We start from the raw sequence: 113,136 nt of genomic DNA on the forward strand, positions 1-113,136 counted from the left end.
GACTCGAACACTAATAAAACGTTTTGCAATTAATGTTATGACACATCAACACATTTACCTACAAATTATTTATGCTTAGGTATAAACCGCAGAAGTCCAGGACGCTTCAACTACCACATCAATCTAAATAAACTGAACTGTGACGGATATTTCTGAAACCAATAAAACTCTTTTAAGGTCTGACAAAACAGGAATACTAAAATAATTTATAGAGTTTCAAATAGGTCGATAAAAACGCCCATGTGTGTGCCCTGACTCATAATAAGATAATAACTTATGAATGTGAGCAACATAAATAAAAATACCTTCATTAAAATGAAGACTATAAAACGCACTAAGTAAGTGGCTATTTTTGAGCTGTCCATAAAATAGTATTTTCATTTTTGTCCTTAGGGTTAGGTACCTTTATCAATTAGGTACGTTAGGTCCACATCCTATCACCTAGTCAAGTCATTCGCTTATAAAAAAGTATTAACTCAAGTCACAAAATAAATAGGTAAGTAGGTACCTACCCAAGTATTTTCAATCTTTTAAAAATTTTGAACGGGCTACGAAAAGAGGTATACTTTGCACTCAATAAACTAAAATAGGTGCCTACTCGTAGCTTGTAACTAAGTCGGTAAGTACTTACTATGAAACCCGACACGCACTTGCTTGATTTGATGGTGATGACTACCTACGGAACCTTAATTAAACCAGGCTCGACCGCTCACGACCGGCCAGTCACTTGACATTGCGGCACAACATTAGTTATACCAAAAAATAAAAAATAATGTATGAATTAGCACTAAAATTATTATAATCCGTCCATTATTCACGGGTACAATGCAGTACAGAAAAAAATAACCTCTAGACGTTAATTAATCTATCTGAACATTGTGAACACTTCACAATGGGATATTGTTGGCATTTATTTTTAATAAAAAAGGTTAATGAATAAAAAGGAGTGTGTGTACGTATGTAGGCAAGTGAGGCGTAGTTAGCTATGCTTTATGTTTATTCAAGGCATTCCGCGCGGTGCATACGATGCGGTTTTTGTGACGGAGCGCGGCCGGCACATTAAGTAGCTACATTTTATTTTGCTCGCCACCACACACGCCATAACACAGCTTTATTTTTTATTGTAACACTTCTCAAAACTGAGATTTTATTTGTTTTGTTATGTTTATATTCAATTTGCAGTTATGTGTAAAATAATAAAATATAATAAAATAACATTATGCCAATATACTTAGCTTGTTTTATTACCATTCTTGTTATAATGAATACGTAACACATACATACACACCCATGCTTTGATTTGTTCAATTTTTTTTACAATGCCACCTAGGTACCTACCTCACCTACCTAAGTGCATTTGTTTTATAATAGGTAATGTTTTCTTAACTTCCTTGTGTTTGTGATAAGCCTGAATAGCCATTGACATGAAGAACAAGAAGAGTAGTTAGATCATCAACACTTTTTAGCGTCATTATGTCCCACCATTGAGTCAAAAGATGAGTTATTGCGGTCAACAGCTTGGCGTCATTAGCCATACAGAAAGAAAAATAAACTTCCATGTAAATCTTTCCTGAGTAATATAAGTCCAATACGTCAGTTATTGTTTATGAAGATGTTTATTGTTATGTGTTTATTACCGTTCAATACGAGGTGACAAGGATTGCTCGGTAACTTTGCATTATGCCAACCTTGACCCGATATGCCAATATGCCCGATATTTATTCCCGTTGTACCAAAAGCGGAAAGGTCCGTTATTTCCGATGTCCAGAGCGTTAATTTTCCAAATCTGGCTGTGAAAATGCATAGGTACGTTGTCCACTGTCAGGCCAGTAAGTGAACTGGGACGAATCAATTTGGTCCTAACTACGTACAGGTTCGGAAATATTTTTGGAATTAGGCAAATATTTTCACGATATTTTGACGAACACAGGCATCTATAAAAAACTACAATAGGTACCTAATGATCAAGTAGGTACATATTACATTGAATGTGAGAGAATTTTTGAAATAACTTAATTGAATAACGCGTAACCTACGTCAAAAATCCTGTAACACTCCAAACGTCACCCTAACTTGGCGGCAAGTACTTGCCTACAAGTAAACACGTCATCTGTCAAGTTTGCAGTAGTTGGCAGTGGCAGTGCGCTCCTGCCAAGTCAAATGTTTTAATTTGCGAGGCGTGGGGTTACCCTAACTTGACTTTCATATTATACTGTATGCGTCATCTTTGAGGGGCGGCTGCTTAAAACGCTACCGAGGAAATCGATTAATCTTTTCAATTAGGCACTTAAACAAATCTTGGGTTGAATAATAGCGCATATTTTGTTCCTCTCATTAAGTATGTTTTTAAGGGTTCGTTTCTATTTCTGTAAGTAGATACGTATGTTTAAATATATTTTGTACACCTTTGCCAGAGATGAAACAAATCTATGTGCAGTGTAGTTTAAATAAAAAATACCATAAGTAATGAACAACAAAAATAACCAGAAAATAAAACAAACTCCTACATAAAACAGCACTTAACCGCACGATCACACTTACAAATTCCTCCACACGAAGTTGGCAAAAGGCATGGAAGAATGATGAGTTAATGCGACATCTTTTAAGTTCACGTGTTGTTAGTGCTCTAAACCCGCTACTGGAGACTTGTTGGTAATTTACGCAGCGCTCACGAGCAGTAACGAGCCGCGACAAAAAAACTAACAAAACGCGACGCGAGCTCATTTTGTTTCCTTCTGCAGTACCTCTGCTGAGGGCACTCGAAAATTTTGCCAAGATTTTTACGCCCACAACCGAACTCGTTATTCTTTCATTTAGAAAATTTAAAAGCACTAAAAACGGTATTTTACTTTTGAGACTAGGTACACTCGGGGTCATTACATGGAGTTACGAGTGATCATCATAAGTGTCTACTTATGTGTGAACAGAACTTGAGCACACAGATTGTGCCATGACAATACCTATGTCTCTTAAAAGATGACTTGAATAAAACTTTTAAACATTTTTGACAACCTGGAATCCGTAGTAATAAAAGTTCTGTGTGAAATAAAACAGAACGGACAATAAAACTAATAGCTAGATTTGACTAAACCCACAAGAGGAGTTAATTAAATAAAAGCTTGTCGAAACGTACCGAACCCAGCACGTTTATGAGGCCACAACCCTTAGCAGTTTATTTTTAATTCTTTATTTGGAATCGGTCGTTTTGTCCGTCGGCCGCCACATGTCGCGTCAACGATGTGCGCTCACAATGGACGAGGCATTTTACGTTCAGCCATCACTTTACCTGCATTGTGCTCTTCATAATCTATTGCTGTGACAAACTATAGTAAAAACTCACCATTTATACTGCTCCTAATTTTATACAGTTACAGAAAGGAAGATCGAATTTCTACGGGTGATTTATTTATTGTTTAGAAAACAAGTTTTTTTATTTATTGCATAGGGTGGAATCGTTTCCAAAAACCTGTGTTTTCAAGAAGAATAGGTCATACCTAGATACTAATGACTATAATTAATAATAATTTTTATCTATTACCTTATTTACTTGCTAAGATTTCAATAAGTGTTCATTTCAATAAAATCCATTACCTACTATTCGGACAGCACTTTCTTCCTTAAATCCTCCATTTCCGTTGGAATTCATTCGAGCCTCGATAGGGGATTTCTTTTAGAGACGCAATAAAATGATCGATCACATCTGCGTGAACAGTTCCTTGTTTTTTTATGCGAAAGCTTAATCCGTTTTAACGAATGATATTGTCACGACACACATATCTCTAGTATTTATTGATAAAAAGAGCAGGCCCGGTGTACGCGAGGCGTCGTAACTTGTAATAGACATGGTTATTTATTGTCTAGCAGCGAGATGGAGGCGATACAGACTCCCGCGCAGGCGGTCGCGATCCGCCGATAATGGATAAATAACAATCAAGCGGTATCGCGCGACATCGCGCCGCCCCCGCGCTACATCGCCTTATCTCCCTACCTGACTCAAACAAAATTTTTACGATCCCATTGCTTTAACGCTGATCGCATCGTGCAAGATAAGCCTTAATTAATTAGGTAGGGCCGCTTAATCGACCCGTTATTTTCTTGTCCATTTAATTTACACACTTGATGACTGTAATAAACACCTACAATCGAGATTGTTTAACCCTTATTTGAAAGTTTTGAGCTTCTATATAAGTTTAGAAATGTTGATGTCGGTAATTTGGGCGGCAGTGGTCGATAAAAAGAACATAACGCCTACGTTTTGTGAGCTTATATTTAAATTAATAGGTGAAAGAAGCCGAGTTCAAAGTTATTTGTACCATTGAAGGTTTAACTGCGTAGTTGTACGTTTATGGAAACGCACATCTTTTAATCGAATTTTATATTGATGATTGTTTCATTCACCCAATGTAGAGCCAATACTTCAAACACTGGTTTGTTACGGTGCAGTATAAACAACGGTGGATTAATTAGCTAGACAGGCGGTCAACACAAGTTGCGTTATCTGTAGGCGACGCGGCACAGACGCGACAACGCGCGACACGGCACGGCCGGGCGCTGCACGCGGGTCCGGCGCGGCCGCCGCCCAAACAAACAAAACAAGCTGCATAATTAACCGGCGCGAACAATTAGTTGTATAACCGGCCATTGTGTCGCGTAAAAGCGACTACTTTTTTAAAAAGCCACTCGGTTTCCCAGAAGGCTCGGATTCTGTCTCGCTCCGAGCTCGAGTTTTTGCTCAGGAATTAATATTTAATGGCTGCAGTTGGAATTGCATGCGATCGGCTCTTTAGATATCTCAGTTTATTTACTTTTGCGTGGTGTGGTGGCGTGAATCATGGTTTTTCAAAATCACACCGACGTAAAAGGGAATCTGATGACTAGATAGCGCACGTCTGGCATCGCCCTCCTAGGCACGAGTACTTAACAGATACTAACAACAAAAGGAGCTTTTGTGAAAACAAGCCTTCGTGCGAACTCAGACAGAAAGGTTAATTGTTATTAAAACGTAGAAACAGCTTTTAAACATCGACCCTCGAAACAAGTTAAACATTTTTTTAACAATTTGAAGGATTTAGAAGTAGTGTTGGAAAAACCTTTTTTACCTTGATCAGAAGCTTTGCTTTAGTTGGAAATACATTAGTAGATAGAGATGTGAACATTGTGTTCGATCACAGATTACTCAATGGTCCGATAGTCGCCATCACAAGTAATTTGGCTGAATGCGTAGAGCTGTTACCCAATAGGTACTGGCACAGATTACTGACTAGATACTGGGCAGATAGAATCATGAGAAGCCATGTCCTCACCTGTCGATATTAACTCTAAGCCTTAGCAATCGTGGCGTAGCTCAGCGCAGCGCGACAGTCGCACGGAATTCCGTCCAGTTAATACTATTGTCCTAACTCCTAACAATACTTTCTATTGAGTGACGGCTTAAGCTGATAACAGATATTATTGGACCGGATTCAGTTAATTGTCTAAGAATAAGAAGGCGTACTTTAAACCCTAGGATTTTTTATACAATATTCCCGTTATAAGTACCTACTTTCTTATTCACACTCAAGAATTTACACCAGTACGTGCGAGAATCTACGTCATTAATATGGATGTGGATAATGTGCATATCAATTCACAAGACATAAGAAAGTTTAACACTACACCACCAGAAACGTAATGATGATTCATATGAACAATACAGGCTGACATACCCAGTCATTAATAGTCCAACCGACGCCTATTTTAATGGCGCAGACGCACGATCAATTGATTAGGTAACGTTAGATTTACTATCACCGTGAGCACCTACTTGATATTTAATATAAGGTGCGAACAGCCGCCACAATTAAATACACCACTCGAGTGTTGATTGACAATAAAATAAAACTCTTTATTACTCATTACACAACGTGGATAAGTACTTGTACAACGTACAGTCACTAACACAACTAGATATGGTAGATATGTATGTACTCAATACTAAGCTCAAACACGTTGCAAAAGTGTACAAAACTGTACAACGGTGCAAGTGTTCGTGAATGGGTTTCTGGCTATTATTGTCTTAAGTTTTATAGAGGTACAATTTTAATCATAATTGTTTCTATGTTTCAATCATTTATCAAAAGCTGTTTTGCAGTTCGCTCAAATCGAATATTTACGAGTATGTGGACGACTGTACGTGCAGACCAAACATCATTATCATTGATCATTGGATGTGAAGGGTCTTACCTGGATCTTTTCAACTTTGTGTAAGTATTGTAGCTTAGGATACTGGCCATCAGACATGCTTTGGTAGGTATTTTTATAGTTATTGTAAGTTCGAATAATAAATGTCGCTAGCAGGTATCTAATCTACTCAACTGTAAAACATGGATTATTTGTAAAGTACGTAGGTAAGTGGCTAAGTGGCGGTACAGCCGATTATAATACAGAAACAAGTTTCCTTGCGAACGATTGACTTGGCAGTAATTCCCTACCAGTTTTTCGTATAAATACCAGATAATCTCCAATTATTAATTTCGATTCTTGGCAATGGACAAAATGGCATTTTAATCAATAATACTACGGAACTTATTGCCTCGTCCCAGCTTTTAACCTGCGTTTAATGTTTAATGAAGAAAAATAAATTGATGCGGTATTTATGTGTCAATGATACAATGAGACAAATACCCACTTAATAGTCTTTTAACGTTTATTAATGTCAAATTGAGGTCGCGGCAAGTAATTACTAACCCTATTGCTTTCACAATAGAGTTAGCATTGCCGTGAGCTGACTGATAATGATATCGAGCTTTGATTTGATCCTCCACTAAAGAGGGTGCGCAACTGAACAGTCGTTCAATTAAGTACGTACTAAAAACGAGGGCAAAGATGTCTGCAGCCGTTAACTTTATGAATATACCATGAATGGTTATGCAACTGATACACCATACATTTGCCTGGTTGTACGAGCCAAAATTTCTTGGCGACTCATGTCATTGGCATGGCTGGCTCGCCATCTACGCGAATTTAAATCAGTGTCAGTCGTCTGCATAATGGTTCCGTATCGTAAAGCCGTCAGTTGCCAACAATGAACGTAAATATCGCACTCGGTGTGTGCCGCGGCGCCGCTCGGATTGACACATCAGCTCATTGTGATAACTGCCCACATGTAAGCGGCGACGCGCCACCCGACCAAATTACGCATACATCGCCGGTTCGAACCGGATATTATTTAATTACAACCAACGATCATATCAATGGACAGTTATCAAAGCGATCCGACGAGATACGTGGTTAGTTAGATAGCCGGAGATTGCTGTGAATGGTTTTGCTATTAATTAAGAGATAAAAGACGTAACCATAACTTGAAATGAGTAGGTATGCCTTTAGTGGCAACTATACCTACCTACTAATTTAACCTTAATAATAAAACTAGCGGAGGATATAATTTTAGAGTGAATGTGTGTAAAATGTACGCTTGCATTTAATTTATCGGGAGAAACCGAGATGTTTTGATCTTGGTGTTTACTCGCTGAAACACAAGTAACGTAGTATACTCGCGGCCGTGCTGTTTTGCAGTAGCTACAACTTGTCACATGCAGTCAAACATACCGAATTATTACCTCCGGCAACTCGTAATATATGAGATAAAACGTAAACATAATCTTTTAAACAAGCAGCTTTATTAACTTTTATACAACATTCAAAAATTCCTCCAACTGCATTTTCGGGTTAAATTATTGTTCAATGTAGGCTATCGACACGAACATTGGTAAACAATTTTTTTAGATAGTTCGGTCTTCATAGTGTCTTTGTTATCCAAAAAATCTCCAATAATAACGATTTATCTATTAAAAAATACCGACTATGTAGCCCTATAGTCGATGGATTGATTGAAATCTTTTTACGGGTTCTTCCCATTTGGTCCCAACATTTTTAGATCCAATCAGAGTGACATTATTTGAAGGAATGTCCTCTTGAATGTTGTCCAGAGTGGCTATTACTGCTTAGAGTATCAAGTTACGTGGCAAACCTCGTACTTAGTCATCGATCCAGATCCTAGATAGCGTTGTATCAACTCTAAAAGAACAGGCAATTACTCAGTTCAAGATACCAGTTACCGCATTAATCATTCATCAGGGCACGGAACCACTTCACAAGTGGACATTAGCTAGATAGCCAAGTGTTAGTGTCCAAAACATAAAAGAAATAACAGTTACAAGTCTGCTAGGAACTCGCTTAGGGCTGTCAAGTGTCATGCCTAGTTTACACCCGGATATCTCGAGTCTCGAGGAAAATTAATCAGAAGCAGACTTTCGACGTCTACGGTTTAATATAAAATTAAACGAGAGCTGCCACGGAATTCATAATTTGAGTTCATTTTACAAGGCGAGCATTAGCGGAGTTGGAGGCAAGTTTGGAAGTATTTATCGCGTATAGGAGCGCCGCGGGTCGGCGAGCGCTGGCCACATGTCGGGGCAGCCCTGTCAGCTGTGCGGTATGTACGTACGTAGTTATTTTTTAGTGGAAGTGTGGCTCGCAGCTACCGGACAAGCTCGCCTTATCCGATGGAGGTCGCTCGCCGCGCCTATACTTATGTATGACTGCCTGTCTCAGCCGTCTTATTGTGCTTTTAATGTCGACGCTTTTGTTGCCTGATTTTCTGTATTGATTATTTTTTTTTGTTGAATACGAATTAGCTTTGTACGGATCTCTTGAATTAATGTTTTGTTTTTGATTGCTGTAGGTAGATGTATTTAGATTTAGGTAGGTATTGTTTGTTGCATGATTTTACATAGGTAAGTAGGAAAGACCTCTGCTCTTTGGTTCGTAGGAGGTTAATGTAATGGAATATTTTTGGGAACATTGCTATGTAGGTATTTCCGCATATCTGTTTAGTGTAAGATATGTTGATAGACAGGCTGATCACCTGGCTAGGCGGAGTGTGAGTCGCGAGTCGCGAGTGACCCGCACTCGCCATTAGCGCCGCGCATTCAATAATAATGAACGAGCCGCACCGAAATATCCCCTGTTTACACCCACTCGCTCGCTCCGCACCGACCGACCGCATTTTATTTTTTCGCTGTCGCACATTTCGCCGTCATAGCTATTTCCACTCGAGGCATTATACGCGCGTCCATGTGTGCGTCAGTCCACGTGGACCGCTTCGTCGTCGGTGAGTAGAACTTGACGATTCCGCACACGCGATTGGCTCGCGCGTCGAGATCGCTTATTAAGGGCGGGGTTACACGCGTTTCAGCGCCGCTGTTGGCTGGAGTAGTGCGCGGAACGCGCTCCATTGGCCGAGTCGATTTTTATAAGAGCTACAGTCCACGTGGACTCGTTTATCTATTCAGACGCCGGCGGCGCGGTCGCGGGGGGAGGCCGGGGGGTATACGGGCAATCAGTAAAGGCGGGAGGAATACGGCCATATTTATAAGAGCTGCGGGGATGCAATCACGAAGCGGCGCGGGGGCCGGCGGGCGGTCGGGGGGGAGGCGGCGGCCATTTTGAGGGCAGCTCTTTTTATTCGTTTTTCGCGCGGGGTGCGTCGTCGTCGGCGGGAGCGCGCCGTGCGCTAATTGCGGGGGTAATGAGGGCGCTCGACTCGACTCGCTCACTCTATTAAACTCGCTCGGTATCGGCTGCCTTATTGATTTGTCCTTAATCGAGGTGGTGCGGAGTGGCAGCCGCAGCTCGGTGTAATGTAAACAAAGCGGTCGGGGCGCGCGGCGACAAGCACAAATTGAATTAGAATGATTACAGCGGCGACACAGCACTGACCCAGTCGCCGCGACCCGCTGCCCGCTGCCCGCCGCCGCTCACGCCATCCCGACATGTCTCCGATACTATCTCCGATAACTAATAATAATCCATCCTCACCGCACACTAACTTTCTGTGTTTTTTATCTGACGGTAAAACGGGAACGACCCACCCCATATAAAGTTGCGGCGAACTTTTAAAATTATTTTTTCTTTTGAAATGTTCTTAACTTGTCTGCTAATGACCTGATAAATTTCTTTATATCTGTTAATGTTAGCTAGACTTAATTGCATTAAAATATGATAAAAACAACGTAAAGTAATTATTTTAAAGTTAATACCTAGAACGTTAACAAGGTTAACTAACATTCAACTTAGGTACTGTTGGCGTAGGATAAATAATTTCTCTAAAAAGGGGATCTACAACTAGATTGGTAGCTAATTAATTCGCCGAAGGAAAACCTGACTAGACAATTTTAAGTTACACATCCTATGTGTTAAGTTGGTGGAACCACTAAGTTTCCTTGAAATAATTACCCGCCGCTAACTACCTACGTGGGTGCATGCCGTAGGTACCTACCTAGTATTTAAGGATTTTATTATTATCACCAATTTAACAACTTATACTAACAGATAAAATTTTAAGATTTCTCGTTTTGATAAACTTAAATATCAGTACCTACTTTTATTTAGGTAGATAGCGCGATAAGTACGTAAAGTATTACAAATACAGGGTTGTGCAAATATGTTGGTACTAAGGTAACGTGTGTAGGCTATTTGATTTATAACATGTATATTGTATAAATAGGAAATGATAAGCGTTTGGTGATTCGCTCCGGAGGTGTGACGGATCGGCGCAATAATAGCGTATTTGTTTACGCGAGCGACATCTGTTAGCCATGTAGTGTAACTCGCCCGCTTCGAAACGCGTCCGCCTCGGCCTCGACTTTTAAACTGATAAAAGTTTGTTTTTGAGTTTTGATTAGCGGGGGGCCAAGTTCTATTGATATAGATCAGATTTTAAGTAGACGAGTTTTTGATGAATTAATTATGAATCCACATGAAATAGGTAGGTATTATGTTGATGATTTGGATGACTCTTCGACGCTTTACAGTAATTAGTCTTCTAACCACACAGGAACGTCAATCGTCGGTAGTTCCCCGAAAATCAGCCTATAACCAGTGCCCAGCCACCTATTGTTTGTGACATTCCACAATATCAATTTTAGGATTCAGGTAAAATATTCTAAGAAGTGGCTTAATTCTGAACATGTTTTGTATTATTTTTATCTCGTCTGATTCATTATAATTTGGGAAGAATCGTAGGTATATAGGTACAAGAAGGTCAAGGTTTTTTATACAAGTATAATTTAGATACGGGCTGGCTACTTCGTTTAAGGTGTAGATGCTTATCGATTTACAAGATATGGTTGCGCATAAAAACTGCGTCAAAATATCTCCAAATGTAAGATAAAATAAGCTTGTTCGATATGAGCACTCAGATAATATTAAATCATGTTTTTATTACGAAGTAGGCACTCAGTGGTGTAGGTTTTTGTATTGTTTGTAAGTATGTAGACAGGGATCGGCTTAGTTGTGTGTTATCTGATATCGACTAAGGATTAAATTAATGACAACATATTGGTTATTAACTCCTCAAATTACTTAACGCCTGTTTCCACTACCCCTAAAGCAATAAAATAGCATGTGACAGTGAGTGTAGCGCCGCTAGTGATGCGGCCACGCAATAAGTAACACATGTTGTGAACAGAGCAACTGTGTCAATTGCGAACATTGTCCGACTGAGTATCGCGAGTCGGAGGAACACGGCCATAATATACATGCTCTTTACATTCTACACTGTTTTGTTACTATTGTTTAACACTATAATGCGCGTCACTATAGAGTTTAGAGGTCGAATTAAAAGTGTTGCATTCAATAAATAAGGTCTTTAACACTTCGAATGTCAGATTTATTGTGAAACAGTCACAATACAATGTGTAATTTTTATTTTTATTTTTTGTGTTTACGTTTGGTCCCTTGTGATCTACCTACTAGCATATTTGATCAAAAAATTCAGTCTACTCAATCAGGATCCATCTAATTTGTGGAGTTCAATTAAAAATTACCTACTGTTTAAGTAACATCCTGAATAACTGGCATAAATAATATTTGTAACAAGTAAGTAGGTAGTTAGTCTCCTCACCACATGCGCACACTTGGTTAGCATATTGTCAAATCCAGTGGCGCAGGGGTAAGGCATGTGACGAACTGCAGCGAGTGCTGAAGCGGTAGCGGGAGAGGGCAAAAAAAGTAGGAAACTATTTTTAATAGAACTTCTTGCAGTGCGTAATCTTGGATCGTGGCAATGCAGGCTTGACTGGGATTTCGTAGGTACCTACCTAATGTGATATGCTCTCTTGATCTAAGTAGTTCAGAATGGCCCGCTTCCGCTGACGTCACTGTCGTGAACGATTCCTTACAGTTCCCGGCTGAAGAAGGTCGGTAACAGGTGCATTAATATTACTCAAACCACATGGCAATTATATCACATGTTGGTTACAAAGATCGTTATTTTCATCGCACTGTAATTGTATTTGAACATAGGTACGAGTCTTTGTGTAAAACAACTAATAAACATGTGGATATGTTAGGCAGATGAAACGTGTTCATTACAATGGTTAATTAGAGTAACATTACACCATAATTCATAGTGCGATGGAAACAATTGGCCGCTCTATCATACTTGTTAACGATTACCGGCGACACCTCTGTTGTATGATATAATGTAATCGATCAATTAACACGTTTCCTACCTAATTGGGAAACATTTTGGTTTAATTTAATTAATAATTTATTACAATTTAATTTATTTATAGTAGCAACTCTATCACAAATAATATGTTGGGGAATAGTGTCAGAAGCATAGGCTCATAATGAGTGGGTAAGGCATTAGTATCCCGCGTCCCGAGCCGGTGATGTTCTCAGTCAAGACAAGTTAATGGCTCGACTGCGATGCGTAGATTAGCAGTTAACATTTCATTAAATAAACATCAATTTACGAGCGCGTATCTACATAGGCGAGAATCCTGGCCGCGGTGCTGGCGTACAGTCTAAATTAGGTAAATTGATAGTTACCGCCTGAGGCAGTGGACGCGACCGCGCGGCTAACTACAAGCCAAAGGCTACCTATTAATATTCTAAACGTTGCGACAGCTGGTGCGGACCAACGCACTCACACAATAAGGGCTGTCTAATTACGTTACACTGACGCCCAGCTACTACGAAAAACACTTATTGCTTTACATAATCTTTATTGCTTATCAACACGAACGCGAAATGTATAGCGATACGCCTCAGTGGACAGGGTGCCTAACGAGAACACTTTTTGCCTTCTTCAATTGGTAATCGTGTTTAATCGCATAAATCACCTGCCGGGTTATGCGTAATGCGTTCGTTAATGTTAGTTTCAAACTAAAAAGTTATGATTACCTTTACATTGTTGGTAAATCACCGCTATAGAGCACGACGTGAGTAGTTATATAGGTAACGCATTGTCAAATAACAATGAGGTAGACGCCTACTCATTAGGAGCAGTCAAGTGTAGGTAACAATCCAGTAGTTTCAATGCACCTACAATGGAACGCGTCGCGGCGGGAACGATATGAAATTTCATTAACGAGGGTCGGCGCGCCTCTCCACAAGACGGCGGGCAAACAGCGCGCGTGAACCCACGAATAATTCACACGCGAGCCCTACAAATAACACCCCCCGCCTCACCCCCGGGCCGCTCCAGCCGCAAACTGAGTTATTTATCGCCCCCGCCTCTCCCCAGCCGAGGCTGTCGCGGCACAGGAAATACCCGCACGTATTTTTACTGCCGGCTGAAGACCGCGCGATCCCCAGCGACTAGCGAGCAGCGACATCTCTTGTGGGGTCGCGCGATCACTCGCTCACGACTGTCGCCGCTCTGTGCTCACTGCCACCGACGTGTTACTGAAACACTTCTAAACTTACACTGTTGCTACACCAACATCAGTTCCATAACGGTTTAATTAATGATGCCTGATTTAAAATAAGTTTATCGCAAGGAAAAATATTGTCACGAGGGCTTTATGCAGGATAACTTGTTCGTAAACCTACCTAACTTGTAGTTAATATTGTGTTATTTCCTTTTTTCCTAATAAGATCGTTAAAGTAGGTAATATAAAATAAAATGTAAACAGGTAACAAACTGCACTAATTATAACATAGGCTGGTTTCCTATTTTAGCTCCATTATCAATACAAGGAAGGAAATCTTAAAATATAATTTACAAAACAGTTCGATAAATGACACAATGTGAGTCATTGTTTGGCAGTAGAGCTGTAATATCTCAATATTTGCGGTCTCTATGGGTTGTTTGTGAGTCAATTAGTGGCTTGCGCCGCCCTCGCACCCACCGGATACATGGTTGGAAGTTTTATAGCGAACTTTACGTGTACTTATGATGCAAGAGCATGACGTCGACCTAACCTACTTGGTACTACATTTTAGGTGGGTCGGCCGAGTATTTTTTATTTTTCCAATCGGTTCCTGTAGGTAGCTATCCGTGTTCTATCGAAACGAAATCATAAAAAATTGAAAACAAAATCCGTGCGGTACCTCCCAGCGCTGGTCGGTGCGCGGCTCACCCCCTATTTTTTGCGGGTAGGTAACGTGGTCGGTGACACCTCGCGCGGGTCAAGTGCGGGGCGCGCGGCGGCCGGGGGACCGCTAATTCCGAGCGCGTGACCGCACCCCCCGCGCCGCCCGAGCTCCCCCGCTCGCCTAACGCCGTTTTCCCGCCGGATTTGCGTTCATACAGTAAAATAAAAAGGGCGATTTGGCGCCCTCCATCGACGCGGCCCGATTAGCGGCGCCCGGGGAAATTAAAAGTATTTTATTCCAGCATTTATTCCCTTTTTGTTTTTGTTGAGTAATGTGAGTGTGTCGCGTGGAGTGTCGGCCACCATCGGCCAGTGTCGGGTCGCTGCGTAACCCCGGCTGATCTTGCTCGTTATGAATGACGGATGACGTGATATTGATTATCATGTCTGCTATCAATTACACATCTCATTCTCATACAGTATCTTTTTCAAACAGATAAAATCATTACACTCGAATCGCATCTCTAAGATCTACTTTTGTATTTATCTGTCATTGTTAGCAACCTACACCTGTCTACACATGGTTCAACTGCACTTGAAAATTTCGTGTTCCTAATCCCTTTTTTCTTTATCTTCGTCTTCTGCTTATTTTGACTTTCCTTGTACCTTCCTAGACATAGTAGGTAGTAGGGCCATAAATAACAAAAAATCTCTAAAAGCATTCACACAGTTCTTCTGCAGTTTTTTTTCGAAAGGGCGGGCCAGACTAATAACTTCGCCTATAAATCAAATATTAGCTCAAATAAAGCGGTGAACGTTTTACCAACAGAGGGATATCGTTTCCTCAGTTCGAAGGTGGGTAAATAATTTATAAAAAGCTTCCGAGACGAACGCGTCGTCGGTAGCCATTAGTGAAGGTGTTTGAAGTGTTTCAAGACTTTCAAGAAACTCACTTGACGGAAAGTACGCGCGAGTTTGTACGATGAAGCGCTGCAGCGCTGAGCGCGGGCGGCGAGCGCTTGTTTTATCAATTTACGAGAGTAACAATTGACGCGTGGTAGTACGTGTAACCATTTTACTTCGCCACCATACTACAAAAATAATATAGCCCATTGTGACTATTGTGTGTCGACACTATTGGGGTTTTATTTTTGTAGCACCCCGTATATGCCATTAAAATTAAACCTTCTGGCACACCCAAATTAAAATCTAGGTTGTAATATAAACCTAGTGTGCGGTCTTTAACTCCTGTTATTATTAATATTTTGCTAATTACTTATTCTAAAATTGAATGTAGCGTTTCGTATTAGCTAGAATAATTAATTGTTAATAACTATAATTGGTACAAAACCGTGCACCAGCCATTACGGCTGAACCGTAAAACAGAAATTGGTGGGTAGATAATGTTTTGTAATAAAAAAAACCGGCCAAGTGCGAGTCGGACTCGTGCACGAAGGGTTCCGTAAATTACAGTTAAATCAACCTATCTCAAAAACTATAAGAGATACTTTGATCAAACCAAAAATCGTTGAAAGAGTTAATTAGCATGCATCACCTCTATTTTTTTTAGAATTTTATACCCCGTAGTTATAAAAATAGAGGGGGGGGGACATACTTTTTACGACTTTGAGAGCTGATATCTCAAAAACCGTTCACTTTAAGAAAAATGTTTTTTAGAAAACTTTATATCATTTTAAAAGACCTTTCCATTGATACCCCACACGGGTATGTACATCGAAAAAAAAAATTTCATCCCTCAGTTACATGTATGGGGGGCCCCACCCCCAATTCTTTTTTTTACTATTTAGTGTCATATTTTTGTAGCGGTTCATACAACACATATTCCCATCAAATTTCATCACTGTAGTACTTATAGTTTCCGAGTAAATCGGCTGTGACAGACGGACAGACGGACAGACGGACATGACGAAACTATAAGGGTTCCGTTTTTGCCATTTTGGCTACGGAACCCTAAAAAGTAGAGATAATAAATTGGCAATTTATATTTCTAAATTCGTTGTTTGTTCATATTGGTGTTTTGTGCTTAATGCATGAGTGAAGACATTAGGGGGTCGGCTGCGGGGTGCAGGGGAGTGGGGGGGGAGCACATCTGAACCTCTCTCGACGTTATATTTCCGGGTGTGCCATCGACAAAAGATCCCCTTTCCATTGAATCAAAAACGTAATCGTAAAAGAGCTTTTAGAGACTCGATTTGTTTCTAAGAACGGCTTTTGATTTGAATCTCGTTATTTTGTTTTTTCATAAAAAGTAGCCCCTGTGAGGATAATCTGGCAGGAATGTAGAGTGTTTTGAACACGTCGACAATTTTATATGTAGGTACCTACTTAATATCATTTGATTAATACGCTGTATCCGTTCATAGGAGATTTACCTTTAATTTGTTTGCACTGATTAATTTGTGTCTCTACATAATACGTAGGTATAGGCTAAGTAGGTAGTTACACCATGTTACTAAACTCAGTTTTCTTGGGTTAGATTTCATAGTCACATTCTCTTCAAAAGTTGAAATTCATTTTTATAAAAAAAAAAAAAAAACAATTATGTCCATGCATTAAAACAGTCGTTAGGTACTTTTAATGTGAACAAGCATGGTACAACAAACATTTTCCATATAATTGCCTCATGCGAAAATCCTTTGTTCAGTTGGTCAAACAAACGCTATAAAAATAAAAATATAGCATATTGCAAAATATTGCGAGGGTTGAGTGCAGCGGCTGCGTGCACCTCTCGCAGAGCTATGAAAACGTCGTGGCTCAGCACAACAGTTGACTCTGAACAGACGTACTCACACAGCGCCATGCACTGAACCTACAATAAAGGCGGGAGAGCTCCGGGGTGGGCCGGGGGGCGCTGTGACGATGCAGTTTGCACCGCGGCCTCCTCCAACCTTCACCAACTTGCGCCCGTGTTCTTGGGAATCGTTTTAAATTCAAGAACCGCAGAACACTCCAACACCGACAATGTACCCTACACCCTTGTAATATGACCCAAAATCATAACAACACATTTTTATAAGTCATTTCGAAAATGGAATACACCTTCACCACACCATCAGATTTATAACTCTACGTGGATGACGCAAAGTTGAAAATCGCATGAATAATGTAAAAATGGCAGCTGTCCTTGGTGTGAGTGCGGAGGTGAGAAATACATTAGCGGTACCGTTTTCTATTGGTCGTTGCTCCTGTGTTGATATTAAGCAGTCCACGTGGACTGCTCGGTGGTCGCTTGTCTCGTTTTTTTCAGCGGGTAGGTCGCTATCCGTCCCGTTCTAATCTACAGCGAAACGTGGAATGTCATGTCCGGAGTTGTTCAGAAAGTCGTGAGCGTGCATCGTGCTTCCAACTCTACCCTTGTTCCGAAACAGTGCAACTACGGATTATTGACTTGCAACATTCACTTTTAGTCCGTTAAATTAAAGCTCAAAATAGTGAAATGATTGATGTGGTCAAAAGTTTTTATTGCTACGTCATATTGATAAGCATTTTTAAGTCAATTAAGGTTGTAAGCTAAAAGCGGTTGTTGCTACATTTAAATTATCGGCCGGCATTCAAATAACGCCATTTTTTCGTGTCGGCACGAATTTATTTAATAGTTAGATATAATAAATGTTATGTTGGGTATAATAACGTAGCGTGGGCGATGGTATGGTAGGTACCTAAGTGTCGAGCCAGACACCGGCGAAGGTATTCATTCACTTAGTCACGGATATCGGTTTAGTAATGAACAATATCGATAAGTTTTATTGAATACCGTCTTAGTTTATCTGCCAGACACGGATATTTGTATGATGATGCGTTAGATAACTGGTTACACGGTACGCTAAACATTGTGGAATATTAAAAAATAACATTAAAATAGAAAAGCAAGTAAATCCGTGTACCTAATGACTGACGTCGAATTGATTGATATATTTTTGTTATGCAAGAGCTTATCTAGTTCTGGGTATCACAATCGAAGACGTACTTTACCTATGCAGGTATTATTTACAATCCTAAATTTTTTTATTCGTTTGCCTGCTTACTTCAGGTAAAGTATTCATAATATTCAGAGTATATCTACCTGGTTATAAATAAACTTAAATAAGTAGGTATGTAAGGCTGTATGACGAACTAGTTCGCAGTTTGAACATACGATTAAAAAGCGATCTGACAGATACCCCACCGCGATCATTTGACAACGGGAGTGTCTGAGATCGGAGATAAGTGCTATCAAACATATTTTATTTGCTGATCATAAAAAAGTTTAAGTAGTGTAGGTATTATCTATGTAAACTAAGTTGACTGATAATTTTGTTCTGGTTTTAGCTAGAACATTCGTTGTAGAAAATGGTTTTAAGATTAGTTGGGTAGGTAGGTACATAGGTAGACTAAGGATATTTAAATACTAAAGTATGAAACTGTGACATCAACGTACCCATTCTATGAATAACATATACCTAGGTACATCTATAGGCACTCAATAAGGGATTTCCTTCCTTGTTAACATAAATAACTACACATGCTTAAACTGATAGATATGGGTAATTTTTTTGCAAATTTGAAACACGGGATATGTATGGATATAGATAACAGATACTTACCTACTTAATGGTAGGTACCTAGTTACTTTCTTAACTTTTATTTTTTATTCCACATCCCTATTGTGTTAGGACTGGGCCTATTGACGTCACGTGATAGGTACCTATAGATGCATCATGCGTATCATCTGCTCTAGGGATATGTAGGTAATCTTTAGTGATACTATTGGACAAAAAATCATAAAATTTATTTTGTAGTTTTACTTCTACTTGCAAAACTGAACAATTTGTAGATATAACACTAGTGCTGCCATCTGTGGATGGATCAAAGTGACACTAAGATAAAAGGTTGACTTACAGACTTGTTACAAGAACAAAACTCCTTCGAACTGGCACCAGGATTTAAGAATTTGCTCACGAAATTTTATTTTAAATAAAGTCTCGCGTCATAATAAACAAAAAATATACTGTTTAGAGTTGTTTCAATTTGTTTTGCAGAGATTTTTCTTACTTTTCACAACGATAGAGAGCGAATATGTCAAAAAATGACAATGACTGAACGTGACAGTGACACATCTCAACTGCCAAAAGTGCCAAATGTTCTGACAGTTTTTCCGCTTTTCCAGGCTGTTTTCCTAGTTTCCTTCATAGTTTTAAACGTGAAGTCGGTCAAAGTTTGTAAAGTAGTTTGAAGTAAATAAAGTTTTTAATAACAGGAATTTCATTACAGAGATGCCTCAAATAATACTGCTATTCAGCGGTAAGAGAAAATCTGGGAAGGACTTTTTAACTACACATTTACAGAAATTGTAAGTTTATTCTGTAAATTTAAGTGAAAGTTATTATATTTGTCAGAGATAAATCGGTTTTCGAGCTTATTGCTTATTTATTACAGCAATAAGTACTGTTTCTGAATAAATTTAATTTACTGTTATGTGATGATTTGGCCCTGTAGTTGCAATATCTTTAGTTTAATGTTTCAGTTCTAATCAGTAGGATACAAATGTTGTTTTTTCAAGTCAGGAAAAGTTTTTTTTTATTACATTTGGTTTTGAACTGTGTATCCAGTTTGCTAACATGAAGGTCCATAGTAAAATTGTTTTTAAACGATTTTCAGGCTAGTTGACAAATGCGAAGTGTTAAAAATATCTCAGCCGATAAAGAGTCACTGGGCAAAGGAGAAGAATTTGAATCTGAATGAGCTGTTGGGTGACGGAGAGTACAAAGAACAATACCGACTAGATATGATCAACTGGAGTGACAAGATGAGATTGCAAGATTACGGTTATTTCTGTAGGATCGCTTGTCAAGATGGTATGTTAATAACTTCATTTTAAAAGTTCTTGGGAGTAAGTTTGAGGAAAAGAAAATATAATAGTTGACTGTAGTTGATCATGACTATTCATATTGTTTAAATAGTTACAATCGTAATAAAAAAAAAAGTAAAATAAAAAAATTGTAACAAACAAACTTAACATTTTGACTATTTAAAATTTCAGCTGCAGAGAAGCCAATTTGGATTGTGAGTGATATCAGAAGAAAAACGGACATCCGCTGGTTCAAAGAAAAATATGGGGAACAAATTAGAACTATTAGGATAATAGCAGATGAAGATACAAGAAAGCAAAGAGGATTTCAGTTCAAATCTGGTGTTGATGATGTTGCTTCTGAGTGTAACTTAGATGATTATACTGACTGGGATCTGGTAATAGACAATAGTGATGGAAAACAGGAGCTGGAAGACCAATTGAGTAGTATACTAGGTTTGCTGTCTGGGTTATGATTATAGTTAAGGTCCATATTATACAGCAATCATGTATTAAGCATCAGATGCTGTTGTATATTTGTATCTTTTATATACAGTGCTGCAGATTTTAAGTTATAAGCTTTATGTTAAAGCTACAAACAAATGGTGACAATAAATAGCAACAACATGCTTTATATTATGATGTTAGAATATGCAGGTTAAACACAGGAGCTGTTGTCTGTTTTAACCAAAATATGGCATCTAAGTATATTTGTGGTATTCTTCCAGGTGATGGTAGAATTGTAATTTGTATTTCTTATGCTAAAATATTTAAGCTGTGACTGAAGTGAGCATATCTATGCTTTGAGGTTTATACAGAATTTTCAACCGACTTCAAAAAAAAGGAGGAGGTTCTCAATTCAGCTGTTTTTTTTTTTTTTTATGTTTTTTACTCGATTTCTCAAAGACGCCTGGATCGATTTCAAAAATTCTTTTTTTATTTGAAAGGGTATGCTTGTCATTTGGTCCCATTGTCATCAGATCAGGATCTGATGGTGGAAACCCTGAGAAATCGAGGGCATCTCTTGAAAATTGTAGGCGAGCATGGGGTACAAACTTTATATTTATGTGTTTATCTGATGAGACTACAATACTATGGAGGTTTAGGGCAGATCTGATGATGGAGACGACAGAGGATCGAGGGAACTCCTAAACGGCACATCTTAACTACCTCGTGTTTGGGCTTATTTTATTAGTGTTGACAAGATCTTTACACCGAAATGAGTAATGACTGCCACTGCAAGGTCCGAGATGCAGATGCAGTACAGTTAAGGGAACTCCTTAATGGTTGATAGCAGCTACATAATGTTTGGGTTTATTTTATTCGTGGTGACAAGAACTTTAAGCTGAGATGGGTTATGACTGCCACAGCAAGGTCAGTGATGCAGGTGCAGTACAGTTTAGGGAACTCCTTAATGGTTGATAGCAGCTACATAATGTTTGGGTTTATTTTATTCGTGGTGACAAGAACTTTAAGCTGAGATGGGTTATGACTGCCACAGCAAGGTCAGTGATGCAGGTGCAGTATAGTTTAAGGAACTCCTTAATGGTCGATAGCAGCTACATAGTGTTTGGGCGTATTTTATTCGTATTGATGTACACTTTAAGCTGAGATGGGTAATATTGCAGATTCGACAGTGAAGACGAAAAACAGTTTAAGGATATTCTAAATGGAAATGTTTACCGACGTTTAAGTATTGGAAGGAAGATTTCTTAACCTCGTTATTTCTGCCAACGCCCTGCCGTCGTGTGGTCGATTAAGTAACTTGTTGGCATCCAAATCTGACAAAACTATACCTTCTATACTTCTGACACGACTTAGCGCAAAATACCTCGTATTTGGGCTTATATTCTTTGTATTGATAAGAACTTTCCACTTATATGGATAGTGACAACTATTCGTATCACTAAAAAGCTGTAAATAAAAATCTTTTTTACAAAAAAATTAAACCGACTTCCAAAAACACTAAAAAGCTTTTTTTTTTTTGCTTTTTAGTGTTTTTGGAAGTCGGTTTAATTTTTTTGTAAAAAAGTTTTTTCATACATGAGATCATTAAAAAGTCTACCTCAGTACATACATGTTGTCTATGCTAAGTATTTATTAAATCATTGATTTGATGTTAAAATCAAGGCTGCTTGTTTTGTTTGTTTGTATGTACTTGTTACTGTGGTTAAATCTATTGACATGTTAATTTATTTTACAATTATGTATTACGAAAATAAACTGAACAGTATAAATCTATGATATTAATATTTATGAATCTCTATTGTTAAAATTTTATCTCTAGCAAGGTTGTGGCGGATGTTCTCATTATATAGTTCGGCCATTCAGAGAATGCGTTCCTGACACGTCGCGATTGAACTGACGACGTAACTACATTCATTGATTATTGATATAATAATGTTGTTTTAATGCTCCTCAATTGTTAAAACGGTAAACAACCAGCAAAAATATTTTTATCGTAACTGCAACGCCATTGCAAAGTTACGTCGTCAGTTCAATCGCGACGTGTCAGGAACGCATTCTCTGAATGGCCGAATATAATAATTTTCACATTTTGTTTAAATGTGTGTGTTTTGTTTTCGCCAGTCTAAAGGATCGTGTCTTTTTTAACATGGATAGGGAGCAATATATATAATGAAATGTGTTCTTTATGAATTTTTGAAGAGAGTTAAATCGTTAAACTAAATAGCTAAAATGAGGAAAAATAAAGAACAAGAGACTTTACTTGCTGTTTTTTTATTTGGTTTCAACTATATGTAAATTTTCAAACTGATATTTTTTTACAAATATTTAAAATTAGTTTTTATAAACGCCGCCGAGTGGAACATACACTAACACAATTTGCAGTAACTTAGGAATGAGTACCTATTTTGTACGTTTGTGAAGACTTGAGACACCTTGAGACCTTGCCAAGATTTTAGTTCAACGAGGTTCTACCTCTAGCACCTTGCAAGAATCAGTCTCAGCCATTCTCAGCGTGTATAGTTAGTTCTTGTTCTCAATAACAGATGGCGCTGATGATGCACCTACCACAAAGTTTCGCGAGGTTTCGCTGAAGTTCACGATTTTTCCAAACATTTCCATTGTATGTTTCTACAAAATGTAGGTATTGCTGATTACTAATGTGATGTTTTTTATGCAATCCTAATGTGTTCTTCATCATTTAAAGATCTGCAATATCACCTTAAATTGTTTGGGCATTTCCTAAAGTTCTACAATTTTGCAGTTGATCCTGTTTTAAGTCTAAACATAGTTAATACCGCAAGAAAATCCCATCCTACTAATACTAATTATCAGGATTTCCTTACGCCTTTTATATGCAACAGTTTATTGTAAGTTTTAGTTGTTTTTATTCCATCCATCATCATCATCATCATCAGCCTATCGTAGTCCACTGCTGGACATAGGCCTCTCCAAGTGCACGCCACTGAGATCGATTTTCGGCTTCTCGCATCCAGCTCCTGCCAGCCATATTCCATCCATATATTTTATATTTTTTCTTTTACAAAGTTCTTAAATCCCCTGAATTTTCTGAAGTATTAAGTAAACTCTTCAGTTTTTCTTGGTGGTAGCTAACAAACATTGAAAGAAATAAGTCAATAAGTCCATTAGCTAGAGTTTTCTACTTCTTTATACAAATACAAAATATGTTTAGCGGGCTGAAGGCTTTGTAGCGATCTAGGCCCAATAGTTTAGATTGGAGAACAAAATAAATGTAAGTTACATAAGACATTAAATCTTCAACAATGCTACATGATTGTTCTTTTATAAACCTACCTATGTACTATAAAGTAATGCCATTTCTACCCAATTAACAAATGGCAGTGGGAGCGTTGTTTCGGTTCCACGTTTAATTGCGCAAAGTGACACGTTTATTTACAAATGTCCTATTTACGAACGGAGTGAAGTCATTCATGAAATTGTATAGTTGATCTGCGACCACAATGGCGATGGAGCTGCGCCGCTCCGTCTCGCGAGATAAGTATATTTAGTACTCAACGCTCCGATAGCATGAATGGTATGGCAGCTGTGCCATTTACATCCGCACAACCTTATATAATATTTATAGTCGACTTTTCTCTTTAAACAGTTCATATCGGGTTATTCCTATCTTAGAACAAGTCTAAGTCAAGACGAGACAAAAATGTTCACAAGAATATTATGTTAAGGTTTCTTTGTTCTGAACTTTCAATTCTAGGACAAAAGTTGGCGCAGACACAACTAGTTCGATCGCCATGGAAGTCCATAATCAGGTCACGTACGAATGACCTTCGGCGCCAGGCTTCCTACAAGCGCTAACTTTAATTGCTAGTCTAGAGATCCTTGGCAAGCTAATGTTAGTCGCTTGTTCTACTTAACTTGGCCATAATGTGCAAGAGTAGTGTAGATTCGAAACAATCGTATTCTCTTAGTATAGATAAATAAATTCTAGAGCTGAATACTTTATATGCAAAGAGCGAAACAGCCATTTGTTACATGTTTTGGTAATTAACTAAGTACTTTTCCCAGTACGAAGCTCGCATAATGATGTCGGTGTGGCGCGTCCGGTGGCGTGCAAAGCTCTGTGAGGTATCGGAGTTACGTCCAGAAATGAGTGGTGTCTCCGGTGTAATGTCAATTGCGGATGGCGGTGGTCGTTGGTCGCGCTCGGAGGCGCTGCGGGCGGCGGGCGCGGGGCGGGCCGTGCGGCGGCGCGGTATCGATGCGGGTGCGCGCGCAGTCCCGCGCCCCTCGCGTTCGATTTTCCCTGTCCGGGCGACGGTGGCGGCGCGTTGCATAACTGTGTAGCGGCACTCCGCGCGCGACCCCGCTCCGAGCGCCCGCCGCGAGCGCGCTACACGCGCTGATACGCGCAACGTCGCGCCCTTTACGTAACGCGCGACCACCGCGCGCACTCGCGCTCCTCACCGCCTTACCGAGGATTACTGTTGGAGTGATACGCTGTTAGTGTGCACGATATCGTCGAGCCCGGCTCGTGGACGTCGGAGCGGCCGGCCGCGGACCGCCGGAGCTGGTAGGTGTCGCCGCAGTGCGCGCGCTCGCCCTTTGTCCGGCCGCGTGGTGGTGGCGGCTGCGGTCGCGTGCTGAATAATTGACGCGGAGGCTGTCCGGCGCGGCCGCTATCGACCTGGTCGCGTGACTGGCGCGTATTACCTCCGCAAGGACGCCGCGCTGGCTGCGGCACGGAGCCGACGGCGCCGCTGCCGCCACCGCCACCGCCGACCTGCCTGCTTACACTATTGTGCTCTATGTTATAGATCCTGTTCTATAGTTAACCTATTTACAGCAGTGCTCAATATTTACATGATACATCATCAGCCCTGAAGGCACTGGCCAGGAAACTGTCCCGCTGTCAAGGCCCGTCAGCTGCCGCTTCCCGGCCGGAGCGCTGGACTCGGGTCTGACCCGCACGACAAGCTTGTTGTTCCTCGATGTGTTATTGACAGCTCCACAGATCGATAGCCTTTTGACGCAAGCCGTTCGTAGTTCGAACAACAATAATTTCATAATGGTTATAATGGGATATACGCAGAATCAAAGTTTTCCATCAATACTTAATTTTTCGAAGAATATTCATTCTGTGAATAGATTAGAGCGTTTTCTATTTTACTCGGGTGGTTACGTAAAGGGATCTAGTGTTTCTTTCAACCATCGATATTCTAGGTTAATTTACTTGTTTTTCCACTAAAACCACACAACCATAATATCTTTTATCGGCAACTTTCGAGATCTAGCTTTTGCTACGATAACGGCTACGAGCTACGTGCTACATAAATGCTACGTAGCACTGTCGTAGTCGTAGACGCGCTACACAAAAGCGTAGGTGTTTGCTACGTTCTTACGTTTTTTTTGTCTTTCATTTGAAATGGAGACTATATTTGTTTCAGTTATAAATTATGCAGAAAAAGCATGAACACTATGAAACGAGAAATAGAGATATTAACTGAGAAAGATTTTTAGGTTACGTATTGCTCAAGGTTATCGCCTTTCTTGAAGAACAAGTAGTACTTGAGTACTGGGGGATTATGTTTAAGGCAGGCGGACCATTCACTTCTAATTTTGAGCTAATTTTAAGTTGATTACCTACAAGTAATTGCTTCCAACAAAGGATTTTTAACGGACCTTTTAGGCTTAGAAATTAAGCTATTCTTCCTTTCAAGACATTCTTTAAAAATGACTTGCTTCAGTGGAATGTAGTCAAATCAAACTAGCTACAATTTAACACTGAGCTTGTCTATGTAGCTGACTGTATACAGCTTATTTTGTACTCAGAATATGTACATACTTGATTTTGTACGCATGTATAATACATTTAATTTGAGGACTGAATCATGATATTGGGTGGGTATAACTTACATTATACTTCTGGGTCCTGTTTTAGACACATTTTAGTTAACTCTTTTCTGTAGAGGCTGTTATTGATTTTCAATTCGTAGCTAGTGGCAATAGTGTAAATAACAATTGTAATGTCAAATTTAGTTTTTCGTAGACATTCCGCGGTGAGTACTTTGTAAGTCTTCAGGGGTATCAATGAGTGTCACAGTCAATGAGTTTCCTTTACCGCAAACAAGTATATACATATACGTAGAAATGAATCGAGAATGAATGGAATAAGTTAGCTACTAATCAGTTGTTATGTCATAGATTACAGAAATATATAATGTTAGTTAAACAGAATAAGTAGTAAATTCAATGCTAAAGAAATACTGCGAGCATTGAAAGAAGATCAATCTCGCTTTTCATTGAATAAGTAATTAATATTTCAAGTTATAATTATTTATAAGGCTTAGTTCTCGGCTTCCTTGTTGTGTTAACGAAAACTTTCTGGGACAATAACTTTATTAGCATTCCAATTTCAGATTTAAAGAAATGTTCGCTTATTTTTTATGCTTAATCCTTTCTCTATGTAAGAAGAGGCCTGTGTCGAGCAGATGTAGGACGACAAGGCTGACGACGATGATGATGAAATAAAAAGTTCACGAAACTGATATCTATACATAGGTAATCATCAGCCTTGTTACTGTATCTGTATCTTGTCCACAGGGTAGGTACCTTGTATTGAAGAAGGATTTTAGCATTGGACAAGAGGTCTTCTCATATAGAGAAGGAATTACCAAGCTTGCTCGCAAGGCAGATTAGGGATTTGAGACTTCCGAGTCCAAGTTTCTCCTAGATGTTTTTCTACACCTTTGCCCAGTCATTGGCGTCCAAGATATACTTAAAAGAAAAGTTACGTTTGGTACTCGACCTGGTTTCGAGCCCGTACCTTCACTCTTGATATGCTGGTACTATATAGGCCATTACGGCTATATCTTTATTTAGTTTTGGTATAAAGTTACGAATATTTAAGCCAGTCGTTAGCATTATGCGATTTTAAACTGCTTTTGTGGATAACGATGCGGGGTTTAACGGCTTGCCATAACATGCTAATAGCATATTAGTCGTGTTTCAAATGAAATCATACAGAACCTCCTTTTTTAATTGGTTTATGGAAGTTAATAAACATTGTGTAAGGACAATGCTTTGGCATAAGAATTATGAAGATATGTATGTTATGATGGAGGTCTTTGTCATAATATACATTTACAGAATGTAAATAGCGATATGCAAATTTAGAAAACGAGTTAATAACGACTGGTACAGATAAAATTGATATTGTAGTTCTTCAATGTTATTAAATCGAGTAGATTTTTGAGCTGTGATATACTCATTTCAAATCAGTCACAGTTTGTCAGCCCATTAAATCAAACGGACATGTTCACTACTGCCTATCTCGCCCACAAATAAAGGTTATGCTTTACTATCTAAAGGGAAAGTCGTAAATTCTCGATCCCACACTTACTTATGTCCCTCTGATCCCAGAAATATATAGTTTCTTTGAAATTAGCAACCTTAATGTTACAATCGAAAGTAGATAAGTAGGTAGACCTCTATAAGGGTGAACGAACATGAAGTATATCTATAGTATGGGAGCAATAAAAAAATTGGGAACAAAAAAGGCGTTTTTTCTGTACATGTTAACATGCCAAGATGTAACATGACCTATATACACACATACGTATAGGCAAGCATATAGCGAAAGTATCCTCCAAGCTTTCTGAATGACACGTACAAAGTAACGCGAAAGTAATATGATACGAATTTATGGCTTTAGTTTGCAACTCCGTAACACATTTGACAAAAATACTGGGGAAATTCTAGTTATGGCAACATTAAAGTGAAATCCTTTTCCATGTTGATTACATAATCTTGTAACTTAGCACACCAAGGTATTTAGGATTAAGCTAGACTTGTGTTAAAAAACTACTGGTGTCAATAACGATGATCTCCAAAATTATTAATCATTTTATTTAAGAATTTCTAAGTAAAATTAAATGATATTATATAATATACTTATATGATATTTTTGAGATTCCGTACCCAAAATAGTAAAACGGGGACCCTGTACTTTTTGGTAATTCTTAGGAATATTGTTATTACATATAAACCAATCAATTCGATGTACAATATCTGTCATAAGATAGACTTGTACATAAACAATTCATTACGTGAACGTCAGTAAAGTGGTCTCGTGGTAATTCCCCTTTCATTTGTCGTATCAGTTCACTTTAATCTCCATGTGGTGGTATTAAACTGAAACAGACCGTGTAATGTTTGCCTGGATTATACAATACGATGGGATTTAAAAACAATGTTGATATGTTCAATTAAAAGTTCCTTTTACAGTTGTAGTCAAGTTTAAAATCATTTAAGGATTAATTATTTGTTTGAAGTCATGACTGTATTTGGTTTTTAGGGTTCCGTACCTCGAAAGGAAAAAACGGAACCCTTATAGGATCACTTTGTTGTCCGTCTGTCTGTCTGTCTGTCTGTCTGTCTGTCTGTCTGTCTGTCTGTCTGTCTGTCTGTCTGTCTGTCTGTCAAGACCCTTTATCTTAAGAACGCGTGGACGTATCAAGCTGAAATTCACATGAAATACTCGGGTCTATTGTCCCTTTAGGCTGTGAAAATATCAAGCTTCTAAGCCAAGCCAATCAAAAGATACAACCGATTATGTCGATATTTTCAACAAATTCTCGACACTCGCAAAGGAATCAAAACCTACAGGGTACTTCCCGTAAACTCAGAATCTTGAAATTTGGCATGAAGCATTGTTATATAATGCAAATATAGGAAAAATTGCGAAAATCTCATTTTTTTTGTTATATAATATAAAAAAAATATTTTAATAAAATGAAACTTACTACCTTATTTCTCACGAACGAATAAAGGTACCAAATTGAAATTTATACCAAATACCTAGGTCTATTGTCCCTTTAAGCAATGAAAAAATCAAACTTCTAAGTTAACGCGATCAAAAGATACAGCAGTTTTACCGACACCTTAGACGAATTTCCGTCACACGCTAGGGAATCAAAACCTACAAGGTACTTCCCGTGAACTCAGAATCTTAAAATTCGGCACGAAGCAACGTTATATAGTACAGATAAAGGAAAAATTGCGAAAATGATAAATTTGAAGTTACATAAAATATTAAAATATTATTTTTGCTTACATGACTTAAAATATTTTTTTAATAATTATAAACTTACTACCTACCCTTTTTCACATGAACGCGTAGAGATATTAACGTTTTGAATAAAAAGTGAAATTCATATCAAACACTTCTTAAATATAATGGCCTCTAAACTGTGAAAAATTTTAAATCATTCAATGGTCATTGGGCACCTTAGTATGAAAACCATACCCACGGCGGATACGAACGAAATATAGCACAGTATAATGATAAAGGCTCTGATTTACTATGGCATTAGTCGCATCAATGTGAACCATGGGAATATAGAGAAAATCAGGTGTAAACATTAAATATTTTCCTCATTTCAATGGGGAATTTAAACGACCAAGTTTGACGGAATTGAGAAATCATTTCTTTGTAGTGAAAGAGTATACTCGCCGTTTATTTCCATTGTCATCAGGTCAGGATCTGATGATGGAAATCCTGAGAAATCGAGGGCAACTATCAGAAATTGTAGGCATGCATAGGATTAAAACTTGATTCTCAGATGTATGTCTGGTGATACTGTCAAACAGTGAAGGTTTAGAGCTTACCTGATGATGGAGACGTGAGAAAGTCGAGAGAACTCCTCAACAGTATGTTTTAGTTACGTCGTGTTTGGGCTTATATTAGTCGTATTGACGAGAACTTTTCACAAAAGTTATAAAAATAAAAACTTTTTACAAAAAAAAAAAAACAACTTCTAAAACAACAAGAAAACTGTTTATATGCATCGGTCTAGATCTCGGTGGTCAAATAAATATAGATGCATCCTCTAGACACCGACTTCTAGACCGATGCACCTAACATCTTTTTAATTTCTTTCTTGCTTTTGTTTTCTTGTTGCTTTTTTATATGTTTGAAGTTGGATTTGTTTGTAAAATGCTACAAAATAAAATAATGCCGACTTTATAAAACAAAGAAAGGGACAGAATTACACTTTTGTCAAGGCTCTAGAAACCAGGCGGAAAAAAACCTGAAACTGGGGCTCTTTAGGTGATTAATCCCTCAAAAATAAAAGATCCCATTCCTGCAATGGCTGCTTTAACCCAAGTTAGTAGTGAATTCTCATCACCTAAAATAAAATAAGCTCCAACACAAGGTTACGTTATAAATTGTAAAGGAGTTCCCATAACTATATCTGATCTTAGCTGTCGATCCCACAATGGCAGTCAAACCTATCTTTGTGGAAAGTCTTCGCCAATACGAATAAAATAAGCCCAAACACGTGGTAGTTGCAACATACCGTTCGGGAGTTCCCTTGACTCTCTGTAGTCTCCATAATCAAATCAGCTCCAAACCTTCAGTTTACCAGTACCCTCAAAAATACACTCACATGTCTGGTTATGACTCGATGCGTGCCTACAATATTCAAGAGTTGCCCTCGATTTCTCTGGGTTTCCAGATCCTCATCAGATCCTGGTCATCCGGATTGGCACCTTCCTTCTTTATGAAATGTCTTTACCAATAAAAACTAGCATTGCAACCTGTACAATCCTCTGAAACTGCTTGTCTTTTATATTTTTCAAACGATCCTGGACATTCGTCTCCATGGAATTTTAATAAAATATTTATATTCAAAGAAACGTCATACCATTCTCCACGATTTAAAACGACTTTGATTCATGTCCGCCACTTTTTACAAAGCGGGTCAGATATGCCCCATGACCTTTAAGACATAATTAGTTATTTTCAATCAGATTTCTGAATGATGACTATAAAATGTTGTATATAAATAACTTCAATAAAATAACTTTTACAAGGTACTGGCCTACTATTTTAGTTATATTATAAAATAAAAAATATTAACTATTTTGACTCTCACGAAATTACCATAACTATGTTTAAATTAACCAAAAACCATAACGATTGTTCTAAACTGAACGGTTGGCGCGAAACTCACTTTTTATCTATACAGCATTTGTACGGAACCCTCGGTGCGCGAGTCCGACTCGCACTTGGCCGGTTTATTGTTATTTCAATTTATTAAATATATTTGTTTGAAAATGATTAACAAACAAATGTAAATTGAAATTATATATAACGAAAACCTTTCTTTATTTTGGTATCTATAGTAAGTTAGCTGATTTCGTTTTTCTTAGTTGACTTTTTTGATATTTTACATATTTATTATTTCATGTAAGTCATTAAGAGAATATGGGATACTTATGTAAGGCCAAAAATTTATATGATGGGTATTTTTAACCTGAAAAATGCTATTGATTAAATTATTAAGATTAACGATTTGAATAGTAAAAATGTTTCAATTTTCATTTAAAAGGTATAATTTTAATGGCTTGTATTTTATTTAGGTTTCTGCGCAGCTCACTGTTTATTTGATGGTTACACCGCTCAAAGGTAACCGAGTCGTTTCTAAGAAAATAACAATTTAAATGACAGTTTTAACTGCTTTTGATATCCAAAAGCAATTAAGTGATACCGTACAGAACCGGCTGACAAGCGTCCTTATTCCTTTGACCACAGTAAGCCTCATACGGTACTTGATTGCTAAGGCTTTGTCAAAAGTAATTTCAATTAACGTTGCCAGTACTTACAGTACTTATAGCTTCCGTTGTAAATCGAAATAACTCGCAAACTGTGAAAATTCTTCAACTTACAACATTAAATTCATAGAGCCTACAGTCAACGCAATACTTTTCTTTAACCCCTCGCTTCTAATATATTTGATTGAAGCCACTTCAGTATAAATTCCATTTCTTTTAAGAACTAGCCCTTGTGAGCCTGTGAGTAGATTAGTCCAGGGTTAGCGAGTGGCCGAAATATATTTATTGCTCAGATCTTTTCCTAGCTCGAATACATCGTTCGGCAGAGAATTATGGCGGTCCAAAAGAAATCCGTTTCGTAGCTTTTCGTTTATTTTGGGAAAATAGAACAAGTAGTGGTTTTAGCTACTGAAAGCTCGGCTAATGACTGAAGGTTAGCATTTTGTTTTGCATAATTTTCTTTGTTTTGCACAAGGTGAAAAAGTTTCACTGCATGCGCAAAGACTTCGAGGTGACAAATGTATAATAAGCTATATCTATGCCTAGTTATTTTTTTACTTATAAAGGTTGTGTCATGACATTTGATGTCGGTATAATCTATTGGTTGAATTTGCAAATTAACTTTGATACAGCTACGGAATCTATTGACTAATACCTACGCAAATAGTCGGACTGTAGTTCTATGCGGGCGTTTGACTTGTCAGTTGGTTCACCACGAGAACCTCCGCTTTGATTATATACGTGTGTGTCAAAATAAGAAGCAAAGTAGCTAAGTTATATATGCATCATATACAACTACAATGTATATACCTAGATAAGTTATAAAGCATACAAAACTCATACAAGGCGATTGTAAGGAAATACCGAATAATATCAGCTTTATATTCTTTCCTTTTGTGAAAGTTCACTGGCTATATTATTGGTTGCCAATTGGACCAGTGGTTCAATAACCACGGTTGGCAAAGGAAGCAACCCTAATTACATTCCAAATTGAAAATAAATATTTTTGCAAGCTTTACTCATAATTTTTTTATCGCACCTAAGAACGATAAATTGCATTAGAATTTGTCAATTTCTCAAGTTATTATCCTAATCCGATCCACGAATTCCGCAGTTAATAGCTATCTCGACTTAATTGAAATGCCTTTTTATGTTGGGAAGTCATTAAACGCCTTTTATTTTTCTCTGATAATGACTGAAGTGGCAAAAAAACTTGCTATGCAAATTAACGTAGGAGTTAAAGCTGACTATTTTTAAGATGATAAGATAACAAAGTCGGAAATAATTATTTAAAAACAAAGAAGCTTTTCATTCAAAGCCTTTGTACACTCTTGAAGGGAAATTATTCTGACGCTTCAACGTGTTTTTATTTTAACATCTTTCAGCTTTTAATTTTAAACAAACAAATTGTACAATAAGCAACTCTTTTGAGATAAGAAGGACAGGAAGTCGAAAAGGAATTAAGTAAGAGTTAAAATAAATTAATTATTTCGGTTACAAACTCTGCCTTTTAAAACTTTGTGAGGGTTTTATTTCTATATCAATGGCTTTTGCTTTTTTGTGAGCAATTCCCTATGATGTATTTATTGTGTGTAAAGCTATATTTAATATTCTTGGAATATCAATAAAGACCATTTTCTTGATTTTAAGCAAATGTTTGGTTAACGTTTGCCTAGTAGACACCACCCAGTTATGTAACACAAAAGTCGGTTTCGCCTACAGAAAACTGTAGCTACGAGGATCTTACTAGGCGTGAAACTAACGCACGAAAAGTTATGTAACTCAAGTCGAAAGAAAGGCTTGTCATTTTATTTCTTGACTTTATGTTTAAGTTCGCTAGATATTTTTAGGCATGCTTTTATCATAGGAGTGTATAATTGTATATAAACAGACCCAGCTCATTTAATTGGGATGAGTCTTTTAGGGTCACTCCTATCTGAGGCTTGAAAACTTATCACAGGATAGACTCCAATATATCAGCATGATAAAGACAAAACAAACACTAAATACGGAAATGGTAATACTAAAACCTTTTATGCTAAAAATACCTGTTGTATAATGTATGTTAGCGATATTAGCACACAGCGCGTGTTAGCTCTGCCTGACGTAGTCACATCGCTTAAAAGGATCATACATTAAACGTCACCCATTTGTTGACCTCGCGGGCTCGTGTAGTCTGCAACACTGTTTTGAGAGAGAATTCATTATTCACGCTTTAATTTCTTTGATAATAAAAACATGTCTGTGTTTATTTAGGTCACTTCCTGAAAAATATACACAACTAGCTTTTCCCGCGACTTCGTTCGCGTGGAATAGTGACTTCCGGCAGATTTATAGTTTGACCAATAGATGGCGGTATATGTCCGGAATAAATTTTATTTTTTATTTTTGTATTTCTTTGTAATAAAAACTATCCTATGTCCTTTCTCAAGTTCCAGACTATGTCTGTACCAAATTTCACACAAATCAGTCCATTAGTTTAGGCGTGAAGAAAAGACAGACAGACAGAGTTACTTTCACATTTATAATATTAGTTAGGATGTATGTTGGTAAGAGGAAAATTATGTATCAGGAAAAATAATTTTCTTTACCAATCTAAATTGTTTGTAAATGAGAGAAAGGTTGATGATGATATTGAGGGTCGTGATTAATTGGAGAGGGTTGAAATAACATTAGTCCTTGGCCAACCTGCTCCGACAAACAGGGCCTTTTTGCGTAAGAAGGAAATCATTACGTTGGTATTTGATGGGGAAGTCAGTAAGGGGATGTCTTAAAGAGGTAAAGCTTAAATGAACTTTTAAATTCAAATTGCATGGAGTTCGGAATACGCAGATATAAATACTATCATATGTCCACTTTTTGAAAAAATATGCTCAGGGGAAAAATACTTAAAAACCTTTTAAAATTATTTTGAGGTTTCTAAACTGCCGCGATGAAATACAGCGTTAAAGGAAAATCAAAGTAATTTTCCTCAAAAGATGTAATGATATCTGTTATTTTTAACTTGGAATTAGATTATTTTGTGCCCATAGTAGCCACTCTCATGTATCCAAAGCTATTTACATTCGTGACTATCTTTTGTCTCAGTATATAATTATCATCAAAGCTTTGAAAGCGCGTAGACCCCCCTACAGGTATATTGTCACATGACCTAATTTCAGTTTAAGCGACTTGGTCTCAGCTAATATAATACGTGGGTGTCGTTGCATGCGTGATTGTGCCGGCGTTTCATTTACGTTGCTACACGCGACCTAAGACCGTGGTGGCCTGTTATTAAATAAGCCAGCATTGGAATAATATCGCGGCAATACACTCGTAATTAGCTTAGCAAAGTTTAAATGTGGGTCATTTATTTTGAAAGTTTTTATTTCTAAGAATTGTGACTCATTTTTTGCTGTGTACAAGGGTTATGGTTTTAAAATTGATTATTTTGTTTAATACAAAGTTTCAAATAATAAGTTGTCAATCGTCACGTATTTAACTGCTCTTTCTGGCGGCGCTGTATCTTACGGATTTCCGAAGTACTCGTGTAACAAAGTATTTCGATAGTCAAAGTTAAACATAGCTGGTCTAACAAACTTGAAATTGAGACTTACCAGAAGTTTTCTTTGAAACTTATCAATCAAAACTTTATAAAGTACCTATTTATATGACTTGAGATGAGTTTTTTATTGACGAGGAGCCATACCATAATTATATTTAAAGAACAATTACTGAAAAGTTAGGATAAAGGGGTTTTTATATTTTTTTGGGCTAGCAATAATAGAACATTCACAATATTAGTAAGTCGTGTCATTGATAAATATTTAGTTTATCATAATCGTATACCACTTAAAACACAAGTTGACGCCTTTAATACTTATCTAACAACAATATTTGGATTGACTTGATCGATGCCAAAGTTGAAACAACGCGAGTTGTTATTCCACAGTAGATATACTTTGAACACTTACACTGGAAACTAAACAGTCGGCCGACAGTTGACTCGATAGTTGGCAATTTTATATTAAATCAAATCAAAAAAAAAAATCAAAACATCTTTATTATCAGGCATCAAAGGCCCATAGATAAATACCTTAAAACTAGCATACATATGTTATACAAAATTGTTAGTAAATAAAAACTTAAAACTATGTTAGTAGCACTTCACTTATGCACTATGTCACTGTGCGGTCCTGTGGCACTTGTCCGCGGAAGCGACGGAACACCACGTCCTGTGGCCAGAAGTTCTCGTCCAACACGAGGTGCAAGAAACACGTCGGCACTCGCACCACGAACGCCTTGAAGTTGACGTTATGGCGCGACTCCAGGAGCTGTACTCTCGGGGCGTACTTCAGCTTCTGGCGCACGTACTCCACGATGTCCTCCGCCTTAGTGGTGTAGTGTAGGCGGGAGATGTACACCGGGGTGTTCGGCTTGGCGGCACGAATTTAAATAATTATCTAAAATTTTAATTTAATAATTATCTTGCTAACAATCAAAGTTCTCAGTCAATTTGATACCGGCTAAATACCTACCTGATCTTTGTAACGCGCGCACATCTTCTTACTGACTTACGAATCCAAACAAACTATCAGCCGACTTAAAGTTTGCAGGGCTCTAAGAGTTTGTTCATATTGTGGCCCAACGAATGGTTCTCGCCCACGCTCCTGTATAAATAAAATTTGAACGGCCTTGCGTCCCACACCCAAGGACAACGTCACTCCGGCCTCACAATGTACGTACAATACTGACACGCGTTTGATAGGAACCTAATGGGTATTCGACGGGGAAATTGCTATACATTTGGTTAACTGGACGGAAAATACAATCTTAAATCGAATGATTAACGCCTCAGTGTGAAGTAAATAGGAGTTTTATTTGTTAGGAGTCTGGCGATGTTTTGATTGATTTTAGCATAATAAAGATCTTTCATGACCTTCTGCTGGATGCGAGAAGCCGAAAATCGATCTCAGTGGCGTGCACTTGGAGAGGCCTATGTCCAGAAGTGGACTGCGTTAGGCTGATGATGATGACCTTCTGTCTTAAAATTGCCCCTTATATGATACTTTTTTTCGTATCTTGAATATTAGTTGCAATGGACTTGACGTATTGTAAGAAGAATTGCTTTATAGTTTTAGTGCATAAAAACTTGATGCAGAAATACTTTGTTTTAATAAAACCAGAGGTTGGCAATACTATTTTCGTCCCTATCACCATTTCAACATCCTCCCAGCAGGCATTATCTAATTGTAGGTACTCTGTACTCTTGACTATCAAAAGGGTCACTCACTCTCACTGCTGTTGACAGGACATGCGTATCCTGTCTCTCGCTATATTTATTTACATTGTTCTAATAATAAGCAGCATAGTTAGGTATTTCCAGCGTTAATGAATCTTCATTATATAATGAAATGTAATTTTTTACACAATTACAAGTTCGCCCGACAGATTATCATTTGCGTATGTAATTTGCATCCTAAGGTGACCGCGGCATCATCATGATTTGGCAATTCATACACATTTATCTGAGAATTAACAACGAATTGTTTTAGATAAAACTAATAAATTTCTCTGAATTTTACACACGTCTCTACCGGTTTCGAAAAAGACAAGCAAAATATGTATATCTTGTTTTTTTTACATAAATGGTGTCACATGTTTATCTTCCAATTAAACCTCGGTCATTGGAGAGTATGAATACATTAACTCCGTGAATAATTTTTATGCCGGGTAAAAGCTGAAAGCAATTTGGTTGAGAGGTGCCGTCGCAGAGACCGAACGTATGTAAATGGGAGCACAGGTTATGGAAGAGTACCCGACGTGAGGCCGTATAGCTCACCAAGGGCCGGATTTTATGGGTTTTCTGTCAGGGCGTTTTTCATATAGATACTAGGAGTGCAACAAACATGTTTTTTCGTGAAATATTACGATGTTTGTTTATTTATTGTGGGATGATATAAAACGGAATACCTTCAATTTAGAAGCGTACGTAAAAGTACGTTATTTACTTACCGGGATATCAATATATGAGTCACGTATCCACGTATCCCAAATTGGCTGAACGTAAAAGAATGGAAAATGTCTTATGCGTTAGAACGGTCACGCGTCCCGCAGCGACCTCCGAGCTTCCCCTCCAAAAACCGTGCGCCCTTGGCCTATATCGTCGATCGGCATTGGGGCTCAACTTTTTCATTGCCTTTACTTTATATCAAGTCCCTAGCCAGAAAAGATAACGGATTTTATCAGGCATCTCTTACTCTACATTATTCTCCATTTCAGCATCTTTTTTCATTAATATCTTCTTTCAGTTTTAGGGTGCCCTCGATAAACTGGCTTTTCCAAACCAGGCACGTAGACGAGCGTTATCAACTTATCAATCGATCAAATAACTTAGAACAACATATTTAACCTATATATACCCAAAGCTTTTATCTAAATTGTTTTAGACTGAAGTGGGTCGCTACAAAATTATTCTGTCAATAGTAAAAAGTTAAATCAAATTAGGGATTGTCAGAGAGGATAGATGCCAAGAAAAGACGGCTAGAATGACCTGCAATTGAGGTCATAAACATATGCATTGTGTAATAATAAAAAAAGTAAAATTATAAAGAATTATAAAGAAAAATACGTAAAGAAGTTAATAATATCCTGTTCTTACGATCCGTCTTGAGAATGCATTTTTCTTAGCAGTCAAATATGTTTGTCGCTTTAACACATTATTTGTTGAAATTCCTATAAATGACAAATAATCCGTCATCAACTATAAGTTAAAAAAAGGAAAAAACATAAGGGAACAGAGATATGAATACGTTAAAACAGACGGTTTGGTACAGAAGTGAATGTTAGAGATTCACCGAGCGCAAAACTGTCGAGAACGTTCTTCAGGCCGTCGTTTGAGCGCCGAGGCCTTTGATATCAGCTTCTATGTACATAAATACCGTCACGCCCGCCCTCTGTATTTACTGTAACTTTTGCTTTAATATTATTTCAAACTGCTCACTGTTTGATTTAAAAAAAAAAGCCTTTTCACTGCTTCCGTTTCGAAAACTTTCCTTGGCTAAACCCTTTAGTTTAAATAATCTATCGCTACATGAACGTTTTTGACCTCAATTTTATTTATTACCCGCGCGTATTTAGCCAGGGACCGTAAACATAAACAAAACACCTGCGTAAAAAATAAGTGTAATACACCTGCCCTTTGTGGAATAAAGTCAGGGGTCGTCACGAACGGGTTATGTAAATTGCAATAAGTAACACCCACAACGTAGGGACGCCCTAAATAACTACATACAAATGCGAAATAAACGTTTACACTTGCGGCTTCTATACAAAAAACCATGTCAACTGCGATTTACATATTGAAGTAAGTAAGACATAAGTAAGTATGTTTACAATAAGCTTAAGCAGAGTAAGAAATATATTTTTTTCGACAGTAATTTGATTGTCTGGTGTACCTTTACCGGCCGTAAATTAATTTGGATAAACACGTTGTTGGTAATTTTTCACAAAATCCCCTATTAATCTCACTTTTTGTGGGTAGATGCGTAAATTGGATTGCAATCAACTCTTAATGAGCTGTAATTTACGATCAATTTGATTTTAAAGTCCTCAACCAAGTAGCTTTTAAATCCATCATCCTTTGTTTATGGATTTTTGTCTATGGCACTGGTCTGTGATATCGTTTTTTTTTCATGTGAGCTTATAGTAGAATGGTAAATAAGTTTAATGTACTGAATATGTGTTGCTGAAATATACATGACTCAGTTTATATTAGGATAGTATTGATTTTATTTGACTTTACCGTTGACATTAAAGCTTACTGGGAAAACTATTTTGTACTAAAGAGTTGTACAATGTTACGAAATACGTTTTTACCTCTATAGTGTGAATGAAGAAAGTGTTGCAAGGTTCGTGATCAGATAATTACGAATGTGCGAAATATTTCCAAAAGATTATTCTTTGAAATCTTATAGCATATTTGTAACCTTTTAACTTTTGCATTATTTAGTACCTATAAACGGTGAAAATACATGAATAGAAATGCTGAAATAAGTGATAGGTGCTACTACTTATTCATGTGATTTTCCTGTCATTTTCATCGTTAAATGTCAGTCGTAAGTCGATTCCAATTTTAGTTTCAGGGCTGGCTTAGCATTTGAGATGCGTTTGTAGTTTTATTAATTGATTACAAATCGCAGTCAGCATTATAAGTATTAACTTTTCTTTTAGTAGTTTTCTTAAGAATAAGGAAAAAGCTTGTCTTATGCCAGAAAATATAACTCAATTGTGTAAGCTATCTGTTATTAACTTCTTATCGTAGTCACACACGTAACAGAATAAGAGAATCACAAAAGCCACACCAAGATTTTCAGTAGTTAATACATATCTTAGTCGGTTACAAGGCATTTCGTCAGTTAATCCGAGCGCGCTGTGTACGAGCGCCGTAATTCGGCGGCTATCAGCCGACACGTAGAAATACGCATCGTCCGCAGTGGCGCCCGAACGAACCGAACTTAAACCTTGACGTACTCCTCCACCCCTCACCCTACCGACACACCCCCGCTCACCCACCCCACAACCCCCGAACAACATTTATTTCTTGTACTCCTTTTATAACAACGGGTAATTGTATTAGGTAGTTTAGTTAGTTTTAGTGACTGCAACAATTTATAATACCATTCCTAGTGAGGCTCGTTACAAGAATAAAATTAATCGGATGTTTTCATTTGAGTGAGGCAGGTTGGAGGGCGGGGCTTCTTCGTTTGGGGAACACCCCTTCTGTTCAATTTCTTGATTTAGTCAACTTTTGCGTTTCAGTTTCATGAAAATTCTTTTGTGAGAAAGTGACCATGAATTGTTGGCGTGGGTAATTTTAATGTTTGATTTTAGTATTTTGTTTCTGCGAGTCCTTGGCTTACTTGACGTAACTTATTTTTTTTTTGTATTCCAAAATCAGTCGATCTATTGAAATTAAAGTACCTAAAATAGTGCTATGAAAGTTTTTGATAATAAACAGCATAAAATGATATAATTATATAACATAATAATCCAGACCATTGAATAAATCTAAAAACAATCTAATACAAATCCTTAAATTTTCCGACGAATAGCCCAATCCAAAAGCCTGTAAAATAAGACAAGGCCTGTAAAGAAAAAATGTACCAGCAGATATTTTTCGCGCTGTCACATAACGCGACGAAGCCTACATTGTAGATATTTTTCTGAGTAGAAGGACTTCGTCTGAAATCAAGTGTGAAACTGAACAATATTTTGTATGTTTGCTATTTGTGTTTGTGAGTATCTTCGCAAATCTTAGTTAAGACAATAATAAAATAAAAGAAAACTTAAATGGCAATTAACTCTTATATTTTGGGTTTAGCATCATAGAGTGTATTTATTATGACTTATTTAATCAATAAAAAGTAGGAAATTAGTTTCACAGGCGATATGTGCATAATTTACGTAATATAGTTTTTGTAACTATTGTTGTGCAACATTGTTAACGTTTAAAACTAATTAAAGAGATAACAAAAACATTCTTCATAATAATCTAGACAGATAACTTTCTATCAAAAAGAATAATACTTATATACATATAAAATATGATAATTATTGACGATAAAGCTATTAGAGACGCAGGTGACTTTGATAAAGCATATTACCTGATCTAGAGTGAGATAAAACTTCTTGGGCCTTACTACAAAAACTTTAAACCCTGTTTTACACTTGTCTAATAAAATTTTGGCTGCAAAATGAACCATATGTCATCATCCTCCGAGCCTTTTCCCAAACTATGTTGGGGTCGGCTTCCAGTCTAACCGGATTCAGCTGAGTACCAGTGCTTTACAAGAAGCGACTGCCTATCTGACCTCCTCAACCCAGTTACCCGGGCAACCCGATATTAGACTGGTGTCAGACTTACTGGCTTCTGACTACCCGTAACGACTGCCAAGGATGTTCAATGACAGCCGGGACCTACAGTTTAACGTGCCATCCGAAACACAGTCATTGGTGTCTAAGGTATATTTAGAAAGTACATACAAACTTAGAAAAGTTGCATTGGTACTTGCCTGACCTGGAATCGAACCCGCGCCCTCTTACTCGATAGGTTGGTTCTTTGCCCACTAGGCCACCACGACTTATGAACCATATGTCAACGTCATAATTTGACATTTTTATAGACAAGGCATAAACTGACGTTTAAAAGTTTTTGTGGTAAGACGGCTTTTGTTTTTCCCCCGTCTGTGTCGTATTTTCTTGACGTTTTTAAGTAAATTTTTGTGGGCGTGTCTCTTTTAATTACCTATGCGACTTTATTTGTGACAAGTTTCTCAACTTTGCTCATAGAAATACCCAGAATTAATCGTAACCTGTACTGTGAAGTTTAACGAAAAGCCATACATACTCTATATGAATATGCCCTGTACGACGAAATATCTGCCTACATGACCACTGATAATGTCGTTTACGTGGCGAAATATTGGGTATTAAAAATATAGTTTCATAGCCAGGAAGAACAAGAATACCTCTTATTTTATAACTGAATGTTTTATTATGTAAAGCTACATAAGTCGGTAGTACAAACCTAAGTACATACTTACTTACATTTAGCTCGAAACACAAAAACTACGTAGGACTTTGTCGCGTGACGGCGGCTGCCGTGTCTGTCGCTTAAGGCCGTCCACACACGAGCTCATTTATAATTAACCTGTTACTACATCATGCCGACGGTAATCCCTGGCTTTATACCGTTTACGAAAACCTCCGTGGAAGATACGGATTTGCGACTAATGGTTAGGGGAATTAAGAATAATTGTACGCTGTTATTTACTATTAGTGTTTACTCACATTTTCCATCTGTCTTTTGACCCTATCTCCTGCCTGAAAGGATAACTAACACACATTGTATAAAGGTCTGATTTTACCATCAGCGTTGTATTGGTAGACCACAGCTATGACTAGCTTCTGCCACCAGTTTTACCCTCATCCCCAGGGAACTACTTACCCGAAAAAATAGCCTATATGTTATTTTGGAATATAAGCTAGATTAACTATTAAGTTTCAACCAAATCCATATGGTAGTTCTTACGTGAAAGAGAAACAAACACATATAAACTTGAATTTACAGTGCCGGGACACCTTTTCACACACGGTCGGTTAGCCCCATGGTAAGTTATTAATTAACTTGTGTTATGGGTGCTAACACAACTGATAAACTACATATATTTATAGCTACATATATACATATTTATAAATACATATTATAACACCCAGACCACGGCCAACAAGCATGCTCATCACACAAATGTCGACCGAGCCGGGAATCGAACCCGGGACCTCAGGTTCGGCAGTCCGGCATGGTGACCATTGCGCCATCGAGGTCGTCACACGTCGACAGTATAAGTACAGTCAGCACCAAAAGTCGATGAACAGAATCAACATGACAAAACACCTGTTCACAATAAAATGCCATAAGTTATAGTCGCAACTAGGAAACAAAACAGACTGTACACCAGAAACTTACAAAAGTCGTTAAACACGAGTATTTCAAAAGTATCTGTGCACTAGTATTCCTAAAGTCGCTGTACACCATCAATCCAAATGTCGCTGAACATCATTGTATCAAAAGTCACTAAACAGCAATAAATACAAAATTAGGTTAACAAAGTATATTTTTAATGTTGCCGTGTGTTAATGTACTTTTGACGCTTATGTTGTTCAGCTACTTTTGGGACAGTACTTGCTTGACCTTAATAATGTATGTTAACACGTTAGTATCTATTTCAATAATTTTAACAATTATTTTGGAAATACAATCTTTTGCAAAAAAAGCGGGCACCTATGCGAAATCTTAGTTTTAAGGACTTTACGTGTATTTCAAAGGGTTTTAATGATTGTAGTATATTTCTAGCATCAAAAGGGTTAGCCAAGCATGCGTGAGAGTGTATTCTAAATTTGAATTTTGTACAATTGCTAAGAAATTGGTTAAACCTTGTTTTGGACTAATTGCTGGCAGAAAGTTCGTCGGCGTTTTGAAAAGTTTTTGAAGTGATTTTCAGAAAACTGATAATGCAGTCTTAATTAATGTACCTTTTTGTTAGATCAAAACATTTTTGAAAAACTATGCGTATTTGATAAAATTTTCACCTGCTCTAAATGGGCTATACTGATGATTGATGGCAATGTTAAGAGTTTCGGTATTTAGTGTAAAGCGTTCTTCTGTTTAGATATTATACCCACGTGTTTTAAAATATCGCTTTTTCATAATTAAACACTATTTAGAGGAGTATCAGTACATTGGGCTGCGACAAAACCAATTTAAAGTAAGCAGTGCCGATCGCAACTCGTCTCCTATCGTACTTTGACATTAAGAAATACCAAATTTTGTGATAAATGTTAAAATTAACCACATGAAAAATGATGAGGAGGGTTTAAGCTATCTAAAAAGTCTAATTATTGCCGCGTTGAAGCTCTCTATAACTCCATAGGTATCGGGTTACTAAACGATGATTTCGCTGAAAGGGAGTCAAGAATTCAAAGGTATTGACCAAACGTATGTTTCTTAAGAAATGAGCAGATAGCCAATTATTGTTATGATTTAAGCAGGAAAGTGCTGTAGATGCTAGGAAATCTCGGTTCAGGCAAGTTTATTTCATAAAATGTCCGTGGGATGAAAACACGCTATTTGAACGCTCAGACTCATAGATCTTCGGAGGTCTACGGAGTTTCCCAAGAGACGAGGTTGTTTGAAAATCAGTGATTACGAGACCTTAAGACCTCGTGCTCAGTCTATGCGGTATTTTCTGTATTTTGTAGAATTTCAAGATTTTTAAAAATGTTAAAGTCCGAAAGGAGACGAGTTGTGATCGGCACTGCTTACTTAACTGCCTCGTTGGTCTAGCTGTCGCAAGTGTGGCTGCTGAGCACGAGGTCTCGGGTTCGATTCCCGAGTCGGGCCGAAATCGCTTTGTGGGTTTTAGAAGACTTTCACAAAGCAGCCCGAAGCCTGGAAGTTGGTGATTGATTCACCCGTGCATCGGAGAGCACGTAAATGTCGGTCCTGCGCCTGATCTCTTTCCGGTCGTGTCGGATTGCCGTCCCATCGGGCTATGAGAGTGAAGGAATAGGGAGTGCACCTGTGTCTGCGCAAATGCTTGTGCACTATAATATGTCCTGCGCAGTTGGCTAATCTCCTTACATGAGAACAGCCGCCGTAGCCGATAATCGGCTAGGAGGACATCATCATCATCATCATCACTTTAAATTGGTTTTGTCGCAGCCCAATGTACTGATACTCCTCTAAATAGTGTTTAATTATGAAAAAGCGATATTTTAAAACACGTGGGTATAATATCTAAACAGAAGAACGCTTTACACTAAATACCGAAACTCTTAACATTGCCATCAATCATCAGTATAGCCCATTTAGAGCAGGTGAAAATTTTATCAAATACGCATAGTTTTTCAAAAATGTTTTGATCTAACAAAAAGGTACATTAATTAAGACTGCATTATCAGTTTTCTGAAAATCACTTCAAAAACTTTTCAAAACACCGACGAACTTTCTGCCAGCAATTAGTCCAAAACAAGGTTTAACCAATTTCTTAGCAATTGTACAAAATTCAAATTTAGAATACACTCTCACGCATGCTTGGCTAACCCTTTTGATGCTAGAAATATACTACAATCATTAAAACCCTTTGAAATACACGTAAAGTCCTTAAAACTAAGATTTCGCATAGGTGCCCGCTTTTTTTGCAAAAGAGTGTATTTCCAAAATAATTATTAAAATTATTGAAATAGATACTAACGTGTTAACATACATTATTAAGGTCAAGCAAGTACTGTCCCAAAAGTAGCTGAACAACATAAGCGTCAAAAGTACATTAACACACGGCAACATTAAAAATATACTTTGTTAACCTAATTTTGTATTTACTGCTGTTTAGTGACTTTTGATACAATGATGTTCAGCGACATTTGGATTGATGGTGTACAGCGACTTTAGGAATACTAGTGCACAGATACTTTTGAAATACTCGTGTTTAACGACTTTTGTAAGTTTCTGGTGTATAGTCTATTTTGTTTCCTAGTTGCGACTATAACTTATGGCATTTTATTGTGAACAGGTGTTTTGTCATGTTGATTCTGTTCATCGACTTTTGGTGCTGACTGTACCTAAGGATCAATAAGTATGACTGTTAACTTTGCACCTATATTCGGAATTCACTAGAATTATCTGGTTATTGTAGGTGACCTTATATCATTCACCTCGGGACGGATGACGCTCAGTTTTCTCCGAAAATTCTGACTGTTTATTGCAGGGTGAAGTAATGATTCAGACGTTAAAAAATATCATCAAACAAATGACTCTAATGACTTATTGGCTAATGAAATGCAGCTACATACATAGTTAAAATTAAAGAGAAATTGAAAAAAATAAAAAACTTTTTACAACGTTAAAAGATATAAATGTATTATGACATATTTTTCAAAATCCAATTTGAACAGAAAGCTTTTTCTTTTATATATAACGATTAAGTAAAAGGTTCATGCTATAACTGAGCGAAGTTTAAATTATCTACTTAACTTTTCAGATTTTCATATTCCAGTCGCTTGAAACTTAAATTATTATCGTGAATGACTTGGCATCCGTTGTTTTTTCCTTACTTTGTATCCATGAAAGATTTTGATGTCTATTTTGACAAAGTATTGGCGTCAAATGGCTAGAATTTGATATTATTATCATTTAGCTATTCATGGAAGTGTATAAATATAAATGACGAATAGTATGTTTTTGTCTAACACGTTAGAATATACTTTTACGGTAAGCTAATTATTGTCTAGATATTTCATTTCATTGGAATTAACAATTCTAAAATAAAACCATACCTATTTAACCCTGAATGGCAATAAGTTAGTAAGTTTAACTTGCGTTTTATAGACATTTCAACTACATCCGACATGAAAAAAAAACTGCTCATAGAAGTTCCGGCGTTAGGATTTGTGTGATGGCATTAAGTTCGCATGTATTCCGAAGGCAACAAGAAAAGAAATGGGTTTAACATTGTCTTACTCTCCCAGGGGGAATTCGTATGAGAAGAAGATTTTATATACCGAAAATAAAACTTCGATTATAGCAAATAATTCCGTGTAATATTCTCCTTATACATCATTTGCACACATAGGACAGACCCAGAAAATATATTCTGCACCTATTAGTGTAAAATACTAAGTAAACGGTCAATTGTATAATACCAGATAATACCTGCTAATTATGCAATTATCTCTTAGGTTAACACCTAGTAATAAATGAAGTACGTCAATGATAATTGGAAAATACAATGTCAGGATGATTACTAAGGTTTTAATAGTTGGTCATCATGACTGTTAAATAATTGTAAAGAATTAAATGACAACATTGTGTTACAAGAGATTGAAAAACGCGATAAATTGACAAGTTTGAGCAGGTGTCAAAAAAGCCTAATAAATCCGGTAGGGATAAATGTATACAGAAATCTATTAAAATGAAGAGAATTGTGCATATAATCTCTAATTTACAGTACTTTATAACTTTCAACTGTATTTATAAACAGTATTAATTAGTATGTAATCACGATCGCGTGGTGTCGCCAGTGGCAACAGCCGTGCACGATGCGCGCCGATGCGGCTGCCACAAAACTAGGTCATTCCTATGTAACCAGGTACAACACAGGTCACAAATATAGACCACACAGAATAGAAACTTACCATGTCGTGTTCACTTTTGCATTCATTCCACAAAAGTCCTTAAGAATTATATAAATTGAAACTGTTTGAAAATCTTTATAAAGAAAATCTGTTGCGAAGAAAACGCATAGTTTTTAAACGTAAAAATCTCATTTTCAGTACAACCTTTTTGCGTTTTAAAATGACTGGCCATTTAATAAAAAAATATTAGGTACCCGTTTTTAGGGCAAAAAAGGTTTTAACACACATTTTTTTATTAAAAAAAAATATTACGTATAATAAACAAAAAAAAAAAACAAACCATTATTATTACATTTAAAAAGTAATTTTAAAAAAATATTCTAATCGTGCATTGCGAATATATTCCAAACATAAATTACTGGCTGAACACCACCGACAATTTAAAATTCGAATTTAGAATGTTAAACAATAGATTGCGCTAATGTTTTTCTTACCATTCCAATAAAATTATTGAACGCTTGTGCTATTGCCATGTTTGTTTTAAATATCCATAGAAATAACGAGTCGACAAACATACGACAGTTTCTCGCAGAATTAACTCGTTGTTGCGACGAACACAGGAGTTTTTACCCGGAATAACCACAATAGCAGCCGCCTCGGAGAGCTCTTTAAAAATTCTAAAAAGAAGTTGTGTGAAAATGGTGCGTATGTCGTGAAAGCCATGTTCCACATAACATGTTGTTTGGTGGAGCGTGGCGAACTAGGTCGCTTAATTAACGTGAATTGTGTATTATGGTAGTTTGTCTATGTAGGCTTAGTTTTGCATTTCGTTGTTATTAGTACAGCTTTTAACCTGGTGAGGAATTAATGGGTTAACACGAATTTGTTGATTCATATAATTATGTATATACATAGGTAGTTCTACTAAAACTCTAAATCAATTATGTTTTATCAATTTGGTATGTTTACGGTTTTTTCAAAAGTCTTTGTAAAAGTTAAAAATGTTCGCCGAGTTTCTTACCAAAAAGATATTTTTATAGATAGATAGTTTGTGGGTACTTACCTACATATTTTACCGCTTATTGTTCAGCATATAGTATAGGTACATATATAGTTCTGGAGGTTTCCACAGAGGAATCGTTCGCCAAAGGCCGTTTCAATAATACCTTGAATCTTTGCCATTGTTCTATTGACGCGTACCATCCTTTGCCTTGCCCGTAACTTTCTTTGAAACTAAATTCCATTCTCACCTTTCCCAGTTATTTGGCCCAAAATACTTTTATCGCTCGTTTTATATGTGGGTAGGTATATCTGGTGTAGGAAGGAAATATCTGTGAAACTGTCATTCGACAGCGTGCACCTAATCAAAAAGTTGGATGGACAGTGTGTGTCGAAAAATACGGAACTGTCGATATTTTCCCAACTCTACTTTTAACTTTGTGGTCGAGACACCCTTCAGTGGTTTTGGACATGTACAAAACTTTTCTGATGCTTTTCTGTCATTTTCTAAAACTAGGTACTTGCTATATGTCAGTTATAGTTAAATTCTGGTTTATTTTTCATTGAAATCTGAAAACTTGCGATATCATTTAAGCTCTGCCAAAGTTTTAACTTGTTCACTCACTAAAACAGAAGCCTTTTGTTCATCACAGACGTGAAATCCCGCTAATGTTCCCATTCATTCGAGTTACGAGAACAATTGGAGCATGTCATTTCTTAAAGCCCTGTATAATCTTTCTTCTGCTTTACGCTCGTTCCAATAATATAAAGATTTTCATGTATTTTTTTTCGAGATTTATCGCGGTTGTAATACGACCTACTTACTAAATGGTCTGAGTAATAGATGGCAACATTTTTTGCAATAACTGTTTGTTTTTGATTTCGTGGTGGAAAAATATCTTTCATTTTGTAAGTAAAACATAGCAAGAAAAGGGACTTATATTATGTGTAGTTTTAGTTTAATCATTCTTAGGTTTTTTCTACGCTAATGTATAATTGAGTAACGTAGGTTCCACCTACTTACAGATTCGTAAATAGAACAAAAACTTGTACTACAAGATGAGGGGAACGTCTAAGAACAACATTAAACAAGGTCTTGTTCGGACGAGAGGAGAATATGTAATGGATGTTTAAGACAAGGCTCACAGAACATAGGTACGTTATATAATTTACATCACTTGGGATATATAGTATGGTTAAAACCGCTATAGTTCGGCCATTCAGAGAATGCGTTCCTGACACGTCGCGATTGAACTGACGACGTAACTACATTCATTGATTATTGATATAATAATGTTGTTTTAATGCTCCTCAATTGTTAAAACGGTAAACAACCAGCAAAAATATTTTTATCGTAACTGCAACGCCATTGCAAAGTTACGTCGTCAGTTCAATCGCGACGTGTCAGGAACGCATTCTCTGAATGGCCGAACTATAGTAAGCTCAAACACTGGCAGTATTGATATAATCGTCTAGCTAATTGAGCGTATAATGTAATTGTTAGTTAATCTGTGGTTTGTTGAATTATCTAATAATGGAGTATAGTGACAGAGGAATGTAACTAGCTATCGATTTGTAACCAAGGTGCCATTCAGTGGTTTTGCCAAAATCGTGACTCAGTTTCAGTTGTTAGTTTTCTATAGAAAATAATGAGGCCCTGCCCTGATTCTATTATTGGAACCCTTTGGTCATTACAATACGATTAATATTAAAATCGATTATCGCGATAACAATCACCGATATTTCAATCGTTAATAACTCAAAAGCTCGGAGTTCAGAGGCAGTATGGAGTACTTGTGGATAAGCAGTAATTGGCCGACTGTCCCCTGAGTAAACACTGTCATGTGATTGACACGGAACGAACGCAATTAAAACAAACGTTAACAATGACTATGAGGTTTCACGGAAAATGCTGAATAGTGTATTATCACGAATGTAATTAAATAAATGTAGCAAATATGAAACATTAAACAAACGATGTAACACTTTTTGTATTACTTAACAAACCTTTGCGTATTTTAATGTAATTGTGGCAATTTTCTTAATGCAGTCTTTTATATGGTTAAACTTAGAAAGCTTTGGCTAAGTTAGAAAGAAGGCATTGGCTAATCCTTCATGAGGTAGATTCGATTTCATTACTTATTTTAAACTTACGAAAGCGTAGACTGAAATAATTCATCAATACCTTTCTGTAGTTATTTACGTACACGTAGCTATTTTCGTAAATGTAAGTGTGTGCGTAAGTTTGCGTTGGTAGTAATGGCTGTATTCCTAGAATGCTTGCGATCGATACGGCTTTCGAAACGTAGCTACGATTCACGTCGAATTAAATGGTAATTTTAAAAGCTTTTCGTTTATTATGGGTAACCGCATCCTTTTAATATGATAAAGGGTTGCACTTCACTTACACCAATTGAGTAAGGTCAGGCACGCAATATTTTTGAAAGGCAATCTTGAGCAAATACATAGTTTTCAACTAAATCAACTCAATCCATCCTAAGTAGTAAGCTAAGAATCAATACTTTTTCAAAATTACCATAAAAAATACCTTAAATGGAACTTTCTCGCTTTCCTAATTCTATGGAACTGGCGCACCAAAATCAATAAAAAAAGAAACAATTGTTGCAAACCATTATCGTGGTCACATGGTAGGAAAATAGGCGATATCGATCGCACTAGCAGGTGCCATGCAGGGGTCAAATGGCAGGCTAGTTGTCTGCCTAGCGTTGACCGGGTCGGCGCCTCGGAATCGATCGTGCGACCTGAAGCAATCGCAGCGTAGGCCCAACTTAACCGTGCCGACATGCTAATTTATGCCAATTTTAATTTAACTATTTACAAATTCTACCACTACGACTGTTGAGCCGGTCCTCCCCTTAATAGTATTTAAGGGTTCATTGGCGTTTTGGGTCGCAGGTGGCCTTTATTTGATACGGGACCGGGATAATTAATAATATTGGCATGATGTTGGGACCCAAGTTGAATATATTTTTATACCTTTATAATTAGAGAACTTACTAAAACTCCTATTGCTTCAGTAATTTAGCCATTGTATAATAGGTACTTTTTAGTAGTTAAAACTAGTATTGCAGAATGCGCTCGACTACCAACAAGAATTGCATAAATTGTCACCGATCACAATCATATCTATGAAGACATGTCTTGTTTGGATAAACAACTGGCAAAAGGTCAAGGTCGGGACACTTGCCAACAAGCCCACAATTGTAAGTGAGAGCCATGTTTAAATAAAATCAATGAAAGTACTATAGGTATATTTTGTTAGTCAAAAACCAATTCGGTGGTTCGGTGGTGGGATTGAGAATTTCAGTATTCTTTGAGTTCTATCGTTCAAGTGATAGAGGATGTAATTGCTGCATGTAATCTTCATACATTTCACTATAAGACTCATTAGTTTGAAGTCGAGAATTCATTGGCGTATGCAGTGGAAAGTCCGATAATGTAGATTACCACATTAGTACACACGAAAAGTGAATCAATTAATTATCAAAAAACATCATAAAAGATAACATATTATTGATTCACGTGTCAAATAATTTAATCTCATTGCGTTTTTGAATATAGCTTCAAGATAATATAATAAGATTATTTCAAAAATGTTTCACCAAGATATATTTCAGTATTTCATCTTTTCTGAGTTTTCCTGAAGAGTTGGCGATCTTAATAGGTAAGGGCTCTCGTACGGCTCGCTAAAATCGGACCGAAGCCAAGATTTCAGTAGCTCTTTTTTTTTATAAATTCGCCTCTACATATTAAGAGATTAAATTAAAACTAAGTACTTTTAAATTGTGAATAAACCATTTTTATTTATTGTAAGAGTGAATTGGACTATTGCCGGCCTAAGACAAGTTTGAAAGATCAGGTAACAAATGTCAGGTTTCAATTGGATTATAAGTTAGCTCCACAATACGGAAAAGATGACAAACTTAGCAATTTTCTGTAGAACACAAATAATATCATGTTATCAGTACATCAAATCTGTGTTATTATTACTGTCAAGCTGAAACAGTGGGAACTTATCACACTGACCGTTGATTGAGCGTAAACATGAAAGTTACCAACTGTGAATAATGAACTTCCTACGCTCCGCTCTGCCGTAAAAATAATCCTAATTACAGCTTAACAGCTGCCTTACTTTCTTTAAGGAGTAATTGCTTGAATAATAACGAATTACTAAGATGCCTTCCCTTTTTTAAATTCTACACTACACTACACAACTTGACGTTATCACGCAACATTTTTCTGCCATGATACTTTTTACATGATTATCCTTATGTAGATATTGTCGATGATAATGATGCGTCAAATGTAAAAGTATTAAAAGATTGTGATAAAGTGATAAGTAAAAGGCTTATAAGCGAATACAATTTTATGATTGTGGTCATAAAGACAAGATTTTTTGATTAGGTAGCACAGGTGCTCGTACGACAAATATTAGGCACCGCTTACATGTTATTTAAGAAATTACATTTTTGATAATTTTAGCATTGCTGATTTAACTTTGTTTGTACCTATTATCGAATGAGAGTTTTTAACATTCTTTCTATCGAAGTGCATAGAGTTTACAAAGTCTGGAATATAATTCAATCATGCCAGGTTTTATTTTTGTCCTACAATAAACCAATAAAGGCTACTAATATAAGTGATACATTTTTGGCCCTCGAGTGACGAGGGTAGCGCTCCGAATATGTTTGTGAAAGTAATATCACTGAACTACATATTTGTGTCTAATAAAACCTTCCCCAGAAAGATTAACATCTGATGAAATTGTGTTTCTATTTAGTTCTCTCTTTATAAACACATTCGCCTCATGTAAATTAAAGAAATGCCTTCTTAAAGGAAGCAAATATTAATTTTTCTAATTTATATTTTCCAAAAAAACGCGTCAGAAATTACAGTTAGGGATGATCCTACTCAGAATCAAATCAAATTGGCTTAAGCTCTGCCACAGTTTAAGCATGTATGTTTTCTTTATTTAACTGTATGTAGGCATATTTTATTCGTTTCAAAGGTTTGTCTGACCCAGTTGTGGGCAAGAGGATTCGTTTGATTGAGGCGTCCCGTTCAGTAAAGGGCTGGGCTGTAAACATACACACATTTTATCACTTTCCATTTTTCATGAAGCTGCCTTGAATTAAAATACAAAATGTGAATACATGTATATTATCCGTATACACGTGTTAAGATTGCATCGTTGTTGTTTATATTATATCTGGAAAAAAATTAATCACATTGAATATTATCTTATCTCTGTCCTCTGTTCAATCTATATTATATAATTTTCAAGTTTATAATATGTTGATGTTCTTTGATAAAAATGAAAAACAGTTATTAACTGATTAGATGCAGGTATGATGTTATTATCAGAACAAAACGGGATTTGTGAAATAAAAACATGAATGTCAGGTGATGAATGCTTTAATTGCAATAATCTATAGGTTGATATGTAAATTATCTTATTAAAAGTATTTACCAATACATACGTAGCACACGCTGTTGTGTCTCACCTTCTTTAGAGGGCAGACATTTGTGTTCGTATGTGTATCTGACACACACAGACACACTATCAACATTGTATCATTTTGTTTATTGAAGATGCAGTATTCACGCACATTGCAATTTGTTTGACTGCAATAGACGCATGTAGATCTAATTGCCGTCGTTACTTTGTTGCTCGTCATGCTGATTTGCTAATACTCTGCTATTAATAATGAGCATAATAACTAGTTGCTGCCGTAGTGCATTTAAGTACTAGACGTCAATATAAAACCAATTTACCTTACCAGTGTTTGGTTACTCTCTATAAATTCTTGTTCTTCATAATTGGTTTATAAGTAATGTTCGGTAAAGTGCTATGAATGGTCACGCCCACGCAAGTCTTCTGTCTAATGAAAATGCAATTACGTCACGAGGAGCTGCATCTGTAGGTACATAGGTAGAGAGCCATTGTGCGAAGGAATGTAGGAAAATTCTCAATCGATATTAAACTGGGTTGTTTGAAGGTTGATGAATGTGTATCGTGCTTGATTAAGCTGAACACCGTGAACAGGATTCGGTTTTATTGAGCTTTTCGCTTTTGTTTACAAAACGAAAATGGATACGGTCACTAAATCGAGCAGTGTTTATTTACATCTTTTATGACAAGACTCTAGTTTTATGTAAATGCAACTACTTCTCTAATATAATAGCTCAAACAATATCTGAAACAATATCGAAGTATAAATGATGATGATATGATATAAATGGCAAAACGAAGGAATGCCAAGACCATGTTTCAAAATTGTCATTGACTACAAAATGTTTCATGGTAAACTTATGGTATGTTTCTAAAAAGTGGATCAAAATAAGAATGATTTTTTTTACTGTAACCCACATTGTCATTTTTGTTCTTCCTGGTCATAATGTAAACAATATCTTTACAAACGGAATACGGGGTCACGTGTAATATTATTACAGATATCTGTTCAGCGGGTGGTCAACGTGACGGTCACTCAGTCCGCTCGCCATCTGTCTACTGTATACTTTACCTACTAAATTATTCCGCTGAGCGCTACAATGTATCTCATATGTACACTTTGAAATGCTTGAACAACAGAAATATTCCCGGACATTATAGGTGTTTCACCATTAAAGAAAACCTTGAATGAATAATGTCTTGTGTTGTGAACATCATATTTTCCATGAAATCTGAAACACCTTCAGCAATTCAAGAGGCGGTGGGCGTTGACCTTTCAATCAGATTTAGTTATTCAATATTGTGCATTTCAGAAGTCTGTGCTGATTTAATTTGATATTGGACTCAAATTAAATGCTAATAAGACGACCGAAAGTCAAACTCTTGGTACAATTTTGGTGTATACTTAGATCAGTGTTCTGGCCCCGAAAATGTTTTAATGATTTTTTTTTTCTAATTTATTGATTAATCGTATTATTGTTGAATTGCTAAGAGTGTCGCCACGGGTATCTAAAGCACATTTTATTTTTCGATTTTTTAGTTGGAAGCTAATCTGTCGAGTTACATTTGTTAGTCCATAGGCATTGTGAAGCCGCGGCCCACAAATACGGGTCTCGTTCACGCACAATCAGGTCAAGGCATTTGTTTCACAGTCAAGTATCGCTGCAGCTTGCTTTAATGCCATTGACAGCTTTCACTCTTCTCGACTGAAGAACCTTTTTCTTCATGGTCCATCATGGAGATACGAACAAAATAACGCAACTTGAAATGGAAAAATAACGTATCGACAAGATAAACAGGGAATATAAAAGTGCCTTCGGCGTACAATTTATTGACCGCCAGCAGCGAAACCGAAAAATCTTTACATTTCTTTGCAAACTAATCTCTTTTTGTTTTTTAAAGAAAATCATTTTCTATGCTATGCCATATCTGATTGCATTTATGAATTGAAGGTAATTTTGTGTGTACATGTTTAGGTTAAATAGCATTTTAAGGCCCAACATAGATTATCTAACATTACGTATTCACAAATCTCAAACATTTAACCCAAAATGGTGCAGGTAATGTGCCTAAAGATGGCAGGGTGTGAGAGAAAGTAATAAACATTGGGTTCTCGGTGTCTGTAATTCAATGAGTGGCGGTAGATAGTAAGTACGTCTGGGTAGGGCGGGCGGGTTGAACAAACCCAGTGCCGCATAGATCAATACCGCGACCGACTCCGGCGAAACGCCTCGTACATTGCAGCACTTGTGAAAGAAACACTGTCTCTTTTCCTATGTATTTAACTTAAAAGTTATTCGAACAATATATGAAACAGCCTGAATTTAACCATACGAAAGAGAAAACGCGATCCACTGGAAAATTGCTCACAATCCTGTCTTGTTTTCTTATGTCCTTCATAAATGGAGAGAATAAATCAGTTGTTTTTTTAAGTAAGGGTTTTCTTTAATAAAACATAAGAATCGTAAAAAAATTAATAGACTTGGTCATTGGTCCCTCGATACGCCATCTAGCGATAGTCTATGACTTCTGTTTGTTTTTAATTCTCGTAGCATTTTGATGTAATATTATGTTTATATTAGGCACTTTTACATTGTAACTACAGTATCTATCAAGTTCTTTATGATAGCAAACTACTTAAATACAAATATATTGCACATTTGTATTCAACTAGCTTGCGATTCTACGTAGGTAAACACTTCCAAAAAGTAAGGATGAGTCAGATGGGGTGATACTTTGTTGAATCAGCACCACCACTCCCGAAACTTAGTATACTTGCATGAATTGTGTTACATTTTTCTACGAATTGGTATTCATCATCCCTAATTCAATAGCCCGATGACAGAAAAAACATAGAATGAGTATATCGACCAATGTAAAACAGGACATTACAAACTACCGAAGATTTCGTTAACCTTTAGCGTCCTCGTTTCATGAATGTCATTAATAAAACATAGGGCCAGCAAACTGTGGGTGGCATGCGTGTCACAGACTTCCAATTTTCCAATTTACATAAAGTGCACTACGTATACGGTGATAAAATTACAATGAGTTTTTATCTCTTCATATAAACTACAGAGCGCTACCATCTAAAGATAATCTCGTAAATGTGGCATAATTAGCTTATAGAAACAAAATACATAAATAGCATCTTATCATGTTCGCTACTTTGTTGCCATATCTTCAAATGATTAATTATAAGTAAATTAATAGAACATACTATGTATTTATCTAATAGGTTACATAATATGTACCTAAACTCTAATAAATACATATTACAGACTAGCTCATATTTAATTTGTTGTTTTAGGGCATAGAATATCTATTTAAAATATAGTTTCTCAACCTTAATTGATGTTGAATAAATTGCTAGACTGTTTCCACTATTGGCTTTGTAGGAATGTAGTCCTAATGACGAGGTTTGAAAGTAAACTGTAAGTACATAGTTGGCACGAGCACGACTTTTCCTTTCCGTGGTATAAATAAACTGATTTCATTCCTCTCACTGACTCACTCACGTTGAACACAAGAAAGTTGAGAACTTAGCCCGTGCCAACAAAGAAATTTGTAATATAAATAAAGCCTATGTGATATATGAAGGTTAATGATATATTAAATTGGGAGACTGTAAATTTTACTATAATTATATCTAAATATACAAAGCTTATGAATCAGGAAACCTAGGCTTACTAAAATGATTCCTTAAGGTCGTGTAATCTGCTTTGTATACAAATCACGTCAGTAAGCAGTGGAACAAACTCAATATCGCATTACTGGATACCTCAAGCCGATTGAGTAAGTAAGCCTAGCACGATTTGTTCAATACCTTAAAGCTTTAACTAACAAGAAATGATCAAGTATTCTAACAGCGTAGTAAACTACAAATACACGCCGACTACATTTGTATTTTACTATCGAGCATGATCATTCAAAATTACCTAAACTAAGCAGATTATTAAAACGTGTTTTACGTGCACTCAAATCTTAGCTTAACCTTCATTTCTATTTATAAATGGCTTCTTGTTATCACATTTAGTGTAACTGGTTTGACTTCCTAGCTATTTGGTTATTACGTATGTTTCAATTCCTCTTGTTTGTTTTGATTAAATTTACGGTTAAGCAATAGGAAATACGGTAGCAATAATTATGTATATTGCAATCAGAACTATAGACATAGACGTTTCAGTGTAGTTAAAGGCCACAAGGAGTGTCAATACCCTCAACAAAAGTGACTTTATCAATGGTCTTACGAGGGTTACACCCACGCAAGTCTCCTTTTAATGAAAATGCAATTACGTCACGAGGAGCTGCATCTGTAGGTAGATAGGTAGAGAGCCATTGTGAGAAGGAATGTAGGAAAATTCTCAATCGATATTAAACTGGGTTGTTTGAAGGTTGATGAATGTGTACCGTGCCTGATTAAGCTGAACACTGTGAAACAGGATTCGGCTTTATTGACCTTTCAAGATGTGTTTACAAATGACGACAGTTTCGGCGTAGTTAATAGCACGTGCTATCATGTGATTCTAGTTAACAAGATTAATATATGCACTAATATTATATTCAAATAGTGTGTACATTTGAAGTTTTTATTAAGGAAATACGTGGCTACTATCGCAAAAACATTTTACGATGACTAATTCCATTTGGTACGTAGTTACTTATCTCAGTGTCTCTATAAGTTATAAAATAACTATATTTGTCAAAACATAATTATCCAGTACGTTCTCTGAATTATAGTAATCTGAACCCTCTTGACATCCTTATACATTGAAGAGTGAGTAACATGAACTCGAACGAGTGAGAGGCGCTATAAGTAGGTCCCCTCACCTTTACGTGATGCCTTGACCCGTAACATTGAGGAAGGAACCCTCTGAAGGAGGGACGAACAGTGACGTAGGACTCTTATTATACAAAACTATGCGTACGTTTATATACAGCTATAGAATAAAGAAATCCCTCAAACTAGGATTGTAATTAAGCGTTATCTGGTTTACATTTCAATTCACAAACTCGTAGTCACTGTTTTGCACACTGCAAGCTTTACAATTACAACTACATTGTAGCATAGTTGTACATTATAGCCTTATCGATATTTACACCGATTTAATCGATAATGGTTTAAAAGTTACTTTTAACACGTTTATTTCTTGCAAAATTAATTCTTCTGAAAGATATAGTATACACTGCATCGTGTTAGGGTTTACTCCACAATCGGCTTAGAACTCTAGTAGCAAGAAGAGTAAGTGTATGTAATACGTAATACAATACTAAGCTTAGTCGACTGAGACTAACATGATTAGTTTACAAGAGAGGCGAGTTAGTGACCATAAGCGTGGTCGACATTAAACCCTGCCTCACGGGACCCATTAACGTTTTCCAAATTTGCATAGTACGGCAATATATCATCGGTAATTTGGTACATTTTTGGGGTTCATATGTATACAAAATATTGTACAATGGTATCTTATTTACTTATTTGTATATGATTTATCTCATATTATTTAATCTTGGGTTGTCACTAGAGTAAACCCACTCGTACTACGTGGTAAAATATTAATTTCACTCTCCCAATGACATTCAATAGAGTGCACCTACGCATTTTTTAAAACAATAGATATAGATAAGATGAATAGATTGTGCTATGTATTGTAATGCAAGCAAAACAAGGAGCGCTAAGGTACTATTAGAAATTATCAATACATACAAAGAAATAAGTATCTGTACAATTGAAAAAAAAACTCAGATTGTTTCTGATAAAATAAATTCTCCACTTTTTGTTGCCTGTTTCAACCTTACATTTTCTTTCAAAATAAAATGTTTTCTATTATGATAAATGTTTATTTTGACTTGAAAATTAACTAAAAGATATTTTGATTTTCAGTTTCTATTTACACAACTAACTTAAGCATACCAAGCAAACTTAGTTTTAATAGAAAATAGCGTCTTCACAGTAAATGAGTCACCAACTAGAGAATATAAATCGATATGACGAAGAAAAGGAAAAGTCGTGAGCGCGCAAGCTTTCCAACATTAGGTTGCATACAATGTTTACTTTCAAACTGCGACAGAGAGACTACATTTCTGACCAAATTCCTGCTGAGAAAATTGATTTGTACGGTAACTTTTTACTGCTGTAATAAATCTTTCTTATTTGCTAGGACCATACCACGTGTACTATCCACCCTTATATTTTAAAAGCCTGAAAGACTGATACTTCATGCTGGTTTATCATTTGTACATATAAACACGTAGAATACGGTGACTAGAATAACAAAACGGTTTGCGCCTAATACGTGTCAAACATCCGAAAGATAGAGTTATCGCACTCGCTAAGGTAGACAACCAATAAGGCCCTGCAAATATTTTATTCTGTGTCCTCAAGGATTACAAATATTTAAAAACTTTGTAGCATTGGGTAGTTACCATTGACATATATAGCAAATAAATTATTGTTTATTCATGACCCTCGTAATTATATTTTAAATCATTATCTAGGTAAAATTACTTACTAATGATGATATGCACAAATGGTACTTTAAAGATAAGAATAATGAGTATTTAAAATTAAAAAAATACATAAAATAATGATAAAGTATTCTCTGAAACTAAACCTTTTCACAAATAACAGTAGGTAATTTTAAGACAAGACATGCCTTGTTGGTGACAAAAGCCAATCAGATTCGCGAGACTGGCAGGCGCGGCGACAGACCCTCTGTATAGGTATAATTTTCCGTTTCATCGTTGATTCTTTCACTGAGCGAGACCGTTCAAAAGATGGTTTCCTAAATCTAGTGTCAGTAAATAAAGAATTGAAAGACAAGGAAAAATAACTTGTAACTATCGAATGTCAATTTTAGTCGCTCTCGATAGTAGGAGTTTCACCTCCCTAGTAGACTTTTGATTAATTAACATGACACATAAGAAAAAAGAGAGTTTCTTTCCAAGTGCTGCAATGTACGGGGCGTTTCGTTGGAGCTGGCCGCGGCTATCGATCTATGCGGCACTGAGTTTGTTCAACCCGCCCGCCTTATACAGACGTATTTACCGCCACTCATTGAATTACAAACACCGACCACCCAATGTTTATTACTTTCTCTCTCACCCTGGCATTTTTAATACTCTGTACCTATGGTGTATTTGTAACTCTGATGATTTTAGTTACCTTCCGAAAGGTGACAAGAATATTATGTTCAAATGACTGCCCTATTATATAGAGGTTTTGAAATTATTGTTATATGCATAAAACCTTGCAAGTCATATTTTTAATGCATTTATCCTTCATACCATGGTATAAGATAACAGTCATCAGGCAGTAGTAAAACTCTTCGTTGTTATTAGTGTTAAGATATGTAGTTATGTTTTACGATAGGTTTCCACAAGCGGAATCATTATGGTTGTATAAAATATGTATTTTAAGTCAGTAGCTTATTAAGTCTTATCTTGATTTAGAACTAAAGCTAATTGTTGACAGAATTATTATCCATAGTTAGAGGTAAATTGATAGTCTATCTCCGGACATGAAGAGCATCTTCAGTCGAGAAGAGTGAAAGCTGTCAATGGCATTAAAGCAAGCTGCAGCGATACTTGACTGTGAAACAAATGCCTTGACCTGATTGTGCGTGAACGAGACCCGGATTTGTGGGCCGCGGCTTCACAATACCAATGGACTAATTATAAAAACTTAATAAATAAAGTTGGCCAAAATATAAACTCCAGAATACAATCGCCCTGCAAAATATACTTAAAATCCTCCGATTCGTTTTCTTACATTATAATATGATCATTAATCTCTTTTCACCTTATAGATGACGGAAAAATGATTAGGAAAACTAATAAAAATATAAGATGTTATTTAAAATTATATGTAATAGGTATAGTTCACAAAACGTTATGTCGCAATCCGGTTATGCTATACAACGATATAAAAATCAAATTATTATTCATTAAATTCCACAAAAGTTACCTATAAATCATTAAAATTAAAACATTGAAATGTATATAGGTTCAGTTTTTTTTTTATTAAAATATCTTGAACTATTAATTATACAAAAAACATTATCTTAGATTAAATTAATATTTAGTAACATTTGGTATTTAGTAATGATTCTACATAATGTTAATGCTAATACAGAATCAAAGCTCATCTCAATAATGAGAAATCAGAAACCAGTCCGTTAAGTCTTACAGAAAATAACAAAACATTATAACTTAAATGTATTTAAGTTCTTATATTCTGTGATTTATAAAGGTAATTAGTTTAATTTAGTAAGTTTCCTTTTTCTTATAAAAATCAAGGGATATTTCAACTTACGTATTGAGTAGGGTGTTCAAATGTGTTTTAAGATACATCTTTTCTCGGGACAATGTTTAAACGGATGCCACCTTTGGGTCCAATAATGAATCGGTACGGTTCTACTTGTAAATTCCTGTCAGTGTTTTTCGATGGCTCCAATCTAAACTTGGACAGCAGCTTCGTGATGCATAATAAGGACTGGAGTCTACCAAACCGCATACCTATAAATAAACATAAGATAAGTTAATAAATTAGACGACCTTCGTATTTTAAATGTATTTGCAAGTTGTGGAACTAATAATTATTTAGTAACAAAAAAAATGGAAGATAGATAGTCGAGGTAAAATGGGAACAATAATGTTATTCATGACAGCCTGTGGCTTACCTACAGATACTTTATTTGTATTGAACAAAAAACAAGCCGATCTATTTATTTATTTTATTTGATTAGAATCCAAATTCTCAACAGTAAATATATGAACTTCGTCTTATAACACCCAAGTACTGAAGTATGTTTCAATCTGTTTATTAAATAACGTGGATTAGCTACTTACCTATGCAATTCCTTTGTCCAAGTCCGAATGGTAAGTACGCGCACGGGTGACGCTTGCCCACTTCCTCCGCATCGAATCTATCAGGGTTGAATTGTTTAGGATTGTCGTAATATTTCGGGTCATAGTGAATGCCTCTTGGAGATATTAGCACTATGGTGTCTTTCTCAATGACCACGTCTGTTCCGGGTAACTTGTAATCTCTTATAGCCTTTCTTTGCAGTGGTTCTACTATAGAGTACATACGGAGAGTTTCGTCAAAAACTTTGTTCAAATATTTCATTTCCTTCACGGTGTCGTATGTTACTTTTCCACCATTAGCTTTTATTGCTTCATCTATTTCTGCTATTAACTTATTTTGTATGTCAGGATTAAGTGCCAACTGATATGTCAAGTAGGCCATAGTAGTAGCACTAGTTTCATATCCAGCGATGTAAAATACAAAAGCTTGGGCACACATAACTGATTCTGTTATTTCAAGAGTTGACATATTGTTACCATATTTGTTGCTGGTGATCTCTCCCATTTGACGGAGTTCTAGTATGAGATCCATGAAATCGTTACGCCCTGAAGGTTTGCCATTTCTTTGAGTGACAATTGTGTTCACAAGATTTTTGAAGAATTTATGTACAACAGAAGGAAAAATTGAAAGATTGAGTTTTGGAAGGAGACCCGGATACATCATATCTAATTCTATAGCATAACTTGGTTCCGAAATAATTTTATCTACAATTGCCAAAGTATCTAGCTTATCGCTGATGGTGTCGTAGCTTACTCCAAAAGCACAGGAGGAGATTGTGGACATGGTATAAGTCTGAAGAAGTGTGTGAATTTCAAATTCTTGATGTTTTTCACACTCTTTGCTCACGTGGTCAATAAAGTTATCAGCACCTTCATGCATAAGATAAAACATGTTTTTCAGTTTTCCAGATGTGAAAATTGGTGTAAATCGATTTCTCAAAGTTCTCCAAGTGTCTCCATCAGCGTGGAACAGGTTTTGTCCCAATCCCTCTTTGCTGAATTCTAAACCACGGTCACTGAAAACTTCGAAGTCCTTTATCATGATATGTTTAACAATATCTAAGTCTCGTACAAGGACACAAGGTGTGGTCATCCTGTAGATTCCAATAACTTTTTCATCTGGAAACATGTTGTACATTTCTTCCATGACTACGCCTATATTTTTTCTTCTTAAAACTGAGTCCTTCAAGTTCCCGAAAAATACGGTAGGTTCCGGTCCGCGAACATTTCGATTTTTCCAGTAATTAAATGTCCGTGTAAAATAATAATAAAGCGCTACGGCTAACACTGATATCACTACCGGCAGATAAAACACCCACATTTTGGAGGAACTGCGATCTTAGTAACCGAACGCTGTGTTATGAATAGCAATATCTCTCGACCTGTTTTATATACTTAGCGAGAGACTTGATTTTTGATAATGCTGCATGCATGAAACAACAATTTTTAACTATTCACTGCAAGTGGTGTGCAGAAATATTGGTTTGTTATCTTTATATTCAGTTAATGATGGTGAGTACTTAGATATAGTTGGTGTCCGTCAGTCCGAGTCTTGCTACCTGTCTACTGACTGTCTATGACAGTCGTCTAAACAACCAAAACGGCAAGGTAAAATATCATTTAAAGAAACCTAACATTTTCATTATTAGAGACGGTTACAAAATCCATCACGACCATCATCTTCGTTGCACATTATCCGTCTTACCACAAAAACTTTTTAACGTCAGTTTAAGACTTGTCTAAAAAAATGTCAAATTATGACGTTGACATATGGTTCATTTTGGAGCCACATTTTTTTTAGACAAGTGTAAAACAGTGGTTAAAGTTTTTGTAGTAAGGCCATAAATGTATAAGCTATATCTATAATACACAGATTTATTTATTTAAATAGACTGACTCCACACATTTTAATAAAAATACATTAGTTGATAAATCTATTCTTTATCAGTTCAACTATTAAATAATAATTATGGACATGACATTGAATTATGAAAGGTGTTTGAATATTTTGTAAACGTGACTTAAAAACTGCACGATGAGTGTTGAGCCTGCCCCTTAGTAACTTAAAGTTATAATACCTTTTTATAAATTGGTATTTTTATAACAACCTTTTAGATCGTCTTAAGTCTCGAATTTTTCACAGGTAACTGAACCTTTTTCAATATAGACACTCAAAAATCATCATTTTCCCTAGATTAAACTGGAGATCAAAAACAACTATAAAAATATGACTATTTTATATAATTTTACATTAAATACTATTAGTTGAGGTTTTGTACGGCCATTTTTTAGTGCATTATCTCATGATGTTGAAGTTTACACCATAACACCTAACTAAAAATATAGAATTATGAAATCCAAATCCACCACCGACTATCGCATCAAAATTGGACAAGTATTTTTGGAAGTAAATGTTTTGTGCAAACCAATCTTGCACCCGAAACTTTCGTTACACTATCGAAAGTATTAACAGAATGATATAAGATATAAGATAACCTATCAGTATATTCAACATAAATTGTGAGGAATGCTATAGAAGACATACATGTCATCATTTGCCGAGCCTTTTTCAACTATGTTCGGGTCGGTTTCCAGTCTCACCAGATGCAGCGTTAAGGCGGCTCATGCAAATTATACTTCCATACGAAAGGTGAATAAGCATTGACAATTAAATTAGTGCTTGATATTATGCAATCAAACTACAACTCAGTATTGATTTATCGTATCATAATTTCTATGACTGATGGTACATGAGACCTAGAAAACATCAACGTTGGGTGCCAACTTTCTTCTGCTGTTCATTGGTGCTAGCTTTTTTCTACAGCTTGCCTGGTGAAATACCATTGAGTACCAATATGCGGGGAAAGGGCACTCTTAACTTATACGTATACTTAATTTAAAAAATATATTATTATAACAGATCTCTCTGTAAGTAGCTTATAACTACTTACCTTTATTTTTGTTTTCATTTAAAAAACAATTAATTCATTGTTTATTGACTGAGACAGCCGCCTGTATTTGACTATTTAATTAATGACCACTAATGGCCATTCTCGATTTTATCTATTTGTTGTCATTCTGGCTCTCAATCGCAAAACAGGAGTAGGGCCAGTAATTGAAATCCGCAGATATAGAATATTAGGAACAGTCTGTGAGGAAGTTTAGAGTCAGTGACAGAATCAGAAAATACTCCAAATATTGTTTAGTGAGGAATAAGGGAGTGTTATAAAGTATGAAAATGAATAAGTAAAGATAAACTTGATTGCTTCTTTTTATTTTGAGTATAACTACTAATTTACAAAATTATATCGCTAATTATATGTAATGTTAAAAAATATATACATAGGTAAATGTTTGCCCAGTTCCTATTGCCGATATTTAAGATTATAATTATACACAGGGCCAATTAGGGGTTCAATTACTCTCAAAATTTTCTTTGGGCTTACATAATTTTGTACGAGTTTATAATAACTTTATGTACAATACACAATAATTGATTTAGATCAGTCAAGTTTTTACCGAAATTCTACATTACTTATTTCATACGCCTTAGTAACATGTTTTTTCTTTAATTTATTAAACTAAATTTGATGACGACAATGTTTCTTGTATATAGAATTATTACGAAGAGATAATATCCGTTAATTGTACCGTCATTATAGCAAAAATATTTAAGATACGAGCTTCCTAGGGACAATGTTGACACGTATTCCTCCTTTCGGTCCGATAAGGCCTCGGTGCGGTTCTACTTGTAAGTTTCTGTCGGTATTCTTCGATGGTTCTATTCTAAACTTGGACAAAATCTTCGTGATACATAGTAGAGACTGAAGTCTGCCAAATCGCATGCCTGTAAATAAACACAACAATGTAAGGACGGATTTATATAATCTTCGTATTGACGAAATAATTTTGGTGCATCTGGGGAATTTATTTATCAAGAGATTAATGTTCTACAGGAAAAGATAAAATAAACTACTATATCAATTTACAATATCCATTTATGTCATACTTATGTACATATTCTGTAAAGAATTTGAAAATATAATTAAAACTGAACTAATGTACCTTGGTACTAATCAAATATCGAGAACATATAAAATATTCATGACCCTTACCTATACAGTTCCTTTGTCCAAGTCCGAATGGTAAGTACGCGCACGGGTGACGCTTGCCCACTTCCTCGGCATCGAATCTATCAGGGTTGAATTGTTTAGGATTGTCGTAATATTTCGGGTCATAGTGAATGCCTCTTGGAGATATTAGCACTATGGTGTCCTTTTCAATAACGACGTCTGTTCCGGGAATTTTGTAATCTCTAGTAGCTTTTCTTTGCAGTGGTTCTACTATAGAGTACATACGAAGGGTTTCGTCGAAAGCTTTATTCAGATATTTCATTTCCTTCACGGTGTCGTATGTTACTTTCCCATCATTCGCTTTTAATACTTCATCTACTTCAGCTATCAACTTATTTTGTATATCGGGATTAAGTGCGAGTTGGTATATCATGTAAGCCATAGTTGTTGCACTGGTCTCATATCCAGCGATGTAAAATACAAAAGCTTGGGCACATATTACTTCATCTGTTATTTCAAGGGATGAAGCACTGCTACCATATTTGTTGCTAGTTACCTCTCCCAATTGACGGAGCTCTAGAATCAGGTCCATAAAGTCGTTACGACCTGAAGGTTTGCCATTTCTCTGAGCAACGATGTTGTCTACGAGACTTTTAAAGAAATTCTTTACCGCCGTTGGAAAAATTGACAGATTCAATTTTGAAAGAAGACCCGGGTACATCATATCTAATTCTATAGCATAACTCGGTTCCGAAATAATCTTGTCTACAATATCTAGCGCTTTGACTTTATCGCCGATACTATCATAACTTATTCCAAAGGCACAAGCGGCAATTGTGGACATGGTATAAGTTTGAAGAAGGGAATGAACTTCAAATTCTTGATTCTTTTCACACTCTGCGCTTACGTGGTCTATAAAGTTATCAGCACCTTCATGCATAAGGTAGAACATGTTTTTCAGTTTACCAGATGTAAAAATAGGTGTAAATCGATTTCTCAATGCTCTCCATGTTTCTCCATCAGCGTGGAACAAGTTTGAACCCAATCCCTCTTTGCTGAATTCCACACCACGATCGCTAAACACTTCGAAGTCTTTAATCATGATATGCTTAATCACATCCAAATCTCGTACAAGTAGACAAGGTGAGGTCATTCTATAGATTCCAATTACTTTTTCTTCTGGGAACATGTTGTACATTTCTTCCATCACTACGCCCATATTTTTCTTGCGAAGGGCGGAATCCTTCAGGTTTCCGAAGAATACAACAGGTTCCGGGCCGCGTACATTTCGTTTCTTCCAGTAGTTGAATGTCCTTGTGAAATAAAAATAAAGAGTGACGATTAGCACTGATATCACTGCCGGAAAATAAAAGATCCACATTTTGAGGAGATATCAACGCCCTCGCTGTTCACAATGATATGAAGAGCTACCTAAGGCGGCGTATTTTATATACCTACCGATCATCAAACAAGATTACGATAGCACAAATTAAAATCTCCAGTTGTATCTTACACAAACAATAATTGTTTTTGTGTGTGTTATCGTAGTTTTCCTATAAAATTTAGAAAAGCTGCAAGCATGAGTTGTTACTATGATATGTATTAGTGCAGACGTACTTGTGTTGGCGTTTGCACGTGTCATGCTAAGTGTGTGAAAAGTGATTGCCAGCTTTAGTTTTGGTACATATAGATATCACATTATATTCAGAACTGACTGCAACTCACACTAAAACATTTTTCATAAAAAGTACTGTACGAAAATGGTTATCTTCCCTTATATGTATGTCAAGAATAAATATTAATAGATTTATCTTATTAATTCTAGCTGCCATTCGACCTCAACATTCTTATATAGTCTTATCTAAACCTCGCTAAATGTATCATTAGGTACGAAAAATATCTAAGGCGTCACACTTTCTTCATGAAATAAATTGATAATTAAGAAAATAGTATTGGTCAAACATTTAATGTTGTCTATATCGGGTGTGTCGTACCTAATCACATTGAATTGTAAAAAATCCTAATAACCTAATCCATTCAGTGATTTGGCCACAGGAGTCATTTTTCGTTTTCATAATTTACAACATCATGTGTAAAACAGAGATAAAGTTTAGGAGTATCGAAAGTTTTGACCAATTGACAGCTGTCTACGAGTCTAAAATGATCTAAAACGGTTAGTTTTTCTAAATAAAATGATTGCATCTGTATGTCTTTTAATTGCTTTATTACACCTCATTAATAGCAGAAAATTATACTTTGAATCGCATACCCATAATAAAAATTGTTATTAGTTCTTATTTAAAAGTAATGTTTTTTGATAGAATAATAGAATTTTTCAAATCGGACCAGTAGTTCCCGAAATTAGCGCGTTCAAACAAACAAACAAACTCTTCAGCTTTATAATATTAGTATAGATATTTAAAAAATTTATCAAAATGAAAAAAAAAATTATCAATTCATAGTATTTATTTCAATGTGAATAAGAGTAACAATGCTTGATAAAAAAATACAACAAAATTGATCCCCCTATTACATTAATTATTTAGAAGTACATTTTTTAATAAAATAAAATATAGTACGGAGAGGCAATTAGGCATTAACTTCCACGTCAGCTAGTATGGCATTTACGTTACTTAATAACTTGCCGCTTATTATAACAATAAGTAACGAATTGTAGCAATGTCTACTTCAAATTCAAAAGTGAATCGTATAATCTATAATATAAAAATGAATCGCAAAATGTGTTGGTAAGCGCATAACTCAACAACGCCTGGACCAATTTGGCTAATTCTTTTTTGTTGTGTTTGTTATTGTCAGGAGAAGGTTCTTATGAACAAAAAAATAGGGTAAAGTAGAGAAGTCAGTTGACGGGAGCGAAGCCGCGGGCAAAAGCTAGTTTTTGAATAAAATATAAGGTACCAAATAGGTAGTAAGTTATAAATTCTTTGATACAAATTAATAAAAAAAAATATTGAAGCCGACGTGCCATAGTTACGAATGTAATAGACTAGTACCTATCCGTAAATTGCCATGTTATGTTTATTATAATAATCAGTCATTAGTCTAATAAGTTAAGAATTATTAAGTCAAAAAAAATCTTCTAATTAATTACTTAAGTAAGTTATATATACATTTGAAGATAATTTTTCCACTACCGATAATATTGAATAGAATTAGCAATAACTTGTAACACCGTCAGGTCTCTTGTTGACGACAGCGTATGACCGAACGGTCCGATTTTTATGACGGTTAACGGGGCGTAGCGTAGTTTTTCATAGGCGTTTGTTAGCGCAACGGGCAGATATCCATTGCAACAAAACGTTGCTTCAAAACACGTCGCGTTAACACACATCCATACTAACCTACTACAAACTGCGCATCTACCCGTCGGCCTTTATAAAAATCGGTCCATGGTCCGTTGTTATTAACAAGAGTCCATAAGAAAATAATTAAGATACAATCTTCCTAGGAACAATGTTTACACGTATTCCTCCTTTCGGTCCAATAATAACTCGGCGGGGTTCGACTTGCAAGTTTCTGTCGGTATTTTTCGATGGCTCTATTCTAAACTTGGATAAAATCTTCGTGATGCATAGTAGAGACTGAAGTCTGCCAAACCGCATGCCTGAAACGAAAAATTTGACGTGTTAAAAAAAGAAAGAATAATAAGTATTAAAAAGGTACAAGTGACTTTGTGTGTTTATTTGCAACGCGTGGTTACGCACCATAGAAAAGAAAACTAGACAAAAACCTCTGATATATTATTTAAAGACAGGAGATACTGAAGTTACAATTCCAAGTTGACAAGTCGACAAAGAAGTTCGACACAAGTTGACAGTCGCGGGCGACAATTAGTTAATGATATTTTTTTCAACTATTTTAAACGGCGTTTTATGTCGGTTTTTAACGCCGAAGATGTTTTTAATAACTAATGTTTGTTTAGTTGACATCATTTGACACTTGACATCCTTATCAGGCTTCATGAACTCATTTTTTAATGAGAATAATTAACTGCTATTGAAGATTTGCTTACCTATGCAATTCCTTTGTCCAAGTCCGAATGGTAAGTACGCGCACGGGTGACGCTTGCCCACTTCCTCCGCATCGAATCTATCAGGGTTGAACTGTTTAGGATTGTCGTAATATTTCGGGTCGTAGTGAATGCCTCTTGGAGATATTAATACCATGGTATCCTTTTCAATGACGACATCAGTTCCAGGAATTTGGTAGTCTCTTGTAGCTTTCCTTTGCAGTGGTTCTACTATAGAGTACATACGGAGAGTTTCGTCAAAGACTTTGTTCAAATATTTCATTTCCTTCACGGTGTCGTATGTTACTTTTCCATCACTAGCTTTTATTGCTTCATCTACTTCAGCTATCAACTTATTTTGGACGTCTTGATTAAGTGAGAGTTGGTATATCAAGTAGGACATTGTGGTTGCACTGGTTTCATATCCAGCAACGTAAAATACAAAAGCTTGGGCACATATAACTTCGTCAGTTATTTCAAGTGATGTTACTCCATCAAGATATTTGTTACTAGTTACCTCTCCCATTTGACGGAGTTCGAGTATGAGATCCATAAAATCGTTGCGGCCTGCAGGTTTGCCATTTCTTTGGCTAATAATGCTGTCCACAAGACTTTTGAAAAAATGTTGAACAGGAGTCGGGATAATTGAAAGATTGAGTTTTGCCAATAATTTAGGATACATATAATCCAATTCTATGGCATAACTTGGTTCTGAAATAATCTTGTCTACAATTTCTAGAGTCTGAACTTTATCGCTGATGCTGTTATAACTCACTCCGAAAGCACATGATGAGATCGTAGACATGGTGTACGTCTGGAGAAGGGAGTGAACTTCAAACTCTTGTTTTTTTTCACACTCTTTGCTCACGTGGTCAATAAAGTTATCAGCACCTTCATGCATAAGATAGAACATGTTTTTCAATTTACCAGATGTGAAAATAGGTGTAAATCTGTTTCTTAAGGCTCTCCACGTTTCTCCGTCAGCATGGAACAAGTTCTGTCCCAATCCTTCTTTGCTAAATTCCACACCACGATCACGGAACGCTTCAAAGTCTTTAATCATAATATGTTTAATCACATCCAAATCACGTACCAGTAGACAAGGTGTGGTCATTCTATACATTCCAACCACCTTTTCATCCGGAAACTGGTTGTAAATTTCTTCCATCACTATTCCTATATTTTTCTTGCGAAGGGTTGAATCCTTCAAGTTTCCGAAAAATACAGTTGGTTCCGGCCCACGAACATTTCGTTTCTTCCAATAGTTAAATGTTCTTGTAAAATATAAATAAAGGGTAACGATTAACACTGATAGCACTGCCGGTAGATATAAGACCCACATTTTGAGGAGCTGTTTACACAACCGTTGATGACCTTGTTATGAATAGTAAAACTCGCGGCTGGTTTTATATACCACGAAAAAACTGGATATCGATAATGTGACTTATAAATCTCCGCTCTGCTATCATCTATCTACTATTGAAACGCATTGTTTGTGTGTGTTATCTTATAATATTTACGAAATAGTATTGTCATGACTTATCAAGCTTAATCTAGTCAGTGCAACCAGACATGCTTTAGTGGTTACACGTGCCTTTAATTATAGGACAGTCGACCGACGCACGGTGGATCGAAAATCGGCTGTAGAAGACATAGGATCTCGATGTCTTAAATGTTTTTTTTTTGCTGGAAATTACTTCTGCCGATCATTACTGTTCTATAAAATGTCATATGAAGTAATTGTGTGCACAAATGGAAGAGTTATAATTTTTATAAGAAAAAAATGTATGGAGCTGACATGAAAAATGAGGATATCTCTGGAATCGCAAGGTTGGCCGTTATATCCTTGCACTCTGTTATAGTACTATTTATTTATGAATTTTTGACATACTTCATATCGCGGCATCACTTGCGATTTAAAAAAAAAATCGCAAAATAAAAAATAAAAAATGTTTATGATATGTTCATTTTAATGCTTAAATATGGCTATACCAAGTGTAACTTACAATATTTTTTATGCTTATTTGAAATGACATGGTAATTATGACTTACATAATAATGTAATCTTGACTAATACCTCAAGTCCACATTAACTAATGATTAATAAAACTTAATACCTACATACCTGTTAAAAGGATACGTGCCATAATGAGGGTAATTAGATAAACGTGATCATTACTCAATTACAATAAATGGTAAACTATTGTATGATTAAAAATAAAAGTAAATTATATAAAAAAATGAACTTAACCTACCCTAACATAAACAATAAAAGTTAACTTATTTTATAATTCGTCACCATCAGAATCCACTTCAGAACTCTGTCGGAGCTTCCTGATCCTGAAGTTTCAATAGTTCTACTGTTTCCTTAAAGTATGTCTGCCGCTTGTGGGCATCTAATTTTGGTCTTGTGAAAGAAATTAGAGGATCAGAAGAGATGATAAGCATATTGAGGATATCCTCGTTTGATGCTTGTCGACTCTTTTTCCTCGAATGGTGTTCTCTGAACCTCCTAAAGTCTTTGTTTCGGGCCTCTGAAGCTTCTTCCGAAAGACTTCCAATTGGTACAATAGCATTTTCTGCAATTATGTCCCCTCCGTGAATCAACAATTTGTGGACGGTTGATGACATATCATACCAATCAGACAGTTCCACGTATTTTTCAGCGGTTGTTCCAGCGTATTCTTTAAATTTCGGCACGTCTATAATCTCTCCAGATGTGATAGCTTGCAGAATCACAGAAAATCTGCGTATTAGGTCTTCATCTAATCCAGTGATCGCTGCAGTTTTATCAGGAAATTCAAAAAACCGCCTTGCTGTGTTCCCGTCATTAGTTGTGCCTGATCCTTGCTTAACGATGTCAATCAAAAGGTTGAGATCATCTTTGAATCGATCTTGAATGAGTTTTTTTCGTGAATGCAATAACTCTTGATGACCTTCTCCTCTTGCAGACCACTTTTTGAAGTCGAGACGATACGCTATGTGTAAAAGACATTCCATCACATTAATGCGGGCATGAAGTGTTGATAATCCGAACTCATACACACCAGAAGAAATGGTTTTTGACGCAATGACATCTAACTTATTCATTTCTGTAGGCTTAGCCAAACACAGGTAGCAGGCCGCATTTGACTTAGCTTCAGACAGATATGTACAAATTTTGCCGTCAATCATCGTCATCATTAATTTGTGACTAACTTCATGTCCTTGACATTTTGAGGGAACGAGAGCTTCAATTTCGTTATCCATTGCAGTTTTTTCATTTATGACAACGTCTTTGGTTTCTTTCACAAAACTAAACTGGACTGGACGGCAATACATAGGTGAGCAGGGTTTTGGATTCACCCATACGGTATCACCGTCAGCTGTCAACTTTAATGGAACCAAAGACGTCATAAATATGCTGGAATCATCTTGACCACTCTCTATGTTTTGCTTATATCTACTTTGGTTAGATGCACCGTCAAATCCCCACTTTGATATTAATATCAATTGTTTATTTTGTATCGCATCAGGACTACGAATAGTTTCAAAAATTCTGTTCACTGTTAAATCTAGTAACGCTTGTAGTGCAATCTTAGCAGATGAATCCGTTACAGTCACAAATGCCTTCGGAGGGTAGCACTGTAGCTTAGCTTTTTGCACTTTATAGTAAGAAGGATATATCTCCTTTGAACCTTCTCGAATAGTCGTTTCCCTTAATGTGATATATTGCCATTTCGATAGTTTTAATGAAAGTAGCAAACCCAGTGCTTTTTCTGGTGAAAATATTGTTGAAGGAGCTGGTTTGTTCAACATTTCCTTAATTTTTGCTGCTGCTTCTGGATTTTGGAGCATATGTTCAATAACAGATGCAATATCCTCACGACCATCTCCTTTCAAAAGTGCTGCAGCTGAATAAGCTACTTCATTAGGGTCATCGCCTTTATATTCATCAGATCGTCTCTTTTTCTGCTTGTTACTTAGATCTTCAAACGGCTTTCTAGATCTTTTTGTCATCGTTGAAGTTGATTTCATTGTTGAAGTTGATGGTACAGGTTCAGGTACAGGTTCAGTAGAAATATTTTCACTTGTTGATTCTTTAATGAGCAAATTGGTTTGCACGCAGTTTGGCCAGTCAATATTTGCCTCAAGCCAATTACTGTAATCACGTCTAAAAACTTCACTATTTCTGTGGGATCGTAACCATCTCTTTTGAACTGCCCTTGTAAATCTTCGACAAAATTCTTTCACGGTAACACTGTCTTCGTCTGAAAGGCTAGGGCCCAGTCGAATAACAAGTGTGTTGAACAATATTTCGTGATCGAAAGACAAAGCATCCTGATTTCTCAGAATAACAAAAAAATCCAAATTTGTAATAATGCTTTCCATTATTCACGGTAACTGAGTAAAAAGACACGGTAGGATAGATGTTAGTATAGAAATGCTCTAAATGAACTGAAGTTGTGAATCCAATGTTTGACTATTTATTGTTATTGACTAATGATGGTATCACATTTATCTAATTACTTTCATTAAGCTAATCCTGCACTTATTGCTAAATTAGCGAGTACCCCAAATTATTCTGGTACGTATCCTTTTAACTAGGTATTAAGTTTTATTAATCATTAGCTAATGTGGACTTGAGGCATTAGACAAGATACATATTACGTAATTCATAATTACCATATAATTTCAAATGAAAATCACAAAGTAGGTAATACGACTTTGTGATTTCTTAGAATATTTTGGTCTAAGCATAAAAAATATTGTAATTTACACTTGGTATAGCCATATTTAAGCATTAAAATGAACATATCATAAACATTTTTTATTTTTAATTTTGACGATTTAAAAAAAAAATCGCAAGTGATGCCGCAATATGAAGTATGTCAAAAAATCACAAATAAATAGTACTATAACAGAGTGCAAGGATATAACGGCCAACCTTGCGATTCCAGAGATATCCTCATTTTTCATGTCAGCTCCTGTATGGAGCTGACATGAAAATTTGATGATTAATGATTTTTTTCTTATAAAAATTATAACTCTTCCGTTTGTGCACACAATTACTTCATATGACATTTTATAGAACAGTAATGATCGGCAGAAGTCATTTCCAGCAAAAAAAAAAAAACATTTAAAACATCGAGATCCTATGTCTTCTAGAGCCGATTTTCGATCTACCGTGCGACGTCGCCATCGTTTCACCTCGACGGCATGTATCGAGTTTTAAAAAACCAAAGAACATAATAGAGATCTTTGAGAACCTAACTTCGTTTTACTTTGCTTTCAAATATCAATTCATATTAATTCTTCTTAATTTTTGATGGTGCTTATAATAGCTAGTATCCTATAAAGTTATCTTGGGTAATCTTAGCACAACTAGAAAATGGATCTATACTGTTTCAGTTATACAGTTTAATAATGTTAGCACCCATGATCTATAGAGGTACCTCAGATTAGAAGGGAATGTAATTTCAATGCATATGATTAGTTGAAACATACACAGGAAATTCATGGAGCAGATATCTTAGATTTGTTTGTAATTCACCAAACTAAATATACCTTTTGTGAATAATTATACCTTCAATGTCATTTAAATGACTTATAAAATATGTAACATTTTCATGTGAAACGGTTTTGTAAATAGGGTCCAAGCGACTGGGAGTTAGGGCCCCAGAGACAGGAGCCGGAGACCGGCCACGCCACGCCTATATGTATTGCAATGTGTTCTTGGATGATATAAAAACAAAACTGGATAAAACATTCTCGGGGCTATATCAAGTTGGGTATTTCATAAAAAAGACTACGAACGTCCAATGCGAGGATAACATGCCTACGGAAAAAAATGGCTTTTACTTTTTGACATTCCCCTGCTCATGATTCAGTGTTGATGACAATTAACAAGAAAATAAAATCAAAGTCCATAGTATTGTTGTTGATGCATGGAGTGGTATATCTTGAATGGAATAATTTGTTTTAATGATTAAAAACAATATCAATACCTACTCAAATAGTATCCCAGAGTTTTCTTCAGTAATAATGAGTCTCATTATTATATCTAGATACCGTCGATTACATTTTATCCCATGGCTAAATAGATATTCAGATAGGACTTCAAACAACCGTCGATACCAAAGATTTAAATATCATTTAAGCTTCACGATAGATATCTAGTTTATAGTCATGTTGAGTTGTCAGGGGAGACATTGTGTGGACGGCTAGACAAGGAAAATGGCAGACTTGTCGCCGCCAGCGAAAGCTGAATGAGATCGAGGCTGAACATAATGAAAGCATCTTCGCCATGAATGGAAAACAAATATTCGCTGAGTTTGAACAAAAATTTACATAAAAAGCAAAAAATATTTAAAACACACTCTTTGATATATTTTTTGGCAGTCAGCCCAGCATTCATTAGTAGACATAGTCAGACAACTAGTTATACCAAGGTGTTTCAATCCGGTACCCGCGTCAATTCAGCGAGTAGCTCTGCTGATGTCAAAGTAATTGAGAAAAGGCTAGATGATACTTTAAGAGTATGGTAGTGGCAAAGAAACAGCTTATAATATGGGTTCAATGTCTTAATCATATGCCGTTCAAATGTTTATGTATTGACAGGTGAAAACAAGTTCCAAAACAACTCAGTAATACCACGTGCATTTTGATAACAACTTGTTGTGAATAATAACGGGTCCAATCAGTATGATAGGATATTTTGACGCTAATCGTAATCTTTGAATGACTGACGTTGTTGTCTTTTCGAACATCTAAATCCTATGAGTGTAACTATAGTTCCAGTTGTATTAGGTTTTCAATATAGCAGTTTATTTATATTGCATTGCACGAATGTAAGTTTATTGTCTTGATACTGAATTAAAGCAATGGGTTTGTAGCTTGAAGGGCTAGATTTTATACCATAAATCGCAGAAGAGTTACCTTATATACGTATCTGTATAAAACAGAAAGGTTAATGAGTCACTCATTACGATATCTCAGAAACTACAAATGCCAGGAGTTTCTGCACGAGGTGTTTACTAAGACGAGATTTCAAAAAGGGTTAACATGGTTTTAATTGTGGAATACACGTGGACGAAACCGCTTTCAGAGCATTTTCTACGAATAATGAGGGATTCTTCATTCTGTCAGAGAGGTGCACAGCATATTCTTTTTTATTACTTAACGTAATTACTTCGTACGTTAATTGTACATTGTAAAATGGATCCGGGTTTCTTCAAATACCTGACTTCGGCTGATAAACAAACTGTTGAATAGGACAGCAATCTGAGACGACTGCTATATATGCTGTATAGGGTGTCACATCGCAAAGTGCTTGCCTCCATGTTATTTTATTTTGAGTTTTCCTTTAAAAATTGATGCTTATGTGGTGTTTGTTCTATAGACGCAGCTCAGGGCTGACGCAGATGTTGCGCGCGCGCAGAAGCTGGAGAGAGGAGCGCGCGCGGCCAGCGGGCGACGCGGCCACCATCCCGCGCGCCCTCTAGACCTACACACACCCCTAGGCACTGCACTATATACGGTATGGTGAAACATTATTTATAGAAATACTTTTTGAAGTTTTGAATAATGAATAGGCTCGGTGTCACCACGTCTAGCTATATCATCTCTGTGTAACCAAATAACCAGCATTTCTTTACAAACAATTAACAATTGCCGGTATTGACACCGTCAGTAGTCGCTCGGGCAAAACGAGCGTAAAATCTGCCAGTGTGAAAAGGCTGCGAGCGTTCAACAGCCCCCCTTATTTATAAATACCTTGTAAATTTCTTAAATAATATTAATAAATAACTAGTTTGTTGTTTTGTTACAGGTCGGTCATGAAAAATCTTGCCCATTTGCTGGCTGTCCCTATCAGCGATCACGTGGTAACTTTCATCTCTCTAGTAGCCGCGATCACACTGCTCTCGCGGACGACAGGTCAGTTACAGTCACTTTTATTAATTAACTTTATTACTAAGTAGACACTGCTGATAACACGAAACAAAGATAAGAATATAAGTAAGTAACTGTCAACGTTGGTTTCTCGTGTCTTAAGGTAAATTTTTGCTAGAACTTTTAATAAGTTTCCTGTATAATTTTGTATAAAGATAGGACTGTAAAGTTAAAAAATAAGAAAATATTTGATTCGAGATGGGAATCTCTTTCAATTTATCGCCTCTTCAAGGGACTAATGCTAGTTATCTGTCTTTTAAGGTTCCGTAGTTACAACCAAGGGAAAGGAATGTTTAAATCTTCTAATAAAAGGCATTCCATGTTACTTGACTTAAGAGCTCCTCCCGACCTCATTTCACGGACCTTGAGACATTTCTGCTATTCCCTGTAGGAACAATAAAAAGAATGAAAGAAAGAAAACGAGAATACGCTTGTCTTGAATCTACTTGTAGTTCAGTAATCGATACTCTTGAAGTTTTGCAGTCTTGTGACATTTCTCCTTTCATTCCTGAATTTCATTTCTTAGAAAACTGAATACTTTAAGTCACCATTCAATGTACTTGATGTAGATAGATTTTATGTCAAATAAAAGGAATGATTTTGTGATGACAAACAGTCTCAGTATCCTGTACTTATATTACTGCCATCCGATCACAATTAATGCTTTAATATACGCGAAAACAGGAGTGGTATTAACAATTCTAATCGGACACCCACTCAGAATTGCAAATCCTTCTAATTTAGTTTGTGAGAAGTGAGGGTGATTCGTACGCGACTGCTCTTAGTTCTTCCTGTATTACTCATATAGTTATATACAGATTTTCATGGAAATAAGGGAAAGTAGAACTAACATCAGCTTCAAAAAAATATTTGGTAGGTTACTTATTCGAATGAAAAATCTATTTTAATAAAAATAATACTATTTAAACTGTCAGCCAACCAGCATTACATAATATTAAAAACTATTAACATACAACCTCTATAGTACTTATCCCAAAGTGTGAAACGTATTGGCATTATATAAACAAAATCCCTTAAAACCAGAATTAGCTGTCATATTTGAGAAGCAATTTTAATAATTCCAACCATAAAGTTTTGTTTACATTTTGATAATGTTAAGACAAGTTGGAACGTTAAGTAAATAACAGTATGATGAGGAATAATACTGTTTACACACAAAATAACGTTTTAAATATAGAATAGGCGCCGATACACGTGCTTCGAAGATCATATAACCTTGACAATGATTTGGATGACCAAAACAACCTTAGGTTACATTTTTTATCACGTTTCTTACTTATCGTGAGGAATGGAGGAGTGAATAAATGCCCTTTAGCATTTATTTTTACACGTGTCTTAGAAAAAGTGCGAGTAACTTTAAGAACAAAAAAATGACGTAAGCCAAAGGTTGATAACCTTGTCATAACAACGAACGAGTAGGTATGCGTAAAATGTCTGCATTAGGTAATTGTCAAGTGCAAGGACGCATTATGAGTAATCATATAACTTTTACATCATATACTCACATCTATGTATTGGTATTTTATCATTTTCTCCAGGTGGAACTGCCATTGTATTCTTTAGTTATTATTTTACTGAAAGTTACATTGCTACATTATTATATTACAAGTTACATCTGCTGTACCATTACAGATAGTTTATTTATCATACAAATTAGGATACTTTTTTGATTGAAAACGAAAGTGAAAATTCGTAGCAAACCGATTGTTTAAAGAAAAATGATGTTAATATTGTCGGTACTTTAACTGTGTACATTCTGTTGTTCAGAAGGGCGGTCCGCCCGTAGGTGGTCGGCGGGAGAACGCGGGCGTAGAGCGTGCTGCCGCGCGCGTTTCCCGCACCACACGCACCCGCCCATTCACTGTTAGCAGGTAAACAACCATACAAATACTATAAAAAAAACCCCATCCAAATCAGGTCAAACTAACAACCTCCTTTTTTCGAAGTCGGTTAAAAATAAGTACCAACTGCTTTTGCCTCATCATGCATGACAGAAAGATTTTTTCCAGTCATTCTTCTTGCAACACTTCACAAACCCAAGATTAATGCTGTATCTTATGTAATTATAATTAAGATAAAAAGAAAACAAACTTTGCATAACAGTTATGTAATGACACCAAATTACAAGACACTGATAATGACCGCCCAAGAACAAAGAAATGCGTAGAGGTGTCACGAATGCGCACTGCGGGAAAACAAATTGTTCCTCCCGCATTGCGTAGAGTAGACGTCTAGGAAACACCGGATTTACTTTAAAAGGGAATTGATTTTAGTAGCTCAAGTTCATCTTATTTAAGACAACAGAGGACTTCCATAAATGTGCATAAATAAGTAATGCTATACAACTCGTACCGATAAAACTTGTGAAGGCAACATAAAAACTGGTTACAGGTACCACAAAATAGTCCATAAGTTATTATTATTTGTACGAATATTAATCTTATATAAGCTATCCCAAAGCGATAAAGAAAAGGAATAAAAATCCCCAAAGATAAGTAACGCACGATATAAAGAATGCCCTTGGCCTAGTTTGGTAAGGCACAAACATAGTCTTATACAGCCGAGGGGGCGACGTAGGAGAAATTATATTGTTGGTATTCCACATCTCATCGTCCTTCTTATGATTTCTATAAAGCCTATTTACTCCTCTTTATGAGCTTAATTTCCGCAATAGCCTTGAAGTTTATTTTTATTGCCCTAATTTCTTTAGCCCCTAAATCTATTTGTTTAACCGAATTTATCAAAATTTTACATCGCTCTTTTTGAACAATTTGAACGATGTCGCTTCTTAATTATTTAATCTGCGGATATTGTGACCTCGCTAACAAATAATGGAAGATTTTTTAATATAGTCGCATTGCAACAGATAGTGCATGATCCTAAAAATAAAAAGTTTCATTCAAATGATATAGCTAACCAGACTTTGAAAAAACGGAATCAAGGCCAAACTAGTCCACAAAAGAAATTAAGGCCGCATCAAGTCGCTTGTTCATCATTTTGGGTTAATGCCAACTATCGTAAATCGTTACTGTGTATTATTGCGATGGGGTGCTCTGCAAAGATTTTTGTGTTATGTAAAGCTTCATCTTTTAGGAGTATCTATTGCTATTCTAAGAGCGGACCGTTGAAGTGTTCATTGTGTTTGACAATATTTTAATATCTTCTTTTTCCTGCAATGCAGTAGGCAGTTCACTCGGGGGGAGTTCGATAGACAATGTCCGAGGACTTGGACTCGATCAGCGAGGAAGAACGAAGCTTGTTCCGACCCTTCACAAGAGAGTCACTGGCCGCTATCGAAGCCCGCATAGCTGAGGAGCATGCCAAGCAAAAGGAACTCGAGAAAAAACGAGCGGAAGGCGAGGTGAGTGTCAGTCTAGCACGCCCCGGCTGTCTACAGCCAACTACACGTGTATCGAGTGCTCAAAATATATCTAAAAGAAGAAACACTGTATTATTCATAGGTACAAAGTTATTCTGTTAATTATGACACGAGTGATAAAATGTTAGCTAGCACACGAAGACTTCACAGTATCTACAATGTAACTAATTGTGTGGCACACACTAATAAGCAATACAAACAAATCAAAGCAAAGGTCTGATGAATAATTTTTAAATTATTCCAGAACGATTTGGGGCGGACGAAAAAGAAAAAAGAAGTAAGAACGCTTGCTTGCCCCTTTTACCTTTTTACGGCTCGTTTTTATTAGAGAAAACTTTAAGCAAGTTATCGCTTTCACAAACGAAATTTCTTTCAACATGAAATATTGCAAGCTCCCACTTACATTGGCGCCACATTTGTTCAAGTGCGATAACTTGTAGTGCATTCTGATTTATGCATATTGACCGCATTTAAAGCATTTTCCTTAAACACATCGCTTTGTTGGCAAAGTATCTGCAAAGAACTGTGTTGACAAGTTTAGCTGTTACTTAACTGAAGGCACCTTATGATGTAACGGAACCGTAACAGCTAATCTTACTGTAGAAAAGCGAAGGCTTGTCATGTTTATTTGCATTTCGACAAAGTAAATGTTCCCTTTCAAGTTGACGAAAATAAAACAAAGAAATGCATAAACCGGATAGTTTGTCCCACCGATCATAAAAAAATATCTCCACCTCCTCTAGTCTTCAAAATAAACACGTTAATTCCCTGTTTAGATGATAGCAAAGCCTATAGTCAACCTTGAACCCGGTAATAGATTTGATTGAAAATTGAATTTACGTAGTCAATGACCCTCTGATCCAAAAAAAAATCAATAGGAAATAGTCGATTTGGAGTCCTCTAGTCTAACGGACAACTTGTAAATCGTAGGATCTCCAGTTATAATAAGCGTTAGTATTCAAGATACACCAGCACATAACATACCATTATCAAGCATTGCACAGGACTGGCTCATGTTCGTCACATCATCATCGACTGCCGTCATCTAGGTCTAGCATGGTGGCATCACCTAGCTAGCGTTTAGTGCATAATAGTTTACAATTAACAATTATTCAAATGAATATCAAGTTTTGTTGGTTATGATTCGTATTTTGTAACATGTTGAGCTTGCGCTAGTCACGCCTCCTATTCTGGGACCGTTTTCGAATACGCGTCAATTAGATACTCGATTTTCCTGATGTTTACACAGGCGAGCTATTCCAAAGTTTCTTCGTACATTCGGAATGGTAACATAATAGTGGGAATGTTTAAAAACAACTGCTTTTAGTAACGCCAGATACGCATCATAGTCACACAGACAGCAGCACTACACAAAATAAAATTAGCTTTAAGCGCCTTCACAAGACATGCTGACTCAATAACCGACTCGGAAATAATATGAGTTGTATGCCAACAGTATTATTACGAGTACATAGCGCATCAAGCCCATGATATGGTCTGTTACACTAGGCTTAAAATAGGCTAGCTTGTTCCAGTCATTGAGTTTGGTACAATGACTAATCGTAAGTAAAAAATATCAGAAAACTGGACGAACGGTAAATGGGTAATCTATGTAGGTGATCAACACATTATTTTATTTATCTCATAGTCAATAGCAGATCCTGAGGGCAATGAACTGCATTTCATGTATCTTTTTATGTAAATAAACGACCATAATGTATTTATTTTTTTACAACCAAAAATCTATTTCTTTAAAATCATGTGGACTTGGAACAACATTATAATAATGTTTTAATATTTCAAGGGCGTTCAAACCGGCTTCGGATCTGCCTTTGGCTTTTTAATGGATTCATGTAATATTTGACGTGGTACTAACGCTGTTGTGTCGACATAGGTGCGTTATGATGACGAGGACGAGGACGAAGGTCCTCAGCCGGACGCGACCCTGGAGCAGGGCCTGCCGCTGCCGGTGCGAATGCAGGGCACCTTCCCGGCGGAAGTGTCCTCTATACCCCTCGAGGACATCGACCCCTTCTATCATAACCAAAGAGTAAGTACACCTGTAATCAGATTTCGTAGTGACGAGTGGCGAGCGGTACCAAAGTGCATGCTAAATTACGCTTAGATTTCACATGTCGCAGTACCTCTACAAACGTGATATCACAGGTTTTAAGTAGGGTCAGCGCACTCATCGTTTGTGTGCCTTGGAATGGAAAAAAAATGAGATTTGTGTCGTCTTATATCGTACTAAATCCTCGAAGAATTCAATTCAGATACTGCGACAAATATGAAAATTATCCAAAATTCCAAATAAAAATCTTTAACCATTTTTTGTGCGCACTTTTTTTTGTTATCAAGTAAAAAAACATATATTATAAAAAATAAACAAACTTAAATTTTCACTTGAAAAAATAATTAAAATCTTATTGATAGCTAATTGATTTACAGGTAAAGATAATTTCGGTACCTAAATTATTTAATCCTTTCAATTGTCATTGCTTATGTAACGCAAATAAGCGATATAAAAACTGCAAGTCACGTTAAATAGCCATTTATTCAGATAACGTGTTGCTTTGAGATAAAAAAAAAATAACGTCAATATAACGATGACCGTACATTTTAAATTTTGCGAGGTCATAATGATTTGGCAGAAAACGTGATACCTTAAAGAAGAAAAAAAACCGGTCGTCTGTTTGTCTGTGGTTTATTTATTGACCACTACATTAGGCATTAAAATCGCAGTTAGGTTAGTTTATATGTATAATTGACATGCTAACTTCAGCGTGACAATGCAAGTTATTCAAAAAATAATTGTTTAGCCAAAAGGTCACCTTGCTGAGCAAATAACTAAAACTGTAGGAATAAATTATAGGTCGCTACGCTTTCTATGTCATTAAGTTTCGCCGATTATAGAGATTGCATTTACCGTTACTTTAGCACGAATGACTTAGAAAGTTCCTTTTTTTTGTTAGAACATTCTTAAATTACTTTCCTTACAGTAGTTTTAAAATGCATAGATGCAATTTTTATAATACAAATAATGTTAGATGAGGTTTATCTAAACACACCCGCGTTAATTAACCGCCTACTATAAAAAAAAACCTGTTTAACGGCCAGTTTCCTCATCAAAAGTTAAAGTTAAAGTAATGTCTAAAGTAAAAGTAACGGTCAAATTCGTTTTTTCAAGGCTAAAGTGACAGCAAAACTAATAGAAAAATTGAATTTGACCGTTACTTTTACTTTAGACATTACTTTAGCCATAACTTTAACTTTAACTTTTGATGAAGAAACTGGCCGTAAGTATTTGTATTGTAAAATATTGATTATTTCACAGACGAATCAAGATGTTAATCCTAAAGATAAAGTATAAAACGTGCATCAATCGTAATAACTTTGATAACATGTTTCTGGTGGCTTTTGATAAAAACTTAATAACTTTGATAATAAATAACAAGAAACAGTTTTGTTTAGAGATAGCAATATTAGGTACGCCTAGGTATGAAGTGTACATAACAAAGCATGTTGGTACCTGTAACTTTCAAAATGTGATGTTTTCGTAGATTTTGAATCGTCAGTTTCCAATCGTGTTCTTAAGGTTATGTATCTAATTTATTATTAAATAAAAAAAACGAGTTGTTATCGAAGGACGAACCTTGTTTATATTTTTACCGTCTGTTTGTGATTGATTGACTCATAACGGAGTTCGAATGATTTTAAATACATAAGAATTATCTTGTAACGTTGTTCAAAGTAGAAAATGCCAGTTTGAGGCTTACATCAATTTAGGAAAAAATATAGTAGTTTTCTGCTAGTGTCTTCTAGGAAATATATCTAAAATTAGCTAAAGTCACGTTGTTATTGTATGACATCTGTTTAAGTTATGCTGTAGAATACTATGACAGAGCGGTCATTAACCCCTAATTAAGAATATTGAATGAGATCAAAAAAATGTGAATGAATTTAAAAAATCTGATGGCACTAGTCGGTTTGACTTTGAATTTCATTCATAAATGATGCATACAATTGATATTTATAATTAAATCGTTAACGTTTAGTATACAAGGTTTTCCCAGTTTCTTTCTTTTCCTAAAAGATAATTAGGTATACTTGTTTATTTATAGCCTGACAGAATCCTGACATAAAAATTAAAACATACCTTTTCTGTTTTTTTGGTGATCATTCAAAGCCAGACATTTTAATTAATTTTAATACAAAAAATATATATTGGAAATGGAATAAAAATAAAAGGACTCTTGAAATGTCAAATGTCTTTTTTTTTAAGAGTCTAAAGTTTCGTCCAGGTGTTAAACTTGGCTGTACTAACATTAACAGTGGGAATTATTCTTCAAATGTCAAGAAAATTTTAAAAATGTTAAAATTTTTTCAAATTAATTTATTTATTTATTTTCCTGTTAGGCCAAAACTTTTTGCGAAAAGCGATAAGATGGGTCATTACTTTTTAATTATCCATAAAGATAGATGTTTTTATTAGAAAATCATTATTTGCCAGTTCAGGATGACACGTATCCTCAAATATTTCCATTCACGAAAAACAAAATTGCACCTGCTAATTATCTATTTCGAAATTGCAAGTCATACAAACAATTCCTAAAGCAAGGTTTGCCTAGGATTTACCTGATAGTCAAATGTTTATCTATTTTAATAAATATGTAGATACGTATGACTATTTTGTGAATAAGGCGGCTCTTGAAACATTTTTATTAAAATGTGTTATAAGAATATTTTAATGCAATTACATTGCTTTTGCAGTTCAAGTCTCTGGTCATGTGTGTTCTGGGATATTTTTCACTTTCAGTGAGTTCTGTTCGATTTTTCACCTTAAATACCAAAACATATAGCTACTGACGCAATGTAATCATAAAACAAACTTGTAACGTTTTTGTTCCAACATAATATTGGTACCGCTCATCTCGTCCTACTTAGCTGAGCATGCGGTGCTAACACTAACGAGCTTGTCGTTTTGTTCCAGACCTTCGTAGTCATAAGCAAGGGTAAAGATATCTTCAGATTTTCGGCCACCAACGCCTTATGGATACTAGACCCATTCAATCCTATAAGAAGAGTGGCGATATACATTCTAGTACATCCTTTGTTCTCGTTGTTTATCATTACCACAATTCTAGTCAACTGTATTCTTATGATAATGCCTACGACGCCAACCGTCGAAAGTACTGAGTGAGTATACTTTCTATTGTTACACATTTTTTCAACATCTAAGTTAGATAAATTCGATTACGAATTTCAATTTACAATTTTGAAATACCACCGGACGACAGAACATATCCTTTATTAGGTTCTAGAATATTAGTAGAGTGCACGCTAGTTTCAAAATTGTTAGTGTTTCAGCTAGATTCCAATTGATATAATCAATATTTAGATAAACGGACGTAAATTATTAGAAATTATTGTTCATAGTAAATTATTGGAGAACATTTATAATATAAAACATGTATATTTTATACATAGTTATCCTGAATCGCTTTAGACAGGCGTTTAGAGAATTACTATTTTCCCTGGCTGTAACGACCAAAATTCATGTTCATTTATGTCAAAATATTTATTCCGAATTTTACTAGACACCATTTTTTGTTACATTTAACTAAGAAAACACGTGTGTGCTATAAAGTTTTCATGACAAAATAATACCAGTGATTCCATTGTTCAGATAAGTTTTTCATGTGAACTCATGTGAAACTGCAAATCCTCTCATTATCTGTACATATTATATACATCCGTTTTATTATTATATTGGATTTAGAAGTATTACTTACATTTATTATACATATAATATTACTTTACGTACATTTTATTAGAAATAATGTCTTGTTCACACATTTACCTACCATCTCTTACAAGTTGAGATGATGAACTAATATACTGTATCTCATATTATAGAAATGTTTGTTATTATTTTACGAGTGGCGTTCCTCAGTGGAGGTGAATTTTTCCAGAGTTATCTTTACCGGGATCTACACGTTTGAATCAGCGGTGAAAGTAATGGCCAGGGGTTTCATACTACAGCCATTCACATACCTTAGAGATGCATGGAATTGGCTTGACTTCGTAGTTATAGCTTTAGCGTGAGTAGTAGACAATTTTATTGAATTATGTAGAAAGTTAAAATCGTTGAATTGTAGATTATATATCGGTATATATTTGATGTCTCATATCTAGTTATTAATAGAAAATGTTGTAATAATTTAGACGAGCAGTTGAAGAATTAAAGAAAGTCTAAAATTCTGAATTTGACTGTAGAGTTCAAGACGAAGACAATATAAAAAGTTTCCTCATATTAAAAATATATGGGAACTGTGGATTAGAGTATTGTGAGTAGTGTTGTAGTGATGTATATTAACGTAGATGTTGTTGTTGTGGGTGTCTGTTTCCAGTTATGTGACGATGGGCATAGATCTCGGCAACTTGGCCGCTCTCAGAACGTTCAGGGTACTCCGAGCGCTCAAAACTGTGGCCATCATACCGGGTAATCATTATATACTATGTCTTTCTATTCTTATACTATAAAATAGATGTAAAAGTACGTATGTAGTGACTTGAATACATAGATAAAGTTATTTAGGTATTAGATGCAAAAGTTTTTAATTGTGTTACTAGAATACTTACTGTATTGTTTAATTTTGAAAGTTTTCGACGGTTTTGTATTTTAAATCTTCTTCTTGTAGAAATAGCAACTACTCAAGAAGAATCCAAGTCTTATTTGTGGTAGGAATGAATTTTACCTGTAGCGTAACCATAGCGTAAACTGAGCACTACATGAGTGTGTTTGTGACACCCAGGTTTGAAAACGATCGTCGGCGCCGTCATCGAGTCAGTGAAGAATCTGAGAGATGTGATAATCTTGACGATGTTCTCACTGTCCGTGTTTGCGCTGATGGGCCTACAGATCTACATGGGAGTGTTAACGCAGAAGTGTATCAAGGTGTTCCCGGAAGACGGCTCCTGGGGTAACCTCACCGATGAGAACTGGGAGAGGTTTTGCCAGAATGAGAGTAAGACACGTTAACATACAAAATAACAAGCGTTTCTACGTTTAAAACAGCATAGCCACATACTTAAACATCCTCTTTCATTAATTTCAGCCAACTGGTATGGGGATGGAGGGGAATATCCACTTTGTGGAAATTCATCAGGAGCAGGGTAAGAAAACCTTTCGGTTTCTTCCAAAATATTTTATGTCTGAGCTTTGTCAATTTTCTAACTATAATGGCTTTGTTTTCAGTCAATGTGAACCCGGATACGTCTGTCTGCAAGGCTATGGACCGAACCCTAACTACGGATACACGAGTTTCGATACGTTTGGTTGGGCTTTCTTGTCAGCTTTCCGCCTCATGACACAGGATTATTGGGAGAATCTCTATCAATTGGTCAGTTATTTATCCAACAAGACACTTATCATTTCCCATCAGATATTACTTATAAATAAATTGTTTCTGTTTGAAGGTGCTGAGGTCAGCGGGGTCATGGCACGTGCTGTTCTTCGTAGTGATCATCTTCTTGGGCTCGTTCTATCTCGTGAACTTGATCTTAGCCATCGTCGCCATGTCGTACGACGAGTTGCAGAAGAAAGCAGAAGAAGAGGAGCAAGCTGAGGAGGAGGCTCTCAGGGTGAGTAGTTGACGCTGGCACTGGATAAGCTGACGCACTTCGACTATAATTGTCTTTAAAATCTTTCATTTTATTCTGTTTAAAAAAATTGATATGTGGGTAGGTGTTCATTTTGTCAGTGTGTTGTTATTATGATTTATATATTGTGTGTGTATGACAGGAAGCGGAACAGAAGGCAGCGGCGCGCGCGGACAAACAGGAGGCACGAGAGGCGCACGCGCGCGAGGCGGCGGCGGCAGCACAGGCGGCCGCCTACGCCGAGGCACACCCCGCCAAGTCCCCCAGCGACTTCTCCTGTCAGAGCTACGAGCTGTTCGTCAACCAGGAGCGCGGCAACCAGGACGACAATACGCGCGAGCGCATGTCCCTCCGTAGCGACCCCTTCCAGGACTCGGTGAGCACTCAGCCCGCGCACAAGCCCGACCCGCACCACGACTCCGCACGCCGCCCCAGGAAGGTCAGCATGGTGAGTATGCGCCGCAATACACGCATCGCCTCGCTGACAATGATTCCTTCACTCTACTTCACTGTTCATAATAGCTGCAACTATTTCGTTATTGAACGCAATTGTCTGTTTAATATTCCTACAGTGACTTGCAGTTTTCAGAATTATTTTATATTCTTATTTGACAGCACATCCGTTCACAAATGAACTAAGTTATTTAACGGTTCAACTGATTGTCGCTGATTACCCTGTCGAACCAATTAGACTCTTTTGAGTCTAACTGGAATTTGATTTAAATTGTTATGAATTATTGTCAGTCGAGCAGTATCTTTTCAACTTGACCCTAAGAATAACACGCCGCTTTATGCAAATAGTCGTACGTTCCTCAAAGCGAAGCTTATTATCACTCTTATATCACTCTCATCATCATTAGCACTGTCAGTTTAACTGTCACTTACTCAAGTTGAAAAGAACTATTTTATTATTCTGTGTTTACCGCTAAGCTTATTCTATTTTTTTGGTGATGTCCAATGTTCTTTAACTGCTAGTGCAAATATGCAGATGATATAAGTGTCTTAGATCTGTCCTATTAGAATTCATAGATTCTTCTATGTATCGCTATCTGAATATTTGCAATGATTAATTTTTATTTTCCTCAATATGTAAAACACTGTGATCTTCTGTCATATCAGATCTTCAAATGTCTTGAAGCATGCATATTATTTAGTTACATGGTCTCTGTTGAAAGCTATACTTTCCATATAGATGCATCTGTAACATTCTGTTTGACATTTATCTGTGTTCATCTAAACACCTGGTTCATTGACCCCCGTGTGAACCCACTCATTAGGCCTAACATTCACTACTGTACAGCACAGATAGATGCTACAAGAGACGATACTATACTTAGATACATACATACATTACATATTTCCTCAATTAGATCATTTTTTTCAGTTTCTATACAATTATTATTAGTAAGCACGAAGAATGTTTAATTTACAAAGTTTATTTTTATTTATTACAAGATTGCAATAAAGATTCCTTTACCACTGTCATTGAATATAAATTACTGTGGAAAAATTATGAATGTTGTTAGCATGGTTCCTAGAAGTTGCATATTTGCTCATTGAATGATGCACTGTAGTTCACTTTAGTTCTACAGTTGTTCTCCAATAATATTTCTTTCAAGCGAGCGCTAAATTAGTATCATCCACAAATTGCGAATTCATGATATCAGTTAATCGATACCAACATCCATATTTGATGACCACATGTCGATGACAAAGGATTGATTCTAAGAAATAATATTGGAGAGAATGAGTCTATTGTCATGGTAGATTGTTTCTTTTGCAATGTGAGTGTTGACGAACGGGCCGGGCCGAACTGAACGTATCGACGATGAAGAGGTAGGTTCAGTCAAAGTATATTATCAATAAAACTGACCATATTAATATTGAAGTAACATTTGATTCCTCAATTTCGATTAGCGACATGCGGAGGCTTCAATATTCGGACGAACAAAGGAACAGTCGTCATGACTATAGATGTAGATAAATGAAGTAAATAGCTACGATAGGACTATTAGTCGTATGCAGATGTGCATGTGAACCCCACAATACTTCATGTGTTTATAAACAAAGTTACTTGACTAACTGTTGCTTTCACTCATTATCATCATCGCTACTTCTTATCGTATTTCTTTCTACAATAAGAGTTTTATACAGCATCCTCATCTTTTTATTTTCATCCTTATACTTTTTTCTTATGGATGCCAAAGTGAAAGGAAAATTCTTATTGTAAATATTTGTAATATCTTAGGTGTTTTGACTTTGATTTCATCTAAAGCTAGTGACACATTACTCGTAGACATCAACAAACCTGTCGTATCACAAGAGTAATTTTGTTTCTATCACGAGTCTCGCTTCTAAGCTGCAATGTTCAGTTTTTATTTATTGTATGCCATTTTGGTTTGTTTTGTTTGTAATCTGTGTAAAATGGCATTGCCTATTCTCCGTCCTTTTATCCTATTTGTTGGATGCTAGATATTTAATCGTTATAAGTTCTTTAAATGTAATAAACTCGAAATTTTGTTTGTGTATTGAAGGTCCCCCACCCTGAACGCATAAATAAAATCAGCCAGTTACCATATGGGCCACTGCGCGAGGGCTCACAGGTTTGTCCTTCAATCCTCATTGGTGTTTGTGATCCCCTACCTCTTCCTTACAATAGGATTAACTCCACTTTTATTTTCTCTGTTTAGCTCTAATACCTCTTACTTGACTATTAGTGGTAACCTGTATCTTCCACGTTCTTTTGCAGTGATTCATATTATTTGAAATATTAAGGTAACAAAGAATTTATTTTCGCCTTAAATATACCAAGTAGACCATTAATTGCACCAATCATTTTCTTTACTTCATTATCTTTTACTTTTCTGTATTCCTCAATTTCTCTGTTTAATTTCTTGCTATTGTTTATCAGCACATGAAAGTAAATAAATCATTAACATAAAGTAACATTTAGGAACATCTACTTACTTCAAAAAGCTTAAGCCAAAGCCTCTGCAGCCGGTTCAATAGACTTTAATACTTAGCGAAACCTTTCTTGGGGATAATCAACTATAGTGTGAACTAGTTAAAGCTACTCGATCTGAATTGAGGAAAAATATGTAAATGCAGGATATTTGAAATTTGCAATTGTAATAAATTAAAAAATATGTTTAAACTCAAGTAGGATGATACGTTATTAAGTGTGTTGTGTAAGTATTTTGAATGTGTGATGTGGGTACAGGCCTCGTTATCACTGCCTGGATCGCCGTTCAATTTGCGGCGAGGTTCGCGGGGCTCGCACCAGATGGCGCTGCGGCCGAACGGGCGGGCTCGCTACCCGCCCGGCGCGGACCGCAAGCCGCTCGTGCTGTCCACCTACCTGGATGCGCAAGAGCATCTGCCTTACGCTGACGACTCCAACGCCGTCACCCCCATGTCTGAAGAGAACGGTGCTATCATTATTCCAGTTTACTACGCTAATTTAGGTCAGTATTGACTTCCAACATTAATTAGAATGATATTCCGTATTCATGTGACCCTACCGGACCTGTACCATTACCTTGAAATGGTATATCTGCCCTGAAATAAATCTAATCTGATATTTTGTAGGTACAGCATGAGTTTAAGTTCCTACAACATCGATTGTCCAAAGTTCAGTCATGACATCACAATTTATTAAGCAACTGATCCTAATCACTCATAATTTTCCAAATATGTCAAAATTCGATACGTCACATGACTCGTTGCTATTCCTGCTATTTCCTGCCAAAGACGTAATAACTACGCAATTAAGTACCTACTTCGTATTAACGAAGTGGGAAAACACGAATGTCGCAGGTTCTCGTCACTCGTCGTACACGTCGCATCAGTCGCGGCTGTCGTACACGTCGCACGGTGACCTGCTGGGCGGCGGCAAGGCGCAGACCAAGGAGGCGCGCCTACGCAACCGGTCCGCCTCCCGGAACCATAGTGTGACGTCACAGCCGCACGGGTACCCGCTGCCCGGGCAGGATTTCTCGCTAGCCACCCGCCCACTTAGAGAATATGTACGTATGATAGCTATATTGTTAGAATTTTATTTATCAATGGCAATCACAGAAAAGGAAATTCATTTTGGAAAAACATTCTCGTAGTCATCATCATCTACTCAGCCATAGGACGTCCACTGCTGAACATAGGCCTCCCCCTTAGATCTCCACAGATACCTGTTGGAGGCGACCTGCATCCAGCATCTTCCGGCGACCTTCTCGTATTTATTCCTTATTCTCGTAGTAATCTAGTTCATTTAATTCCAACAAGAAATCTTATTTAATGTAGATAGTACTACTAGTGTCTAGTTAGAATTGGTCATGTTATGTGTGTAATTCGTATTAGAAAATCTGCAATTGTATTGTTATAGGAAATGAGTACGACTGAATGCACAGACGAAGCTGGAAAAGTGTTAAAACCGTCGACTGACAACCCGTTCATAGAATCTTCGCAACAACCAAACGTAGTGGACATGAGAGGTACGGTACTAAATTACTGTTTAAATAAATAATTGGAAGCTCAAAACCTTTTCTTAAAAATAGATAATTTTCACCTGTATCAGTTGATAAATAACATGATAAAACGAAGAATGTCTGTAAGCTCTTTAATTTACATCCTTATGCACATATCAAAGGCTGTAGCAGATATCAAAAAAATCGTTGATTAATTAGCCGATAAGACGACAAATAATTTATTTTATATCATATTTACTGATAATCTTTCAGATGTTATGGTACTGAATGAAATCATCGAGCAAGCGGGCCGCCAGAGTCGAGCGAGTGATCAGAACGGTACGACACACACTTGTATGTTAACGCAGAAGACAAACGCTCTCCGCATTCTACTTTATTTTATCAATATTCGATGTTTATCTCGCTTTTTAACAAACCTACAGTTTATTAAATAAAGATAAATAAACAGAGAATCTTGTACACAAACACTAACAGATCACACTTGACCGGTATTTGCTCATTATGCAACAAAAAAGCATAATTGGCAAAAGAAGAGAACAAAATATTTGTGGATGTCATTTATCGGCGATGAGCCGATGCAAATAGAGTATTGCACTCGCACGCACATTTAGTTGAAGAAAAATAATTGAAAAGTGGCAAACGAAACATATTTTTGAGAGCACAAAAACCTACATTGAAAATCGAAAAATCTTCATGTAATAGGATAAAGATATTTTTTTCTTCGACTGCCTACACGAGTGTTGAACTGTAGTTGCCTAACATCCTACTTTGCGAACATACATTATCCTACAACGTTGATTACACTTACATGTGTTACACTGTAGTTGTGCCATTTGCAATGTATTTTTATTCCACGCTTTTTGCACGAGTCTGATTTTCATAAGTGCACCAAATTTATGTTGCTGATAACTTCGATAACCTATTGAAGTTTTGTGTTTTTGCATGACTTCTGACCACGCATTCTGCTAGATATCTATCAATATTAGAAAGACAACACCAGTAATGAGTATTTATTAATCATTCCGTACGACGTTGAAAACGATAAATATTATTAATATTGAAAGAAGTATCATGCAAAAAGCTTGAGAGTTGCTTAAATCACTATCTCTATGGATAGCCACGATATTCATATTTTTTGATCTGCGGGAGTCAAACCGGTTGAGATAAGCTCAATATCATCCATGAGCATTTCAAGTAGTTAAGCGAAATATGCTTAAGAGCATTGGAGAGTATTCCGAGTATCAGTCACCGCTAGTACTGTTTGAGTTTGATTTGCACGAGGATTCCTGGCACCGGGTGTGATCGATATTCTTGTAGAGTATCTGGGACCAGCACCGAGTGTCACAAGTTTGCGCAACCCTTCTATCATTTGTAGATAAATGACAGCCAGCAAAACAGCAAAAAATATGGATATTGGTGACTAGATCTTAAGACTGTAAAAGTTCCAATAAAAGAATGAATTGGCAATCAAATCAAAAAGAAAAAACAGCAATCAACTCCATCTTTTATTGGAAACCAATCTGATTATAATCGAAATAATGAGCGAATACTAACAAAATTGTTTCTCTCTCTCTAACACACACACACGCACACTGGTGGTAAACGGGACGCAACAGTGTCAGTGTACTACTTCCCAACAGCGGAAGACGATGAGGATGGGCCCACGTTCAAGGAGAAACTCCTCGAGTGCCTGATGAAGGCGATAGACTTCTTCTGTGTGTGGGACTGCTGTTGGTTGTGGCTGGAGTTTCAGAAATACGTGGCGCTACTTGTGTTCGATCCCTTCGTGGAGTTGTTCATCACCCTGTGTATCGTAGTGAACACGCTGTTCATGGCGCTCGACCACCACGACATGGACAAAGATATGGAGAGAGCGCTCAAAAGTGGCAACTATGTAAGTACTACTTCAATTCCACTACTCATGCATGATACTGATTAAGAAGTCACACCCATAAGGCAATCATAATCTGAAGCTATATGAAAATAGTGTTTGCATTGAAAGTTTAAATCTGTTTTCAGTTTTTCACTGCTACATTCGGAATAGAAGCCATGTTGAAATTAGTAGCTATGAGCCCTAAGTTTTACTTCCAAGAGGGTTGGAATATATTTGACTTTATCATTGTGGCCTTATCACTGTTGGAGTTGGGATTGGAAGGAGTTCAGGGTTTGTCAGTGTTGCGTTCCTTTCGTTTGGTATGTATTGCTCTTACTGCTTTATTGAACTGTTTAAATAAGTTTCCATCAATCAATTTCATTCACGTGTCAATATCAATACTTTATTATATTTTCTTCTTTCATTTGTTTTGAATATTTTATTTGCTATACATACATCTATTAATGTGACCTTCATGCTTGGTGTAATAATGTCTATGTTTGATTTTCTTTCATTGTTAACTTTGTTTACATCGCCCCACCTCATAAATCACTCGTAATATTAAGACTGATACTAACATTAACCCAAGTTATGTATAAATGTGGTGAAATATTTTCAGCTACGTGTATTTAAACTGGCCAAGTCTTGGCCGGCGCTAAACCTAATTATATCCATAATGGGTAGGACGGTGGGAGCTTTAGGGAACTTGACCTTTGTACTTTGCATCATTATATTCATATTTGCGGTGATGGGGATGCAGTTGTTTGGCAAGAACTACACAGGTTCTAATTTAAAAGAAAATTTAGCATCTCTAATTAATGAATTAAGCTTCATTATTAATTATTCAGCTTCACACAACAGAAATTTTTACACTGGGCTTGATTCAACATTATTTTCATGACGGACTGATGAGTCCTTGCTGTGGCTTTATAACACGGAATGTGGCTCAGAAACGCAGGCGAGCCTGAAACGAGACACGTTATAAAGCTATGCCACGCAGCTTCAGATCATAATTATTTAAGCTTTGCATCGAGTAACATAGATTTGACTTGCAGCTTCGCTTCCGAAGGGTACTTTGATGCATCAGGTCGTCTACTGATGGGATCTATGTCGTTATAAGAGACAAGTACAAAAATTAGAACCTAAACATTCAAACAATATCAAAAAAATGTTATCGATCCAAAAGCTCTCACGATAAAATAACATAAATCCCACTCATACAGAAATAATTCTGTGCACATCGATAGGTAACTCGAGCACACATTTGCTAATGTAAGGCCCCCAATCACTCACGGCACGCACTGCAACTGGTGGCACCTGGTGACTGATTGAGGGTCGAGGAAGGGTCCTGCAGTAGCATAGGTGAAGCGCCGGTAAGCGAGCTTGTGTGACGCCTTGTATCACAATTTGTAATTGCAGCTTCGAGTATTCAAATTGGCAAAGTCATGGCCGACACTTAATTTACTCATCTCCATAATGGGTAGGACAATGGGTGCCTTGGGCAACCTGACCTTCGTATTGTGCATCATTATTTTCATATTTGCGGTGATGGGTATGCAACTATTCGGGAAAAATTACGTGGGTAAGTGTAATTGGTGGGAGTGTTGCATGTACATTGGTGTTTGATTGGAGATGTTGACTGTTGGTTCGCGGCGGCGGCGCCCGGTCTCATGCACCAAATATACTTCAACACACTCCGACTTCCGACCTATACTTCCTAATAATCCCTGCAAAAACTTAATTTCACACCATGTAAAACTATTTCGTCTAGAAAATACTGTACGGTTTTTTACTTGTAACGTCCTAAAAAATAAATCATAAACAAGTTGAATCATTAAGACAAAATTCTCAACATTTTCATCTCAAATTTTTACTTCGTTGTCCAATGCAATATCTAAACCTTGTGTTTGATTTATTGATGTGAGTCAAATATAAAATTTCTGCCTGCTTTTCCTATAATTCGGGTTTCCATTCTAGATACACGATAAAAATTAGAACAAATTGACCGAAACATTAACATCACAATTGTTGAAGTATATTTTGTGTTACATAATCTGTTAAAGCGTGGATGAAATTATACTAACTAAACTGGAACGGAAATTAATAAACGTTTAGTATCATGTTAACGCACCAACTCTTACTCATTACATTCAATTAATATTGGTATCAAAATTATTTTGTTCCAAGGGCACATTATGTGTAATATATTTTTTTACAATCGAATTCTATAAACATAAACTTATAATCAGCTGCCCAAGGAACGAGATAGAAACCCATGTAACTATCTATCAAGACAAATACCGACAGCATATGAAATTGTTTTAGCATAAGTATGAACAAATGTATGAAAGAGACACACATCACATACACCCAGGTTGCGAGGTTAACACAGACGATTAAACACAAAGCTGCGCTTAACTAATCCTAAACGGCCGAGATCTAAATTGTTACCCGAGTCCACACTTTAATTGGGGCTCGCCGTCGCTGTTTGAATAGTGAATATTGTGTTTATGTGCGTCACACTGTTGTGCTCATTAGACGATTGGTAAGATTCGATGTGTCCCCTTCCAAGTTAGCCTGATACCCTTAAAGTATGTACAGTCCTCTTTCTAAAAGCCCCATGGAAAAGGCGCCTCACTTGTGAGACATTACGCTAGCTACCTTTCATGTTTCCTTTATACATCTTTTCTTTGGACATTCAATCTTTACGTTTTCTAAGTCTTCCGTAAGCGCTATTTGTCTCTAATATTCTTTAGTGCTGTTATATGGCATGCTGTAATTATAGTGAGTATGATGTTGACGTTTGTAGCTTAACTAGGCGTAATGAACCGCATGCTATAGCTAGCTCTAGGAGTATGTATGTATCACTCAATATTAGAATAGAATTATACTAACACAATATTAGAAATTCCACAGTATGAAGGAGCTTTTTATAATTGTCGCAGTATTCTAATTAATTATCCAAGACTTTCACTATTTAATTTAGGTTAATTAAACGTTTATTCAAAATTAATTAGGACACGGCGACACTCGTATAACTTGACGATTATAAAATTATTAATTGCTTATCTATTTCTATATTATATACTAGCATAATATACTTAAATATATCTCTTTACTTATGTATCTATATAATTATATATCTATTTTATTTTATAAAGTACTATGAATATTTTATTATAGTAACTGTAATATTAATTGTCGTTTTTCGTGGTGTGTCGTTGTCTCTCACATAGATTACTAGAGTGAAACACGAATCCGAGGCTTTATAAGTAAAGAGGAGATATTTTTGTAACGTCAACTTTCTTAAGATTTGTTTGCAAAGCTGTGACCAGTGAGTACATAGTAATGTGTTGGTATGTGTGCACAGATTACGTAGATCGATTCCCGGACGGGGACCTCCCGCGATGGAACTTCACGGATTTCATGCACAGCTTCATGATTGTGTTCCGAGTGCTCTGCGGAGAATGGATAGAAAGTATGTGGGACTGTATGTTGGTCGGAGATGTCTCTTGTATACCCTTCTTCTTGGCTACCGTCGTCATTGGCAATCTTGTGGTCAGTATCTTGAATTTTATATTAATGTGCTTTCTTCATAGACACATAGCCTAAATAAATATAATTTCAGGTACTTAACCTTTTCTTGGCCCTGTTACTGTCAAATTTCGGCTCATCGAGTTTGTCGACACCGACTGCCGATCAGGATACCAACAAAATAGCAGAGGCCTTCAACAGAATATCAAGGTTTATTGATTGGGTGAAACGAAACGTAGCGGACGTTATGAAACTACTGAAGAACAAACTGACCAATCAGATAGCGATCCACGCACCCGGTAAGATGTGTGTCTGATTGCCCGTATGTTGTGGCATGTCGTTGTACCTTTATATATGTTTTTGTATTTATGTAGATAAATATTGTATACTGTGTTTATTGCCCTTCAAATGCCATTGTAATCTGAAAACTTGAAAAAAAAGATAATATCAAGTGGCTTGTATGGTAAAATAAAAACAGATTTAATGATTATATCCCGAAATAATCACACATAGTTAATTGTGTGAATCGAGTGTTTGAATGAGCTTCAGCCAAGAAATGAGAGCTGTTGAGGCTAATAACGGCGTAAAATATGCTAATTAGTGTTGTAGCATGATTTCTGTGTAATTAAGTATAATCTGAGTAGCATGAAATTGTGTATAGAATAAAATATTTGGATTGCGTGTTGATATTTTGTGACGGTGTGCGTTGCCTGCGCCCTAGCGATCCAAGTGTAGAAAGCAGACCCTTTTTGTATAAATGTCGTGTGTTTGAGTCCTCGTTGTTACATTACATATTACTTTTCCATTTTGTATCTATCCTTTTCATTTCAATTTCATTGGGTATCCTTCATCATTACATTTGGAGAAATCTATTTTCCCACCACGAATAAACAATAAAGAAAGGCATACCTACAAAACACAATTTTTAAATCATTCAATATTTCATCTTATTCAATAGGTTCTATTGATTGATGCAATTCTAACAACTATTGAAGGTGATCCTTCTACCTACTTGATTTAACAATTAATATTGATTACTGTGAATCCGAAAAAACAGTTCAGTCCATTATTGACGTCACACCAAATTCAGAAAATTGCGCTGAAATAGTCAGAAGTGCTCATGTTTTCTGTGTAGGTATGGGTATTGAGTAGTACTGATCGTCATATAATAAACGATTCTTTACTGCTACAGAATTATTTTACAACCACGAAAAGCTAAAAAATAACTTTTAGATCGTTACATTAATTGAGCAGAATCGATAGTAACCATGCCAGGGTACAAATATCCTGAAAATTTCATTCGATAGTCAGTCAGGTCAGTCTACAGAACAGATTATACCTATGTCCTTCAATAACTGTATTAAAAATCATCAATCATTATATTAGACAGTCTCTTTCATGCTTTGTGATGTAACATCATTATGTGTAAGTGTGTGTACCTTCATGATCTTAGCTTTGTGTGTGTTTTGTGCATGATTATTATGTGTACTTGTGTATATCTGTGCCATTATCATTATTTCATTTCTAATTACTTGTATTTGTGATGTTAAATATAAGATTGGTGAAGTTAAGGCTTTAATGTAACATTACTGTCGAATAATTAAAACTGACATCGTATATAAGCATTTTTTTTTGATAAAAATTAAAAGTAACTTAAGCACATTAATATTGTCTGAACACACTAGTTTTGATATCAAATTCATTTTTGTATAACTTTCAAACATTGTACAGAGGATTTAAATGCAGAGTTCTTTCAAAATTTAACATGATTGCAAGAATCAATTTGAGTATTTAACTAAGTCGATTCGTCCTGGTCTGATTTCTATGCTTGGTGGTCGGATGGCTCTCCGTGACCGCACCGTGGGCTCGCGACATGTAGGCTTAAAGGCGGCTTTGTGTGGCCGCTGTGTCTCCTCAGAGCGAGTCGACAACGAGCTGGAACTCGGCACAGACCTCGACGACGCCGTACTCTACAAAGACAAGAAACTCAAAGACCAAGTAGAAGTAGCTATAGGTGACGGTATGGAATTCACTATACCAGGTAAAACTTTAATTTCTAATTTCAAATAAGACACTGATGCGATAAAGTAGGCTGTTATGGCTTTCATTAAACATGATGTTAATAATTTTTCAGGCGACAATAAATACAAGAAAGGCAAAATTTTGTTAAATAATATTAACGCAATAACAGATAATCATAGAGACAACCGTTTAGATTGTGAATTAAATCATCACGGATATCCTATACAGGTAAATATTTGTCATCACAGACTAATACTAAATCATAATAATGTTTCGGTACCAAGAACATAATTTCTTTTTTAGGATGACGATACAATTAGTCAAAAATCGTACGGCAGTCATAAAATCAGGTCGTTTAAAGATGAAAGTCATAAAGGTTCCGCAGACACGATAGATGGCGAAGAAAAGAAGGACGCTAGTAAAGAGGAATTGGGATTAGAAGAAGGTTAGTGTAATACCGCAATTAAAAATAATCGGCTTCAACATAAGGCATATTTAGAACATTTTATGAATAATAAATAATTTACAGAACTGGTTGAGGAAGAGGAAGATGGGAAGTTAGACGGAGGTCTGGGTAAAACAGACATCATAGTAGCCGCAGACGAAGAAGTTGTTGACGACAGTCCTGCTGACTGCTGTCCTGAGCCATGTTACGCGAAGTTTCCATTCCTTGTGGGTGATGACGAATCTCCCTTCTGGCAAGGCTGGGGCATGCTCCGGTTGAAAACCTTCAAACTCATTGAGAACACATATTTCGAAACGGCTGTGATTACAATGATTTTGCTCAGTAGCTTGGCTTTGGTAAGTCCTGAAATAATTTTTCTGACCACGTTGTTACAAAAGTAAGCAAATTCTATTCGTAACATTTTTTTCTGTCCTTGCAGGCTTTAGAAGATGTAAATTTACCACATCGGCCGATTCTTCAAGATATCTTGTATTATATGGATCGGATCTTCACCGTAATTTTCTTCATCGAGATGTTGATCAAATGGCTTGCCCTTGGCTTCCAGAAATACTTCACAAATGCGTGGTGCTGGCTCGACTTCATCATTGTCATGGTAATATTACTATAATTATATTTGCTTTCGTATCCAAATATGAACTAACAGTTTCCTTGCAGATTAGATTGGTAAAAAGTAAATTATGACTCTGGGATTTACTTGCAACTTATGTGTAATTTGAAAGACATAATTAAGGTTCATATAGGTCTTTCAAGTTTATATTAAGGTTTTGACTGATCCTGCCGCCTCTCAGCGTGTTAAAGCTGGGAAGACTAATTATAAAGTGTTAAGTATATCTAGATGTAAGGAATATATTGTATACTAAAGTAAATGACGATTGGTGTGGCGTTAGTTGTCGCTCGTAAACCACGGCGCAGTGATGGCTGGCGCGGACGACATCCCGGCGTTCCGCTCGATGCGCACGTTGCGCGCGCTGCGGCCGCTCCGCGCGGTCTCTCGCTGGGAGGGCATGCGCGTGAGTAGGACGCGCACACCACCCGTGTGCAGGCTGTGTTGGTATCGTTGCGCTGCACATCCACACTATTGTTTCACTCAACATTCTCATGAGAAATCAGTGCAACTTACTGTTGCTAATCAAAATATGCAACACAAAACCTTCCGAGACATTTATCTCGAATCACTTTGTGACATGTAAACTCTGATTCGTATTCAACTTATCTCTGAATAAAGTATGTTGTAAATATTTTCATATTTTCCACTGTGTTTGACGTGCAGCGCAACTCAAAGCGTGCAGCTTTGATTGTTCGATGTCTATGGCAGTGGAAACTCCGAACGGCCTCACCTCGCTGCCTCGAGCTCTCGATGTCGTATTGTTTGTTTATGGAAACCGCTTCTATGTGACTCTATTACCCACGACCCCCGCTATCCGAATACCTGTGGCCGTATATATAAAGACCTCCACAGAGTGACTTGAAATCCTTATTCTTTCAAGTGCATGAAACAACACGTCTTCTATCTTTGTGCTGTTGTGCGAGATAGTGCCGTTTTCACGTACTACTAACAGTACCTACATCTGTCGGAGACAAACCCGACATATGAAAGAAAAGCTTTTAAACTGAAAATGGCACGTGATCTTGGTTGCTGTCGATGTCATAACAAAGCAAACTATAAATACCTATATACATATCCTTGATATTTTTTCTTAATATGATGTGATGTAGCTTTATTTTAGGGACATTAGAGAAACGTTAACCTAAAGTCAAAATTATAGTTTTTTTGTAAAGTAAAATCCGTTAATCACTATATTTATTTCCATTTCTTTTATTCTCTCATGTCCTCAAAGTAACTTCGATGTAACCTTGTGTGTAACTTGAGTGAATATCACGTTCCTATCCCTTCTGATTATGCTGCAATAGGTACTTCTACTTACAAATGAATCTTGAGTATTTCTTCTTTACAATTTATCCATATCCTTAGGTTTGTAACACAGGTCGTGAGTCTTCAACCTATTAGAGGAATATTAATTCTGGCGTTATTGGTGGTGTCAAGTCTTGTAACTGTGTCTATTTTAGGTGGTGCAGTAGACGTCGAAATGTAATATTTACCATCAAAATGTTGAAGTATAAATTGTCTCAATATGCAACCCTTGATTTCATCAGGTCTCGCTTATAAACTTCGTAGCGGGGCTTTGTGGCGCCGGCGGCATTCAGGCGTTCAAAACGATGCGAACGCTGCGCGCACTGCGCCCTCTCAGGGCCATGAGCCGCATGCAGGGCATGAGGGTACGTACCACCCTGTGCTGCCGACAACACCCTATCGCTCATCCATCCACCACACACTTCGCTCCACACTTCACATTCACATTTCTATTTCAACTTCTACGATCATTTTTAAACATTTTAAAAATTTCCAACGTGCCAGCCGTAATCGGGCTCCTTTTCGATATTTCTGCATCAATCATCGGATCAAAATTTGTTTTTAATTGTTAATTTGGACAGTTACCCGATTCATTGGCAGTAGTCGATTATTGAAGTAATTATTAGCGAATCATTTTGAAGTGGTCGGTGGCACCCCTGAATGGCTTAGTATCATCACTGTTCGTCATAAACCTCTTTTAGAAAGGGTTCAATGGGATTTATTTTAGGAGAGATATTCATCCATGTTTTGGTCTCTTTTCTATTGGTCTTATTATTAGCTAGATTAGACTTTTGTAATTACTTAGTTATTTGGAATGCTAATTTATATTCTGCACCTTAGATTTTTTCTTCTTGTATCTTCATCGTACGAGCGGCAAGTCGCATGCATTACTACTAATTCCATACATTGTGGATGGTTTACTTAGTGGACAAGGTAAGAGTAGTGTAGTATTTATGTTGCTTTGAGATGTGCTTCGGTGTATTCGATGTTATGTAAATAAATTCATGTCAGTAGATACTAAAACTAATCTCATTTTCAATCAGTACCATTTACATGATCACTCAAAGTAAGGAGTAGTTCAAACTGAACATTAACTTAACCGCTAACTGCTACATAGAATTGCACAGTACTTATGACATTAACGTCCTTACATCCCAACTAATGATTGCGCCCACTAACAAATGCACGCCATTGTTATGTCAACGAGTGTACAATATATCACTGTACACTCAAATGCATACTTCCAATATATCGCTTGTAAACAGTATAGTAATGTGTTTATATGTGACAGGTGGTGGTAAACGCTCTCGTGCAAGCAATCCCGTCCATCTTCAACGTGTTGTTGGTGTGTCTTATCTTCTGGCTGATCTTCGCCATCATGGGAGTACAACTGTTCGCTGGCAAATATTTCAAGGTGAGCATATTGTTTTACTACCTTTAGGACAATTTGTAAAATCTTTTCTGTGTGTTCAAAGTTTCTAACATATTTTTCATTGCTTTGTTCCAGTGCGTCGATCTAAACCACACGACGTTGAGCCACGAAATCATCCCGGACCGGAACGCGTGCATCTTAGAGAACTACACCTGGGAGAACTCACCGATGAACTTCGACCACGTCGGCAAGGCGTACCTCTGCCTGTTCCAAGTGGCCACCTTCAAGGGATGGATACAGATCATGAACGACGCTATTGACTCGAGAGAAGTATGTCTCCTATTTATGTTTTGAACATTTATAAATCAATAAATAAAGCACGCTTTACAATAAATGCCTTCATCAATTCCAGGTGGGCCGACAACCTATACGAGAGACGAACATCTACATGTACCTGTACTTCGTGTTCTTCATTATATTTGGCTCATTCTTCACTCTCAACCTATTCATCGGTGTGATCATCGACAACTTTAACGAACAGAAGAAGAAAGCTGGTGGCAGTCTCGAGATGTTCATGACTGAGGACCAGAAGAAATACTACAATGCCATGAAGAAAATGGGTTCCAAAAAACCATTAAAAGCTATTCCGAGACCGAAGGTAACAGACGATTGAATTGTTTTGTGACATATCCAAGGAGGAGCGAGTCTTATACTTGAAACCTGATAGTAATATTGTTGTATATTTTATCATTTCATAAACAGCAGCACTGCAGTATATCGTTTTTTGCAACACCAATCAACTGCAAGATGTTTAATTATTGATGGACGATTTTACCTACAGTCTATTTCAAGTTTGATGAAAATTTGAAGCCGCCCATTTCCCAACAACAGTAGCGGCTTCTATACCACCGGACGACGCTGATGTACTTACTCAGATAAGAAAGCTTGTCACCTAAACAAATATTAACTAAAACTGTTTGTTCCAGTGGCGGCCACAAGCGATCGTGTTCGAGATAGTGACGGACAAGAAGTTCGACATGATCATCATGTTGTTCATCGGCCTCAACATGTTGACGATGACGCTCGATCACTACCAGCAGTCGGAGACCTTCAGCACTGTCCTCGACTACCTCAACATGATATTCATCGTGATATTCAGTTCAGAGTGCCTATTAAAAATGTTCGCCTTACGCTACCATTACTTTGTTGAGCCGTGGAACTTGTTCGATTTCGTAGTAGTCAATTTCTCAATTCTTAGTGAGTATTTTGAGTCCCATGTTATTTCAATATATAATCTCCAATTTATAATGTACTTATGATAATACATCTCCTTGTTCCCAGGTTTGGTATTGAGTGATATTATAGAAAAATATTTTGTGTCGCCCACGTTACTGAGGGTAGTGAGAGTAGCGAAGGTCGGTCGTGTGTTGCGTCTCGTGAAGGGCGCGAAGGGTATCCGGACGTTATTGTTCGCACTCGCCATGTCACTGCCAGCCTTGTTCAACATCTGTCTGCTGCTGTTCCTTGTGATGTTCATCTTCGCCATCTTCGGCATGTCGTTCTTCATGCACGTCAAAGACAAAGGTGGCCTCGACGACGTGTATAACTTCAAGACTTTCGTGCAGAGTATGATCCTGCTATTTCAGGTCAGAATCACTAATTATATCTATTAATGGCCTTACTTATTCATTCATTCAAGTTGAGAGTTGATGTTGCCATTCAAGCTAAGTACTACTTGACTGCCGTAATCATCAAACGGCAGTTATTTTCGTGTTAATGAAATATGTTGTATATCAGATGTCGACGTCCGCCGGCTGGGACGGCGTGCTGGACGGCATCATCAACGAGGAGGAGTGCGACCTGCCGGACAACGAGCGCGGCTACCCCGGCAACTGCGGCTCAGCCACCATCGGCATCACCTACCTGCTGTCCTACCTCGTCATCTCCTTCCTCATCGTCATCAACATGTACATCGCCGTCATTCTCGAGAATTACTCGCAGGCAAGTTGAATAATCCATATTATCTTTTACTTAATGTAGATGTAGATGTATTTGAAGATAATTATCATTGTAAGCGGTATACAATTCTTAATGGTGTTATTTCTGCATACAGGCGACAGAAGACGTGCAGGAAGGTCTGACGGACGACGACTACGACATGTACTACGAGATCTGGCAGCGCTTCGACCCCGACGGCACGCAGTACATCCGCTACGACCAGCTGTCCGACTTCCTCGACGTGCTGGAGCCGCCGCTGCAGATCCACAAGCCCAACAAGTACAAGATCATCTCCATGGACATCCCCATATGTCGCGGCGACATGATGTTCTGCGTGGACATCCTCGACGCGCTCACCAAAGACTTCTTCGCCCGGAAAGGCAACCCCATCGAGGACCCCGGCGACCTGGAGGTGGGCCGGCCCGACGAGGTGGGCTACGAGCCTGTGTCGTCCACGCTGTGGCGTCAGCGCGAGGAGTACTGCGCGCGCCTCATCCAGCACGCGTGGCGCCGCCACCGGCGAGCACACGAGTCCCCGCGCGGGCCGGGCGGCGCGCCCACCGCCGTGCTGCTGGACGCCGTGACGCCCAACGGGCACCGCGTGGTGCTGGGCGGCGCCGCCGGCTGGCGTGCCGAGCCCGGCCCGCCGCCCGCGCCCGTCTGACCCGCGCTGGCGCTGGCGCTGCTGCCCGCGCTGGCCGCCGACGCGCCGCTGCCGCTGCCCGCACCGCTGCCCGAGCTGTTGAGCCCACCCAAGCGCACTTAATTATTGTTTACGCTAGACGTGTCGCGTGTACATATAGCGTGGTAGCGCGAGTAGCGTGCGAGCGGCGGAGTGCGGCGGCGGGCGAGCAAGCCCGCGCGCGAGTGGCGCCCGCGCCGCGCCCCTGGACGTTGTTCTCGAACGTTCGACAGACGTTCGACGTGTTTACTGGAGTGTTTTGTATTCGCGTGGCCGAAGCTTAGTGACCGTTTGTTTTGCGACCGATGATCGTGCGCGTTCACCGCGTTCAGTCGTTCCGATTGGTATCCGTTCGTTTGCGTTCGCGTGCGGACCGGTTCCCGGTGAGTGAAGGCGCCGATCGGAGAGGATCGTTCTCGCGAGCGTGCCCTTTTTTATTCGTCACTAGTGATGTAATGTAAGGTATTGGATAAAATTGAGGAAACTCTAAAAGCTTATTTTTGTATTCGATGAATATCACTGTCTATCTGTAAAATTCTAAAACAGAGCTGTACTTATAACTATTATGAAGTTCGATTATTTGTTACCGATTGTGAGATATCATTTTACTTCCCCGAAATGGTGTCGAGCAATAGCACAACAAGATGTCCCCGGCCCCGGCGTGTAGTGTGTTGTGTGTGTGTGTGCGTGCGGTGCGAGTGTAGTGGTGCGGAGTGCGGCAGTCACGCTTGTTACGTTCGCTTGTCACGCTGGCGTGATCCCGCGTCACGTCGCCGCACGCCTCCCTTCATTACATGACGTCAACCATCGCCTGCGCTGTACGGCGCTAGTATTATCGTATCTTAATAGACGCTTAAGAGAAGCAATGGCTACGCCGATTCATATCAATTTTGTCCGTATAGTTTTAATAGTTCCAATTTGTAAGCTTCTCACTGTACCGAAACGACGCGAGGTCGCGTCTATCTATGCGGGGACGGCTGCAGCCGGTCCTCGGAATTAAGAGAGTTTAGAGAAATTTTTGCAACGTTATCTATATAAGCTTAACAAATCAGCTGTGAAATCGGTACCAGAATTCACTTCCGTCCTAATTCAGTACGCATCATAGGAATCGAGCCATTTTATGTAACGCGCACTTTCCACATACCTAGTTAATGTAATTGCCTTCCCCTGGTTACATTAGCTGCGGGAGACGGCGGCCTTCCCCAGCCGCCACTCCCTAGCGCCGGCCCCGGCCCGGACTCGCCCTGGCCCGGGTCGGGCTGGGCCGAGCTCGGGCCTGGGCCCGCCTTCGCCGGCGGGCTGCGCGCCGACGCTCGCGACACTGGCACTAACTGCAACACGTGACAAGCTACTGCCTACTGGTTCTGCTACATCACCCAACAATGTATAGAATCGGCGTGAGTTGATGCCTTACATTGTTAGCTTCGGTAGTGCGGCGTGGCAGGGTGCCGGGGTGGCGGGCGCCGCCGGACGCTCGCCGCGTAGACCTACTTGTATCTGATATAGCGAGCGGGCTGGTACTGCTTCGACGAGTGTAGCTCTTGCAGATCACATTTTGACGATGTTGATGATGTTCAATGTTCATTCACGATGTACAACCGATTCGGCTACTTGAAAGGCATCACTATAATTAGCAATAAGATAATATTGATATACCTAAGAGATCGAACGTCCCTTACCGAGTAAGGTAGATATTATTGAAGTATTGTTTATTTTTCGATTGACATCTCTCTAGATAGACGGAGGTCCGCGGTCGAGGCCGCGGCCCCGGACGTTGCCGTTACCTCACGACGGTTCACTTCTGTGACAGTATTGTCTTTTCCAGCACAACAGACTAATGAATCATTCAATTTTTGTAATTTAACTTTGGAAGTGGTCAATTTTCTACTACTCTGTAAATATTGAGAGCTTATTGCCGGGTAGATCCCAAACCGCACGTCGCAACACGTAATTTATTATATTATGTCTACTATCTATTGATATCAACGATACGTAATAAGCTTGAAGCAATAACGTTAACGTGTGCTCGACGAGAGGTTTCGCTTTTCATTACCTTGTACGGAACATGTCACCGAATACTTGTGTGCCGGTTGTTTTACATTCATTTACATATAATGTGGAAAATATCTCAAGTGCAAGACAATTTTAAGTGTTGAAAGATTTAAAGAGTCAGTGTATCGTAAACTAAATGAGACGCTTACAGTTTTGCACATATTTTGCAATAATTATGGTTACAAGATAATGATTATGTAGATAATTTTATAATGAATGCGCCGGCGCCCGCCCGCGAGGTTCCCCGTCGCGCGCGCGCGCCGCCCGCGTCGCGTTACGTTCACGAGGTAACCAGAGCCGTGTGGAGCCGCTCAACCTCTGTCCTTTAATATATGATATTATATTGCGCTTTGGAAGACTGATCGGATAAGATGATCTTGAACATTTATTTCTATGTCCTTGTTGACGTGTTTGTAAAAATCGAAAATCAAAATCTGTAACTTAAAATCACGTAAGTATTTTAAGTTTAGAAATATGATTTAACTCGACAATACTGATATTCTCACCTAGTTAGTGCCGTGTAAACACTTACGTATATACACCAATTGTTGATTGTTAGCTTTTAAGGTAAACTTACCGCTTGTCACGAAATTAGTGAATGTGAATATAAGCCTATAGTTAGCCAGTAAACTTTATAAACAAGCTAGATCATTATTTGCTCTTTTTAACAAAACATACAATCAAGAAAACGAATATTATGTTAAACTGAATCAACACAAATTCATCATCAAGAAATTCGAAACTAGATTTCAAAACCATATTTCCCACTTCAAGTGTATATTATAATAAAAATAATAGAATTTAATCCAACGGAAATTTAAAACTGAACATACAATTTGTCTGTAGTGGTCAATTCTGATTTCTTTCCATTTTATTTAGTTTAAGTAATTTTGCTATCACAAAGATGCATTTATTAAAAAAAGTAAGCATTCATGTGATGAGATCTACAACTTAAGAGTATATTTCTTATTTAAAGCTCCTTCTAGCGTTAGGTATTGAGATTGACAAGTTCCACACGGCTCTACACGACATGGTCTGCCAATATGTCGTCACTTTATGTTGGTGAAACCAAAGATTATAACTACTATTAGGCATATTTGCACAAAGAAGTTGTGTTTAATTAAGTTTAGACAATAAGTTATAATATCATTGTATTGTTTATTTTAACTATACTTATGACAAAAAAGTGAGTTCAGTTTGCTGAATGATAGAGGTTTAATTGAGTATTTATTATATATATTGTTGAAGTTTGTACAAAATAAATTAAGTAAACGATAAAATATAGAACTTGACTGCTTTACTCTGTGGTTTTATTTTACAATACCGTTGCCATTAGAATATATTTGAATGTAAAAATACCATAGGAATCGTACGAAAACCTACCAAATAAAACGGCATTGTCTATTTTTATTTATGTTTTTTATTAATAATATACAAAACTTTCCTATACATTTTTATAAATTACAAAATGTCATGAAGTTTTTGGATAAACTAGTATGTACCTAACAACCTAACTAGGGCGGCAAAATATAATATTCATTTAGTCTTTATTCACTTGTCTGATTTTACATTGATATAGAAAACATTCCGAATAACTGAGTCGCGCCCTGAAACAGAAACCTCGTTAGTAATGTACTTGTTTCATTAATGAACTGAACATATCGTCAGTAAGCCACTAGCTCCCTGCAGCTGTGGTAGAGTAACTACATTTGTAACAACTACGTCCTGTAGGCATTATTCGAACCGAAGGCCCAGATTTCAATTAATAAGACGAGAAAATCATGAAAATTTCCTGAAATCCTTTATTTGAAGAATATGATAAAACAACCCATTCCGTATTTATAGTACCTATCCCGTTAGCAATAGTGTCAAAACTGGTAGGAAATTCGACAGTCCCCATAACCAAACTACAACCATTATCAAGATTATAGTTGCCCTAATACTATTGTATGTATTGATTTTTTCAACTTACCGTTCTATTGCTAGGCTTTACTAGGTCTCGTTGGAGACGGGGCCAGGGCATCCCTGTGGCAACAAACAACTTCTTGTAGGTATCTAATTCACTAAGTAATTTTCAACGCTTATAACTGAAATTCCAAACTAAATACGGAATAATATGAATGATAACTAAATGACAAATTAAATATACCTTTATTTCTCAATGTAAATTATTATAATACTTATATTATAGGTATGTATTTTTTGTTTTTATTTAACTGCCGACTTTCCGGAACGGCGGCGTTTGACATCGGCGATGTGCTCCTTTGCGCGGATCCCTATGCTTCTTTTAGTTTGGCCTATGTATAAGGGTGTTACCACACCAATCGATCGATCGTCGATCGATGCCATCGATCGATG

General features: G+C 36.9%; 6 protein-coding genes across 23 annotated transcripts; 2 read left to right on the forward strand and 4 right to left on the reverse strand.

The window, feature by feature from the left end:
• Positions 1 to 19,486: 19,486 nt before the first annotated feature.
• Positions 19,487 to 21,107, forward strand: LOC124636911 (probable phosphomevalonate kinase). The gene is made up of 3 exons (XM_047173182.1): positions 19,487 to 19,716; positions 20,025 to 20,221; positions 20,407 to 21,107. Exons 1-3 carry the CDS (start codon positions 19,640 to 19,642, stop codon positions 20,688 to 20,690), a joined length of 558 nt encoding a protein of 185 aa, XP_047029138.1. The 5' UTR covers positions 19,487 to 19,639; the 3' UTR covers positions 20,691 to 21,107.
• A 3,923-nt stretch (positions 21,108 to 25,030) lies between these two features.
• Positions 25,031 to 112,078, forward strand: LOC124636871 (sodium channel protein para). Of its 18 annotated transcripts, none has more exons than XM_047173076.1 (37): positions 25,031 to 25,231; positions 78,774 to 78,911; positions 79,203 to 79,309; positions 81,113 to 81,216; positions 82,527 to 82,706; positions 82,969 to 83,001; positions 84,619 to 84,774; positions 87,715 to 87,920; positions 88,697 to 88,825; positions 89,135 to 89,226; positions 89,540 to 89,752; positions 89,843 to 89,900; positions 89,983 to 90,127; positions 90,204 to 90,368; positions 90,529 to 90,834; positions 93,607 to 93,850; positions 94,203 to 94,411; positions 94,765 to 94,873; positions 95,120 to 95,185; positions 96,484 to 96,761; positions 96,887 to 97,060; positions 97,360 to 97,522; positions 100,111 to 100,298; positions 100,369 to 100,573; positions 102,154 to 102,315; positions 102,409 to 102,524; positions 102,600 to 102,741; positions 102,826 to 103,097; positions 103,181 to 103,354; positions 104,917 to 105,039; positions 105,966 to 106,088; positions 106,182 to 106,376; positions 106,459 to 106,704; positions 107,033 to 107,303; positions 107,388 to 107,692; positions 107,844 to 108,047; positions 108,160 to 112,078. In XM_047173076.1, exons 5-37 carry the CDS (start codon positions 82,560 to 82,562, stop codon positions 108,706 to 108,708), a joined length of 6,168 nt encoding a protein of 2,055 aa, XP_047029032.1. In that variant the 5' UTR covers positions 25,031 to 25,231; positions 78,774 to 78,911; positions 79,203 to 79,309; positions 81,113 to 81,216; positions 82,527 to 82,559; the 3' UTR covers positions 108,709 to 112,078. The 18 variants fall into 18 exon arrangements, with proteins under 18 accessions (XP_047029032.1, XP_047029035.1, XP_047029031.1 ...); XM_047173079.1 differs by having other exon boundaries at positions 102,193 to 102,315; XM_047173075.1 differs by lacking the exon at positions 97,360 to 97,522 and adding an exon at positions 98,160 to 98,322.
• Positions 62,273 to 64,665, reverse strand: LOC124636874 (cytochrome P450 6B2). The gene is made up of 2 exons (XM_047173095.1): positions 63,272 to 64,665; positions 62,273 to 62,938 (listed from the first exon to the last, which is right to left on the reverse strand). The coding sequence occupies exons 1-2, from the start codon at positions 64,608 to 64,610 to the stop codon at positions 62,763 to 62,765; spliced, it is 1,515 nt and encodes a 504-aa protein (XP_047029051.1). The 5' UTR covers positions 64,611 to 64,665; the 3' UTR covers positions 62,273 to 62,762.
• Positions 66,543 to 68,798, reverse strand: LOC124636873 (cytochrome P450 6B6). The gene is made up of 2 exons (XM_047173094.1): positions 67,405 to 68,798; positions 66,543 to 67,136 (listed from the first exon to the last, which is right to left on the reverse strand). The coding sequence occupies exons 1-2, from the start codon at positions 68,741 to 68,743 to the stop codon at positions 66,961 to 66,963; spliced, it is 1,515 nt and encodes a 504-aa protein (XP_047029050.1). The 5' UTR covers positions 68,744 to 68,798; the 3' UTR covers positions 66,543 to 66,960.
• On the reverse strand, positions 69,559 to 72,864 carry LOC124636875 (cytochrome P450 6B7). The gene is made up of 2 exons (XM_047173096.1): positions 71,396 to 72,864; positions 69,559 to 70,987 (listed from the first exon to the last, which is right to left on the reverse strand). The coding sequence occupies exons 1-2, from the start codon at positions 72,732 to 72,734 to the stop codon at positions 70,812 to 70,814; spliced, it is 1,515 nt and encodes a 504-aa protein (XP_047029052.1). The 5' UTR covers positions 72,735 to 72,864; the 3' UTR covers positions 69,559 to 70,811.
• On the reverse strand, positions 73,706 to 75,632 carry LOC124637216. Its single transcript, XM_047173577.1, has one exon. It carries the CDS (start codon positions 75,407 to 75,409, stop codon positions 73,706 to 73,708), a length of 1,704 nt encoding a protein of 567 aa, XP_047029533.1. The 5' UTR covers positions 75,410 to 75,632.
• Positions 112,079 to 113,136: the final 1,058 nt, after the last annotated feature.

Source organism: Helicoverpa zea, chromosome 15, assembly GCF_022581195.2.
Source record: "Helicoverpa zea isolate HzStark_Cry1AcR chromosome 15, ilHelZeax1.1, whole genome shotgun sequence".
Classification (NCBI taxonomy): domain Eukaryota; kingdom Metazoa; phylum Arthropoda; class Insecta; order Lepidoptera; family Noctuidae; genus Helicoverpa; species Helicoverpa zea.

Coding starts and splice junctions, on each gene's coding strand:
- LOC124636911 (XM_047173182.1), top strand. CDS start 19,640: ATGCCTCAAATAATACTGCTATTCAGCGGTAAGAGAAAATCTGGGAAG. Junction 19,717..20,024: donor ACTACACATTTACAGAAATT/GTAAGTTTATTC, acceptor AACGATTTTCAG/GCTAGTTGACAAATGCGAAG. Junction 20,222..20,406: donor TAGGATCGCTTGTCAAGATG/GTATGTTAATAA, acceptor TTAAAATTTCAG/CTGCAGAGAAGCCAATTTGG.
- LOC124636874 (XM_047173095.1), bottom strand. CDS start 64,610: ATGTGGGTGTTTTATCTGCCGGTAGTGATATCAGTGTTAGCCGTAGCG. Junction 62,939..63,271: donor TGGACAAAGGAATTGCATAG/GTAAGTAGCTAA, acceptor GTTTATTTATAG/GTATGCGGTTTGGTAGACTC.
- LOC124636873 (XM_047173094.1), bottom strand. CDS start 68,743: ATGTGGATCTTTTATTTTCCGGCAGTGATATCAGTGCTAATCGTCACT. Junction 67,137..67,404: donor TGGACAAAGGAACTGTATAG/GTAAGGGTCATG, acceptor GTTTATTTACAG/GCATGCGATTTGGCAGACTT.
- LOC124636875 (XM_047173096.1), bottom strand. CDS start 72,734: ATGTGGGTCTTATATCTACCGGCAGTGCTATCAGTGTTAATCGTTACC. Junction 70,988..71,395: donor TGGACAAAGGAATTGCATAG/GTAAGCAAATCT, acceptor TTTTCGTTTCAG/GCATGCGGTTTGGCAGACTT.
- LOC124637216 (XM_047173577.1), bottom strand. CDS start 75,409: ATGAAATCAACTTCAACGATGACAAAAAGATCTAGAAAGCCGTTTGAA.
- LOC124636871 (XM_047173076.1), top strand. CDS start 82,560: ATGTCCGAGGACTTGGACTCGATCAGCGAGGAAGAACGAAGCTTGTTC. Junction 84,775..87,714: donor CCTTCTATCATAACCAAAGA/GTAAGTACACCT, acceptor GTTTTGTTCCAG/ACCTTCGTAGTCATAAGCAA. Junction 105,040..105,965: donor GCCGCATGCAGGGCATGAGG/GTACGTACCACC, acceptor TATATGTGACAG/GTGGTGGTAAACGCTCTCGT.